Source organism: Cupressus sempervirens, chromosome 11 (assembly GCF_028749045.1).
Source record: "Cupressus sempervirens isolate cs-2001-9-10 chromosome 11, ASM2874904v1, whole genome shotgun sequence".
Lineage (NCBI taxonomy): Eukaryota > Viridiplantae > Streptophyta > Pinopsida > Cupressales > Cupressaceae > Cupressus > Cupressus sempervirens.
The window spans coordinates 595,462,319-595,606,497 of NC_143128.1; the positions used below are offsets into that span (position 1 = coordinate 595,462,319).

At 34.7% G+C, this 144,179-nt stretch overlaps 1 protein-coding gene across 1 annotated transcript; it reads left to right on the forward strand.

The window, feature by feature from the left end:
- The first annotated feature begins 48,460 nt into the window (after positions 1-48,460).
- Positions 48,461-98,195, forward strand: LOC149531079 (zinc finger CCCH domain-containing protein 63-like). Its single transcript, XM_089811882.1, has 10 exons — positions 48,461-48,595; positions 49,130-49,701; positions 49,798-49,893; positions 50,408-50,497; positions 50,613-50,714; positions 50,910-51,056; positions 77,878-77,997; positions 78,096-78,155; positions 89,454-89,551; positions 97,542-98,195. The coding sequence occupies exons 2-10, from the start codon at positions 49,258-49,260 to the stop codon at positions 97,672-97,674; spliced, it is 1,290 nt and encodes a 429-aa protein (XP_089668008.1). The 5' UTR covers positions 48,461-48,595; positions 49,130-49,257; the 3' UTR covers positions 97,675-98,195.
- Positions 98,196-144,179: the final 45,984 nt, after the last annotated feature.

Genomic DNA, 144,179 nt, shown 5'->3' on the forward strand with positions numbered 1-144,179 from the left:
GGTGAAATGTTATGCACATTGTTATGTAGTCAATTTATTTTGGAAACTAACACCAAAAAAGAAATTTCTCAACTATTCAATTTGATTTACTTTTCATTTGACAAATTTACCTGTGTCTTATCTAGTGCACCAGATTCTTGGGTATGGATTTCATATTCTTGGTGTAGGTGTGCAACCACAACTTTATAGCCTTCCTTTATCCATGAGCTCTACATTGAATTCGGTGCCCTATATTTTTTGCTTAGTATCGTCAATTTTGTATGTATGATTTGATTAAACAAAATTTTTTGCAACATTATATTAAATATATATATATATATATATATATATATGAAATTCCATTATTGCTACTTACAAGTCGAGAGTGAAGATTCATATAGCCACCAAAGCCAAGTTTGTGTTGGCCAACCTTTTATAGTATCACTTCTATAGCTTTTGATGTTTCCTTAAGCCTATAAAAAGTTTGAAACATGTTAGATTATATATATATATACAAAGAACACTAATTAGTGCATGATTAAATTCTACTTAATACTATCATGGCATACTTTCTTTTGCCCTTTTTTGGATCAATTTCTTTTCCATGTAGTCTTTTCTCTTTTGCATCTTCTATTATTTCATTCCACTCCATCATGGAATCATATGAGAATACTTGTACTATGGGCTATCCATTAGACCCCTTCTATATCGGTCCCTCAAAGTCTTTATATGTTTGGATGCTCTTTTGAGTAGTAGGACACTGTCACAAATGTTTTTTCCAAAGAGGTCCTCAAAAGATGTAATGAGCTGATTTTTTTATTCAGGACCCTGTTCATTCTACCTTTAAAAAATAAAATTGTTAGATCAATAACTTTAATATGGTACAATAAATGAAAGAAAATAAAATTATTGTAGCAATGATATGAAACTACGTACCTTGTGTCCAAATAGCTTCAATGTCATTTCAAAAAGATGATCATAGAAAACATCATTTCCTACAAAAACATCGTGCGATTATCATTCCAAAACAAGTTATGTGTAAGTAAACTACAATTACACTATAAATAATAACAATTTTAAAACACTTGGAAGCTTTGGTAGTTTTAATGGAAACATAGTTTTCTTGTTCAGCAACAATGTCCCCACAAATGAACCAGTACTAGTCACATAGGATGCTCTAGGAAATGGTTCAACTTTGCTAGTAATGGTCACTGTTGTTCTATAAACTATAGGTGTATCTATTAATACACAAAATATGTCCATGAGTATAAAATCCACCCAACAAAAAACAAAACAATACATGATTAGCACATTAAAAAATATAGAAAACCAAGATTTTACCAGTTTTACTTGGTATACTCAACGATGTACGCAAGCTCCTTAGTGCTAACAATGCAGTCAACAATATTAGAGCGATGACCGAAGGAGGTGTCTACACTTCATTATGAGATGAAGAATACATTGTTAGAAAAGACATTTGGAATGGATAAAGATCAAATGGGATAATAGCTAGAAACATCTGGAAATCAAAGTTAAGTGTTATAATGTTGATGAAAACAAACAATATTGCACTAGTAGGGCCACAATCTTCTATTATTGATTATATTTTTTCACATGTAGTGAGTGAACTTTGTGTACCAATCCTTTCATTTGGAACAATAGACACAACTCTCTCATCATATTAGTATGAAATAATTGGTTTCTATGGGAGAAATGCATAGCTTCTTATTGTGGTGGCATATATAAATGATTTGCATGGAATGATGGCAGTTATAGTTGTGATTGGTTTCTATGGTTAAAAAGATATTGTGGTTGCCTATACAGCTGATGATTATGGGAGAAATGAAGTAGGTTCTTTGAATGATGCGCTAGAAGATGTTAATGCTAAGATTGTTAACAAAATACTATTTCCTCCTAGAGTTAGTAAAAATGATATTCAAAGTGTGTTGGTGCAGTTAGCTTTGATGGAGTAAAGGGTATTTTTTTGTGGATAGGAATCCAGACACAGGTATTGAACTATTCTCAGAGATATTGTACCTTGGAATGTTAAACATTACCTATGTCTGGATAGCCAAGGATTAGCTCTCTTTCCTTCTAGACTTTGATAGACTTGACTATGAAACCATGAATTCACTCCAAGGAGTCCTTGCTATACATAGGCATATTCTAATTTCAATTCAGGAGCATGCTTTGAGGAAGATTGATTAGGTATTGATTAGGAAGATTGGACATCAAAGGACAAATTTTGTCACATCATTCAGTGTTCCCATGTCCACATCAAACAACATAAATACAACCATAGTTTTGTGTGTGTACATATGTATGTAGTTTCTTATCAGTAAATAGATAGTCACGTTATCAACAATCAACATGATATTGTCTTTATCACCACCTATGGAAGATTAATCAAATAATGACAAGTGAAGTGAATAAACTAATCAATAGTGATTATTCATAACTACGCAAAGATAATGATTAACCATTAAATGCCCATTTCTGAAAAAGAAAGGTTTTATCCCAACCTATGGGTGCAAGTATCCAATAACAATTAGATCTATTATAAGAATCAATCACATTCTCAAAGATATCATCAAGTATTTCTTATTAGCTATTTATCCTTATTGGATTGCTCAAGGGAGTACTTGTCTTTCAAAAATTAGTTTGCAAATACTGAAGGAAAGTAATCATGAAGAACCCACTATCTTGTATATTTCCAAATGAAAGGTAGACATAGCAGTATCGTTACTATAAGAAATATCGATGACAATTGCTTATGTATATGGTATAGATCAAAATTAGCAATATCTTCATTATTAGTGATATTGGAGACAAGTACAAATAAGAAAAAATTATATCAATGTTATAAGCAATATAGAGATATTTGTGTACTATTAAGATAGATTAGGAACAACAAAATACATCATTTCTATAAGCGATAAAAGTAGACTTCAGCATATTAGAGTTGGCTATCAACATATTAAGAAGACTTGTAGTATATCTTATATTGATATATTAGAAACAAATAGCAGAAATTGGAAGGAGACTTCACACAATTCATATTTGTTATATTAGAAGTGTAGATCTAATACATAGTAGAGATCATCTTGGCATAAATCTCATCAATATATATGAGATAGCTATGATACTCTATTTTATTGATAAGTAACATATCTTATAGTATCATATTATAAGCAGTATCGATTGTAAATCACAATCTTTCATTCTAATATTAATTGGTGTCAATTAAAATCATTAAAAGTCTTGTAAAGAACTTTTAGAGTCTTCTTGGAAGGAAGTTTCTTGCCAATTTTTGTGAGTGAATTGTACCTAATTCCTAAGAATTAATATAAGGGGATATTAGAAGATTGATTTCCTTGTCACTATGTTGTCACTCAATCATCAAGCAAAAGATGTAAATATAATCCATTGGTTGGTGGTCATATATTCAATCTAAGATTGGTGTCTCCTGTTGGTTGTTGTCTACTTATCATAAGTGATTCATTATTATTATGATGTTGATTGTCCCGTGATTTTTCCAATCTTGGGTTCTCATATAAGTTTACCACTCTTGTGTACTTGTGAAAGATTTCATATTGTGTATTTGTTATAGTTTATGAATAATAGCTATATTAAAGTTAAATTAACTTTAAAATTGCATATATTGTTTCACCCCTTGTCTCCCTTATAGTTGGTATTAGTATAGGTTCCTTTGAAAGGTTTAGCAACTTAAGTTAGATATGTGATAGCACAAGATTTTCTTATTTGATGATGTTGATTTCCCATTTGCCAACGTCCTCTTACACTAGACATGGCGGGTAGCTAAAATATTCCATGAGTTGGTAGAGTCAAGAACATTTGGAGGCGTATGGGATGGTAATCTCCTGTTTGTTTTTAATTTAATTTTACTCCTTGACCATGGAAACTCTTCACTCTTCTATCCTTGACCAATCTCAAGGACACTATATATATAATATCTTTGTGTGCCTTTTGTGTATATATATGTTGAAATTCTTTAGAATAACTAAGAGGAGGGTGAATTAGTTATCCAAGGTCCAAATGTATAATTAAAACTTTTCATAGCTTAGTGAACCCATTTTCATAAAACATATTCATCATGCATGCATCCATTAGATCATACAATCACTTAAACTTTGTTGGTTACTGTCAAATCAACTTTTCAAAAATGTAAGCATGAAATATAAAAAATTCAATAACACATTTGACACAATGATTTAAAGTGGAAACCTAATTTGGGAAAAACCACCAATAACATGCTACTCATTCTTACAATTATGAAGTGATGCCATGTGAAAGGCTAGCCCTATTATAGGTTACAATGCACACTATTAAATGTGACCTGATTAGAGAATTTCAATCACCCTATTAGGAGTGAGCCTTATTAGAGTACTTTAGATCATTCACTTGGAATTTCACTCGATTAAAGGATTCATAAATGATTGTTAGGTCAACCTTAATCCAAAAGATTTACCCTAGACTAATACAATTATTAGAAAGTAACAGTAAGGCTTGATCTGATAATAACTTACAACTCACTTTGTAGATTATAGATCTTTGTTTCAGTCCTCCATTCTAATTGACTTTTACACACTTCAAATTTGATAGCTTGTTCACCCTTCAAGCATCCATACCCTTAAGTCTTTTCGCTTTGCATGCCAATTGTAGACTCTAGTTTGGCCACCATATGAAACAACACCCTAGACTCCTTGTCTTTCTTGGGTTCTTGTACATGCCAATTATTGTTTCATGCCTTGTATCCCCTTATAAAGAGAACTTATATCTTTTGTCATTCATACTCCATCGTCCATTTTAGGGTTAGGTAAGATTAGGTAGGATTCGATGAATCTACCCATATTTTTATTTTAGTCCCTCTAGAAACTTCTCCTTCAATCCTCTTTGAATTCACTTTAGAATGGTTCATCTTGAATTTTGTGCCACTAGCTCATCAAGCTTATCTTCCACATGGTTTGCACAATCCAATAAATCAAACTTGTTAGCTCAGATTGACTGAATTCATGATATTTCTCATAATGCTGACACTTGGCATTAAATTTCTTTTAATGCTCAGCACAAACTGCATTCCTTGACATCCATTATCAAATCACTCAATGCGAACTAAAATTTATTGGTGCTCAACATCAACTAAAATTTACTTAGGTTAAACTATATCACTTAGTATACACTGAACTTTGACATTGCTCAACTCCAACCAATTTTCTACTTGGCTTACACTAACTTTTCTCAAAACCTATTGTACAGATTGTTAAGCTTGGTAGACATAATTTGTTTTACTTATTCTTCTGAACTTAATAAGTGTATCCATCCTTTGCAACCTTAAGTAGACAATCAATGCATTATAATATCATTGTCTTAACTCATCTTTGTACTTCTTTTCCATATCATAACTCAACCTTTCCTCTAAGTTCTATTGTTACCTCATTTGATCAAATCCTCTTCATCAATCAAACATATGATAGTACTCAAATCATCTAAGAAATTATCTTGCTAGCAAGTAGCAATTTTGTCATCAGTGAAAAAATAATGATTGAACCACATTCTCATACTTGTATCAATATATTTTCAATAATCTCCCTCTCTAGCATTGATTGAAAACCAAACTTAATCAGTACAACCAACAATAATACCAAAAAGAAAATATTCCTTGCATTGAAATCTCTCCCTCTATCAACAAATTTCATCTTCTGTATAGGTTACAAAATTTTGTTTTGATCAATAGACAATCAACTCATCCTTATGACTCCCTCTTGATCACTTCTTATATCTCCCTCAAAATTATCTCCCTCTTACTAGGTAGATGTAATCATTTCTTACTTTGTAGTAATCAGCTGATACACTATCTCCCTCTAAGTAGATATTCCATGTTTCTATATCTTCTATCTCCCTTGGATTTATTTCTCCTTGTATCTTCTATAATCTCCCTATTTGGAAACAATGCCAAAGACTTGTCATCTTAATATGTAGATATGAACATTTCTAGTTTCTCCCTTTGTCACCTAGCTTGTGACTAATTTGTAGCTCCTGACTGATTTGTAGCTCCAACTCTTTGATTACTTTAGGCAACTCCTAAAGTAAAATCCACTGCATCAATGTATAACATATGTTAATCATCTTGTTTGATGTAGGGCACTCCTCATGCTTCTTAAATAGCCTTTGATAGGGGGTATCACCCCTAATTTACCTCTTATATACTCATGAGCATCCTTAGGTAATGCTTTTGTGAAGATATCGTTTATTTGCTCTTTTATATTTACATATTCCATCTTCACCTCTTTATCTTGAACTATTTCTCTCAAGTAATGATATGTGATTGCAATGTGCTTAGTCTTTTTATGCATCACATGATTCTTTGATATATTTATATCACTTGTATTATCACAATAAAGTATCACAGGTTTAGTGATTTCCTCCTTCATACCTTTGAGTAACTATTTGATCCATACAATGTTTGTACAATTTACTGTAGTAGCAACATATTTAGCTTTAACAGTAGATTGAGATAAGCAATTTTGTTTCTTGCTAGTCCATGTAACCATCCTTTTTCCTAAGAAAAATTATACTCCACTAGTTCTCTTTCTATCATCAATATTTCTAGCCCAGTCAACATTAGTGTAGGATCTTAATTCAAATTTCTTATTTTTCTTGTAGTATAGACCATAATCCTCTATTCCTTTCAGGTATCTCAACATTCTCTTAACAACCATCAAATGATTCTCCCTGGGATTAGCACAGAATCTTGCAACCATCCCAAAAAAAAATGCAATATCAAGTCTTTTGGGTATTACATATTGTAATTTTCCAATCATAGACATGTATAATGTTTGATTCACCTCAGCTGAATCATCATTCTTTGACAATTTATGTCCTGTCACCATAGGTGTGCTTACTAGCTTGGAATCTTTCAATCCAAAAAATTTCAGTAACTCCTATACATATTTTGACTAAGTGATGTATATATCATGTTTCATCTGATGTACCTCCAAACATAGACATTTCAAGTTCTTTCTTTATTTCATTTGCAAAAGCCTTACATAAAGTATCTTGATCTCTAATTATGATATCATCAACAAAAAATTTAGATAGTAAAATACCTTTGCTAGTCTCTATCTTCAAGTATAGATTATTGTTACCATTAGTCCTCTCAAATCCAATCTTCATAAGATAATTATGAAGTCTTTCATACCATGCTCTTGGTGCTTGCTTCAAACCATATAAAGATATGTGTAGTCTACATACCATGTTCTTGTTGTTAGCATCAAAAAATCCTTCTAATTGTTCTATATATACCCCCTCTTCCAATATACCATTCAAAAATGCAAATTTAACATCCATTTGATAAACTTTGAAACCTTTGTATGCAGAGTAAGAAAGCAAAGTTCTTAGTCCCTTCAATCTTGCAACAGGAGCGAATGCTTCTCCACATTCTATCCCTTCTTCTTGTAAATATCCTTTACATGCTAATCTTGCCTTGTTCCTTGTGACATCACCATTTTCATCTAACTTTTTTTTGTACACCCACTTGGTGCTAATCACATTTTTATCTTTTGATCTAGGAACTAGAATCCATGTCTTATTTTTCTCAATCTATTCAATCTCTTCTTTCATGGCTTTACTCCAGTCCACATCTTCAAAGGCATCTTTTATTGTTTTAGGTTCATACATGCTAAGAAAACATGTATCATTTTTCAACTTGTTCCTTCTCATTGGTTTTGCATCTTTATCTCCAATGATTTGTGTTGTAGGGTGATGTCTCTTGACATGCTTTGACAATCTTGGTTCTGCTCTATTTTCCTCATTTGTTCTCTCAACTTCTAAACACTACGTATATTTCTATCTAGTAGTTCAACATCTCTTTCATGTACACTAGTCTCAGAATTAGAATGTGCCTTAACTTCATTCTATAACTTGGCACCTGAATGTAGTTTAGTTCTTAAATACAATTTAGTATTCATAGTATGTGACTCGGCAGTTACTGAAACTTGTTATTGATTTGCAACTTGATTTACAACATCTTCATCAGTAGTCATACCTTCATAAAAATATACAAATGAATAGACAAGGAATATACCTTCTTCACTTTTTGCATCTAGTTTACCATTCCTAAAATCCTTAAGAATATAACACTTGCTTCCAAATACCTTAAAATATTTTACATTGGGTGAGTATCCATACCATAATTCAAAAGGTGTTGAATGAGTACCTTTCTTGACTTGCACATGGTTCAAGGTATAGATAGTTGTACTTATAGCTTCTCTCTAGTATTTAAAAGAAACATTTTTCTCCATCATGAGTGTCCTAGCATAGTCCATTACATATTTGTTCCTCCTTTTAGTAATTCCATATTCTGGAGAGATCCTAGGGGCAGATGTTTGTTTTTTTATTCCTTTGGCATTACAAAAAATCTCAAACTCATTTGATGTAAATTCTCCTCCTCTGTCAGATCTCAAACATTTCAAGATTTTACTTGTTTCCTCCTTAATTCTTGCTAAGTACCACTTAAACATTTGAAAAGTATCAGATTTATATTTCACAAACGTAACTTTCATCATCCTAGGATAGTCATCAACAAATAACATAATGTACTTATGTACTTATCACCTTTGTAGCTTTGCACATCAATTGGTCCACACAAGTCAGTATGAACAATCTCTAATATTCCTTTAGAGGTATGAATTTTACTCTTAAAACTTGACTTCGTTATTTTGCCTAACTGACATTGTTTGCAAATTATATTGTTAGGTTTCTTCAACCTAGGAAAACCTCTGACTCTTCTCATGTTAATGATACTTTCCAAGTTATAAAAATTGACATGATATAACCTCTTGTACCATAGCCACACAACATCAAATTATACAACTAAAAAAGTAGCATCATCCATATCAAGGTAGAATAGACTAGCTCTAGTTTGATCGCCTTTTCCAATTACTTTTCCATCAGTATCATATATCTTAGTAATCGTGTCCTCAAACCCAACCTTACAACCTAAACTATTTAGTTGTGATACATCAACAAATTATAGTTAAGTCCTTTGACATAATAAGCATTATCGCATAAAATATTTTATGTGAGTTTGGTAGAACCTTTTCCTTCTATCAGATAGGGTGCATCATTACCAAACCATACACTATTTCCATGATAATAATTCAAGGTAATAAATTTTCTTTTATCTCCAGTCATGTAATGTGAACACCCACTGTCAGTGATCCATCTGTCATTCGTATTTACACAAGACACCAGTGCAATTGCCTCATCCTCATCAAACTTATCCTTTATTGCAACATATACCACTGCATCATCATGATCGTCAGATCCATCTTTAGTTCCCTCTTCAAAAATGTAGCAAGACTTATTGCCTTTGTCTTTGTAATCTTTGTTGTCTTCATCTGTTCTACTTTTGTACTTGTCTCCACCTCTTGAATTTTTCTTCTCTAGACATCTAGTACCAATATGACCAACCTCATTGCAATTGAAACACATGATAGGTAACTTACCTTTGAATTTTCCTTTACCTCTATGAAGTCTCCTTGCTAGTAGTGCTTCAAGTTGTTCTACATCTTCCTTATCTTTATCACTGTCACTGGAAACATATTTTACCTTTTTCTTCTTCTTCTCATTGGGTTCCTTCAATGACAACTTAGCTTTGAAATAAAATTTAGCATTGTCAGATTTGAAATTATCAAAATTAGATAGCTCAAAAGCAGTGAACCTACCTACCAGACCTTCAAGAATTAGATTAGAACTTGGTATACATCTCAGTTTTTGTATTGTAGAAACTCTAATAGCATAGATGGGAAGTAGTGTTCTCCAAAATTTACTCTTCATAGTATCATTATCTATCTTACTATTAGCGCCTCTTACAGCATTAACAACATCTTTTATTCTAGAAAAATATTGAGCAATATTTTCACCTTCTTGCATTCTCATGTCATCAAACTTACCTCTAAGACTTTCAAATTTGGCTCTAAAAACATTTGTGTCTCCTCCATAAATGGTGTGAAGAGTATTCCACATTTTCTTTGCACTATCACAACCCTTGATGTCATCAAATGTGGCATAACTTAGGGTAGAGGTAATCTCCAAGATTGCCTAGTTGTGTTCTTTCTTCTTTTTTGAAATCTTCAATAGTTAAAGCTCTAACATGATCAACAGGCTCTGTGGCGATGGTAGATTGTGCATGATCTCTAAGACCTCCTAGGTGTAGCTTCATCAAACTTTTCCATGTAGGGAATTTATCTCTATTAAGCTTGGGTACCTCTCTTTTTGACATCTTCATCTTTTGCTTCTAGTACCTTCAAACTAGTCCTCTTAAGTAGATGGCTCTGATACCAATTGTTGGTATTCTTTAGAATAGTTGAGGGTGGGGGTGAATTAGTTATCCAGGGTCCAAATGTACAATTAAAACTTTTCACATCTTAGTGAACCCATTTCCATAAAAAAATATTCATCATGCATGCATCCATTAGTTCATGCAATCACTTAAACTTTGTTGGTTACTGTCAAATCAACTTTGTAAAAATGTAAGCATGAAACATAATAGATTCAATAACACATTTGACACAATTATTTAACATGGAAAGCCAAATTGGGAAAAACCACTTGTAACATGCTAGTTATTCTCGCTCTTTTGAAGTGATTCCCTATGAAAGGCCAACCCTATTAAAGGTTACAATGTACACTATTAAATGTGACTTGGTTAGAGGATTTCAATCACCCTATTAGGAGTGAGCCTTATTAGAGGACTTTAGATCATTTAGCTAGAATGTCACCCAGTTAAAGGATTTACAAATGTTGTTAGGTCAACCTTAATCCAAATGATTTACCCTAGACTGATACAATGATTAGAAAGTAACAATAAGGCTTGATTTGATAACAACTTACAACTCACTTTTGAGATTATAGATCTTTGTTTCAGTCCTCCATTTTACTTGGCTTTCACACACTTCAGCTTTAATAGCTTGTTCATCCTTCAAACATTCATACCCTTAAGTTTTTTCACTTTGCATGCCAATTGCAGACTCTAGTTTGTCCACCATATGAAACAACACCCTAGACTCCTTGTCTTTCTTGGGTTCTCACACATGCCAATTGTTGTTTCATGCCTTGTATCCCCTTATAAAGAGAACATATATCTTTTTCCATTCATCCTGCATCGTCCATTTTAGGGTTAGGTAGGATTAGGTAGGATTCAATGAATCTACCCATATTTTCATTTTAATCCCTCTAGAAACTTCTCCTTCAATCCTCTTTGAATTTTTCTCAAAATGGTTCATCTTGAATTCTATGCCACCAGCTCATCAAGCTTATCTTCCACACAATTCACACAATCCATGAAATCAAACTTGTCATCTCAGATTCATCAAGTTAGGATCTTTCTCATAATGTTGACACTCAACATTAACTTGCTTCTGATGCTCGGCACAAACTATGTTGCTTGGCATCCACTGTCAAATCACTTGGCTTGGACTAAAGTTTACTGGTGCTCGACATCAAATAAACTTTACTTGACATATAGTAAAATTTGATTTTTCTTGGCTCCAACTAATTTTTTGCTTGGTTTACACTAACTTGTTTTGGTACCTACTGTGCAGATTGTTAAACTTGGTAGACACAATTCATTTTACTTGTTCTTTTAAACTTAATCAATGTATCCTTCCTTTGCAGCCTTAAGTAGATAATCAATGCATTATAATATCACTGTCTTAATCGATCTTTCTACTCCTTTTCCATATCATAACTCAACTTTTCCTCTAGGTGCTATTGTTAACTCATTTGATCAAATCCTCTTCATCAATCAAACAAATGATAGAACTCAAATCATCTAAGCAATTGTCTTACCAGCAAGTAACATGTTTGACAACAATGACAAAACAATGATTGAACCATATTCTCATACTTGTATCAATCTGTTATGGTTGGCACTTGGATAAGTTTGAGAAGTTTTTATTATTCTTTTGTATTGCTACCATATTGTTGAGTGGGTGGTTTTTCTTGAGCCAATAGATTGGTAACTTACTCCATCCTAACTTTAGTCATATCCATTGTAAGCCCAAATATCTTGATCAAGTCTTCCCTCTATTTTTGTTGAGGTAGAAACTCAATCTATGGCTTACTGACTATTTTCCTATACACATCATTCAAATTCTTGATAATTCTATAGGTTTTATCGATATCACTAAGATCATTCTTGATCTACTCACATTGTATTTGAAAATTGGCTACTACATGGCATGCCACTATAGACAATATTTGTAGAAGATATTAATTTCCTCCATACATGTTTCGATCTAACCGATAGCAAGGGACCATACCTATAATACAATGGTATACATCCATTTCCTTCTCAACACATTGATAATAAATGTCATATTGTAATAACTATTTCTCAATATCTAAAACCAAATCACTAGACTATACTCCGCAAATATTAGATACCACCACATCATTGTCAATCATGTGATCAACAACCAATAACAAGCGGTTAGGGGGCATTTTATGTTTCTTCTTAGTTTAACAATGAATTTTTTGTAATTATTATGACCATCCACAAGGTTCCATTTTTTAGTGATATCTCAATCTAAGGACTTGAGATGACAACCATGACTAAAAGGATGCAAAATCATCATATTTTACTTGATTTTATGGATAAGGTCCTAAAAAACACCATTGGCATCTTTCTATATTTCAAAATCACGTTGTTTCTCTCTTTCCAGATAGACCAACTACCAAGCCAACTCAAAACAAATGAAATAAGCTATTCATAATGATGTAAAAAGAAACTCGGCGAAAACTCTTAATAACTTACATATGTAAAATAGTGTTAAAATGTTGCAATAACTGCTAATTATAGCAACAATAAATAAACCTCCTGCAACCTTAAGAGTTCAAAAATTATATTTTGGAATCCATGTGACTCAAATTTTAATGGATGAATATGATATAAGATTGTAGGAAAGAACATTATATAAGAAAAGAAAAATACCACAAGGAATGTCTTGACATATTTCCCTATTGCAACATCTTGTAGAAATCTTAAGAACCAATTAGTTTCATTTCTGATAGTAATATTAGCATCAATAATGATATTCTCTGAAATAGAAATTTGAGGAACACTTGAAGGAGACCTGAAAAGAAATAAACATGAAGCTTAAATATTTTTTTGAAGGACAAAACCCATTAAAGATAGACTATGTTGTGAGCCACTACATAGAAAAAATTAGCATAACATATAATACAATATGAAATCAAGTCTAACATGTTAAATAAAAATGCAGCATTTGACTAGAGAAATAAGATCGCCATACAAAATACAAGGCTGATGCAAATCGGTGTTAACAAGTGGTACTCTAGCCACTCTAAAAGTAGCCATATGAATGTGGCATTAGCAAGAATGCTCAAAGAAATTTGCTTGTTTCTCCACAATAAGACATCAACAGTTGTATACAAAACCAAACATTGAGGAAAAATAGCTTAATGCAAATTTTAGTTTCATTGTTTGGGACAACAAATACCCCTACCCTTACCCCTATTTCAAATTAATGATTTTTTACAATTGTATGACAACCCTTATTTTGCATTATTGTAAAGCAAATTTTAGTGTAAAATTCTTAGGTATCTAATTTTTTATGATCTACAGAAAAATAATGAAATCCCAAAAATATAGATTAACTCGAGTGCTTTGTTTCTAAATTACAAAACAATAAAAATTCCCTCTATAAAAATACCTAGAAGAAATATCCACCAAAACAAATCTTGATTAATAAAACTTTCCCGCAATAGTTAGATTGCTTCCATTATCATTTTAAGATACTTTGCATGCGAAATGTGGGTTCAATTTACTTATAAACTTGATTTTCTTTTAGATGCTAAAAGTCATCCTCATGGGTTGAAAACCCATCGAGGAGAAGGTGATTTTCATTTCTCCGCCCATGCCTTCTTTTAACTTTACCTTTTGAATTATCATTTCCTTTGGGTTAGAAGATGTCCATAAAGGGTATGAATCTTAGTTAGGGGCCCACTTCTCATTTTATTTCCTCTAGAATTTCCTTTTGCAGAAAACAGACTTCATGGGTAGAAAACCCACCAAGGAGAAGTCAATTTTCATTTTTCTGTCTAAGATGATTTTGAGAGATATAATGGATCTTTAATACCTTCTAAGGTAGATAATCATAAAAGGAATAAGAATACATCATAAGGTACTTTATCATCTTCTTATTGTGGCTCATATGTGTCATTTGGTGCTCTTCATGGGAAATCATCATCATGGGTTGAAAACCCACCGAGGAGAAGGCGAAGTCCAGATTTCTGCAAGCTTCTTCTTTTCATGGAGAGTATGATGGGCTGCAAGCCGATATAATATTTATGAATGATCATTGCATGCTAGGGGAATCCCCATTGGATTAGGTACTAGGCTACCTACGAAAACTCACAACGTGAAGGAATGTCACCCAACTATGAAATGTGGAGAAGGCGGAGATGAAAAATCCAATGAAGACTCCCTTCACCTAAGAGGACTTAGACTCAAACTCGGACACACCTAGGACTTAATTAGGACACAAAGTGTTCCACTTTGCAAAAATGGTTAGGGGGTGAAAATTGGGGCAACAACTAGCTCTGAATGGGGACTTGGGTAGATTATACCCAAGCGAGGAATTTAAAATCTCTAGTTTCACAAAAATAAAAGGGGGCACACAACAAAATCCAAAGAAAGGAAAGCAAGGGAAAACAAATAGGAAAACCAAAAGAACGGGAACTAAACCTAACTAATGTACAACATAGGGGTTACCTACTTTCAATTTGAAATTTGATAAAGCTTCAAATCTTGACCATTGTAGGTTAGAGATAGCACTTCACCATCTTGATATGCCAATTTAAATGAATTATTCTAGAATGCCTAATGAATAGTGAATGGGCCTTTCCACAAGGTATCAAATTTCTGATGCATACCTTTGGAGCTCTTCGCTTATCCCATAGTAACACACTGTCACCTACCATGAATTTCTGTGGTCTCATCTTTTTATCAAACAGGTTCTTCACGTGCATTTGGTGTTGTGTTATATGATCTACAATTTCTTTTCTTTATTCTTCGAGTTTGCTCAAGTTGAGAATTCTCTTTTCCAAACCATCCTTATAGATATCATCTTCAATTACTGTCCTTAGTCTTTTCGTAGCTAGTTCTAAGGGTAATGGGAAATTGGCCTCGGTCCCATAGACCAATTCAAAAGGAGATATACCAATAGCCCTTTTAGGTGTCACCTTGTCCGCCCACAATCCCTCATGAATTTTTCTATGCCAATTCTTCTGATTCTCAGATACCAGTTTCTTAACAATATTCATCAAATTTTCATTACTAGACTCTACTTGACCATTTCCTTGTAGGAAATAATCAGATGAATGATTGATTGTGATTCCATGATCGAAGCAAAAATTGGTGATCTCTATTGAAGAGACATATGCTGCATTATCCATTACTAATTTGATGGGGACACTGAATCTAACCAATATGTTTTCTTTAATGAATTCACATGCTACTTCAAAAGTAGTCTTCTTGGTTGCCTTTGCTTCCACCCACTTAGTGAAATGTTCTCAACAACTTTTCTTGTTGTTGTTTATCTATGCAACTGAGGAAAGTACCATCTATAGTCTTTTTAAACAATTTGTTATCCCAGATTACATATCTAGCTAGTTTCAATTTTAGATCTCTTCTTTGTCTTGTTGTTAAGCCTTCTAGACATTCTTCGTAGGTCAATAAGTAAGCAATATTCTCAAACTAGGAATCTTGCATGCCTACTACTAATACTAGTTGCTTTCCTCCTAATTCTTTTATTTATTCAACAATTCTATTTTCTACAATTGCTTTGCACAAGGCATTACCCCTCACTAACTTAGTGGGCTTAATTTCAATATCATATTCTTGTGTCTTTGTTATCCATGTTCATCTAGCATTATATCCTACATCTTGTTGTGTTAACACACTTTTTACTACTAATCTAGAACATAGATCATGGAATGCGAGTGCAAGATGTAAAATCTAAAAATTTTAAGTGCTTTAACTACTACAAAGGCATGTTTCTCGATTTGTGAGAACTTCAACTCATGATTCTTTAGAGGTATGCTCATGAAAGCCATTGGGGCTTGTATCTCTTCATCATTATCTTGCATAAGTATTGCTAATAAAGTGTGTTCAGAGGCATAACAATAAATGATGAAATCTCGTTTATAATCTAGGTGACATAATATTGGGGCATTAGCAATGGCAATCTTAATGTTCCAGAAAGCTTGTTTCTTGGCTTCATTCCATTTAAAACTTGAATTCCCTTTCATCGTGTCTACAATACATTTAGTGGTTTTTGCAAAATCTGGAACAAATCTTCTGAGAAAATTTACTTGTCCGAAGAAGGACTTAACTTTTGATTTGTTTACTGGCAAGCTTAACTTTTCGATGGCCTTTACTCGCTCTGGATAAATTCTGATACCTTTCTAAGAAAATATATGACCTAGAAGTTTCCCTTCTGGAACACAAAAAATGGACTTTTTGGGATTGAGCGAGATTCCATGTTCTCGACATCTTTGTAAGACTTTCTTCAAATCTTCTATGTGATTTTTTCCTTTTCTTTGAAAACACGGTGAGATTGTCCAAGTATATGACTATAATCCGATCCTTAAGATTTGCAAATGTTTTACTCATGCATCCCTAAAATGTAGCACCAGCAGTAATGAGTCCAAAAGGCATTCTATGGTATGCAAATGTACCCCATGGAGTAGTGAAAGTTGTTTTGTGTTGATCCTTCTCTTCTACTTCTATTTGATTGTACCCTGAGAAATCGTCAAGCGTGGACATCATTTTAGCTCCAACTACTGTTTGCAACAGGTAATCTGTATTAGGAAGAGCAAAATTGTCTTTCAAAGATACCTGGTCCAAATTCTAGAAATTGACATGTACATGGATTTATCCATTCTTCTTCCTAACTAGTACTATATTGGCTACCCAGGTGGAATGATGGATAGGATAGATAATCCTTGCTTTCAACATCTGATCTACTTTCTGGAATATGGCATCAGCTACCTTAGGATTATAATTCCTCTATTTCTGTCGAAAGAGAACATCATCAGGCTTTGAGGGAATTTGATGTTTCACTTTCCCATCCCTGTAACTTTTCAAGTCTTCATAACTGTAGGCGAATACATCCTAGTATTCTATAAAAAGCTACTTAGCAACTTCTTTCTCTTCTGGTGAACAACACTTACCAATATTGATCATTTTAGGATCATAGACATTACCAATATTTACCACTTCATACTCACCAATAGTAGGTCCATTTTCTACCCTCTTTTTCTTTATGTAGGCATCATGTCTATTCAACAATTTCTCCAAAGATACAAAGTATGGAGGAATGATATTACCTCGTAATTGGACTTCACCCGTTTGATCTTCTTTTTTCTCATGATTAGAGTCTCCATTATTGCCTTCATTAGAATGATGTTTGCAAGTAGCCTTGTCATTTTCTAATAATAGTTGCAAGCTCTTATCATCCTCAAAAACTTGCCAAGATTCTATATTATCTAGAATCGAGGCTCGATAAACAATCTCAATCTAGTATTTCTTGTCTTTGAATTTCGGATGGGGTAACAGTAGAGAAGCAAAAACTACTATGGAATTAGCTTTTGTGTTCATCTCCCTTGGTATTGCTTCAATGGCAAAGGCATCTAGGCCTTATATTTCATCCCAAACCCTATTTTTGTAGTTTTTTAGTTTATGGTTCTTTACAAAATATTGCCCCTTGATTTGTCTCACTATAAGTTTTGCATCACCTTGGGCTTTCATGATTCTTACCTCCTTTTCTTTTGCAGCTATTATCCCAAGGAGTAAGGTCTCATATTCTACGGTGTTATTTGTGTTTAAAAACTCTAATTTAAAGGCCATCGGTTCAAGTTCTCCCTCTAGAGGTATTAACACTACACCTGCACCAAAACCTGAAGAGGAACATCTTCCATCAAACTGTAATGTCCAGATATGTGTTGACTCTTCATTCACATTGAGTATTTCCTTCCTTAGGCCTCCACTTCCTTTTTTAGCTAGAGTTTCCTTAGTAAACAACATATAGTTACCACACTCCAGTTCTTGATAGAGGATCTGAGCTTTAGGATCATCTAACTTTAGCACAGTAAATTTTTCCTTTTCTTCAAGTTCTAATCTAACTATCCTATTCCCTATGGCTATAATGGCTTGGGACTAGTCTAACTTTATTTCTCCTCCTAAATCTTGGCAAAAACTCCTGCTTAAGAGAAGCCCATAACTTGTTGGAATATCCACCACTAGGATAGTGAGTAATAGTTTCTTTTCTGGATGTGAAGCTAAGGCTACTTGAGCATTTTTTATCTATCTAAGCAAGGGGACTTGTTTGGCATCCATAGAGTAACATCTTCCATGGACTTTAGTGAGATTGAGACCCAGGGCTTTAGCTATAGAACAAGGCATCACATTGTCTAATGCACTTGAATCTATTATTCAATTGCTAAATTTGCATCCATTGATATATAGTGAAATATAGAACAGATCAAGTTTTTTCCTGAGGGAGGTTGCTAAGACAATAGAATCCTCTTGATTAAATAGGTTAGATGTCAAAGTTTCATCTCCTTCTTCAATGGTTACATAGTGATTTAAATTTGAAGTATTTCCTTTACAACGATCTACCAATCTTTTCAACTCATAGAGATGAGACTTCAAATAATCTATAGGGGAGATCTAGATTTTTGACTCTTCATAGAATTGAATGAAATCAAAGGGAATTTTGTCCTTACCTATATAAGATGTTGATGCTCCCTGATTAGTGTGAATATTTTTTGCTGAAAGATTGGGATCATTTCTTAGAGCATGATTAGAGGATTGATTCTTAAGTTTTTGACCTCGAGTTAATACTATGTATGAAGTTCCATCAATGGTCACATAACATTCACCTTTAGGTTTAGAATTTGACTCATACTATAAAAATAGATTTCTAGAGTCACCATTTGAGTACGAATCTGACTCCAAACAAGGATTTGTAGTATTCAATTCATTGGCGAATAACAATTGCATCATACGAGCAGTTTCTGGGAAACTCTCACTATCATGACAAATAAAACACGCACATGTTTCCTTTCTTTGGTGCAGCCTTAATCACCAACCTTGGTTGTAAACCCTACAAAAATTTCCCATCATTATTGCTTCTTGGTGGATTTTGATAATTTTGTTGGTAAGACTGATTAAGCCCAAGTAATTGTCTCTTAACTGCTACTAGCTCATTTGACAATTTTTGAATCATCTCATTGGTGTTAGTGTAGTTTTTTATTTTTCCTATTTTGCTAGGTTTTTCCTACACTTTTAATAATCTCGCTTAGGTTAATAAAGCATGTCTTATTAGGTGAATGGTTGTGAGGTGTCATCTACCTACATGTGAGCATCCATTAGCTATCTTAGGAAGATACTTTGCTATCTTTAGTCCGATAGATGGTTGCTCCTCATTGGTTGGTGTTGCCACCTCCTTCCTCTTCCTAGCCTCTATAAGCATGCTACCTGGCTTGTATTTGCATCTCTTATTTTTGCATCCTCTTAATGCTATTTTGCTTCCAGCATTTGCATTACTCTCTTGGAGACTAACTCTATGATGCTATTTTGATTTTGTATCATTTGCATTCATAGTTTAGATATTTACTCTTTGCACTAGTTTTCTGGGTTATTAATCTTTTCAGATTCTAACATGGTATCAGAGCTTTTCTATGTGCAAGAGTAGATTTTAGTTTCCTTATTTGAGAGATTCGGGGGGGGGGGGCAAATAAACTTTATTGTAGTTTTTTGAAAAACAAAGTATGCTCTTCTCTTGCATCTTTGGATGATCCTGAGAATCAGAAAAGTTTTGACAAAAATAGTTTTTCTCTGGGGTTTCAATCTCAAATTTGACAACCAAATTGCATATTTGGAGTTTTCAATCAGTTTTGCAGGTTCCAGCATGCCATTGATGGACTTAAGAAGCTGATCCAGCATTTGCATGTCATATTTTGGTTGCTGGGGTCGTTTTCTGATTTTTGGAGCCATTTTTTACTGTTAAAAGCATCTGATTTACACTACAGCAACATCTTTTGTTCATTAGCAAGAAAAACGCTTTCTGGGTTTTGTTCGCAGCCCCGAAAAACCATTTGGGTATCTTTTAGATTTTGCATGCAAGTTGTATATTTTTCAGAATCGAGCATGCAAAGCTACAGCCATACCCCTCTCCATTGGCAGCCACAGATCTGAATGCAGTTTTCAAATGTCTCGTTCTTGCTCATACGGACTCCAATTTTGATGATTCTTGTTATGAACTTGGCTATTTTTTTGTGCTCTATCCACTAATTGAGTTAGTTTTTTATTTTCATGCATGAATTCTTCAGAAATTGCAGATTCTCAGCCGTGACTGTGCACAGTTCTCGTTTTGGAAACTTCAGAGGATCATAACTTTTTCATACGACCTCGTATCGAGGCGATTCTTTTTTTGAAAGTGCATGATTTTTCGAGAAGATCACAGTGGTGCTATTTGTTTCCTTGATTATTGTGCCCAAGTTTCACTTTTAGCATATGCTCTTCATGAGGGTTTGCAATGCATTGAAATCAAGACCACTAAACATCTCTTTCTAGTGGTAATTGTAAATGCACTAAAATAAAGTGCCAAATCATATTTCTTTGGGGGGGTTCTTTGATTGAGTAAAAAGGGGGGGGCATTGTCGTGGCTGGGTTCTCTTCTTTTTAGCATTTCTTCATCATGGATCAAAAAAATATGCCCATCCTAACTCCATACAATTACTTTGAGTGGAAATCACGCATGACAATTCACTTAAAGAAAGCTGGATTAAATAGGATAACTATGGGACTTGAAACTGAACCTACTAAAGATGAAGACAAGCCTAAGTGGTTTAACAAATGTGATGAGGCATATGGAACATTGTGTTTGTTTGTTTCTCCTGACTTGCTATTTCACATTGAGTCTTTGGATACACCAAATGAAGTATGGACAAAGCTAGAGACACTATTTGGCACACAAGATTCAATGAGGGGTCATATGTTGGAAAATGAATTAATTAATTTGAGTCCAGGCAATTTCAACACAATCCAAGATTTCTTCACCAAATTGAAATCACTAAGGCTGCAGTTAAAACAATGTGGAATTGAAAAGAAAGATGAACAACTGATTCTTAGTATTCTCTCTAAGCTAAGTTCAGAATATTCTGTGTTTGTTTCTACCTTCTATGCTACTAAGGGTGCACTTGGTACTCAATTCACCATGCCATCTTTAGATGATTTTGCTGTCAATCTCACTCGAGAACAGGACAAGCTAATCCAGATGGGCATTCTTAAGTCCTTTAAGTCACATGCCTTGGCTGCTAACCAAGGCACAAAAGAACAACAAGGACAAAGTAGTAACAACAATAGTAAGGACAAGAAACAAAAGAATAGCGAGGAGAAGAAGGATCAGATGCCAGTTTCTTCAAAAGAAACTATTGATACACCATCTTCCAAGGGTGATAAGCCTAAGAAAGAAAAGGTCAAATGTGCCTATTGTAAAAGACCTAGTCATGATGAACATAAATGTTTGCAGAAACAACTTGATCACTTGACATACATTCTTGAGAAGAATAATATCAGTGTTCCTGAGTCTATCAAAAAAAGTTCTAATGAAGGGTCTAACAAAGAAAAAGAAAACAGCAAGGGGAAAGGAAAGGGCAAGGCCCTTTTTGCAGTTGCTTCCTCACCATCCACTTGGGTTCTTGATTCGGGTGCTTCACACCACATGGCTTCATCTAAGGAAGAAATTGCATCCTTGGAGCAATGTACTATGCCTTCTATGTTGATGGGTGACAACACTCCTATTGAGGTGTGTGGGAGAGGGTCTGTTGATGTGGGGGATGGCACATTCCATGATGTTCCTTATGTACCCTCATTGTCAACTAATCTCCTATCGGTACACCAGATCACTCACACAGGTTTAGGCAAGCGGGTTGAGTTCACTCCTGATTCAGTGGAGATACGTGAGTTGCACAATGATTCTACAATTGCAGTTGGGAGAGCAGATCATCAGTCAAGACTCTATATGTTTTCTCACCTTGTTCCTGATCCTCCTTTGACTATTTTTCTCACTCACTCTAATGATGTGAGCAGATTATGACATGAGTAGTTTGGCCATCTTAACTTCCACTACTTGCATCAGCTTAACCAGCAGAGCATGGTCATAGGGTTGCCTTCTACTTTGACATTGGAGTCACTTGGAATACATGATAGATCTTCTGATGGGTCAGATTCACTTGAGCAGTCTTCTACCTCCACTTTTGATGCAGAGAGTGATTCAGAGGACTCACCTCCTTCCTCTCCTAGTCATCATTCACAGGTTGATGATTCTCCTCTAGATTCTCCATCTTCTAGTCCACTTTGGGCTAGACAGACCTTGCAGTTTGCAGGTGATTGGGTTGGGGATCCATCAGACACCAAGCAGACTCGTTCACAATTCCAGGATGCTCTACATATCTTCATTGCTACTACCTCAAATCCACAGTCCTTTCATGAGGCTTATGGTATTTTTGAGTGGGATACAGCTATGCAGGAAGAGTATAGTTCCTTGATGAGGAACCACACTTGGGATCTTGTCCTTTTTCCTAAGGGAAGAAAACTTGTTCGATGCAAGTGGATCTACCGGACAAAATTTGCAAGCTTTGCTGGAGGTGCGGGATGCTACATCTTTTGGGGGGGCCTCTTCCTCTCACTTGGAGTCCTAATTTTCTTTGGGGAGTCTCTTTTCTCTCTCTTTTGGGGGAATTTTATGTACATGGGTACCTCATCAGGCTTGACTTGCCGGGACCCATCCACCTAAGCTTCGCTTATGGGGGGGTGTTAGTGTAGTTTTTTATTTTTCCTATTTTGCTAGGTTTTTCCTACACTTTTAATAATCTCGCTTAGGTTAATAAAGCATGTCTTATTAGGTGAATGGTTGTGAGGTGTCATCTTCCTACATGTGAGCATCCATTAGCTATCTTAGGAAGATACTTTGCTATCTTTAGTCCGATAGATGGTTGCTCCTCATTGGTTGGTGTTGCCACCTCCTTCCTCTTCCTAGCCTCTATAAGCATGCTACCTGGCTTGTATTTGCATCTCTTATTTTTGCATCCTCTTAATGCTATTTTGCTTCCAGCATTTGCATTACTCTCTTGGAGACTAACTCTATGATGCTATTTTGATTTTGTATCATTTGCATTCATAGTTTAGATATTTACTCTTTGCACTAGTTTTCTGGGTTATTAATCTTTTCAGATTCTAACAATTGGATGATGTGGTATTACTAGAACTTCCCTTAGTTTGAAGTTCTTGCTTCCATTTTCCCACGAAAATCAAGTCATCTTCAAATTCAACTACTTTCTCTTGTGCATCCGCCAAATCTATAGGATGTTCTCATCTTAATTCATAATTGATATCTAGGGGCATCACATTTATGAAGAATGTTTTCAGATTACCAGCAGTGGGTTTGTTAGCAGTAGGAATTCTACTAGTGACTTTATTGAAAGTAGCAACGAAATCCCTCATACTCATGGTGGGGGCTTTTTTTATGGATGTTAGTTGTGTTAATAAGACATGTTCATCTTCTATAGTCTTGAAGGTCATTCTCATTGTATCCCAATTGGTAATTGAGCCATCATCCAAATGATAAAACCAATCTACTACATTTTCTATCAAAGTTTCAACAAATAGCCTTACAACTACATCTTCATGAGAAACTCCTAAGATTTGAGTAGCTGTGAAGAAGGCCTTAATGTGTTTATCTATGGTAACCTTCCCATCACCCAAAAATTTAGGGAAATTCTTCCTTGAACCAGTTGGGAGTGGGTGATAGCCTGTCAGTGCCAACAGGCCTGTCACAACAGCCCAAGAGGCGGCCATAATTGTTCTGGCAAGGTATGGTGAAAAATTGACAACTAGGGGAGCAGTAATTCCGTGCAAGGTTAATACCTGGCAGGTAGTATGTGAAGAGCTTTGATTTCTAATGGGGGAAGGTGGTCTACTCCAGCTTTTCTTTTCACCTTTCTGCTTAGGAATATCTAGGATGGGAAAACCAAATTCTATGAGTTTATAAAAAATAGGGTCTTGCTCACCCCGTTCTTTGGTACTTCTGAGGAACCTTGTCTGTTCCAAGGTGCTAGGTCAGTTTTGTCTTTAAGCTTTATGTCTCAACTGTCTTTCTGCCCTTCGAATGTCTCTCATCTGAACAACTCTTTCTAATGCTTCTACTCTGGATTCTTCTTCTTCCAATACTTGGCTAGCATTCCTATAATGTTCATGGTTCCTCCTATTTCTCCAAACAAAAGTATTAAGAGATGAAATAATGTCTTATTGGTCATCTTGGAAACCAATATTAGGTTGGAGCACTAAGACAATATTCTCATGAGGTAGTACCGTTTTCCCTTATGTTATAAGATCTATCAATCAAGTGAATGTTTGTATCCCTAGCAGAGTTGCCAAAATCTGTTGGTAAACAGATTTGTTCTTTTGATTTTAACTCTTCAATGCCCTAATGCATGAACCATATCTAATTACGATAGTTGGAAAGTTGCTTTCAAGAAGACTAACTTTCCTCTGAATTATTAGGTATAGCTCCCTATGATAAAATTTGCAATGATTTTTTGTTTATTACTAAATCTAAATAGGGTATGTTCTTAACCAAAGAATAGGAGAGGAAAAACTAAGTCAAATCTATACATAATTTAATGTAGGCAAGAAGTAACATTTTGAGGATTAGTCAAATCTAATGAACTCACACATCTTATGAATTCATATTGAAGTAAATTGATATATCTAAGAACTAATTATAGAAGAAGGAAGACTATTGAACGAGAATATCTAAAGAATCTCTTTGAGTCTTAAGTGACAATTCATATCACATTCAACTTGTTGTATTAAAACAAGGGAAACAAAACTCTGTTTATTCCTTGCTTTAATTTTAGATAAAGAGAAACAACACACTAAAAACAACTATTTCAAATGGAACAGAAAATGATTGATACAAAAATACCATTCAATTGACTTTGCAACATCAAGTCTTTCATACCAAAAAATTGTCGACCTTTCATTAATTCATCATTATCATACATATAGGATTCTGAGATGACCATTACGAAGGAAGCTTAATCGATTCATCTCCTCAAAACTAACAAATGGCAAAGAGCTAGTTTGTCTATTACAAAGATTACAAAATAAAAAAAGGAAAGAGCAGAATATGAATCACTTCGCTTTCTTCCCTTTCTCTATTTTTTCCCTATAGGCTTTATTGGCAAAAAAATGTGCATGTAATTCCTCTATGGCTATGTGCATGCATCCACCAAGCTTTTGAAGTTTAGAAATTTTGTCCTGGTGACTAGAAGTCATTGTTGTCAGCTCATCTATGTAATTGGTAAAGTTTGCTTGCATGAAAATTACCCCAATTATCGCTTTCCCTTGTCCACTAGACTGTGAATTCATATGCAAGTCTCTTACCAATTCCTAATCCCTATCTTGCTCCTTCTTTGCTTTGGCTTCAGTTTCTTTTAATCCTTCTTCTATCACCATAATCATTTCAAATTTGAATTGCATAATCTAAAACCACTCTCAACTAGGGGCTCATCTCCCTTAGGAAAAATCTTTTCTTCAATGGCCTCCTTTGTTTTCATTTGGATGATCATTTTCAATAGAGACACACAATCATCACTCTTAGCTGTCTCTATGGCTAAGGTGGCTCTATTTGATTTTATATTATCCTTCTTTGTTTCCAATCTTAAAATGGCATTACCAATATGATCTATAATAGAGAGTCCTTCCACCTTGACCTTCCCAATCCACTCCTTGTCGATTTGCCCATAATATTTATCTTCTTGAAGCTGGGAGATAAATGCCTGGACATCCGCAGCAATGGGATCTTTAGTAATAGACACCTTGAAAATACTTGCCAAAGGGGTGGCTAACTATCTTATGAAACTATTTAATTCTTGAATTTTTGCTTTCATCTAGACCTTTGACAACTTGAGGCTCTCCATTTGTTCTTTGATCACTTCATTAGTAGACTTCCATAAGCCAACTTTAGTTTTGTGCCTGGCCTCCCTAAGATCTACTGAATGCATGGTGAAATCATCTGTAGTCATATCCTCGATCCTTCCTTCCTTGTTAGGCTTGGCTATTTCCATCATTAAATGCCCTATTTCTAGATCTTGCCCAAGTATAGACAAGGTCTTTTGCTTCTTCACCTTAGTTAATGCAGATCCAGAACAAACAACAAGGGCTACAATATCCTTAGTGGGAGCACCTTCATCTTTCCTCTTTCTCTTCCTATCCAAAGTATCTTCCAACCATGAGTCTGTGCTAATCACTTTTGAGGTTGTACCAAGAGAATCTATACTGAAAATTTTCCTTTTGGTTGGAGTGATTGTCTTCACAGTCGAAGAGAAAGGATTCATTTGAGCTTGAGAGACAAGCTTAGAGGACTCTTGACCTTTTCCAGTCTCTGCAGTCTTCTTAGCTACTTCATCTAATTCAGTAGATTCGTTGTCACTATTTCCTCCACTACCTACACATGAGGACTACTTGGAAGCAAAAGTGCAGGACTTGTAGAAGGAACCGGGCTACTAGTAGGTGAAGGAATTAGGGTAGCAACACTATCTTTCAGCTCTTCTCCCTTCTTCCCAGCTTTTGGTTGAGCACCAATCACTGGAGGGGATCCATCTTGACAAGTCTTGGTCAAAGGAATGTTCTTGTCAGGAGGTTGGTCACCTCCACCCACCGATTGAGCTAATCTCTGAGTAATAACTATAGTTACACCCAATGTACCACTTTGGGAGGAAGAAGGAGTTATAGTTGCAGGAGAAGCTTGAGTGGATGTGCCCTTGCTTAGGCTTCTTTTTGTTTTCCATTGGACCCACTTCCTAGTCCTTTTAACAATTTGAGACACCATGATGTCTAGCTCTTTTGTAACATCTTCATATGGTTTAGAGTTGATAGGAAGGCCTCTTAACTTCATCAAATATGTATTACTATACATATTTTTCCCATCATCTTCTATTCTTTCAACACCAATATCAATTTGATACCATTTCACTTGACCCACTATGAACCTGGCAAATGCACAGTCTCGACTCTCAAATTCATCTTTGTAATCTACCCATTAGTCTTCGATAGTGGTGATGTGCTTAATCACACTCCCAATCTGCAATACTTTTCTTGCATACCCATTCAGGTTAAACATAGGCCTTAAGACCTCGTACATTTCTGATTTGCATTTCATCTTGAAGGCTTTCAACATGTTCTTTGCATCAGAATGAGACTCACAACTGAAAGCTCCCACTTTCATATGGAATTCATATCCCTTCTTCTTCAAGCTCTCGCTAAGCACGTTCACTTGGATCACTTGCCTCACTATCTCGATCAGGACAATCATGTTGCTAGGATAACTTGGCAGCTTCAAGGGAAATTCGTCGAAGGCTGCAAGACACAAATACGAGAAAGATGAGAACTGGATAAAATAGCTTTAGAACTAACTAATAGTTGCCATTTCCTCTAGACTAAATCTCCTCTCCGGGCATCCTTGGAGCTCCCTACAAATTCTCATTGTAAATGCATCATTAACTCTTATATATTCTGCATAACTATTTTCCAGTTGCAAGCATGGGTAGAACTCATAAGGCTTTACATCATCAGGAAAATTTTCTACTCTCGGGAGACTCGGCCATAACTGTAGAGAAGCTAACATGTAAATCAGAAAAGAGGACACGTAGAAAGTGTTGTATAATTTCACGACACTAAGATCATTGGATAAGTTCTTGCTTACCTCATGAGCCCAATCATTGCATTGGGTATCTAAGCAGATAACTTTTATCAAAATGAAATATTGCTCTATGAAATTAAAAGCTTTTACCTCACCTTTCAGTCGATGCAAGAGAACCAGGATGTCTATGATCTTGGGTTTGAGATTAGTGCCAAAAAGAGTCTTAGGGACCTTACTCTTGGTACTTCGTGGCTTTTGAAATCGTGACTGCATAATCTCTTTCCTCAAGATCATTTTCTTCGCGAAAAACTTAGAGATGGCTCCACCAATTGTCAGATCTAAAAACTCTTCCCACTCCAAAATTCTGAGGTAATTTATCACAGTTTGCCTATCAATGGAGATCAAGAATGTGTCATCTGGTAATACAATCTATCTGGTATCTGGGTTATAATGATTTATACATTCATATATTAACTCTGGAGCTTGAACTGCAACTGGAAAATTGCTACTTCAACTAGCATGCATCCTTAAAGCTTCTCATTTCTAGGGTGAATTGACTTTGATCTCACTCTCCTTTAAAAATCTTGCATATCATAGAAATGGAGAGAAGTGTTCGTGAAATTTTGTAGTGTAGACTTGATTCCATTTAGTCCATCAAAACGTGCAAATCTAGTTGCCATTCTATCTGATAATGAATTGAATTTTGAAATCTAGAATAAGAACATAATAACGAAAGCACAATTGTAGGCTATTTGAAAAAGTTGCGTGAATTAACAGAATAATAGTTCAAGGAGAGCGATAGTTTGTATATCTGTTTATGTCTCCATCTATATAGGAATTTTAATTCACCTATTAATCTTTAGGATTTGTGCCACATGAATGAATTAAAGGATAAATCCATTGAGATAGTAAATCTAGGGGTCTTAATGGATAACTCGGTGTCTTTTCATTGTTCTATTGGACCAACGGTAACTTTCCATCCTTTCACACTTACTTTATCGTTTCCCATTAAGATTCAGGAAATTATGAACAGAGTACTTCGTAAGGAAATATCCGCCAAAACAAATCCTCCTTAATAGATCTTTCCCACAAGAGTTAGATTGCTTCCGTTATCATCTTAAGATACTTTGCATGCAAAATGTGGGTTCAATTTACTTATAAACTTGATTTTCTTTTAGATGCAAAAAATCATCCTCATGGGTTGAAAACCCACCGAGGAGAAGACAATTTTCATTTCTCTGCCCAGACCTTCTTTTAACTGTACCTTCTGATTTATTGTTTCCTTTGGGTTCAGAGATGTCCATAAAGGGTGCAAATCTTAGTTAGGGGCCCACTTCTCATTTTATTTCCTCTAGAATTGTCTTTTGTGGAAAACAAACTTCATGGGTAGAAAACCTGCCGAGGAGAAGTCAATTTTCATTTTTCTGTCTAAGATGATTTTGAGAGCTGTGATGGATTTTTAATACCTTCTAAGGTAGATAATCATAAAAGGAACAAGAATACATCATAAGGTACTTTGTCATCTTATTGTGGCTCATATGCATCATTTGGTGCTCTTCGCAGGAAATTGCCTTAATGGGTTGAAAACCCGCCGAGGAGAAGGCGAAGTCCAAATTTTTGCAAGCTTCTTCTTTTCATGAAGAGTATGATGGGTTGCAAGTAGATATAATATTTGTGAATGATCATTGCATGTTACAGGAATCCCCATCGGATTAGGTACTAGGCTACCTGTGAAAACTCACAACATAAAGGAATGCCACCCAGCTATGAAATGTGGAGAAGGGGGAGATGAAAAATTTGATGAAGACTCCCTTCACCTAGGAGGACTTAGACTCAGACTTGAACACACCTAGCACTTAATTAAGACACAAAGTTTTCCACTTTGCAAAAATGGCTATGGGGTGAAAATTAGGGCAACAAAATGAACACATTTGACACCAAGATTTAACGTGGAAACCCAATTTGGGAAAAACCACCAATTACAACTAGTTATTTAGTTTCACTTTTCTGAAGTGGGCCATGTTAGGAGCCAACCCTATTAAAGGTTACAAAACACACTGTTAGGCGTGACCCTATTAGAGGATTTAATCACCCTGTTACGAGTGGCCTTGTTAGAGGTCTCTTTACAATTCAAAATAAATTTCACCTTATTATAGGATTTACAAATAACTATTAAGCTGACTCTATTAGGAGATTTAGATCACTTCTACAATGGTTAGAAAGTAACAATGAGATGACTTGATTTCTGATGCAATTGAATTGTTGATCATAGATCTCAATTCTGGCTTGTATACTTGATCCTTCTTGATCGAATGTATCTTTTCAGCTCCTCAAGGATATTCTACTTATCCTTCAAATTTGCTTCCTCTTAGCATTATTAAATCTTCAATTATGTTCCACTATGCTTTCTTCTCTAATTCTCAACTTGACCTTATATTTATATCTTTCACATTGTCAAGTCAGCTATAATATAACTTAGAATAATAAATATTCATCTCCTTAGTCAACTAGAATCAACAAACAATTCAATTGAACTCAATATGCCAAAACAAGAAAATCCTTCGTTAGCAAACCCTGCTCGACAGACACTAACTCAAAGCAATTTTCCTGTGTTAATCAAGTGAACTCGGTTAACACTACATATTCACAAAGTTCCTTTGGTAAACAAATGATCTTAGTTAACACTAGTTTCATCCAACATTTTCTTCATTTACCAAGTGAGCTCAGTGAACACTCATCTTCTGCAAACTTTCCTTTGTCTCCTGAGTGAACTTGGTAGACAATGTCTTCTGAACTAGGCAAACTCTGGAATGCTCAATAAATACATAAAACTGTCTTCAATGCCTGAGTGAGGTTGACATACATTAACTAGCAATGATATGACATTGTGTGTAGCATTAAAGACAATACACAATTAATCAATTGTTATCAACAAGTTGTCACTTCTTTCTGACTCATTGAATGAAAAAAAGTGGCATGTAAATAAACATATTAAGTATGGTCATCTTGGGGATATTAAAAAATAAATCAGTGCCTTAACATCTTATGATGCTTTACTGGCCACCACTATCAACGTTAATCAGGAAAAGGAAGTGATTTAATCATTGCTTACTCTTAGTATTCTAATTCAAGTTTTAAAAACTCAACTGCCGCCCTTTTTCATTTGAAATTTTCTCTTCTTTTTTTTTGATGTAGCACAATATTTCTTAGTCATTATTCTGAATATTGTGTCAATTTAGCCTTTCCTTGTGGTTTCCAAATAAGTTTACCTTTCGACCAAAAATTCAAACATTCTTAATTATTATGTGTTTAATTATCTAAAATTATTAAAGAAAATGACATACACAATTGTAAATTTACTACAACTCTTGAAAAAAGCCAAATACTACTTAATTAGAAATGCTAAAATCTTCTTTATGAAAAAAATTTAAAAAAATTTATTCATTGATGTTGCACTTGTGTCAAATAGTTGAATCTTTTGAGGACTACTAATTTTTGGCCTACTATTCCCAAATTGTAATTGTTGAGCTTGCACATCGGGAACATGCCTATTGCTTCTAAAAAAGAACTCTAGCAAAGAATACAAGCTAAGAAAGAAGTTGATCCTACTATGCACAACATAAAGAGGAGATAGCTAGTTGCAGACATGCCAAAAAAGTAGAGAAAGCTCTGAATAATCCCCAACAAATGGAAATTGAAAAGTTGTGAGATAAAAGATCAAGTGAAATATACCATGTTAATCATGGAGAAGAAATAAATGTGAAAAAATGCAATAGAAACTCAGAAAAATATGCAAGCCAAGTTCATTGTGCTAACAAAACATGACATTGGTGCAACACCAATTAATGACAATGTATGCTCAATGATGACAGTAATAAGATTTTGACAAAGAATTGATGTGTTGTCCAATGTACAAACATGAAATGTATGCAAGGAATGCTACCCATGGATGTTATTACAATCATCGAACTCTAATCATACTTGTAAGAGATGCTTCAATGAGAAAGCCATACATCAATTCTTAGAACAAAACAATATGAATCTAGGAGAACAACCATATGTGTTGAGAAGGTTGACCCAAATGGAAGAAATGCTCATTGCTAGAGTGAACCTAATACTACAACCTATGATTCTAGAGGGAAATATAAATATAGAAGACACACTATAAGCTTTGCACAAGACATAAGAAACAATGCAAAGGTGCTTCCATGAAGGATACAAGAATTAGATATGCTCATAGTTAGAAGATTGCATACATAAGGAAATTACTATGATTTCTATGTGAGCAAAAGTCATGTTAGGGATGTATTATAATACAAGATTATGAATTACCCATATTAAAATGATGTTACCATGAATATTGAATGTTTAGAAGAAATCCATGAAATAAGAACATATATTTTGAACATGTTGGCAGGCATTCAAATCGATGTGAACGTAATCACACCAGATAACAAAAGTATATTGATGAAGACTAAAATAAAAATAGTTTGGCTTTTATGACATTATTTATGTCTAGATTACCAAGAAAATCCTGTAAGCTTGAGATTATTAAACAAACATTAGAAATAAAAAAATGACACAGACAATATTGTTGATTGACCTGCAATAGACTCCTTTCCAATAAATGAATACAATAGTAAGGGCTTGATTGATATGACATTTCACATACTCTTTCCAAATGGATCCACACAATACATGCAACCATGCCTTAGGAAAGTTTACATCACGAATTTTCATTACACTTGATGAGGTTCCATAACCAAAGGTTTGGAAAGCACCCTCGATTTCGATATTTTGTCTACAACCTAATGCTTCAGCATCGCACACAGGACCTTGCAATCATGTTCATTTGAAGAAATGAAGAAGAAAACATGCTAGCCACCATTTAAAGTATTTGTTCACACCTAAAAAATCTACCTGCTACACAACTTGTTGAGGAACTCATGCACTTTGGATCTTCTATCAGAGGTACGAGACCATATTGGAACAATCGTCATGTAGATTTGACAAACAAGATCAATCAAATAGGAATGCCAACTCTATTCTTCAACAGATATGAAGAGGCTAAATCTATGCTAATTGTTAAAATATCTTTTCGTTAAATTGCAATCAAGCAAGCAACATATGGAAAATGTAATCAATAACCCCTATACTACAACATTATACTTGCACCAATGATTCATAATCTTCCATGAAGAAGTTATTGAGAAACTTTTGGGTGAAAAATATTATTGGTATAGATACGAGTGGCAACATAGAGATACCACACATATGCATAGATTTATCTGGCTCCAAAATGCACCTGACATGGATAAACTTGATTAAAACATGATGCAAAGGTTTAAAGAACAAGATTTTTTTAAGACATGTATGTTACTGCCTAGAACCCTTGTGATGTAGTGTATAGAAATAATACAATTTTTTGATCTTCATTGGATGATTCGTGCTTACAAGAAATAAGTGAGATATTTTCTACACATGCCAGTGCAAGGATTACGAAGAGATCGTAGACCATGTTCAAAGGCAGACAAAGTGTAGAGAGGCAACATACTTGCACAAGAAAGGCAAAAAATAGAGCATTTCTACAAAGCTCCACAAAAAGAACAAAATTCCTCCACCTTATTGCATGAGAATAGTAATAATATAAAATATGAACCTTCAAGAAATGGCGATAGGTTAAACATACACAATCAATAAATGTTGAGGATATGAAGAGCCAACACATAGATTGACAATTGATTACCTCAAAATCACTTATTCTCAAATACATTGCTAAGTATGCATCAAAATTAGATAGAATATTTGAGACTTGTACCAACATGTTAACAAGAATATTATAAACACAACAAACTACCAGCTTGACCCTTGTAACATATAGAAAATTCATGGCAAAGATCGTGGTAGAGCACGATATAAGGGCACAAGAAATATGCTACATGCTCCAAAAATTGCCCCTTGTTGTTCACAGTCAACCTTTCACATATTTGAATGTTGGAAGAAAGGTCTTCCATAGAATAAAAAAATTGGTAGATGAAAATCATGTCCAAACTAGCTACTTGCATGCCTACATGGAATAACCTCCAAAGTTGGAGACAGTGACACAACTTGAATGTGCACAATCTTTCTCTTATTCTGTGAAATGTAAGGATCAAAAATGGAAAGAGAGATAGGTAAAATTAATTGTCAATGTTTACCCAAAGTTCTACAACATCCCAAGTGAAGATTATGAAAACTTTTAAATATTTTGCTAAAGTGAGTTACTCTTGTATAAATATTTTTGTCATATATAAAATGGCATGGTCTTTCCAAGTATACAATAATTTCAAATTAGAAGCAGATGAATACATCCAAATATAATGCATGTCATGTTAATCACATCTCCTAGAAGGAAGAAACCCCATAAGAACAAGAGGAAGTAGAGAGCAATAATCACACAAACATAGGGGACATGGAAGAGATGAACAAATGGGAGATATTTTTTACAAATGGGGCCTTCAAATTGTAATAGCTTAAATGAACATGAAATTCTTGGAAAGAATGACTTTGATACCAACCATAGATGAGATCATATTATGGTATCCCAATAGTTACTCAAGACATCAACACAATTCATAAATACAGATAAAATATGCCATTGAGAGGAGACCATGATGTCCAACTTGCTCATCATCATAAAAGCAAGAGACAATACTCGGGGTAATTAAAGACCACAACAAATGCCCCTTTCCCAAACCACTATATGTGATTATTCAAGGAACAACTAATACAGGAAAATCTTACTTAATATCATGCATACAAAATACAGTTGAGAGCAAGATACTAGAATAGGGAAAGTCAGCTTCTCACACTATCTTTGAAGAGAATTGTTGCATTCAACATACATGCATCAACTATACATATAGTTCTCATAATCCCAGTTAAATAAATGCACCCATTACAAGGACAATCATTAAAAACATTCCAAGAAGAAGTAAAGGACATTAGATACATTCTCATTGATGAAATGAGCTTCATAGGGCCAAAGCTACTATTGAAAATAGATAGTAGACTACATCAAGTATTTCCACATAATCAAGACCTTTTCTTTGGCAAAGTCTCCATGATATTAGTAAGTAATCTTGTATAGTTTCCACTCGTAATGGACAAGCCTATTTATACATCACATTCACATGACAAAGTATTGTGAGAGCAGTTCATAACACTTGTCACCTTACATACAATGTTTCGGCAACAGGATGAGGGTGTATCACAAACTCAATTTCGATGAATACTACATAATATAAGGAATACAAAGCCATATGAAGAAGACTGGCATCTCTTGATGAATCACATTGAGAAACATGTTACATTGAATGAAAAGGAAGAATTTGACATGAAACACACATTTTTTCTACCGATGATGTAGCTAAAGTGCACAATAGAAGAATGTTAAGATCGCTAAATTGTCTAGTTGCAATAACTATTACAACCTGTGGAAAACAATTGGTTAATTGTGTATTGTCTTTAATGTTAAAAAAAATTTCATATCTTTACGAGTCAGTGTATGTCGAACTCACTTGGGTGAAGAAGACAGTTTCCTATGTATGCTGAGCATTCCAGTGTTTGTCAAGTTTAGAAGCCAGTGTCTACAGAGTTCACTCAAGTGACAAAGAGAAGTTAGTAGAAGTTGAGTTTTAACTGTGCTCACTCGATTAATGAAGAAAAGTTGTATGGAACCAGTGTTAACCAAGCTCACTTGGTTACCAAATAAAGTTTGTAAAGATGCAGTGTTAACCTAGTTCACTTTATTAACACATGAAAATAATTTATGAGTTAATGTCTACCGAGTAAGGTCAGCTAACGAAGGATTTTCTTATTTTGGCATATTGAGTGTAATAGTTTTGTTTGTTGGTTCTAGCCGACTGAGAAGATGAATATTAATTACTCTGAGTTATATTCAAGCTGACTTGATAATGCATAAGGTATAAGTATAAGGTCAAGTTGAGAACTAAATGTGTGGAAGTGAATGGAAGAATAGAAGATGCTAAGAGGAAGCGAATCAGAAGGATAAGCATAATATCCTTATGGAGTCGCAAAGATACATTTGATCATAAAGGATCAAGTATACAAGCCAAAATTGAGATATGTAATTGCAAGAATTTGCCTAAGGGCAAGATTCACCCAAGAACTAAGAACTCAAACACAAGCACAACTGAAGACCAAAAATGGAGAGAGTATGATCATAATAACAATGTATTCAATAACTTGATACGAGAGTACACTAGGAGTGCCTGAATATAAAGGCCTCAAGAGAGCTTGTAGAATGCATAGAAGTTAGCACCATGAAGTGTCATACAACCAAGCACATGTCCACCAGATATGGATTATCCTCCATTAAGCACGAAAGTAAGTGCGGTGATGAGAGGATAAGTCTACAAGGGTGGGACACGCAAAACAGTGTTGTAGACACCATGTGCTCAAATAGAGTTGTGTACTCCAGTGTTGTCTACATGACAACTCAAGGAGGAGTGCAAACTCCTAAGTGTCTCACAAATAATAATTAAATAATGCAATATAATTAAATAATGCATTAACCTAAGTAAACTTAAGTAAGTGTAAATAGTAAAGTACTTATTTACACCAACAGTAATAAAAAAATTCAGTTGCATCATAAATTAGGTGATCTCATTGTTACTCTCTAATCATTGTAACAATGATCTAAATCTCTTAACAGAGTTGGGTTAACACTTATTAGTAAATCCTCTAACACGGTAGTATTTCTAGATTGAAGTGTCTAAAGACCTCTAACAAGGCCACTCCTAATCGGGTGATTAAATCCTCTAATAGGGTTACACCTAACGGTGTGTTTTGTAACCTTTAACAAGGTTGGCTCCTAATAGGGCTCACTTTAGAAGAGTAAAAATCAATAACTAGTTGTAATTGGTGGTTTTTCCCAATTTGGGTTTCTACGCTAAATCTTGGTGTCACTTGTGTCCATGTTATTTATTTTATGTGTATGCAACTAAGTTAAGTAAGGTTAATCACATATAATATCTTAAGATTTTCATGTTAAGTGTTTGCCTCAAGTTGTAGTTGTTGTTTCAGTGGTTACCGAGTTTCAACATATTATCAGTATTAACCGAGTGCTTGTGTGTTTGCCAAACAACAATATTTTTAGTGAAGTTTATATTTTGTGTTGACATCTAAGGGATCTGAGATTTATTTTAGTGGTAACTAATTCATCCCTCCCCTCTCATTTACTCCTATATTTCCTACAATTGGTATTAGAGCTTTTGGTGCTTGTAGAGAAGGTTTCAAGGACCTAAGCTAAAGATCAAGATGTCTTATAGAAGAGAGGTTCCAAAGTTGAGAAAAGATAACTTCGAGGCATGACAATAACTTATGAAATTGCACTTGGAAACCATCAATCATTCAAGTTTGGAATATCTAGAAAATGCTTACAAGGCTTCTACTAGAACATTGACTATGGAACAAACTGTTGAAAAGAAAAATCATAACATTACGATGATTGACATTGCATCAACTCTTAATTATGTTGAATTTGATGAGGTCAAAGGATGTGTTATTGCTCATGACGTGTGGACCAAACTGAATGATATCTATGGAGGTGATGATAATGTGTAAAGAGCTAAGCAAAAAAGCTTGAGAGGTCAGTTTGATTAAATGAAGATGAGAGAGGATGAAAACATTGCAAAATATGTTGAGAGAATCAAAGCTAGTGTCAGTGCTATCAAAGCCTCTTGAGGAATAATCAAAGATGTGACAATGGTAAGCAAGGTGCCTAGAATCCTTCTTCCTATCTATGCAATCAGAGTGCCTGGTATTCAAGAAATGAGATGTGATCCAAATAAAAAGATAAATGTAGATGCTCTAGTTTGAAGATTGATTGCACTTGAGCTAGATAACTATGATAATTATACTCATAGTTATAGCAATCTTGAGTCTACATTTGAAGCCAAGTTATCTCTCAAGAAGAAAACCAAAAAGTCTAAAAGCAAACAATCTGAAAGTGAAGAGGAAGATAGTTTTGATAGTGATCTTGAATCCATTGAAGCATTACTTGCAAGAAGGTACCCCAAAGGCAAAGGAAAGTACAAAGGTAAAATCCCTTTGATCTATTTTTCTTGTGAAGAAGTTGGACACATTGTTGCAAGATGTCCAAACAAAGAAGACAAAGATGAAAAGAAGCACAACAAGTTCAAAGGTAAGAAGGATTTCAAGGACTACAAGGAAAAAGGTAAGAAATTTTGTTTTATGGCTAAAGATTTAGATAGTAGCGAAGATAATGAAATGGTCTATATTGTTGTAAAAGATGAATTTGATGATGAAGGAGATAAAATGACACTTATCTCTCATCTTATAAAAAATGATACATAAATTATTGATATGGTTGTTCACATCATATGAGTAGTGATAAAACAAAGTTTGAACATATGGAACATTATGATGGTGGAAGTGTGAGATTTGGAAACAATGAACCATGTTGCATTAAGGGAAAAGGTTGTATCTCATTAACTAATGAACTTAGATGTGATAATGCTTATTGGGTTGAAGGACTAACACATAATCTATTTAGTGTGGCATAATTGAATAACATTGGATTCGAGGTAGAATTCATGAATGGAAAGACCAAGCTATTGGATGGAAAAAGAAATCTAGTTGGGTCTAGTAAATAAAAGGTAATCTATTCTACCTAGATCTCACTAAAAGTTCATATTTCATTGCTCAAGTAGAAGAAATTTGGTTATGGCATAAAAGGTTATGTCATGTGAAATTTGATAATTTGATAAAGATAAGCAAAAACAAAAGAGTGAGAGGTATTTTTAGTTCGAGGAAACTTGATATGGGCCTATGCAAAAATTATCAAATTGGTAAGATGGGCAAGACAAGTTTCAAAAGCAAGAACTATCATTTTAAAGAAGTCTTGGAGTTGGTACATACAAACTTATGTGAATCTATTGGAATTGAGAGCTACGATGGAGATAAGTATTTTATTCTCTTTGTTGATGATTATTCTAGAATGATGATTGTAATGTACCTAAAAGAGAAGTTAGAAGCTTTTCAAAAGTTTAAATGGTATCTGGCAAGAGTGAAAAAAGGAAACTAGAAAGAAGCTGGAGTGTTTAAGATCAGATAGAGCAGTGAATTAATCTCCAATGAATTTTGCAATGAAAGAGGAATTAAAAGACAAGTATCAGCCCCTGATACACCTCAACAGAATGGTATAGTTGAAAGAAGGAATAGATCCATCATGGATTGTGCAAGAACTTTGATGATAGAAAATAATGTTGCAATCAAATACTGGAAGGAAGCAATCAATACTATAGTGCATACCTTGAACAGAGTACATGTAAAGAAAGACTCAAGTCAAACTCCTTATGAACTATGGTATGGCTATAAACCTAATGTAAGTTACTTGAAAGTATTTGGTAGCAAATGTTATATTCTGAAAGAAACTAGGAAAGGTAAATTTGATGTCAAATGTGATGAAGGCACATTCCTAGGATACTCTAGCAAAAGTAAAGCATATAAATGTTTGAATTTATCCACTCATAAGATCATAGAAAGTGCACATGCAAGAACTGATGAGTTTGCAGAAAAGAGTGAAGAAGAGAGAAACAAAGAGCCCGAGGACTACATAAGTTTATTTACTTTGAACTTGATACATTGCCAAATTTAACTAGAAGTCAGGAGACTTCACCTCTCGAGTCCCCAAAATCTCCAGAAGCGCCCGAGTTGCAACCAGTGCAACTAGAGTCACATTTTGAAGGACCTGAGTCACAATCAAAGGTTACCAAGCTACAACCAGAGAAAATTGAGCTCGAAGGACTAGAGTCATAGATAGTGGAACCCAAGCTTGATATAGAAGATCATGGCAAGGCTAGTGGAACAAGTTCTAAATTCAAAGTACCTGTGTTAGCAAAATATGTCAGAAGGCACCATGCACCTAATCAAATCATTGGAGACAAGTTAGATGGAACAATGACAAGAAAAAAATTAAAAGGTACATGTTTACTTACTAAATTTGAACCTGGACCAATTAAAGATGCTTTAGATAATGAAAGTTAGATTGAAGATATGAACAAAGAGATAGAACAAATAGAAAGGAATAAGACCTGGACTCTTGTTCCAACCCAAGGATAAAAATGTAATTGGCACTAAGTGGGTTTTTAGAAATAAATTAAATGAGGATGGAGAAGTTTCAAGAAACACAACAAGGTTAGTATGCAAAGGCTATTCTTAAGAAGGTATTGATTATGGTGAAACTTTTGCTCCTATTGCAAGATTAGAAGGTGTTAGAACTCTACTTGTTTATGTTACATTTAAAGGTTTTAAATTTTATCAAATGAATGTGAAATTTGCATTCTTAAATGAAATTCTTGAAGAGGAAGTTTATGCAGAACAACCATAAGGTTTTGTAGATCCTAGCAAAAAGGATATGGCTTGTAAATTACACAAAGAATTGTACGGTCTCAAGCAAGCTCCAAGAGCTTGGTGTGAAAGACTTCATAACTATTTGATAAAGATTGATTTTCAAAGAACAAATGATAACATCAAACTGTATATCAAAGAAGGACTAGACAAAAAGATTGTATTGGCATAAATCTTTGTGGATGACACATTGTTCACTGGAAATGATGATTTATGCAAAGCTTTTTTCAGAAGAGATGAGTAAAAAATTTGAGATGTCTAAGTTTGGAGAGATAAAATTCTTTGTTGCATTGCAGATTCAACAAAAGAAAGATGGTATCTATATTACTCAATCTAAATATATCAAGGAGATACTAGAGAAATTTGGAATGAAAGATTCAAGACTAGGTGGAGCACCTATATCTACTGGACATAAGCTTTCCAAAAATGATGATTCCAAGGAAGTAGATCAAACCACATATAGATCAATGGTTGGAAAACTACAATATGTAGTGCATACAAGGCCTGATATTGCATTAGCAGTTGGTATGGTGGCAAGATTCTCAACAAATCTTAAAGAAAATCATATGATGGCAACCAAAAGAATCATGAGGTATTTGAAGGGTACTGGAGACTATGGATTATGGTACAAGAAAGGAGGCAATTTGGATTTGAAAGCCTTCATAGATGTTTATTGGGTAGGAAGTGTTGATGACAAGAAGAACACAAGTGGTGGAGTGTTCTTTCTTGGTAAAAGACTAGTGTCTTCGACAAGTAAGAAGCATAATTACATTTCTCAGTCTATGATAGAGGCAGAGTATGTGACAACAATAATTACTTGCTCAAATGTTGTTTGGTTCAAGAAATTGTTGGTAGGTATGAAGGTAGTGATCAAGTATCTAGTGGTTATCTTCTATGATAACACTACTGTCATTAATATATCAAAGAATCCTATGATGCATACCAAGACCAAGAACATGGCAATAAAGTATCAGTTTATGAGAGAATTGGTGCAAGATAAAGAGGTAAGATTGGAATATGTAAATATCAAAGAACAAATTGTAGACATGTTCACCAAGCCATTGCTTACAATTGTATTTCTGTATCTAAAATGTAAGTTAGGGTTATTCCCCTATCTAAAGCTCACTAAATGAAGTCTAGTGATGCATCAACCATAACATGTTGGAGATCATTTAGTTTATGCAGTATTGAAAGAACAGATTGCATATGAATCAGTACATTGATATTCACTGAATATTGTCTTTGACATAAGATGTCAAAGAGGGAGAATATACCACTAATATCAAAGATGCAGAGTTTTGCTATCAGAAGAAGATGTTGAAGACATAGTTTGCTAGCAAAGGGAGAAATTGAAGGTAGAGGGATTTCACACTGATAGAGGGAGTTCTCATGGATGAGAATTAGAGTGAAACCAAGGATATTATCCTTACTACTATTTTGCTCTAAAATTTCATAGTATTATGACATGTTGTGTTGCCATCAATGCTAAAGAGGGAGATTGTTGAAAATAATTGGTTAACTGTGTATTGTCTTTGATGTTACACAAAATTCATATCTTTTCCAGTTAGTGTATGTTGAACTCACTCAGGTGAAGAAGATGGTTTCCTGTGTCTACCGAGCATTCCAGTGTTTGTCAAGTTCAGAAGACAATGTCTATTGAGTTCACTCGAGTGACAAAGAGAAGCTAGCAGAAGTTGAGTGTTAACCGAGCTCATTCGATTAATGAAGAAAAGTTGGATGGAACTAATGTTAACTGAGCTCACTTGGTTACCAAATAAAGTTTGTAAAGATGTAGTGTTAACTGAGTTCACTTAGTTATCACAGGAAAATCATTTCTGAGTTAGTGTCTACTGAGCAAGGTCGACTAATGAAGGATTTTTTTTGTTTTGGCATATTGAGTGTAATAGTTTTGTTGGTTGGTTCTAACCAACTGAGAAGATGAATATTAATTACTCTAAGTTGTATTCAAGCCGACTTGATAATGCATAAGGTAGGTCAAGTTGAGAATTGAATGTGTGGAAGTGAATGGAAGAATAGAAGATGTTAATAGGAAGTGAATTAGAAGTATAAGAAGAATATCCTTGTGGAACTACAAAGATACATTCAATCATAAAGGATTGAGTATATAAGCCAAAATTGAGATCTGTAATCAACAATTTAGTTGCATTAGAAATCAAGTAATTTCATTGTTACTCTCTAACCATTGTAGCAGTGATCTAAATCTCTTAACAGATCTGGTTTAACAACTATTAGTAAATCCTCTAACAAGGTGGCATTTCTAGATTGAAGTGTCTAAATACCTCTAATAAGGCCACTCCTAATAGGGTGATTAAATCCTCTAATGGGGTCACACATAACAATGTGTTTTGTAATCTTTAATAGGGTTGACTCCTGATGGGGCTCACTTTAGAAGAGTGAAAATCAGTAACTAGTTGCAATTGGTGGTTTTTTCCAAATTGGGTTTCCATGTTAAATCTTGGTGTCATTTGTATTCATGCTATTTCTTTTATGTGTATGTAACTAAGTTAAGTAAGGTTAATCACATATAATATCTTAAGATTTGCATGTTAAGCATTTTCCAAGTTACAATTGTTATTTTAGTGGTTATCGAGTTTCAACATATTATTAGTATTAACCTAGTGCCTGTGTGTTTGCCGAGCAACAATATTTTTAGTGAAGTTTATATTTTGTGTTGACATCTAAGGGATCTGTGATTTATTTTACTGGCAACTGATTCACCCCTTCCCTCTCAATTACACCTTTTATATTTCCAACACAACCAACACACACACATGAGATTAGATAATGCAAACTAATGATGAACAACCAGAAAAATAGATATTGCTTTGCAGAGGTCAACACATTGTGCTTACAATAAACATATAGACACAAGCAAGCCTTGTAAATGGAGCTCTTAGCAAAGTAATGGACATTGTCTATAGTACTGGATCTAAGTCCCTTGATGTTCTAATGTATGTTGTAGTAAGGATTAAAAATTGCAATAAGCCACCATGGGACCAAAGTGATCCCAAAATTTTGCCAATAGTTCTTATATCGTTGGGTAGATGGAGGCAAATACCACTCACAATAGCATGCACTATAACCATACACAAATAAGGACTGACATTAAAGAAAGCAACGATATACATTGGTAAAATAGAGAGACAAGGTCATACATTCACAACCTTGTATAGAGTTAGGTTATTACATGACATTTGTATTTGACCGAAATTCTCCTTCAAATGGTACTAAAAAATGTAGAACAACCCATGTGAAATTATAGAGAAAAATGAAGAAGCTTCATTGCAACAACTTTCTCTATAAAAAAGCAAAGGCACAAAACACTTTACCATATCTTTCTCCTATTATGTATGTAACAGATTTTCTCCCAAAATTTACCAGCAAGAAAGAAAACTTATTCTCTTGCATAATAGATTTTGAAGACATGATGTACAATACACAACAATGCTTCACTTGCATTGCAAAATCATTTTCATAATTTTGACAATGTACAAATAAAATTTACATTAATAATAAATACAATTTTTAGTTGTATGTTCTTTTGCATAAACTATATTGAAAATATTTATTCATAGCAAAACACGTAAATAATATTGGACATATCCAACTATCAACATAATCATTCCACCTATCTGGTTCAAGTGTTAGTTATTATTATATGTTAAACTTAAGTACACTCAAATCCAAGACCTCCCAGATGAGAGATTTACAATTTATAATTTTTTTTGATAGGTAATGGGCCGAAGTCTAGATTAATTATTGTTATTATTTACTAAGATTAATTATTATTATGTATTTAGCTCAAGTAGACTTGAACCCAAGACCTCTCATACAAGAGGCTCACAAATTACCATTGTGCTATAAGCTCTTACCTAATAATTTTAAAATTATTTTATTATTAAATATTATTTTAGACATTTAATGTATTTTTATATGTTTTAATTTGAATTATAATGAACTAAGATAAAATATTATCATATTTCATTATTTATTAAACTAAAAAACTTCTTATACGATAATCATCCCTTGTTATTCATTTTACTTATTTCTCATTATCATTTTACGTTGATGTTATACTAAATTCTATTTTAGTTTTAGTTTTAGATTTTATCTAAATTTATACTTTAATAATTGTCTATTCAGTGAAATTCAAATGAGAAATAATAACTATCAATAGTAGTTCACTTATAATTATTTTTGTTCTGTATTTATATAATATGTTATTATATTTATGCTTGAAATGTTTATCTTGATTTATAAAAAAAATATATTTGATATTTTATCATTATCATCATCTTAATATTTATGCTTTGAAGTGTTTTTATAGGATTTTTGTTATTGCTTCCTTCTTACTTTTCTTTCTCTCCAAAGCTATCTCCCTTCTCTACCTTGTTAGTATTTAAAGAGACATGAATAACAATTACATGCAAATATATTCAATAAGCGAAAATAATAATGCACACATAAGAGAACACAAGACAAAAAGATTTAACGTGGTTCACCCAATACCTAGGCTACACCCACCAAACAACAAGTCCAATATTTTTCTTATCTAGTGATTACAATCTGCAATCCGTTACAACTCTATACTACTGTAAGAAGCTGTTATCACATCACACCTTATGAAAACCCCTAACCATAAGCCATTTTATACAAGTATTTTTGTCGCTTTAGGGCCTGTTTGGTAGCTGGAATTAGAATGGAATTGACATTCAAAATTCTAAAAAATTTCTATTCCGTTGTTTGGGTCTGTACAATTGGAATTGGAATTGGGAAAAAGTAGAATTCGGTATCCCCATTTGACCCCCAAAACAAGAATTCCAAATTCTTTCAAAATACTTGTTATTTGGAATTCCTATTTTAATTCTCATATTAAATCCCATTTTTTGAAAATGAGGATTTCAACTAAAGTAAAATTTAATTGGGTTTGACATCCGGATGCCCATTTGGGGCACCTATTTTTGTGCAAATTTTTAAAATTTAATTTTTTTAAATGGGGGATTTTTTTTTTGCTATTACTTGCTCATATGTTTGCTGCATCTGGTTGTTGATTCATTCCACTTTTCGAAGTAATTTTTTCTAGTTCAAGGCCATTGGGAAGTTAGATTGTTTTTGAAGCTAGGGCAAACATTTTGCTCTAAATGCATTATTGTTGTTGAGTAATTTATTAGGCTTTTTCTACCTGATCTGCATCATTAGTTACTACAAAAAAGTTTGTTTTAAATAATTTTCAGTTAGGGTAAATGTATTGGATTTATAACATCATTGCAATTGAGTTATTTACTAGGCTTGTTGTGCTTGATTAGTTCCTGTAAAGAGTATTTTGGTTTGATTGTGCTGATTAGATGGAAAAGCAAATGTCAAATTTTTCAAGCAATTGCGTGTGATTGCTATCCATGCTAGAAAAATTTGTTAGAAATCTTGTCACCATTTGAATTTGGGACCTTCCTACATTCATAAGCTATAGCTGGATGATAATATTTTGCATGTTATTTTGGCTAGTATTCCAATTCCACAATGTGCAACCAAATGAAGGAAATTTGTATTCTCACAATGAATTCTTGGTCAACCAAATAGTCCCAAATTGAATTTCGTAATCATAATTTGGATTCCAAATCCAGAATCTCAAAGCTAGTATTCCGAATGCCAATGCTTACTTTATATTCTAGCAACCAAATAGGCCCTTAGGGTTAAAATTAGTTACAACATGTCTACCTAAAAATGTCAATAAAATAGCCCCAATTTTTTTTTTCCTCTGGGCTACCACCCCCAAAACCCTCACTCGAGGTCCAACCTGACCTTAAACCCCACCAAGGAATTATGGAGTATTTACAATACTTCTGTGATAAGTCACCACAAACTAACATAACCATCTCTTCCTCTACACATTGAGTTAAATGTTTATGATAAGTTAAAAGTTTTTGTTTATGGTAAGGGAGTTTGCTTGTCTTCTTCATTACGAGGTTTTCTTAATTTATTTGTGGACCACCAATGTTGTTATTCCTCTCCATAAGAGCGGGGATGTCAACAACCCTTCCAACTACCGCACCATCATGATAAACCCACTATTAAGCAAACTCTACGGGAGTATGGTAGAACAGAGAATCAATGGATGGGCAAAAAAAAGAAGGGAAGAGAGCTATGTGATAGGCAAGTTTCATACCAAAACACGCCACCATTGATCATTGCATTACCCTAAGGTTCCTCATAGTAAAAACATGGGATAAACAAGGGGACGAGGCTTTTTGCTGCTTTGTTGACTTTAAGAAAGCTTTCGACACTATCCCTAGAGATAAGTTATGGAATAGGATGGAATAATTACGGGTCCCAACATAATATAGAGTTGCTATTTATAAACTTTATGAACAGGTTCAAGCGAAAATCAGAACCAAAGTGGGCATGTCAGAATGCTTTGGCAGTGACATAGGGGTCAAACAGGGATGCCCGTTGTCACCTACATTGTTTGGCGTCTATATTGACAAGTTAGAAGAGTGGCTAAACAAAGCCAATGGAGAGGGAACTCAACTGGCTGATTATGTGATCAGATTGCTTTTATATGCCGATGACCTCATTCTCATTGCTAAAACAACACAAGGGTTGAGAGAATATTTGAAGAACCTAGAAACCTTTTGCATGGAGGTAGGGATGGAGGCCAACACTTCTAAGACCAAGATCATGGTCTTCTCCTTGAGGAAGAGAAAACAACAATGCACTTTCATATTTAATGACAAAACACTAGAAATTGTAAAAGAATACAAGTATTTGGGGATATATTTTCATTACTGGCTCAGTTGGGAAACATGCAGATCGAAAAGGATACAAGGGGGATGGAAGGCATCTTATCTTCTTCAAAATAGGTGTAGGATAACAGAGTTATGGGATTGGAAGACTAAGAAAACCCTCTTTGGGTTGCTGGTGATACCAATTATTTTATATGGCAGTGAGGTATGGGGGAGTAGCATATCAAACCATAAGTGGCGACAAATTGAAAGGATTCAAAAACACTTCATTACAACTAATCTCATAATCAAATCCACAGTCCCATATGAGATTATTTTAGCAGAGGTGAGCATGTTCCCGGTGGAGGCCTTGGCAATTGTTAGATTGCTAAGCTATCTAAAGAAGGTGAGTAAAATGGATGCACATCGCTGGCCTAGTAGGGTGGTTGATGAGAATTGGCTCGTCGGAAGAAGACATGGAAGAAACAAAATGATAAATGCTTCAATAAGTGGAACATTGACTACCAAGAATGCCTGGAAAATAATTTTGAAATAAAAAAGTGGGTGGTAGGAAAATTCAGATCTGTCATGTGGGCAAATTAGTTAGGTAGAAAAAAAGCTTATTATGTCAAAGAATTTAACCCCACATGTGAACATGATGACAAAGAATATTTAGGAGCAGAGATCAAAGGAAAGGCAAGAATCCTATTCGCTTAATTGAGATCTGGTTCCCACCGTTTGAGATGTGAAACTGGTAGATGGAAGGTCCCTAAGGAAGAGTGGGAGGACATAATTTGTAGATTTTGCAACGAAGGTGTTGTGAAAATAGAGTGGCACTATCTGAAGGATTGTACGACATACAAAGACATTAACAACCAACACAAAGAAACATTAAAAGTGAACAACATAAAAGACCTTTTCGAAGGACCAAGACTCTTCAAGGGGGCCATTTCACTTATGCAGATTCACAACAAAAGAGACAGGCTGGAGAAATCGCATTAGATTGACTAGGAGTTCTATGCAGGTCCCTTAGGCTTATGGCCTCGTAGACGACATTAAAAATCTTTCATTCATTCATTCACTTCTCCATTCAAACTAGTCTTACAAAATTGACTAAACAATCTATCAAATAACCATATTAGTAATTGCACAAATATATGAAAAATAAATAAAATAGACCAAATCTTAAGCTAACTGAAGTTCAATTTTTTTTTCCCCTACCTATTGCACTCTATAAGATGCAATTGCATTATTAATCTCATTCTTTGCTAAAACTAAAACCTATAAAAAAAACAGCTTACGGTCAAAGTCGTCTATAAAATGTGTTATCCATTACAAGGTTAAATACTTTTTCCTTTTAAAAAAAGAAATAATAAAAAATGCTCCGTGCCTAACCGAGTAGCTTACGTAAGCGGGAGAGAAAGTACGCAACACGACCACCTTCATATTTAGTTAAAATTTAGCGTCTCATTTTTAGATATCCGTTGCGTTTTGCATTTGTTTTTCTACATTTATTTCTATTTTTTGGTTCTTTACTCATACCGTCGAGGGTTTTCACTCGATCGTGAGTTGATGCAGGCAACTGGAGGAAATCCTAATTAAAATTTACTCCGTGTCAGAGAGGTTTGGTTTCAAATAATTTCGTGTGTTTAATGGCTCTTTCTCTGTATTTCTTTAGCTGGAAGAAAATTGGAAAACGCTGTTATAGTTCAAATACGAGGATTATGCGATGTTTCTCCTATGCTTTATGATTGAATGTGGATAATAGCAGCAGTTAATCCGCTTGGAGGTGGTTTTGGATGATTTTTTTACGGGTTCTTGTTCTCCGACTCTGGTTTCTATAGGTGTACAATTTTATTAGATTCAGCTTGTACACTTAGAAATTCCTATTGTTTCAGTTTACCATTATCAAACCGGATTTTTGCTGGATTGGATTCACAGTACACGAAAACTTTTGAACATAGCCTTTTTCGCGGCAGATTTTTATTAGTGAGGGTTTCAAATTTGAGGGGGAAGGAAAATATTGCACTAAACAATAACCATATCTATCTGGAGGACAGGCTAATGCTTTAGTCTTGTTATTGAATTTGCATAATCTGCCTGGCATTAGGGCTTTTAGCTGTTATTTATAAGTATGGACTTGGAAATTTATGACAGGCCTGCTCAGGAAAAATAATAATTTGTCTGGTGGAGCTGCTCCTCTGGTTTGGACATTCTTTTCTACCAATCCGCTTCTAGGTGCTCTAGAATTTTGAGGAGTTCATTTTAGGGTTTCATTGAAAGCCATGGATTTGGAAATCTCGGAGAGACCGGCAGGGAACAAAAGGACATTTAACCGCTTGGCAAGACCGCAGCAAATATGTATGTTTTATCAGGAAGGTAGATGCAACAGAGACCCCTGCAATTTTCTTCACGTTGGAGAGCCAGGAACTTCGAGGAAAAGTGGAGCAAACGGTAGCTTTGCTTCTAAGAGATCATTTCATCCACAAGAAGACGGACAAGTACCAGGGCCTTCTGGGGGACAGAGAAGGAATGGTTCTGCTAAATGGGGTAGAGGAGGATTAGGTGGTAGAATTTTGACAGATGAGCGGCAGCAGAAGGTTCGTGATGTAGTATGCAATTATTGGATTTCTGGTAGTTGCAAGCATGGCGAGGATTGCAAGTTTTTGCACTCCTTTGTTGTGGGAGGAGATGTCACCTTTTTGACCTTATTGGCTGGTCATGAAAAGGTTTGTTAATGTGCTTTGCGGGGAACAATTTTGTCATATTTGATTTCTTTGTCACGGAGCTTGATTGCTAATAGTTGGGATACTTGCTTATGGTAGGCTATTCGAGGGATTGTTTTGCCTTCTAATTCAGACAAGCTGTATTCTGGAGGGCAGGATGGAACAGTAAGAGCTTGGGACTGTCAAACTGGTCAGGTATTTGCTATCCGCATCGAACTCTCTGATGCATTATGAAATTGGGAAGTCTAATAGTCTCTAGGTGCCCTTTTTACCCCAAATTAATTGTATCACTCAGCCTTATCAGTAATCTTGTTGTCTTGGACTTTTTAAAAGAAATTGATCAACGTTAGCCATGGAAGCCACACCCTATTACGTCAATCTGGCATCCTGACGCTTTTGGTTTACACCATCAATCTAATTAGTCATCATAGGCTTAAAGCCATTACTGGGGGGTTTAATCTGTCAAAATAACCTGGATCTTGCACCTTGTTGCCCACATGAATGTGACTGCTGCATTAACGCAGGGGGCATGCTCAGCAGGGCTTGATCCAATATCATCATCACGGAAATTGCTCTGTCTTGATGCTAGACCATGGCCCACTGGAAAGTATTTACTACATGTTCATATCACTTAAAGGGTAAATAATAAATGTTACAGAATTTGCATTGTCAAATATTTTATACTATTTGTTTCTCTTGCATGTCACAGTGTAGCAGTGTAATCAAGTTGGGTGTTGAGGTTGGATGCCTACTTAGCGAAGGTCCTTGGCTTTTTGTTGGCATTCCAAATTCTGTTAAGGTAATTGAAGTGAATCAGTTTAAACTTTGCTTTGGACTCATGACATTCAATTTATCAGGAAATACAATCTTTATTCATCTAGCATTCATTCTACCTGGAAAAAATGTGACTGCAGGCTTGGAATATTTTGACCTCTACAGAGTTGAGCTTAAATTGCCGTGGTGGTCAAGTGAATGCACTTGTTGTTGGCAATGGCATGCTTTTAGCAGGAGTACATGTATGTATCTTGGTCGCAATTAGAGTATTTTATTGTTAATCATGGCATTAGTTCAGTGGTTCATTGTGTTTATAAAACATGCTTTTTTCATACACAGTGCTTTACAATTTTTTTCAATGTAATGGACAATAGTTGCTATAAAAATATTAGTTTTTGTGATCTCCAATTTTTATAGCTTTTTGTTTGATTACACAGGATGGTAACATTTTGGCGTGGAAATTTAGTCCTGTATCTAATTCCTTTGAGCCTGCAGCTTCACTTTGTGGCCATACAAAGCCTGTGGTCTCATTAGTTTCAGGAGCAGAAAGACTTTACTCGGGTTCTATGGATGAGACAATCAGAGTAAATTTCTTTATTTCTCTTTTGCTTCCAAAATTATTATCTTGTTATGGTTAGTGTATATGTTGTCTTTATGCCCAACAATCAACATCTTGTTTATTTCAGAATATTTATTTTGTTTTAGAAATTCTGTAATGTGATTTGAAAGTATTATTTCCCGTACATTTGCTTTTGCTGTAAGAGATATTTGTGTTAATAGAAAAAAATCCACGCATCTTCTTGTTAGATGGAATGTTTTAGTAACTAAAGCTATTATCATATTTCAGGTAAGGGAGATAGACAAGTGCCAAAGTGCCACTATAGATAGACAAGTGCCACTACCCTCTATAGAGAAGGCCTTTTTAACAATAAAGTTAGCATTGTTGAATGTCATAGACAGATTGATAATAACCTAAGTTGCAGATTCGGGTGCGGATGCGGATGTGGGTGCAAGAATTTGTTGGGCAGATTTTTTTTGGAGGTTATTTGTATATATGCAAAGAAATGCAATAAATATATAAAAATAAATCATTTGATCGTATGATACATTGTCATTGATCAAGATAAATATTAAATGCAAATTGATAGTTCACTAATAACTTAATAAGCCATATCATCCGTCTATATTCATGATTCCAATGCAAATTAGGAAATCATTACAATTACGAAATCAAAATGTAGTTCATGATTCAATGTCAACCAAGATTCAAGATTCACTAATTAGAATCATATGGATTCTCAAAAAAAACTCGTCATCTCCAACTGCTGCAAGTTCAAGATTATTTGAACCCAAAGCAATTCCACTTGTACTAGATGTACCATGTGTCATGATCTTATCATTATCATCATAATTTGTAGTGAGTCTAGTAATATCCTCAACAGTTGCATCTAAGTTGGCACACTCAAGGGCTACATCCCAAAGCTTGGCTCCCCCATCCTTGTAGTGATCCTCCTTATATGATAAAAGACACATGTTGGTGTGAATGTAAACCAAGTCATCAACTTTTTTTGAGCCAAACTGGCTATGCTTCACTGAGTGGATAAAGGAGTATGTACTCCAATTTTGTTTAGTGGCAGAAGAACTTGCAACCTAAATAGTCACAAAATCAAACATAAAAGTGCAAAGTAAATTAAAGGATGTAATCTACTAAATATTGAATACAAGTGGTAAAGAAAAAAAAAATAACTTGTGAGAGGACCTTGATTGCAAGAGATTGAAGATGCTTATATGGTTGACCATAGAGGTACCACCATGTGATAGCTTCCATGTTGTTTTGGTCCCTTATTACAACTGGACTATGTTTTATTTAGAGGCAAATAAGCCAAATTTTGCCCTAACTTTTTATGAATTTCAAAATCTTTGTAGCACCCATTAGCAACTTGTTCATCTGCATATGGTGCTACTCTGTTTGACATAGCAAGTAATTCAACACTATAGTGCCTTGGAGATAGGGCGTATGCAAGGAGGTGCAATGGGGTGGTCATCTTTTCCCAATGATGATGAATTATCATATCCACTTTATTGCATAAGGTTTCACATTCTATGGGCTTGTTCTAATGTGTTTGTATCGCAAATTTTACCTTCTCTACCATTGTGTTCATGCCATCGTAGACATTCCCCAAAAAAGGTGATTCTATGTCCTCAATTCAGAGCATAGTAATGATAGGCTCAATGAAATCCAATACATATTGCACACATTCCCACCATTTGTCATCTAAGTCCAATGTTTTAACCTTTTGATCCTTCTCTAAATTCAAAGCTCTCCATACACCCCACCATCTAGAAATGACCATTTGGCTAAATGCCACTTTCACCTTGAAAAGTCGTCTCATAACAATAGAATGAGATGCAAATTGGGTCTTAACAACCTAAGCAAGTTAATAACACTATGTCAATACATATTAAGCAAAATTATACGCAATTTGATAATTCAACATGACATAAAATTTATTAAATATATTTAAATAAAATTTAGTGATTACAATTTGAATTTACCTTGAACAACTCCAATTTGGAGAAATATTTGAATATTGATTGTGACATTTGGTGGTTCGTCACAAACATCTGTATCCCCTCTTGATATATTTGTTTTACCCAATGTATTGGAGTGCCCACTTGTTGCGTCACCAAGTTTAGGGAGTGTATGGTGTTCAAAAATTGTGGTTGACTACCCTCCATCTCTATGGCCTTAATGAGAATTCTAGAAATGCATTGTGCATCTTTCACTTCCCCGTCATAATCGATTGCGCTAAAACAAATTGCCCATTTGGGGAACAGTGCAATCACATTAAGCAATGGATGATTTCTTGTATCTTTCCATCCATCGGAAACAATAGAAACACCTAAAGTTTTCCAAGAATTTCTAATTAGTTGAAGAGATCTCTTTATATAAGTCCTCTCTTTTTGTAATATGGTGGTACACACCTTTTCATACCTAGGACTTGTGTAATTAACTGATGCTTTATTGATGGCTGTCACCATCTCCTTCCAATATGGCTATCTCACCAAGTTGAATGGAAAACCATTGACACAGAGGCAATGTGCAATGGCTTGATCAAGCTTTCTTCCCTCCATTTTAAATGTTGTGTCTAATGGACCTCTTTTGCGGGTGGTAATTTCTACTTCTTCTTCTTCCACTTCTAGTATAGATACTTGCAAGAATGGATGTTTGAAGGATACAACTGCTTCAGTGGGTGATTCCATTTTTTTTCTTTGTGGATTGACTACCATAAGAAGTTTGTTTTGACCTTCTAACCAATTTATCAACCTCTTGTTCTTTTACATATGTTGCTATATGTGCATTAGACATCCCATTCTTACCTTGGCCTTAACACATTCTGATCCCTTTACTAAAAGGGCCCATAAAATGAAGTTTAACTCAAAAATATGAGCTATTGAATGGTTTACTATCATATACATTACACTAACAAATATGTGACCCAACTCTTGCAACCTATGATATTCTTGTTGTATGTCTTCATAAAGAAGATCCTTTCTCAATTTTGAAAAGGAAGAGGCAGATTGTTTTGGTCTTTTATGAGAAGATGTTAATGTTTTAGAATGGGAATGAAAATATGTTGCAAAACATCAAAATAGAGGCAATAATGAAGACTAAGACACAACAATTTATCCTGGGAAAACCCTTCAACTTGAGAGGAAAAACTTAGTTGCACAATGAAATTACTTTTAATTGAATAACTAGAAGTTTGAGCTACAATATACTCAAAACATGGCCCAAAGTGCAGTAATATTTAGGAGCACAAGATGTCAATATGATGCAGGAGCATCCTAGAGAAGTCAACAATCTTGTATGCAGGGGCTTCATGCTCGAGTTTGTGGACTTATGATTCACGCGGTTGGGGATCTATTCGAGGCATATTGAGGAACCTTTCCTTTAGTGCACGTAATTTTTGGAGTCACCGTCTTGGAGTTAGAGCCATTTTAATTGTTGCAGGTAATGTGTTCCTATTTACTGGCTGAGCTTTGGAGATTGTATTTGTAAGCTTCAATCCGAGGGAGTTGGTGTGCGCGCTCTTGGATTTGGATAGTTGGTCGGCACATGGACTTATGTCTAAGTGTACATATTCTTATGTGGTCTTATGAGTTAGTTATGCATTGTAAACTTGGGGCCTATCCTAAGTATTTAATTTATATTATGTATTTAATGTCTGTTGCAAGCCGACTTGTGGCTTGATGGGTATAATAAATGTGGGTGCATTTAATTAATGTAATTTGACTAGGCCGACTGGTGGGGTTTAGTATAAGTAGAGGGTCTTGTGGAGTCTAGAGTCATTGTCATTCAACATGGAGAAGATGAGTAGCTAAGAGGAGTGAAGTTTGAGCATAGCTAGTAGTTAAGTGTGGCTTGGGAAACAAGAAGGTTTTGGTGGCTTGTGAGCACGAGTTGAGATTCTTCTTGGAGTTCTCTACCAGGTTGTGGATTTGGGCTAGCTAGTGGTTTGGATTATGCGAGATCTTGTTAAACTTTTATTGTAATTGTTGATGTATTTGGCCGTAACTCGAAAGACCTTAGAGTTGGGCATGTTGGATGAAAATCTTATTATGAGAATTGGCATTGTGTGGATCTAAATCTCTGTGTTATTGTTTATATTCCGTTGTGTGGTTGTTTGCTGGGGGCTAGGACACCCCCTTTGTGGATTCTCCTGCCTTGCACTGTGTCACAATATGTTTACATATGAAGTCTTCTTGAAGAATATATAAAATTGCCTTGACCCGTTGTTATCTCGCTATTACAAAGTGAAGACCCTTCACTGTCTTGACTCTTATGTAATCTCTCATAATAGTCAATAGAATTAAATTATCCTGAAGAGAATCATATAAATCAATGCTAGAAGCATACTTAGTTTACTATTTCCTATGTTATTGCATGATTGAACTTCATGATTAATATTCCAAGGGATAAATATACAATACTTATATCTTTATTTTTCATCAATTTAGCAAAACCCTTTCAAATTTTGATTGTGATATCCCTTATAGTTCAACAGACTTGACTGCCACAATAACAAGCATCCATATCTTATCCAAGAATGTCTTAGAGAATCACATAACCACGAACGTCCAATAAGTCATACAATTGCATAACCTGACCGACACCACAAACACGATCATGTGTCACTGTGATGGAGGACTGTGCGTTACGCACAATGAGTTGCTCTGAATCCCATACACTAGACAATAGAAGGCCTCTCGATTGATGACTTTATTAAATGGACGATGTATGAATCTAAGACTACCATGGCACACATGTAGACAATAGTTACAAATAACACAATTTTCAATAGCTGATGTTGAGGTTGATGTTTGGTAGCTTCTCTCAGATAAATCTATATATAATTATATATGAGATATAATTTATATATACGTGTTCGTCATATATGACATATAAGTTTATATGTGGGAAATTGATATCATATATATATATATATATATATAAAACTATCATTAAGTTTTTATTATATTAATTATCGTAAAGGGACATGTCTCTGCATCGCTTATTCTCAATTTAAAGAATAGGTCGTTGTCATTTAGAAAACACATACCAAATATAATGGCAGTGTTTAGTACATTTACAACGATCCTGATAAATCAACATGGCATCAGAGCCAGTTGTAAATGTAGGAGTTATTAGAACACTGTTCAAATTTATCTCAGATGAAAGACCATAACTCTTTAGTTCTCATTGAAGAAACTTGGAAAACTCGTAGATAAGGTAGCCACACAATACAAAAACTTTCCAATATGCAATTGCTATTGACCATGGTGTATCTGTGGTGAATGCTCAATGCATAGCAAACACCAAGTTCTACAATAGCATCATTTCTAGGAAATATATGTAGTGATTTTGAGATATGCAAACACAACATAGTTGATGACATACACATTATAAAGGAGGCCATGTGTTGTCAAATTTGTAGTGTATAAGAAAATCACAGACACTCACGTTGGAGGAGGCGTTCTTAGTATTGAAAAACTAAGAGGTCTTCTCCAAATGTATTAGCAAGGGGGAGTTGTTAAGTTTTAACTAGCAACGAGACAAAACAATGGATGGAAATTCGAAGTGGGCAGAGGAATCCGCAGGTTCAAACTTCCCACAACACACATTAAAAGGTCTAAATTGATCTGCAAAAAAGCATTTTGAATACTTTCTCTTGTCCAATGTGATAGGGGTCTGTTATGTTTCTTTGACCAATCTCGATGTGTGAGAGTAAAGAAGTGTCATTTCTGTGTTTAAAGCAGAGAGTGTTCACCTCCAACGTGGCAGTGACTATCAATTGCAGAGAGGACATCGGGGAAAATGTATATAAAGTTGAGGGCGGCCTCCTATTGGTCCAAACCCCTGTTACAAGGAGAGTTAAGGGATATTCTTAATCAAACATATATATATATATATATATATATATATATATATATATATATATATGAAGCAATTACGAGCAGGCCAACACAACAAAAGATATTGCACATACTACCATCGAACATCGACGTAGAACTGTGTAAGAAGAAGAAAGGCCCATGTAAGGTGGCGATACAATAGGTTTAGTCACGAAGAAGTTACTTGGCATCCATGGATTATGAATGAAGCTATTAGTAAGACATAACAATTACCAATGAAATACTTGGTTAAGGTGAGCACCCTACACAATTGATTAAAGGACATTCATCAACGAGGTGGAATTTATCGTAAAGCTATCAAAATAGACTACATAGTAGAAAATAATGTAAGATAATATATTGTGCATTGATATAAAGCCAAAGGATATGTTTATCATTGAACAATTAGTTAAAGAAGGTAATCCATGTAACCTAATCTCCATTAAGGAGAAATTGAAGTCTTATAAAATGGTAACACATATACCTCTCCATCATAAATGAAAGCTCGCATCTATTTACTAAGTTGGACGGGAGAGCATAAGTGAAGGTAACACGAGATACGGTTAGGACGACATATTGATCGAACAACAAAGTGTCAAGGGCGAATAAGCAGTGAGTTTCACACATAAAATTGAGGTAAGTTAAGGGGAGAAAGAGACATCGGGCACCAATCTGATAAGTGAAAAAGAGTGAGATTGAGATTCATAGGGAGATTGACATTTCATTAGAGGCGACCATGAAAGAGAGGGAGTAGATAGAGAATATGATTTAGTCACCTTTGGTGATCATGATCATATTGATTCAGAGGGAGTAAAACATGTTGAGATGGATTCTCTAGTGATCAATAAATTGTAGCAGACAAGAGAACTTTGATTCATGAATATACCCTGTGACTATGTGATTTTGGTGGGCCCACCCCTTGTGTACATCATGAGGAAGTGACGACTTCCAAATGATGTCACTTGAATTTGCAAAAGTTATTGAAAGGTGACGATCTTACAATAACTTAATTTTCTATTATGACGAATATCTTACGATATCTATTTAGATCATGATAGATTATACTTTTGCATATTTGATGCTTATATGGTAAGCATTATGAGAATGTGTGTTCACATACCTTATAAACATATTTTGAGTACGTGGTAAATGTTATGCAGCTTGATGTTTTGGAAGGCCATTGCACAGAGTACTTGGTGAATATCATGCAACTTAATGTTCTGGAGACCATTACTTGCATTATTGGTGGTGAATATCTTGCATCTTGACATTTTTGTGGCCATTACTCGAAGAGTATTTGGTGAATATCATATGTTGATATTCTGTAGACTGATACTCCAATGTGATATCAAAATGGTGAATATCATATGTTGATATTCTGCAGACCATTACCTTATTGAGTACATGGTGAGTATCAAGTGTTGTTATTCTAGAGACCATTACTCAGAGTATTTGGTGAATATCATATGTTGATGTTTTGAAAGGCCAATACTCATGATATCAAATGTGATATTAAAGTAGTGGATATCTTCTGATCAAAGATATCCTTAAAATTTGTCATGCCTAATATTACCAACGGTGTAATATCTGTCTTGTGCTTATCCTCCCTAGCTAAAAGGGAGTGTTGATGTTTGGTAGCTTCTCTCGGATAAATCTATATATAATTTTATATGAGATCTAATTCATATATACGTGTTCATCATATATGAGATACAAGTTTACATGAGACTATATATATATATATATATATATATATATATATATATAATTATGAATATTATATTAATTATCGTAAAGGGACATGTCTTTTCATCGCTTATTCTCAATTTAAATAAGAGGTCGCTGCTATTTAGATAACACAACAAATATAATGGTAGTGCTTAGTACATTTCCAGCGATCCTGATAAATCAACAGAGGACACTACAACAAATGATTATATCATCATACAAAATGACCACAACAAACTGCAGCAGCTATGCTTAGCAGTATACCTTGCTAATTAAATTTGCAAACGTAAACTCTAGCTATTATGGTAGCAACAAATTCTGTTACAGAAATCCCTTATAAATATATATAAAATTATGATTATTGTATTAATTATCGTAAAGGGACATGTCTTTTCATTGCTTATTCTAAACACGTAACAAATATAATGGTAGTGCTTAGTACATTTCAAGTGATCCTGATAAATCAACAGAGGATACTACGAATGATTATATCATTATACAAAATGACCACAACAAACTGCAGCAGCTATGCTTAGCAGTATACCTTGCTAATTAAATTTGCAAACGTAAACTCTAGCTATTATGGTAGCAACAAATTCTGTTACAGAAATCCCTTATCAATATATATAAAATTATGATTATTGTATTAATTATTGTAAAGGGACATGTCTTTTCATTGCTTATTCTCAATTTAAATAAGAGGTTGCTGCCATTTAGAAAACACATACTAAATATAATGGTAGTGCTTAGTACATTTGCAGCGATCCTGATAAATCAAGAGAGGACACTACAACGAATGATTACATCATTATACAAAATGGCCACAACAAACTGCAGCAGCTATGCTCAGCAGTATACCTTGCTAATTAAATTTGCAAACATAGACTCTAGCTATTATGATAGCAACAAATTCTGTTACAAAAATCCCTTATCAATACATGCAACAGGGAACCAAATGCTACGACACGCACTTTGGAAAGATCGCAGTATGCATGCTGGTGAAGACATCACTGGTATGCAGAAAGAAAGACCCTATACAAGGAAATACACTGGAGTTCACTCAACAATGGATACCTCTCAAATTAAATGGCGAAAACAGGAACCACTCTCTTGAGTAATAACTACTACAGTTGCTCTGATCCTGATGTTGCTTAAAACTGCTCTGATGCCATGTTAATGTTTCAGACCTTGAATGAAAATAAGCAGAAAAACATCAGAACAAAAGCAATAATGAACATTAAGACACAACAATCTATCTTGGGAAAACCCTCCAACTTGAGGGGAAAAACCCAACCACACAATAAAACCATTTTTTACTGGATAATCAAAAGTCTGAAATACATTATGTCTAAAACAAGGCATAAACTGCAGTAATATTCTGAAGCACAAGATGTCAGTATATTTAAATATGAACTCCTCCTGAAGAATATATAAAATTGCCTTGGCCTTTCATTATCCTGCTGTTACAAAGTGAAGACCCCTTGGTTGTCTTGACCTTTCATTGACTTGCATCTTCAATGTCTTAACTCTTGAATGTCTATGCATGGTCTCTTCATTAGCAAAAGCTGAAGACTCTTCATGTTCTTCAAAGACGCGGCTCTTCATATGAAAGTTTGTTCATAAATAAAGACTCTTTGCAGCCTCATTATATTAAAGCATTAGAGCATGCAGCAGCATGTATCTCAAATATAATGGCGATGCAATCATAGGTACACAACTATCTCCTGCAGTGCAGCAGCTACCAAATTTTAACAGAAAATACTTTGAAGTGGCAAATCTGATAGCAAAAACTTATACAAACTAGGGCATAAATATGGAAATCTATTTGCACATGAATATCTTCATGACATATGTAAATTCTGGTCAAATTTCAAATCTGCTTTTTGCATATAAAAAATATGGATTTCAGATGAGTTCTGAACATAGGAAAATTTAATCAAAATCCTTACTTCTGCCCTGAATTTTCAGAACCATGAATCAGACATTTCCATCAATCAATGTGCAGATTGAGATAGCATGCCCAAAAATTTCAGATCTGGGTCAGAATATTTTCTAGCCCTAGCTGACCTTCCAAAAGTGGTGATAGTCTCCCAAAGTGACCAACATTAAGCCCGAAATTAATGCTCTTTAACAACAGTCCACAGAAAACTCAGCAATAGATGATTTGTACTAGTGAATGTTCCCAGAGCTGAGTCTCCAACACTGATATTGTCCTTAATTTGACCTCCAAACCTCATGAATACTTGCAACCCAGAATTAGCAATGCGCTAGGGTATCACAGATTGGAGTTCTTCCACCAAAACACACACTTTTGACTAGGGAGATCCCTATGCCTCTCTAAAATCAGGGATACATAAGGGTTTGAATCCGCAAGCCAAGTTGCAGCAGAAATAAGCAGAAACCTTTATCACACAATGAGCTCTATATTAGCCCTCAAGGTGTTTAATAGCATCTTCTAAAAAGATGAATCCATCTCTACTCTGGAGGGTATTTATCTCACTGATCTTGCCAGGGACCCTTTATGCACTAGTGGGGCACAGTGAGTGGCTGCAAACTAACAGTGATCACATTTCATCCCTAGAATGAGCGAATCATTGTTGAGGGGTGCCACCTCTTAATCTACTGCTCCAAAATAAAATCCTAAAGTCTGCACCAATGAAACTCTTTGAAGCTGGGCTTGCACCTTGGCTTTTTGTCACATGTTTTTATTCAGTCACTTAAGTACATGAAAGAGAGGGTAACTTAAGTCTCTTGCCTATGCATCACTTAAAGTTGCCTAAAAAGATGTGACTAACTTCAAATAAATTAAGTTCACTTAAGTTGCATTAAAAGATGTGCCCTCAATTTAAAATTAGAATTTAGAACAAGCCAAGAACTTTATTTCTTACCCAATGATGCTATTTGTACTCTTCCTGTTGGGGAAAGGACATCCAACTGCTGCTAATTGCCTTGCTTTGAGTTGGGGACATTATAGTCCACCCAAGCATTTGAAGGCTAGGATGCTTAAAAACCTCCTCTCCTTCCCATGTTGGGTTTTCCAAAGGCAAGTTTTTCCAGTTGACAATATATTTATACATTACTTCATTCCTCAACCAAAGACCTTACTTGCAAATTGTTTCCAGAATAAGTATTGATTTACCTTCTTCATCCATAGGAGGCAATTCTGTTGAAGGGTAGTCCCCTTTTGAAGCATGACATGGAATGCATTGTGAATCTCTCTTGTAGTTGGCAGCTCAAAGCCATATACTACTTCACCAATTTTCTTGGTTACTTTAAAATGCCCAAGTGTCTTTAGTTCATGCTTTTCTGCTTCACTTATTTCCAGTGAGGATTGCTATAACGTTGAATATACCAAAATACCGTGTCTCCCTTCTCAGAAGACTTCTCAACTTGATGGCAATCAACATAATTCCTTTGCTGTTCCTAAGCAATTTGAAAATTATCCTTAAGTGCCTTAAGGATAATTGATTCTCTTTGTCTGGTTCAATTGTACACCCATATGCTAGGCCATTGAACCTATTTTCTCCTCATCACTTCCAGTGTTATCTTCTTTAGTATAGAGGGTATGTATTATATTTCTGTTTGCCTTTGCTGTTGTTTCCCACAGCTGCAAATTTTGGACTTCTAGGATCACAATTATTGGATAGTAGCCTGTTAGTTTGGGTGTATTGCAATTAGCATCACTTTGTGCAGCAGGGATTTGTGAAAATCAGTATATTGTATTGCATATCGTGTGAGATTGATTTCTTTGAGACCTTGCCTGCATGACTCCCTCCATTAAATAGTTAATGGAAGATATTTACTCTTGCTCTCTGAATTTTCTAATTTCAGTGAAGTTGATGAAATCACATTACTAATTGGTGTCCTTGACTGTCTGAAATCTGCAATCGTCAATTTATGTATTAGTTGAGGGATTTCTTCCCTACTATTCACACAAACAATATTGACTAGAGTTGAACAAATTATTTTGGTAACCTGAAGGTCAAATTCCAATATTGTATCATTAAGAAAACTTTGCCCATGCAACAACAAAGCTGAGAGGTCAGACTTATCATCCTTCTTCATGATGATTATCAAGTTCCTTGTCAAATAATCTACAGACCATGTTCCTATTTTTTTCTATCCACATAATATGGTCTTCTAAACCAAGCACCCAGTTAGCAAGATCATCTAAATATCTTGGCATGCGCTGAGCTTGTTGTGAACAAACCAAAGCATAACTTCATCAACCTTCCAACTAGGGCATACACAAACACAATGTTCTTCACATTCATCTATCTACACGGTGTCTATTAATGGATCTTTGTACAAAAAACAACCAGCATCTGTCTCGGTTTGATATCTTCAAGGAACTTAAAACATGTGAACCATGCAAACCAGAATCTTCAGCCTTTAGATTTAGCACCTCTGAAGTCTTTCTCCTATGGAAGGTTAAAATGGCTACAAATCTTAGTGAAATAGTAAAAACATATGCAATAAAAAACACCATCTCTTCAATTTGAAAAGCTCTTATACAGGATGGATTGTTTCCCACAAGTCTAGAAGCACTTTGTATGACAATACTGGACACAAGCACATTCCATGCATTTACTGGAAGTTTGTAAATTGACAGTAATAAGACTAAAGGTCTTAGTTTGACAACCATATATTTCAATATTGACCACATAAAATATTCCAAATTCTTTTCATGGTTTGATATTATCAATAATGCAAAGTCATCATCAATGCTACTTACAAATTGTATAATTAACTGAAGTACAGCCCAATGCTCACTTGAGGGTCCAACTGCAACTTTTACCTCCATATCTAATCCTTCTAACAATGATTCCCATAACTGTATATCATTTTTCAAGTATATCTTCTTGTTCTCTATAGCTGTAACATTCCCAACATAAGATTTCCACGTGCTTATTTCGGGGAGTACTTCATTTGGCCAGGCATGCACAGTGACCATTTAATTGGAGGTCCATCTATAGGAAGAGTTGATAGCTGTGCCTTTTTATGAACAATTTCTACCTGTTTTGCTGTGATTGTTTCTACCAGTAAACATTCTTGGTGAAATGAAGAAAACGTGGGTACTTCATTTATATAATCTTGACAACATTTGTAATATTTCTTTGGCACCATGCTTGGGTTAACATGTTACAATCCAGGTGATTTGGTTAACTGTAGCATTAAATGAACAATTTCTTTCTGTCCTCTGATTGTTTTTACTACCAGTCATTCTTGGTGAAATGAATTGTTTATTTACACAGTTTCTTGTAAGGGGATGTGTTTCCTGAGCGTGATTTTCGTGTCAGATACTGGAGAACACTAATACTTAATGTAAACACAGTGTCACATAGTTGAATCTTAAAACATAAAATGAAATTGATAGAAGGTGAATACTTAAATGCAAGATGATGACACTCATTGGAAATCAAATTAACAAACCATGAATCAGGTAATAGAGTTTTAGGGAAATTTTAGGATGGGTCTATATTAATCTTTTAAAGTTGGGTTGAGCAAGTTTAGGTTTATTGTACATGTTTAAGTTTGATAAATGCAATTATAATCATTGTACTTTTGCAATTCTTGGTGAAATGAGGTGAACACTAAACAAAATTGTTTTATTAAGGTAGACTTTTTCAGAGTTTCTATTGATTGGAATTGCTGGTTAAATGAGCACATATAGAACTATAACAACTAATGTAAATGGATAATCACATATTTAATATACTTGTATATTATTGATATAAATAAGATTAACACAAGGAGTGCAGGTATATTGCCCAAGCAAAGGGTACAATGTTGGCACTTGACCAGTTCTTTTTTATGACTTACACTAGTTTTGAATGCAGACTTACTTAATAGATGTATGGGTTCTTGTACAGTCACAACTTTTGGAAGCAACCGCCCACAAACTACTAGTAATTAGATCTTATTTATAATTAACTGCAGCTACCTTGACATTAGTTTTATTGAATTCCAACTTTTAAAATGTATCTAACACTACTCCTTATTAAGAAACTCTTAATTAGAAAAATATCACTATAATTATGGCAAACATATGGATCACTAAGCATGGCCAGTGATTGAATGCTAATTAAGGTGGAGCAATTACCATGATGGAGACTCTGGTTTGGGTTTGCTTCTCAGAATCTATGTTAGCAGAAATGGGAAATGGAAATTGCAGTGACAATGACAGTGTGATGCGGAATAGGGTATTGAATCTTATGTATAGGGTTGCGTATGTTTTTGATATAGACTATGTACAGGGGAATAACGATGTGGTAGCTACACTTTGTAGAAACCTTATCTTCCTTCATTCTATAACTGTTATATCATCTGATTGAAAGACGTTGATAATAGCTGAGCATGTTAAGGATTCGTTTGCTAATGCCATTTCGAAAGGGAAAGTGCACGATTATAGGCTAAAAGAAATAAATGAGCTCATATTGTACAAAGACTGAGTGTATAATATACATGAATATTAGATTGAGGGGAGATTTTTGAAAGCATATCATGACACACCTGTGCTGGTCTTTTGGGCTTTTACAAGACATACAAGCAGGTAAGGGAATGTTTTTATTTCATTTTATGGAAAAGGCTTGAAAATGATGTGTATGGAATGCCACAAGGAAACAAATAACTTGGATCAAGTTGATCCATCTAGGAGAGTGTTGCAATAATACAACCAGTTATTTGTCAGTTGGTATGTCACCCTTAAAGGCACTCTATGGTTTTATGATATTGCTTCATTTATGGTCCCAATTCTTACAGATAGTGAAGTACCAAGTGCCAAGAATGCAATCCAGCAAAGTTAGGACATTTTAGAATCTCATGGAATTTTTTTTAGCAGGCTGACAACAAAATCTTTAGGTGGATAGGCACCAATTTGAGAGTCCTTGAGGTGGCAACCCTATAGCCAATATTTGATTAGAGCTGAAACCATGATTTATGGTGGCCAGCTGGAATGTCTAGCTAATAGTAGAATTCACAATGCATACCATGTTTCATGCTTCAAAAAGGCTCTTGGCCACAACACGTCACACATTCCCAAGAGCTACCACCACTTGACTATGAAGATTGTAATGCCTTGCCAGGGAACCCAACAGAAATTAACCTAAACTTTCACTAAGTTTGCCAAACATTTAAAAAAAAAAGATTAAACAACAAGAGATAACATAGCAGAAGCAATAACTCACATACATATAACCATCCATAAACAGATTACATCTCTTAAGGGTTCCATGATGTTGAAACATACAAGTTTTATTAATACTAAATAGGATACATAACAAATCCACATCATAGATAAACCACAAGTTCGAACCCATTTAAATAATATACAATTACATAAGATGCCACTTTGTATAATCAAAATGCAGAATCATCCACTCTACAAGTCATAGGGTATGAAAAGCTCAAAGAATATGTATTATGAATAAATACATCATCTCATAAGATCTCTGATAATCAAATACAATACGAGTGAATATAACCATCCAACTTAAACACAAGATGAGAATGAAAGGAACAATTGCACAAGTACATCCGGCAACGATATCCAGCTGTTGGATCTCAATGGTATAAGAAACGCTACCACCCGACCTCGTGGAACCTAAATGGCCCACTCCCATCATGCTGAGGAGATAATCTCAAGTCCCATATGGATATCAATCCACAAGTCATAACCAACATCTAGGTCAAGGAAACCCTGATAGCAATCTACCTCAAAGGTACCAAGACAAAAGTAACAACTAAACCTAGAGGCAACAAAGACGTGTAGGAAATCTACTATGCAAATGGGCAAGTGTCATTGCATGAGCCAACTCTAAGGTTACCCTAGCAGCCTCTCTGGACTCTGCCCCCCTAGTGTCTCTATGTGGCATTAGTATCCTTTTGTACAGACAAAGCATAGTAACGAAACAAGGGCGCAACCAAGCATCCTCTTTACTCCCATCCTAGCTTGTACTAGCACTCGAGGCATGGGTGAGGAAAAATACTAACTCTTATTAATTTTTTTAAAACCCATTTAATGAAATGTTATCACATATTAAAACAACTTACAATGGGTTACCCAGGCAGCCCCTTTAGGGCTTCAACCTCAATTGTAAGCCACTTCCCAACCTATACATAGATTACCTACCCTAAGTTCATGAAAAGAACTCATAGAATCATAGTTTTCACCTTAGTCCTTTACAAGCAACTGGAAGGCACCTATAGATAAAACACAATATTCTTCTCAATCCTATGCAAGCAACTTGAAGTACCTAAAGATAAATCACAGTATTCACCTCAGTCCTATGTAAACAATTGGAAAGCGCCAAAAGATAACTGATCAAAGACTCATAGGTTACACTAGAGAATCACACCATTCGCCTCAGTCCTATACAAGTAATTAGAAAGCACTAACAAGCAACTGATCAAAACTCATCATAGAAATACGTGATACATTAGCATGGTCGGGTATAAAAGATCGTGACTGAATAATAACCATAACACCATATAAATGCTGATCCACAACCCAAAGATCACATCACAAAACCATGACATCACATGACATCATAAAACAGTAACTCCTAGGCCTCTGGTAAACATCCTGATTGGTCCATGTATTAAGTCAAACCCAAACCCCAACAAGAAATTTAACAAGTGTTTTCATAGTTCATTTGGTTTTCAACTCACAAAGGTCCGATATACAAATAGGGTTTCAATTTTCCATTTCTGAATTAGCAAAATTACTAAGGTTTTCGAATAACAAAATTAATAGAATTTCCCTAGTATTAAGAACCATTTCCTTAAAACTAAATCCATTTTCCTTTTAACCGACATAACACCCTTAATTTAAAAAAAAAAAACTATTTAACAATGTCTCATGCTTAAGTATTATTATTAATTTTTTTTATTAAAGTATCATTAAATTAATAATAATAATAATAATAATAAAATTACTAATAAAACAAGGACGCATAGCGTCAAGTTCCTGCCGAAAGCTTATAAGATCAAAGTATTAAACTATTAAAAATGTATGCAATATAGCTAGGTATTGTAGTTGTTCTTCTTCTTGCTAAAGTAGCTTATCCAGATCTTGCTTCCGCTGTTGCCTTTACAAAAAAAAGGATCCAAATTCTTATGTTTGTGCCCTTTCAATAGTAGGGGATAGACAGATTTTGACCCAAGCTTACGGAGAGGAGGGCGTCCATCTTATATATTATATAATGTCAATTGATTTCTTAATACTTATGTATGTTTAGCTTAAGTCTTATATAATTCAAGTATTTAGATTCTCCTTTAAGCAAAATTAAATTGTAATTTACAATGTTCAATTTGCAACTTTTACAAAAGAATTTTATTCTAAGACTTATATGTTTATATTACTATTTTATTACTTTTATTAAACGTTATTTTTAATTTTTGTAATTAACAAATATAAAGATAGAAAAAAAAGATATAAAACTTTATTCCGTTATTTGTTAAACTAATTCACATTATAAAACTAGATTTTCCAAATATTTACATTGTAGAAAAGTCTAAAGTTAAGGAGAAATATCTTTTAATTTAATTTTTCAAGAAAACATATGTCAAAACATGAAGAAGATATTCTTACATATTGTCAAACTTATTTATTTCATTTCAGCAAGTTATCTTATCATATTAATGGTAGCAAAGATATTCTTACATATTGTCAAACTTATTTATTTCATTTGAGTGAGTTGTCTATCATATTAATGGTAGTCATAAAGTTTCAACAAAAAAAAAATTAAAAAGTGAAAAAATAAAAGCTAACTCATGACTGTAGCAAGGATTCAACCAATAAGATTAGAAAAAAATATTTTTTTGCAAATTAATAAAATATCGATATATATTTTAAAACTATATAAAATTAAAAGTGTTTGAAAAATAAAAGAATATGATTGAATACTTTAATTGGAAAGTAGCATTTCACCGAATGCTATAGTATCCTGCCGAAGGCAGGAACTAATAATATATATAAATATATTATGTACTAATAAAAATAATCATTAAATTAAACAATATAATAATAAATATAACAATATAACTATAAATAATAATTATAATAACATTTTATAATATTAATAATACTAATATTATTAATGATAATATAATTTAAAAAAAAAAATCGCCAAACTTACATGCGTTTCCAAAATGCAATCACCAAATGGTGGACTGCTTGGGCAGCTGTTGCTTTGGCAGTGCGAGTTGCCATTGCAGCAGAGTTGCCTTAGTAGCCGTTGGGGGGAGGTCATGGCTCCCAACTCGCTTTTTTTTTTAAATTATAAAAATTAGAACATCGCCCTCCCCTTCGCCAAAATCAAAACCGACTCCCAATTTCAGGAAAAAAATGAAAACTCAGACATGCCATAAAAATTATCACAGTAAATAACTATGGTGGTAATTTTTATTGATATAAATATATATAAATTTTTAACAAATCTATTAGTAGATCAAATGTACAACTATCATTTTGTAACATTAAAGTATTGGTATTCTTTTCCAAACCTTGTCCTGAATCCAAACAATCAAATTATGGATCTCCAAATTTACCAAACAAGGGTTTCCAAACTCAAACTTTCATAGATGTTTTCAAGAACGATCAATTTTAACAAAAGGGTTTCAACCCGAAATAATTTCTGAAAACATATCCATATAAACACAGAGAAGACAGAGATTTCAAAGAAGAAATTACTACGCAAAACTTGACAAGATCCTACCTTGATTTGATGCTAACCAATGGAATGCTCAAAACTCGCAAGAAAATCCCCTTCCTTTCGAAAACCTTCTTTCTTGGAAATTGGCTCCTCCAAACCTCTGTGGAGAAATAAGCTCTAATTTCTTAATAAAGAGATTTCACCCTTTAGGGTTTCAGTTTTGCAATCAAGCAAAAGTTATTTATTTATTTATTTAATTTATTTTAATTTCATGTGCAAACTTTTTGCATTTTAATTAAAAGAAACTTTATTAAACTATTTCTTTCTCTCTTTTATTAAATCACAAGATGTCTTTAATAAAATATTTATTAATTTAACTAATAATAATTTTTGGAGTTTATTATATAAAATGAAACTCCTAAATAAATTATTATTAAATTAAATAAATATAATTACGCCAAAATTAGAACTGTAATAAATCTTTTAAATTTAATTCTTTTATTTAATTAATTTCTCAATTAATAAAATATAATTAAATATTGATTTGTCTTTATAATTTTTTTGTTAAAGTGAATCATTTAATAATCTTTTTATTTGATTTAACTATAACTAAAAATCACAATAGGCCTACAAACTAATAAGAAAACCCATCATTAAGACAAAGTACTAAATCAAACTCAGGGGTCAGAATCTCGATTTCATGTCACTTGACGAATTCAGAAGGGTAAATAACTCAAATACTTGTCCTACTTTCTAGGACAATTGGCTTAGGGTTAGCAGTTGGACTCAAGAATTATCTCCCCTCTTTTACCATTGAGATACTGCAATAGGGCATGCTCATCCTGACAATTCAATGAAGTTGATGTTTGGTTACTTGCAATCTGCATAAAAGCCGAGCATGTACATATACATATGAATCAACTAAACAAGCAATGGCGGGGAGTGGTGCATCATGTAGATCCCAACTAGTAGGTGAGTACGACTCCCTCCCTCAACCACATTAGAAACGTCAAAGACTCAAACATAAAGTAAAACATACAAGTACACCATACACATGCAAGTATGGGGTAAGTATCCATAGAAACTGCATAAACTTATCCATCAACTATCATCATGAAATAACTGAAATCACTATATGAACGTACATATATCATCATTGAAATAATCATGAACACATGAAATAACTGAGTATCAAGTAGCTCATCACATATATAAACTGAGTCTGAAATAACATCTAAATCAAATCGGGTAACCAAGAACCACAATCATAAAACATAGTCATAAAATTGGCCTATAAGAGTTCGACAACAATAACATGAAAAGTAAACTAGGGGTGGGCATTACAAAGATAAATTGATTCCTAAACTTGAAATAGTGTTGGATGTGAGGGAGAAAGGGTTAAGAAACAATGTCATTTAAAAATAATTGATCAAATGGAAGAATCTCTAAATGGAGGACATGACATGGGAGAGAGTGGAGATCTTTGAGCACTCAAAAGGGATGGAGTAGAGATCTTGAAGGGGATTATCATGCCCCCAAATAAAAAGTACACTTTTCTGGTTTTTGGTTTTCTTTTGCTGACTCTAGGTTGGTTCCCTTTTCTCTAATAAGGTCAACTTTGTTAGCAGTTTAGGCATTTCTTCTACTTATAGGTGATCAAGTATCCTCAGAATTACAGCAAGTTAGGACAGAGCCCTGCCCTTGGGCAGTATAGAAGTAAGCACTGGTGCATACAATATATTGATTATTTCCCCATTTCCATTGCCTGCAAGTCATATTGCTGGAGAAGCTAATCAGATTGCACAAGTCAGGTGAATACAACTCCGAGTTGCTGAAGCTAGATATTTATATACTCGTAGATGGCGGGAAGGAAATCTATGCCACTTTTGGGTGCCATATTGTCATTTAAGTTGGATCATTAGAGAAGTAATCTCTAGCATGTTGATGTGCTGCTGTTGTAGAGAAAAAAGATCTGATCAGTAGCATCCTGGAAAACAGAAAGATTGTTCTTTTGCCTTTTAATACAAGCTGTTCTATTCAAGAAGGTGTTTTTGTTGCTCTAGGAAACCCAAGCTGCACGAGCGCTTTGTTTCCAGTAAATATCTTCTTCATTATCAAATTATCAATCTCTATCATAGGCTTTCAAAGGAGCCATCTTCCATTTTAATTGATCAGTGATAATACCTGTTCTAAATTGGTTGTGAATATCATCCCATCTGTCCAGCAAAGGGTCACACTGTGATTGATAAGCAAATCTTTTATGCCTCTTCCATTTCTTGAGTTGGTCTTTGACAAAGTGCATTTGCTTACGACTCTTAAGCATAGCTGTGCCACACTTGGGGCAGCCCTCCTTCCACCACACGGGAATTTGGAGCCTCAACTTCTTTTTTTGAAACCAAAAAATTTCAAATCTAAAAGAATGGTAATGAAAGTCAAAGCAAATGCCACCTTCAAAGTCCAAGATAGGTCCTCCATAAACATGAAAATTTAGCTTCCATTTAGTGAAGGAAGCCTCCAAAACTAAAAATGTTTCCAACTTAACCTTTCAAGAATGAGGCTCAACTCTTTTGTTTGTCCATGTGAAGCTAGAGGTACGATCAGGCACATCAACCAAACTTAACTCTCAGAATTTGAACAATCATAAAATAATCTCCCAGATCTAGAGAGGGAAGCCCACCTTCTTGATCACTGCGAGACATTTTGCTGTTAAAGTCACCAGCAACAATCCAATCGACCACCACTCAAGAGTGTCTCACTCATTGAACGGTGGACCATTTATTCAAGCCAAGGACCAAGTAACATAGAAATTAATGATAGCAATATGTTTTGAAGTTTCTTTGTTCTGATTTTTGAAAGAGGGAGGAAAGAAGATCTCAACAATGTGACCCAGAGTAGTTAACTCTAATGAGTTCCACATTGTAATAATACCTCCCGAGTGTTAAGGATGAGGTGGCTGCAATAGAGCTCCTTTCAGAGTTTATCAATAAACTCTGTGAATTGTCAGCATAGCATATAAACTCTGTAACAATAAACTCTTGGGATTACTTGCAAATTGGACAAAAACCCAAATCCTGTTGATGGTGCTGCCTCGGTATCTCTCAAATTGCATTTACTGAGTATGTCAAGTTCGTAAAAATCTACGCTGGAGACAGATTTGAAGTGTGTCATTTATTGCTAAATCCATTAATACGGGAAGGTTGTATATTTGATTTGCCTTGATTGATTGTTTTATATTGGACTCATAGGCTTAACCTTTGGAGAAGAGCGATTATGTAATCTTTCTGGCTGTTATATTAAAATATTGCAAGATTATGTCTGGAGGTGGAGCTGAGTATTTTATTTTTGCATAAAATTCTGAATTAACATGTTGGAATTGAGAATATTTGGTGTAGATTTGAAATTTATTAATTAATTAATCAAAGTTGTGGAATTTGGAGAAAGAAGTTGGGTTGCTAACTACAAGCTTGGCATATAATATTATGCAAATCGAGGCCGCTAAGCTTCAATTTGGTTGAAGCCTAGCAAGTCTAAGTCCTTGGCGTGCTGTTCTAGATTATCGTGGTTACTTCTTGCTAGCCGTTTATTTAATTTCATCTGGCATATTGTAAGAGCTGAATCTTCTTCGTTGATGGTCACCAAAACATGCTCCATACTGCGGAAGGTGAAATATGGAGGTAGTGTGTGAAATTCTCAAAAATCTCTATTATTATTTATTTGCGTGGCGTGGATATCTAATGGAGGTGATATGCAGGAAGTGTGTGAAATTCTCAAAAATCTCTATTATTATTTATTTGCGTGGCGTGGATATCTAATGGAGGTGCGCCCTTAATCTATAATATCCTATGCTCAATCTATCTGGCATGGAGTTCTGGTTTAAGCAATTGTTCGAGATATTGAGCATCTTGGTTGCAGCTTCTTAGGCCAGAAGATTGTTGAGTGTCATTGATTTATTTGTATATAGTGAGCCTACCATTGGTGCGGGTTTCAGAGCATTGGTTCAGAATTCTAATTCAGTGTATTCATTGTTTTGGGATGGGAACTAACTTCTAACGTGAGCTTCTTACTGAAGGCGTGAACAGCTACTGTGAATTCATGGGTTCTTTGATATGGTTGATATTCTGTTGTAGATAAGAGAATGTTTTGAATAATTTCTGTGTTTTTAGAAAGGATGTGAGGTTGCTGATTGCAGGACAGAGTTCAAGTCTTCTAATCACCATTCCTAACTATTGTCAGATTTGAGTCTCATTCTTGCTGGTTGGGGTTCTTTATACCAAGGATGTTGGTAGAAAGAGATTATCGTTCTATACTTCTAGTTATGCACACAGCTCCTGAGTTATATTATCGTACACTGCAACTGTCCAATGCTAATACAAATTTGTGTGCTAATATAGTGTTATTTGGAGTATAAGAGAATTAGGTGCTGCTGTTATCAAGCCACTTGGGCTCTGCAATTCTGACAACAGCATTGCTGATTCACATTTATGAGGCATAATAGCTGATCTTTAGTCTCAAATTCTTCAACAGCTGAACAGGGTCATATCACAAATTTATCAAATTGATCCTTGTGACCGCTGCAATACAGATTGTTTTTATTTATATTTGATTAATGCAAGTTCTGTTTGTTCTGTCATTAAACTCTGCAATATCTTTCATAGAAGCCCATTTAAATTTGAACTCATAAATCCACAATAAATTATTAATATTTTCAGGCAAACAGTTTGATAAAATGCTCCCGAGTGCAAGCTCAAAACAAGCTCAAAACAAGCACAAACTGTTTGTGATAATGATGAGTGGTTTAATGAGTACATGACAGCTGTTGGAAAAAATTCCTACATAGCTGAGCGGGAAAGAAAATTGCAAAAAATTTAGTGGCAAACAGGGGTAGGACATTACATATCTCAATAGGAGGCTTGTGGAATGACATCTTTGCATTGACAGCTGACTGTTCACTTTGAATCTGCTATACCAATTTTGAACAGGTATGCAATTTTGCATATATTTAATGATTGGGTTGTTGGTTGAATTTTATACACTGATGAAATAAAGCTTTGTTTCAAATCTCAAACCTTCAAGAACATTGCAGTGAGCTTTGAAGATTCAAATAAGAGATTATTACCTGCTACAAACAGACATTTTACATTGTAAGTTGTGCTTTCTATTAGCATATTTTTGCAAAAAGGGTGTGTTATTACAGAAACCTTCCCAAATATCTTAAAATGCAGGCAGAAAATGATGTTTAAGCTGGTGCAAAGCTTGCTAGATAAAGTAGGCTATTTGATGAGCTTATCCAAGTTGGTGTCAGGCAGGTCTGCACTGAAAACAGTTCTTAAAACCCTTCTTCAATTACAGCAATTGACTGGAAACCTCTGTTAACAGCAGCTAATGGTAAACTGCCCTCATACCCTTATCGATCCAGAAGCAAACAGCTGTTTGATGGCACAAAGAGTGAAACTGAAGGATGGAAGTCAACAAATCAGTAGATCCAATGCCTGAAATTACTCATGACAAGCAAAATTTTCCTATGCACAACATTAAATATGTTTGGAAAGATTAATCAGTTGTTGGGTGCAGCCATTCTAAGGGTTGGAATCATGAATTGAAATGGCTGGAAACATAAAATGACAGCCTATAATAAAGCAATCAGCACATATGTATTGGAGTGACATTTTACAAGCTGAAATTAACTTCAAATCTTCATATAATCGTAAACAATTTAGTTTAAAAAATACTTTCGAATATTACAAAGGAGCTAAAATGATATAATGTGGTCAGTCCATTTAACTATTATAATTTTTAATATCCAGTGCTCTATTCTTTAGCCTATGAGAACAAGGGATAGGCTAGAGGTCTTCTTCATGGATCTAGTTCTGAAAAGGGGACATGACAGCTTTGAAGTTTGAGGGCCTTCTGATTTCCCTTGCTTACTAGTTTACATCGGCAGAGGTAAATTCCTAATTTTTTCTTGGCGAGAGATTTTGTACAATGAGGGCCTTCTATTTCCCCTTGCTTACTAGTTCACATAGGCAGATGCAAATTCCTAATTTTTTCTTGGCAAGGGATTTTGTATAGTGATAGTCCAGTCTGGCTTATCAGTCCTATATATTTTTTGTGGACTTCAATGTATCTGTATGCCGCTTTCATAGTGTTTAATGTTGATGTTGTTGGTCTTTTTGCACAAAGCTTTTGCAGGCTCATAATAGTACTGGTTTCCAATTTTCAACTTATTGTTATCATGACAGTTTCTTACATAGTTCCAGAACTCCCCAGGACTCTCCTAGTCATTGTGAAACCCGAGCTGAGTCCCAGGGCCTGGGACTCTCTAGGAACTTGCTCTAGGTGACTCACTAGAAATTGTTTTTTTTACCGAGTTGTTGTCTGGTCTTACCGAGTCCAAGTCTCGGTTTTATGCTTTCTTATAATTGTGAAAAAAATGGTGAGTATTGAAGTGGTTGCAGGTATACAAGGCTGGCAGACTTGTGACATAGGTTTCCAGCGACTCTCATCATCAAAATTTGGAACAAAACAATATTCATCATAAGATGATGTAATTTACTAATTGTTTTTGGCTGGTGCCTTATCTAGGCTGTTAATTTTACCTGTAGATTCTTTGAACACGTATGTCAGAATGTAGCTGCAATTATTCGCCTCAGTGTTTGTGTTGAATTTTTTAGCTTTTGTTTTTAAACTTTCAGGGTTTTCAGGGAATGTTATTTTGCAGCAAATGATGTGCAATGTGTTGGCATCATGCCCCCCTCATCTCTAACTAGTAAAGCAGTATAATCATCAGAGCTAATTTGAAATTGCTTGACTCAAGTATCTCTCCATTGTAGCCCCTCTCTCAATCCCACTATTTATCGGCAAACCCATGTCGCGGCCAGCTAGCATATTTTATTGTAACAAGTAATATATATTTGTTATTGGAGGGCAAAAATATTAGAGAAGACAATATTAAATAAATCAGATTTATATAAATCGAAATGAGTTTTAATCTTGTGCATTGGACAATGATGAAATAAATTTTTAGACCATGTTTCGTATATTTTGTTGGGTATATGTGTGTATGTGATCAAAGCATCATTCTTACGATTAGTATATTATGTCTTTAAAGTTGATTTACTGTAGCATGTAAAAATAAAAGCTTTAAATCTTTACCTTTTGTCTATATTTTACGGTTTCTTAAGTTTACTTAGTCGGAGTTTAATACAAAAATTAGCTTACTGAGTCTGAGCTCTAGGATCTGATGGTGGATATTATTATGTACCAAGTCTAACTGCTGTTTTATTTATACTTTTGTTTCATAATTTGCATTATGATTGTTTTCTTTTGCTTTGTTTTGTAATGTGCATTATGAGTGTTTAGTTTATAGCTAAATTCTATAATCAGGGGCCCAATTTGCCATAGTACTTTTGCAGTGTTATGGGGTTCAATTCTCGTTTTCTTTTGAAAGGTTAGCATGGCTTTCCACCATTGTTCATTTTCTAATCCATTATTGGCGACTTATATAGCTAATTGCTTTATGATCCATAGCGGAAACTGCATATGTTCCATACTGAGATTGAGAAGAATAGAAAAGACTTCCTTTTTTGTTAGTGTGTGGTGCAAAAATGTCATGGTAGAATTTTACTTCTAACTGAAAAATAATCCATGTTCAAGCTAAAATGGTTGATCAAACATCAATTCTTTTTCTTCGTTTTTATTCGGAGTTTGCTTTTCTTTGCCTTTACAGTTTACTCACTGCGAGCAGGTTAAAATTTGGCATTAAAGGATCCCTTTCTTGTGAGAGTATTATGATTTTGTGAATGTGAATGCCATTGATTTAGATAAATAGTCTGTAGTATTGTAGCAGCATTCTGAATCATCAGAGGAGCAAAGGCTTGTTCCATCAATCATTCTCAGCAAACAGCTTAATTTATTTGTCATCTTCTGCTTGCACATGGATTTAGTATTTTGATGCTTGCTTTTCTGTTTAAGATTAGAAATGATATTATGTATATTAATACACATATGCACAGTAACACGGAGATGCCTCCCCCCCCCCCCCCCCCTTTTTGCCCCACATCTTGGAGACGGGGAAGCTCCCAGAATTTGCAGTCTCCATCCCTCCGTCCCCAGCGGTGCAAACAGATTCTGCCACCTATGCTGAGGATGGCTGAATGTCCTGGTGTTGACTATTTGCCGATTGGACTATTTATGTTCAATGTTTGATGTTCCAATTCAATGCAATGTTCAAGTATTTGCTCTTTACATCTTTATATCTTATATTTCAATACATCTTTGCATAACTAGTATTTTAAGTACCATATTTATTGTATATACAACTCCCCTTTTTTCCCCGCCACTGTCCCCCTGCCGTCCCCAAATTAAGGCCCCTCTGCCCTCCCCCGTCCTGGAAACTTGTTCCCCCATTCCCTTGTCCCCCCATCCCCTAGGGTGATGTAACTATGCATATATGATATATCTACTTATTCTGTATGCTCATCTTTTGATGGTTTGTAATGAATTGCTTTACTTGAAAGCAACATTAATATGGTACTTGTTATTTGACATGGTGTAAACAATTTCACAGGTTTGGGACCTTGGAACATTTCAATGTATTCAAACCCTAGGAGGTCACACATCGGTCGTTATGTCACTTCTGTTGTGGGAACAGTTTCTCTTGTCAAGTTCACTGGACAATACAGTGAAGGTACGGAAGCTTGTATGATATTATGTTTTCTCTGCAATATATATGTGTGTCTACAATTTGCAAATGATGATAGTAGATATCTACCTCATTAAATGCAGGTTTGGGTTGCCGTATCAAGTGGCTTACTTGAAGTGACCTACACTCATAATGAAGAACATGTACGTTATCTCTCATTTTGGTTTATTAAATGTTTCAGATATTTTTGTTATCTCTATAATTTAACATGCACATTTGTAGCCATAATTCCTATAATGATTATCTTGCACCAATCACACCAGGATTAAAATTTCCAATAGTCTTATATCTGGTAATGTTCTCTTTCTTATCTGAGTGCTGAATGAAGCTTCAGTCAGCAAGTAGTTAGGAAATAAAGATCCTATATGCAGTTAAAGTTAGATCTATCACTAAGTGTTCAATTGTCATGTTGCTCCATTTGAAGCTCATTGGCCATATCCTCATCTTGTTTTGGGGAATCTGTAGAAGACAAAATTGCAATAATGAAGTTAAATTAGAACTCTAATGTAAAAAAATTTGAATCTTGATAATAGATAATAATCAGAATAAAAATTATAAAATAAATGATGCATACTGAGCAGCCATATAATTAATAGATTATATTATAGTATTAATAATTAACAATATACAATAATAGTACAGTATACTGTATCAACCCTATATAATAATAATATATATTATTCATTAATAAGAAATTATTAATAAAATAAAAATACTAAATAGATATTAAAGTTGTGACTAAACACTAATTTGTCACCCTCAAGAGGAGAGTAACTTCTCTTTTTATCCCCCACGTAAAAGTATAAAGGGAAAGGGAGGAGCTGTGATTGAAGGAAAAGCAGGAATAAGGAGGGAGAAGAATATACACAGAGAAAATCAGGTGAAAGCGGATAGGAGCAGTGGTAAAAGAAAATATTACTTAAGCGCTCCATATAACCAGTGTGTCTGGATTTTAATCAGGAAAGAAGTACGTTGGGAGAAAAGCAAAGTATATACCAAAGGCAGTTCATCCCAATCAGCAGTAAACAGAGAAGACCATGTGCTATATATATGTGATGGTTATTATTATCAAGCACAGACATATATTGAAGACAGAGAGCTCTAAATTTCTTTATATATATGCTTATTCATTCAGGATGTCGGGGCTCTCTTTACATCACATTATTCTTAGCATTTGGACTGGAAGGGAATACACTATGGAATTTAAGGAAACACAAAACTTTGTTCAGTGAGGTCTTCATATGATGCTGCTACAAAAGAGGTCTTTGTACAGCTTGGGCCAAGGTCAATACATTCAACAGGTAGCAAGTTTTTGAAGTCCATCAAAAATCTGAGATATTATCATTGATAGAAAAAGGGTTCGATATTTGGTATGTTTTAATTTGGAGACAAATACATTATAAGATTCCCCTTTTTAAAATCCCTTAAGAAGTTAAACCTTTACTTGAGGCAATTTGTCAAACAGTTGACGTACAAACTGAATGCTAAAAATGCTGACACTGTGGTAGTATCCTTTTTTTGATTAATATCAAAATGAAATGACTGCCCAACACATTTACTTAATGACTCCAAAGAACTTGCAATATTAGTGGCTCCAGCACATAGTTTTATTGAAAATATATAGTCTCAATTTCAATCAGTGACAGAAGATTTTAAGTCTGATATACATGAAACATAATGGATGGAATAGCTTACTCGTATAGGACGCTATCACAACACACGGGCAACTTGCTTCTAAAGAACTGATGATATGTATATGCACCTCATTTCACCTACAGATACTACTGATGCTGGAGTTTTGGCGTGCTGAGTGCTACTGCATCATGCCATTGTCAAATCTGCCACTCCCTTTACTGGCCTGGTTCCCAATGCTACCCAAACAACACTACCAAACCACACCCGTATAGGCTCTGACCTGTAGATGTCGCATGCTGGAGTCAGTGGAGCTCACGGCAAGCTGGGCAAAGTCATGGGAATGTGATCATTAATCTCCCCTGTAGCGCTGCTGTTTTCAATCTCCAATGCAACTCTGCTATATGGTCCCGACCTTAGGAAGAGGCCACTGCATCGGCATAACCAACTCTTGCAATATCATGGTAAGGTTTGAGTATTGCCTCTGCTACGCTGCTTGAGGATTGACTATCTTCCCTGTCTGTCGACCCAACTTCTATCTACTGTACTGAAACCCGTGTACCAAGATTCAGTCAAAACGTTTCACTTCCACCGACTGAATCCTTCTATCTGCTGTACATCTCATGCAGACTTCATACTGTCTTCACATGCTAACTTAATTCCAGATTGAGTACGTAAGGTGAGACACTGGCCACGTCCAGCCTCTCGATTTTTCCTTAAGGGGTTTCATCCTTAAGAATGCCAGTCACAACTAAGCAACCGATTTCAATTTCAATATATTGATATATTTCATGGTCCAAATCCCAATGTAGCTCCTTGCTTTTATAACCTTGAGATGAGGGAAGATGCAAACAACTAGGCAATGTGGGATAAAAGCCTATTCGTCTTTTAGCCACTTAAGTTACTTTTGTCATAGACTTTAAATGATAAAGTCACTTTATAAAGTGACTTAACGTTAGGAAGTTCCCACTTAAATATCTCCCCAAATGAAAACAAAAAGACTCCTGTGACTGGCTGGCATCCTCAAAATAAATGCCGTTAGTCTATTCGGATGAAAAGATAGACCGACAAGGTGCCATAAGGTCTAGCACGGAGAAGGGGACATTACATACGTGCATGTTTCATTCAGGATGTCGGGGCTTTCTCTACATCACATTATCCTTAGCATTTGGACTGGAAGGGAATACACTATGGAATCTAAGGAAACACAAAACTTTGTTCAGCAAGGTCTTCATATGATGCTGCTACCAAAGAGGTCTTCGTAAAGATTGAGCCAAGGTCAATACATTCAATAGGTAGCGAGTTTTCGAAATCCATCAAGAATCTGAGATATCATTGTTGATAGAAAAACGGGACGATATTTGGTATTGTTTTTATTTGGATACAAATAAATGCATGTTCAGATCTTGATAAAGATTTCATTGACTAATTCTTATCGAAGTGAGTTATATGTGTGTTTGGAATTATCAAACTCTTATGCTATGCTTGTGAATCCATTTCTTTGCAAATAAATAGTAGTTTTAGTTTAACCACTAACACCACAAGAAAAGAACATTTCAGTGGTATCTGGGCTAGAAATTCTACTTGCCAGTGAGGTTGCATGTCAAAATTTTCAGTTGCAGGGTTGCTTTTTCCATTGGATGTCAAAAAAGTATGATTGCTTTTTGCTTCTAATCCAATGCATGTCAGTATAAAGTGATTCAATGCATTCTAGAGGGTTTGAACTGTTGAGTTTGAAGAACCAGAATAGCAGAAATAAAAACAGGAAAATAAAAAACAGAAACTCTCAAGACACAGTGGCTCACACTGGGAAAACCCTCCCACTTGAGGGAAAAGCCCAGCCACACTCGAAATTGATCCTTTTATTGAGTTCCCAACAATACAATAATCTCTTGTCGTTGATTGAAGACTTTAATTAGTCAATTGAAGCCATATTCAACCTTTTACACAAATTGTTTACTCCAGAATAATTAATAAGCATGAGCATCTCACTGACTCTTAAAAGGCTTTACAAAATGTATGTGTCAATCATACATCAATCAGATATGAAAAAGTAACATATGCCTTATACAATAAGGCAACCTGCCGTAGCTTTTATCACAATCATCTGAAAATTGTGAAGAATAATAACTGGACGTCCCATGCGAAATTGAAGCGGCACACAAAAATACCAAAAAACAAGTCTTCATAACTTTGCTGAAGCTCATGCCCTATAGCCGTAGGGAACCGTAAGGTCACGCAGTGGATAGCCAAGATTAAGAGACTAGCGTTACAAAAATTAATCCCAAACAGTTGACATTACCAAGCGCCACCTCATGATGCCATTCATCTCACACACTTTTCCAGTTCATACTAACATCACAGGTAATACAAGAATAATAAATAAATAGGAGTCTGCATGATATCTCTGCCTGGTGGAGATAGAAACTGAAGGATGCTGTTCCATATTGCAGATCATCACAGGAATGATCTTTATATCAGCTACCTTAAACATTAACATGAACTGCATGGATATAACACAAGAAGTAGGTCGGGGCAAAAAGAGGGAGCTGAAATTAGCCCACAAAGGGAACTGAATAATGACCTGAATAATTTTTTTGACAATTTTTGCCTGACAACAACTACAAATAATGCAACAGGTCTAGGATCATATGATCACAGTTATGGGACAACCGAGGGTTGATCGCACCCGATCAAGAAGGTCTAGTAGTCAACACAGCAGAAGTGGAGCTGGACATGGGAACCAAGACAAAGCAACTTCCAATGTTATGAGAACAATGTATACAATGTCTGGTTAATCATTATGTCCCACCTTTTTACCTCATCAAATCGAAAGGGAACCAGTTGCAGAGGTAGAAGAGGAAGAGACACACATAATGGATGATATTATGATGGCTCTATATTAATACATGCAACTACCAACTGATGTAAGACAGCTAATGAACTTAAATCAGTTCATGAACCTGTGTAAGGATAACACTATAAACCGCCTGGAAAGACCAGACATGAGACCTCGAGGACAAGTAGGCAGGGAACTCGGACTGTAGAATATAAGAATGCTTTATATAAATTTCCATACCAACTTTCTATGGAATTGAAGGAATATCAACAAGGTCATGGATTCATAAAGTAGATACTTTCTTGGCACACAAACCCATGGAAGAGGAAAAGGCAATATAGTTTGCTACCATGCACCTGGAGGGAGTAGCATATGATTGGTGGTTCCATGGATTAGATTCGTTGGATCATGCCGTGATAGTCATACAAAGAATTTTTTAAATGGCTGGTTACTCGCTTTGACAAGAAAGACATAAGTCTATTACAATGAATTAGTTCAACAAAGACATGTAGGAGAGTTAGAAATCTATATCAACGAGTTTTAGAAGATGAACAAGGTCAACAAGTCTATGGAATTCAAGGAAGATCAACAAGGTCATGGATTCATAGAGTAGATATTTTCTTGGCACGTAAACCCATGGAAGAGGAAAAGGCAATATAGTTTGCTACCATGCATCTAGAGGGAGTAGCATATGATTGGTGGTTCAATGGATTAGATTCGTTGGATCATGCCGTGATAGTCATACGAAGAATTTTTTAAATGGCTGGTTACTCGCTTTGACAAGAAAGACATACAAGTCTATTACAATGAATTAGTTCAACAAAGACACATAGGAGAGTTAGAAATCTATATCAACGAGTTTTAGAAGATTTTTGTAATGGTCCCTGATATGCCACAAAAAAGACTCACAATGTTCTTTGTAGAAGGCTTAAGTAACAAGTTGAAAGGTTTGGTTAAGGCTCACAAACAGAGTTCACTAGATTATGCTAAGGTTGTGACTTGGATGTGCTCAGCCACAGAAGAAAGATTTCAGTCCATGAAAAGCTGATAAGAAAAAAATAAATCCGCAAAGAAATTCCAATTAGTGAAAGACCATACCTTCCCAAGCTGAACAAGAATCCAGAAATGAGCTAAGGAGAAAATTATATTTCTCTTGCAAAGAACCATGGGAGCCGGGATGTTGCTGCCTTGGAAAAGGGAAGGCACATATGCTTGAAGTCTATTTTGATTGATGAGGAACAAAATGAGCAAGATGACAACATTGATGAGTATGTTGCCTAGGAGGCACAACCTTTGCCAAATTGAGTTGGAAGATATAGTTAGAGAATCTCAATGCATTGCCACTTTATTTGGAATACTTTGCAATTGTCGTTTGTTGAAAGGTTTCATTTAAGGACAAAGGATGATATGTGTAGTTGATAGTGGAGCTAGACACAATTATATTGATGAGTAAATGTGGGCTTCGGGCTGAGGAGCTTCCTAGATTCAATATTATTGTTGTAGGCAAAGAACCACGGGTGTCGGGATGTTGCTGCCTTGGAAAAGGAAAGGCACATGTGCTTGAAGTCTATTTTGATTGATTAGGAACAAAATGAGCAAGATAACAACATTGATGAGTATGTTGCCTAGGAGGTACAACCCTTGCCAAATTAAGTTGGAAGATATAGTTAGAGAATCTCAATGCATTGCCACTTTATCTGGAATACTTTGCAATTTTCGTTTGTTGAAAGGTGTCGTTAAAGGACAAAGGATGATATGTGTAGCTGATAGTGGAGCTAGACACAATTATATTGATGAGTAAATGTGGGCTTTAGGTTGAGGAGCTTCCTAGACTCAATATTATTGTTGTAGGCAACTAATTGTGCCACAACTGAATGTATAGAGTGAGGAGTACACATTGACAAAAGACTTTGATGTACTTAGATTGAGCAATGTGGATGTTGTGTTAGGGCTACAATGGTTAGAATCACTTGAACACTATGTTTAAGATTTCAAGTAGGCGCAATGGAATTCATGGTTGATTGTAAGAAAATTGTGCCTAAGGCTATGGTGGATGGTGGTTTGTGTGTGGTTTCCACAAGGAGGATGAAGGCTTTGTTTAGGCATCATGATGTGGAGTGGTTAACCCACTGTCTTGTAACCAATAAATGTTCCACTAGAAATGAGTCAGAGTATCACATAGATGTCCATGTAGTGTTGGATGAACCTTGTGGAATTTTTGGTGATATTCCTTTTGGTTGTCCACTTGATCGTGGGTTTGATCATATTATTGAGCTTGAGGAGGGTGCAAAGATGACTATTACCACATCCTATAAACACACGCCATTTTAAGGAAGAAATTGAAAAAAAGACGGTCTAGGATTTATAAAAAATGCGACACATATGTACTAGTTCCAATGCTTTTGCTTCTTCAGTTGTATTGTTGAAGAAGGATGGGACATTGCACACGTGCATAGACTTACAGGGCCTTGAATAAAAAGACTGTTAAGAATAGGTACCCCATTTCTAGGATTAATGACCTTTTGAATGAGCTACACAGGGCTTTATGATTTTCTAAAATTGATATTCGTTCAGACTATCATTAGATTAGTGTCTGGGAAGAGGATAATATATAAGACGACTTTCCATTATCATTGCGAGCACATTTGTTCCTTGTCATGCATTTGGACACACACACTCACTAACAACATTTCAATCTTACATTTGTTCTAGTTTCTTTGATGATATCTTGATATACAACAAGACATGGGATAAACATTTGCAACATTTGGATGTAGTCTTGGGTATCATGGAGACACAATCACTATTTACAAAGGCCTCCAAATGCGATTTCGGGATACCAAAGACTCTACCTTGGACTTGAGAATGGAGTTGATGGTATTAAAGCACACCAAGAGAAAAATTAAGCAGTTCTAGATTGGCCACCTCTAGGGAACATATTTGAATTAAGAGGTTTCTTGGGTTTGTGTTGTTACTAGAGGAGGTTTGTGCAAGGGCTCTCACAATTGCCATCACCCTTGACTAATCTTACTATGAAAGAGCGTTCTAGTGTACTAGTGATGCACATGTTACATTTGACAAACTCAAGGAAGTTATGAGCACGCTCAATATTAGCACTACTTGCCTTCACCCAACCTTTTATTTTTGAGTGCGATGCATCAAGACAAGGGATTGGTGCTGTTCTAATGCAAAACATGAACCTTATTTCATTTTAGAGCAAGAAACATAGAGATCTAGAGAGATTATATTCCATATATGATAAAGAGATACTAGCAATTAACATGCACTAGCTAAGTTTAGACAATATCTGATGTGATCCAAATTTGTGGTCTTAGACCAATCACAACAGTCTCAATAACTTTTTTGAACAAGACCTAAATGAGTGACAATAGAAGTTGGTAAGCAAGATTGAGGCTTACAACTTTGATGTTGAGTATATAGAGGGCAAGGAAAATGTTGATGGCGATGCTTTATCCTGGAAACAACCACTCTACTCTCTCATTGAGATTTCAACCGATTGGAAATCTCATCTACTGTCAGAATATGCAAAGGATACATTTGCTTCTGATTTGATTGATGACAAAGTAGATGATGAAATGTATTTGGTAGTGGTTGTTACTATTCATTACAAGGACATAATTTATCTTGTAGCAAATTCCAAGTTGAAGGTTAAAGTTTTGAGAGCCCTACATGATGCACCTTTAATAGGACACATAGGCTTCTTCAATACCTATCACCAAGTTCATGAGAGGTTTACCTTGAATGGATCTAAAGATGATGTATTACAACATCTTAGAGAGTTCCTGACTTGCCAGTATAATATATCATAAGACACATCCCCTGTAAGCTTAAGTAAAGGGCAATTTAGAATATTAAATTACACCAACATCCCCCTCAAGTGCAACTTAAGGGAATGCATTTTAACTCACAATACAAGATGGCAGTGCAAGATGGGCTTTGGCTAGCCATGTTAGGTACCCATGTACAATATGCAAGTGTAATACAATGCAATTTCTCATCAAGTGGAGAAGGGAAGGGTGTGTCTTATATGCAAGCTACTATGTAATTTATTATCCTAAGTATACTTAAGTGAAGTGTAATTCAAAATATTTAATTATAGCAAGACCTCCTTAAGGGCATCTTAGGGGAATGCAGTTATACTCACAATACAAGATGATAGTGCAAGATGGGTCTTGGCTACTTGACCATGTTAGGTACTCATGTACAATATGCAAGTACAATACAATGCAATTTATAAAGCGAAGAAAGTGAGAAAACCTCATGGGACAAAACCATCCTCCAAAAAGAGATGAAAACAAACAAGATCCATCGATGGAGGACACAAGACCCGCCAAGGACTATATACATCATGTCTCAATAATCAAGTATCCCTCCATAGGAAGGAAAGGAGACATGACACCCTCTCATAACGAACAATGTCTTGCAAGAACAGTTTGTGCTGAAGACAAAATATAGTCCAATACCTACAAAAAACAAAACAAAGATTTACCAAGTAGAATTGTAGGAGTGCTTCCCATTCTCGATAGGAATCAGGACATGTATCCCAAATGTTTAATGATGATGACGTCCGTGAACTCTGCTCATGTGTTGCCATGTCCTTGGATGATGAAGATGCCATGAACCAGTTAGGAACATGCCCGATCATAGTAGAAGGTGACAAACAAGGAACCCTAGGTAACCAATTGCAAACAAGCTCCACAGATTCACGACTTCTCTAAAGATAAAGAGACCTCCTCTAATCGTTGTTCGAAGGATCTACGAAATGTCAAATTGGGAAGGATGATCATGTACAACATGAAGAAGAGGGTTGGAGCGTTTTGCCTAAAAGCGCTAGAACTCACAACTTTTTGCCTTAAAATTGTGAAAACATGACATTCAATTAACATTTTGATTCACATTTTTTTCGATGGTTTCATTACGTTGTTTGGATGTGAGAAGAGACTTGTGACGAAGGGAAGGCATGACAATTGGTGCAAGAGTTTTTGTTTGAGTTTTTCATTTCAATGCGACAAACTCGATGATTGCTTGACCCATGTGACTCCTTGATTTTCTTTAATTTCCAAGGACTTGGTGCATGTAGTATAATCATACATGCTGAGTTTCAATGGGGCTATGGCATTGTGTGGTATTTTAGTAGATTGAAGTAAGTGGTTTCATTAAATTAAACTTAAAAACACAAACAACGTATCATAAATATTAGACTTTAGTAATGATCAATTTAAAAAAGAAATATCAATAAATAAACGATATTATGGGCTAAATAATATTCTCTCAATATTGTTTATTGCAATACAATTTAAAAATAAGTTTATGGCATTAATTTGTATAAATATGCATACACACACTCATGCACACACTTCTCCAAGACTATTGTTGTATCGACCTACCATACTCACGTACCCATAAACTTTGTAATATATTCTATAAATTCAATCTGTGTGTTTTTAAGAATAATTTAAAAAATGTATTTTCAAATGTTTGATAAAGTTACCATGTTATTGCTGATTTTTTCCCCTAGTTTTTGAGTAGTCTTGAGTTGTAAAAATTGGTGGGCTTACCGAGTCTGACTTTTTCAGCTATGGTGTTATGGATTAGAACAACACTTGAAATATTTGTAATTGGAGTGATGATTATAACTGTAAATAATACATTTTTGTAATTGGAGTAATGGTTATAAACTCAACTCACGTGGAATGTATATATTGTTTGAAATTCTAAATTGTGATTGCAGATTTGATTAGTAACTAATTGTAGTGCCAATCATCTAAATTCCAGCCGTGTCTGTTGTATTACAGAAGCATTTTTTGAATCAGAAACATAAGTCATCTTGTGAGTTTTTACCAAGCATATAGTCATCAGAAATATTACAGGCAACCTATCACAAAAGATGGTTGTTTTACCTGGTGCCCTAAGTATGCAAAATCTGGCATACTGGCTACAACCCATATACTAGAACTAATAACGAAGTCCATTCAACTTGCCAATCAGTTTGTCATCCTTAGAATTCTTGAGCATAATGGGCTAGAAATCACTAACATTGTATGGAATCTAACATGGTTGTCGATACTAAAAGCATTATTTAAACAAGAGTGGCAAAATTGTCTAACAATAGAACCAGAGAAAATGTTTGCTTTGAATGCCTGTTGGAAATCATACATACAATTGAAATGTATCTTTAGTCCCATGTCACCTTTGTGTCTTGGCCATTTCCCCCATACCTTTCTAGGCAGTCCATACCAGTGTTTCCATGCATATTTCTGTTTTCTGGATCAAGTGTTTTGACATTCATGGCGTGTGATGTGGGAAGCGCCAACCTGGGCCTGCTTGCTAAGGCACAGTTAAGTTCAGGCACAATCCTTCTACTACAATCAACATTCTCTACCATGTCTTGAGTCAGGGCATGTTTACTTGAATTCTAAGAAGTCCTTTTGGTCTCTATTCTGTATTCAAGCTCTATCTTTATACTAATGCTATTTTAACTTAATGTGATGGGTTTAGCAACTTCTAGAGCCACCTTGTTATGGTTGCATTCTGTGCTTTCGATCTAAAAACACTGTGCACAAGGACTATTGCTAGGCTGTTACTGCAGCACTAACAACTACTTGTTGACATCAGTTATTCATCAATTACAAACTAATTTGAACTCTGAAGACAACTTTATTCCAATCCTTTTTGTATTCGGACTATTCATGTTGCTGGTGCTTCTCTAAATGTTTTCAGAGATCATTACTCTGACCTAACAATCCTTCACAAGACATAAGTCACTTTGTTATTTCCAATATCATGCAGTTCTTCTGTACGACTACTTTTTATCTGGCGCCTATAAATTACTTAAAGTTAATAGCTCATATTGCTTGCTTTTCTATTGACGTAAGTGAATTAAGTACCATAAGAAGATGCACTTCACTTATTTTTGAAATTGAATAACACATTCTTATTGCCTTCACAGGGTATCTTGGCATTATGTGGAATGCATGATGAACAGGCAAAGCCTGTTTTACTTTGTTCTTGTAATGACAACAGTGTGCGACTATATGATCTTCCATCGTAAGTGTTACACATGCTGAATGTTTATTTTTTCAAGCCTGAACACTTCTTACATGCTCAGATAATGTTTTCTATTTAAATTATTGACAAATTCAGTGCCTCACTGCTAAAATGTACTTTAACCTGTATCGATCATATATATATAATATAAAATGCTTGTAGTTGGATGCACTGTGCAAATGTCAATTAAAATCTAATTACACGTGGGAATAAAGTATGCAATAGAATATCAACGTAAAAAGTTGATGAAAAGATTCGTCCTTAGAATTTGTTTATTTTATAGAGCTTGAACATCTCTCACATGCTCAAATAATGTTTTGTATTTAAATTATTCACAAATTCAGTGCCTCACTGGTAAAACATACTTTTAATGTGTATTGATCACACGCGCGCGTGCATGCGCGCACACACACATTTAGAAGTGTTTGTAGTTGGATGCACTGTGCACGTGCCAATTAAAGTCTAATTACGTGTGGGAAATAAACGATGTAATAGAATATCAACCTAAAAAGTTGATGAAAAGATTCGCCCTTAGAATTTGTAGATCAGGCTATATCTTTATAAAACAGGTAGTTAATGTCTGTGGATATAAATACAGAGAGACATTAGAAATTTGCATATGGACCACAACTGAGCTACAATTCAAGCTTCAGTACTAGATAAATTGACGTTGAGTGTTGTAATTCTGCCATTTTTTGAACTTCAAAAATGTTACAACTGTCTGTGTTTCTAGGGATCTGATGCATGGACCAAACTAGTAGATACCAACTCTGGACTTTGAGTAAGAGAGTTTGTTGACTATTTAAATAATCCAGTTACTTTTCTATTTTTGAGGACAATCTGCTCCACTTATTTTGGTTCAAAATTGCAGATATTAGTGACTGCTCTTCAAGTACATTTCTTCTAGCATTTTGCTTTTTTCCTGATCTTTTTAGTGGCATCTTGCAGAAATTACAGTTATATTCTCTTATTTCTGTAAATTGTTGGAATTATGGGCTTGTGGTAAAAATTAAGGCTGATTTTTTTTGGTTTTATGCGGTAAAATCAATAAGTTATCAGTTGATTTATGCTATTACGAATTTCAAATAATTTGTTGTTGAACCGTGTCATGCATTTATTTAATGAAGTTTAAATTTGTTCTAGTAAACTATTGGTGACTAATACAAAATATTATAATACATCACAATGACACAAGAGAGTTTACAGTGTGATTGGTTGATTTAAAAAAGACATCTAATTTGTTAATTGTGACAATCTTAACTTTGTCTTGGATAGTGAATGAATGAAGGAATGAATTCTAGTGATGCCCACAAGACCCGCAGGGTAAGGGGCTAATAATCAAATCCTTGGTCATTTTCATGTTCTTGATGTCAGCTATCGGGCTATAGATCTTGATTAGAAAACATACAGTTTTGTGAAGCCTTGCATCTTTGAAGAGTTGGTTTAGATAAGCCCAACTTGAGGTTGTTCTCATACCAGCCATGAATATCTTGGTAAGCAACATATTCATGGATAAAGTGCCATCCAGTTTTAATAACTCCCTTTTTGCTGAAAGAACATGTTCTTTCTTCCCAAACCTCTTTGGGAACTGTCCATCTACCTCTCTCACAACTTAGGTGATGAGACCTCGTTCTTTGTCATGCTACTAACAATCTAGCTGTACCCTTATTTGCCACCCATAAGTAGACCTTTTCGTCATGATCCGAAATGGGCCCGAACTCTTTCAGATGATTGACATTTTTTTTTGGCTCCATTTGCTTTGCCCACATGGCAGCCCTAAATTTTTCTATCACAAGCCTTTCTATCTCTTCATTAGTATTGAAACAGTTTTGTTGGGATCAACATTCGGGGGGCAGGGGGTGGGTATGAATCAGTGTTGCAACACTTTCAAACCAATAAACAACTTTGCAACTTAACCATTAACATCCACATATAACAATACAGGAAAGTAAAACTTAAAACAATAAAGAACTCATAACACCATGATCTGTTTTTGAGGAAACCCTGGCCAAGGGGAAACCCCGGTGGAGATGGTACCCACAACTATGCACTAATTTGAAAGTTCTCTTTAAAGAGTTTTGAACCTATTAGGAGTCGTTACATTGCATTTAGTATGAGTCCTTACTAGAGGACTAGACCTTGTTAGAGGTCTCAACCCTGGTCAACCCTGAAGTGCTAATGTGGCTAAGTATTGTGTTTAATATGTTTATCAGCTTGTCCGACTTGATGTTGTCCTTTTTCATCTACCCTTCTCAGCATGTGTTTCATTGCATCACCAAACTTTGACTTGGAAGTTCATAATAATCTTTAGTATTAAGTTTGTCTGGAGAAATATTCCTGAGAAATAATACGAAAGATCTTTGTTTGTGTTTCTTTCCTGGTAATCTTTTACTAGATTTATCCATATTAATCTATGTGTTTATGCATTATTTTTCTCTTTGTATTTTCAGCACTATATTTTTCACAATACAGACCTCATAAGAGTTTGTTGTTGCTGATGTTGATGGTACAATTGTAATATCCTCAATCAGTGCTTCATCCATAGTTATAGGACAAGGTTCAAGCTGTGTATTTGAGGAAACTGTCTCTACTGGTTGACCAACCTTGCCTTCTACCACTTCATAGTTCATATCTTGTCTTTTTTGATTCCCATTCAACTGCTTCCCACGCTGAATCAAATAACCCATCATTAGTTAATTAATAGTGGATCCACAACATCATCATCAAGCTCAACAATCCAAATGGAATATTGATCAATGTTGTCAATGTCAAGTGCCTCATGTGAACTTTGCCCTTTGCACCTTTTTGTGCAACTGAAGGTTCTCCTACATAGACAAGATAATTCAAGCACTTTTGAGTCAACTTATTGCACTTCTTTGTGTAAATGACCTCCAAAACACTCCAGTCATTTGCAGAAGTACAACAAAAAGCACTACAAGGCTAAGTTAAAATGTGGACTACAAGTTTTTGAAGATTAGATCTTGTGGCACTATAAACTTTCTACCACAAATCTGCACAGCTGAAGAAATATTGCCATTTATAACTTGTTAAATAGTTTAATAAACTAAAAAATTGAATATACTCTTATTTGAGTTTATAGATGCACTGTATAATTGTGATCAGTCCTTTGCAAAATTAATGTAGATGAAGAATTGCAATATTTTTACCTAGTCAAAGGTAGTTGGTAATAATTGATAGGCATTATCAATCTTTTTAAACCTAAGTTACCTATTTGGAGCTAGGTAGTAATCCACATAGGAGAACCTTGTATGTTGATACGTGATTATTTTTGGGTTTTGGATGTGTTGTGGTACGTATGTATATATTAGAAGGTTATATATCCCGATCTTTTTCAACTAATGTTACCTGTTTGGAGCTAGGTAGTGATGTGCATGGGAGAAACCTATGCATAGATATGTTGACAAGGAATGTATTGCCATGTGACAACATCCATGTCGTATCGGTCATTAATAGTTGTTGAAGTGTGACTTCTTCTGGAGGAAAACATGCCAAATTCTATCCTAACTTTTTTCCCCACATCTTCATCTTGGAACAGTCTAGTTATCGCTGACTTGTGTAGCAACTACAACATCTCTATTTTGTGCCAATCTCCTTGGCATAGAATGTTTTTTCTTGCTATAGTACCTCAAAGATAGAGCATGTGTAAGGTGGTGCAATGGCGTGGTCATATTTTCCCAATGATGATGAATGATTGGTTCCACCTTTTTGCAAAAGTATCACATTCTATAAGGTCATCCTCAATGTTTTTGTATTGCCAATTTTACTTTCTTTACCAATTGTGTCCATGCCATCATGGACATCCCCCAAGCAGGGTGCATTTGTATCAGAAGATCAGAGCATAATCATGATAGGCTTGGTGAATTCGAAACATATTTACACCCAACCCATCAATTGTCATCCAAGACCAATGACATAACCTTTTGGGCCCTCTCTAAGTTTGGAACATTTCTATCAGCAAATCAACGCATAAACATGATAGGCTTGGTGAATTCAAATACATATTTAATCCCAGCCGATCAATTGTCATCCAAGACCGATGACTTAACCTTTTGGGCCCTCACTAAGTTTGAAACCTTATGTACCTTATTGGTTGCAAATAAGCATTTGACCCAATACCTCTCGCACCTTCAAAAGTCATCTTGTAACAATTGTATAAGATGCAAATTGGGTCTCAACAATTCATGCTCATGTTAATTGTAGGTTAATAACAATACACAAATAGCACATAATTTTTTTATAAATATAAGCATATTTATATACAAATTAACACTGAACATGACCTAAAAAAATTAATTGAGTTTTTCTTTAACAACTCCAAGCACGAGAAAGCTCTGAACATTGTTTGTGAAATTTGGTTGTTCATCACAAACATCTAGATCTCCTTGTCCTCTTTGTATATTTGTTACATCCACTCTTTTTGAGTGCCAATTTAATGCATCACCAAGTTGAGGGAGTGTACAATGGAACCCTACAATTTTTTGCACTGTCGGTAATTACCTAGACCACATTATCATTACCCACCATCGTTATGGACTCAATGAAGATATTAGAAATGAACTTTGCATCTTTCATTTCCCCTTCACAATTCCCTGTGACCTGTCTTAAAATACATTGTCCCTCTGTGGGGCACTATTAACATTTATCAATTGACAGTTTCTGATATCTTTCCATCCATCGAAAACAATAGAAACACCTGATTAAATTCAAGAATCTTTAATCTGTTGAAGGGAGGTATAAGGTAATGCACAACTTTTCATACCTAGGACTTGTGAAACCAATAGGTGCTCTATTAATTGCTGACGTCATTTCCTTCCCCAAGTTGAAATGAAGACCATTGTCATAGAGACAGCATGCATATATTGTTCAGCAATATCTCTTGCCTCCAGTCTTTTTTTTAAGCAAATCGCTACCAAGAGGATAGCACCCATATATTAATATCAGAATGATTTTACATAAGGTCATACAGACCAGAAAACTGCAAGGGGATTGCCTCACCACGTGGGATAAATGCACATATCCCCAACAATAGATACAGAGAAAAACAAGTAATAAAAAAATTAACAGACACCAATAGTAGCAGACAGACAACGGAACCTCAGATTCGACATGCCTAATTATGAAATTGAGGTTAGAAGTATGACAAGACACCACACCCGAGATTCATAATTTGGTGCAAAGAAGGATGAAAACACCCACTTAGCTTTCCTACCAAAGGATTCCCGAACCATTAGGAGCACCAATAGCATAGCTGAAAATACCAAACAATCCTTTCAAAGACTGCAATAACTTGTCACATGAATCTCTAGATAGCCTCGATTCAGTACAAAAGGAAATTGCGTGGTAGGTGGTCCAAATGACCCCTAAACATGCACCTCCAATTCGGTGCATTGAGGCCCCAATATTCCAAGTGAACATTCTCAACGCAGTCCAGGGGAGGGTGTCAATGTGTGAGGTAAGACTTAATTGATGCCTGGTCAGAAGCTCGGGCAACCTCCTCCCGCTTTTGTTTATTCGTTTTCCTTCCCACACATTTGCAAATGGGATCAGTCTTCAGCAATTGTGTTGCCGATTGAGAAATTGACCTCAGTTCCACAATGTCCAGTTCATCCATGAAGTTGTTCTCATCTATCTTATCCTCGGGAAAACTCAACAACTTAGGAGCCACATCCAGGAAGAGCGCATTTCTGCTTGGTTCAACATGTGCATTAGAAAAATAAGCTTGAAGGTTAAGATGTTGTTCATTCATGTTCGATGGGCATTGGTAATCATCATGTGCATTAGAAGATTCAGCGTGCAGATTGAGATGTGTGCCCTGGACCATGCATGGTGTGATTGAATTGGACACATTAGGTGATGGAAGGGCAGCAATATTAGTAGGGGCATGGGAGGGGAGATTAGTGTTGACCCCCAACTTCTGTTTTGGAGTCCACCATTTGGCCAAGGCAACAAGACAAGCTGCTTCTCAATGTTTACGACTTTGTAATATCACCAATAGATATTGACCCGATTTTTATTTCAATATAATTTTGAGAACATAAACAGATGAAGATGCAAAATAAACCAACAATGTAAACCAGTAGATTCTCTTAAAATACCTTAAAATATGTTATTGCATTATACATCAGCAATACAATAACTAGCATTCGAAAATCCAATCTTCAACACAGTTTTACTGTCGGATTGGAATACTAAGAAAAGAACCTGTAAGCACATGTGAGACACATGAAGTGATGTCTCCACGGACAATGGGTTTCGTCTGCTGTCTACCGACACGAGGGTTTACATCCTCAAGTTGGATGAAAGCTGAAGCTTTCCAAATAATTCTCTAGAGAGAAACTGAAATCTGAATCATAAACCAAGAATTCCAAAATGAGCTTCTCTTACTCCTTTAAAAGACCCAACCTGTGACTTCAACTTCTGTACTCTTGTTCCTATCCCTCGTGCCAACTCATCTCTTATATATCTCCTTTAATTAAAAATTGACTTAATAATTCTGTATTAAGTCCTCAAAGGTCACATATGGGATTGGCCTATCGATTTTTAATGTCCCAGAAAAAGGGGACATTACAGCCTTCGGCACCAAAGACAAAATTTGTGGTTATTTTCAACTTCCAGATGTTGAATCCAATCTCCATTGGGTGATGCCAAGCATATGGATTTAGGAATTTGATAAATGGCTAGAACATAGATTTTGGCGGCTCTAACAAAGTCATCGACTCCCATATCAACAACGATAGTCCGGCCGAGGGAGTTACCAATCGATTCCAAAACCCTAATAGGCCAGAATTCAACAGGTAAATTGTAGAGGTTAACCCAGATTGAACCGCTGTATGGATTGGCTGCCAGAGGATTAAAAAACGGCACTCAAGCCTGAACAAAAACATGTTGTGAATTGATCATCCAACTTTTCTGACTAAGCACCGTGTCTTTGAGCCCGAGTACCAAAGTTATCCACGAAAAATTTCAATGGGAGAAAATGGATGTTGAGTGCAACACAACCCAACATCTCCACAACTTAGCTGCGAATTTTGTCACGAGCTAAGGTTTTGTGAAAGACTCTTTTGATGATCGCATTGCTTTTGAGGCCCCTCTGTTTGGAAACTTGTCCCTCCGTTCCCCATCCCCCTGGGTGGTGTAAGTACAATTTTAAGTGCTATGATCTGATACTAGTTTCTATAACTGTCAGTACTGTTGAACTATAATTTCATCACTATAGATGCTAGTTCACAGTGTGTCAAGCAGATGCTCTAGTGGCATCTGGTCCAGTTGATATGAACTGAACTTGAAATTTGGAACCTGTAGACAAAAAATATAGACTAATAATATTATAATTTAAAGGGGAGTCTGAATCTAGTATGAATCCCACATATTGGATATGTCCAGTGTGATAGACTAATAATATTATAATTTAAAGGGGAGTCTGAATCTAGTATGGATCCCACACATTGGACATGTCCAGTGTGATAGACTAATAATATTATAATTTAAAGGGGAGTCTGAATCTAGTATGGATCCCACACATTGGACATGTCCTCGCACACTGGACATGCACTCAAGTCTCATGAACAAGGAAAAATGGTCATGTCCTCGAGTGTTGCAAACAAGTGAAAATAGTCTTCTTAATGTTGAAATTGGGAGGTGTGGTAAATGCTTTTTTTCTTTTTGTAGTTGTATAAGGCTTAAATGATGTTAAGAACCCTTAAACCCTTACACAATGTTAAGAACTGGGAAAGCATCACCTAAAATGTTGTAGACGATGCTTTTATATTTCACTTCGAAATTTCTGTGGAAGCTAAGATTGGGATATTTTAAGCTCACGATTCTAGTTTGGGAAACTTTTTTGTTGTGGAAAACTCTTATATATTACCATTGCAATGTATTTGGTATACCGGTCATCAATTCTGATGTGCTAGAGAGACTTGTATTGATTAATGTTTGTTCTATTAACATTCTCAATTGATGTTTCCAGGTTTAGTGAAAGAGGCAAAATAATTTCCAAGATGGAGGTGCGTGCATTCCAAGTTGGACCTGGAGGATTATTTTTCACAGGAGATGGAATGGGGGAACTTAAAGTATGGAAATGGGCAACTAAGGCATCATGAGATACCGGGGAAGTTGTTTTTCCACCCAGTTTCTGTTTTGAAGAGTTCGTTTTGAAATGTTAATTCTGGTACATTGCCAGTTGGGAGCTTTTCAATGGTTTGGGCTGCAAAATCACTTGAAAGATGTCATTCTCTGTAATATTGTTAAGTTAAACAAATCATGAGCTATGTAAGGGGACAATGTTATTCTGCCAAGTATGGTTTATGAATTGTTTCAGGTAAACTGACTCAGTATTTTGAATTCTATACAGTAAAGAAAAAATGTTTAGGCTTTGTCAAGGCCTTTGCTGTATTCTGTGCCACAAAAAGGCACTAAATATTACCAGGCCGTTTACCCTATTAGAGACCTGAGTTGAGAAAGCTTTTTACCTATGAAAGGTTTTTATAGTTGAATCTCGAACCATGCCCCCAACACTGTGATTTAAAAAAGAAAAGACAACATGCTTTTATTAACCTTCTCAAACATACGATGAGAAGGTTTTTCTTCCAGAAATATACAAGTCGGCTTGCATTGAAGTGTAGTCGATGTTTCATGGTATTCACTTAAGATAAAATTACATTTGATTGCAATAGTTTTCACCTCTATAGTTGAAGTCCAATCCATTTAAAGTTTCTTGCGATTCATCTGGACTTCCCTTCAATTCTAGTACAACTATAGTTTACGTTGAACAATCTTATAATTTTGTATTTAAAATATCTCTGGTTTGTTTTTGTAATGTTTATATAATTAGTCAATTTAAATTAAAGGTCATCAGCAAACATATTTTGCCCAGCTGAAATTCTAGTTTCATTTCTTGCGCATTATGTCTTTTCCATCCAAAGTATTTCCAAATGTTAGATGGAGCAAAATCTTTGCTGCTCTAGCTGACGGGCAAACTGCGTTGTCATCTGTCAGAAACACTCCTTGTTTCTGCTAGGAGTAAACTGCGTTCGTGAATATTTAGTATTCTTCTTTAGTTGGTTTATTTTTAATTTGGACGGGTGCTTATTCCGAGTGCTTTAAATTCTGGGTGTGGTCCCGGGTTAAATGAATTGGCATTGTAAAACTCGTGGCGTTAGATCATATGAAACAAAGTGTTTTGACATGACTTTTCTTTGTTTGCGGTTTCAATGGGTTGCACGGCGAGTGTTGACATTACTTTTCTTTCTTTGCGGTCTCAATGGGTTGCCTGGCGAGTGTTAACATGACTTTCTTTGATTGCGGTCCCAATGGGTTGCACGGCGACTAGCCATAAAAATCAGAAAAGATGCATGGGGAATTAACCAAGCACCCTGGTATTTGTATTTATAAATAATGAGAAAAAATGGTGGTAATAATCAAGTTAAACTTATAATTGTGATATTGCTATCAGGATTTAAATGTGTAGTTTTTGAGTCAAACTCATCGACCCATATTTCATGAGTAGCGGTTCAACACGAATCCATCTCTCATGACAATAAATGGAACAGATCTAGGTGATATCATAGAGGTGAACCATCGAGACCTCCCGAGATGTCACCCATCCCAGTACTACTTCAGCTTGAGTGCTCGTAACTGTGGTGTTCCCTCCATGGTTAAACCCACTCTGCTTGCAACCCAATTTACAAAAGTGTTGTGCTTTATGAATCATTAAAAAGGCCCTTAAGCTCATCCAATGATAAGTAGGAGACAATTTCCTATGAATTCTTTCCATATTCTTATTGGAAGACCTTGGCAATATGAGACAAGCTTTGCATGATGGTAGATTGAATCATTATACTATTTGGGCTGATGGAAAGAGACAAGCTTTGCATAATGGTAGATTGAATCATTATACTATTTGGGCTGATGGAAAGAGACAAGTATTGTTGTCTTTGGTTGAGAAAGGGAAATCACAATACTCCAATTAAAGTCTACTTTGATCCCAAAAAAGATCGAGAAATAAGATGAACTTGAGCATGCACTCGAGGTTGGATCTCTATTGATTGAATTTTAAGATATTATTTCAAATAATGTACTAGATCGATTGCCCCCGTAAGAAGTATTAAGCATTGTATGGATTTGATACCTAGAGCTAGTTTGCCTAATAAAATACCACATAGACTAACACTTGCAGAGAATGAGAAATTGAATTGACAAGTGCAAGAATTGCTCGAAAAAGATTTTATTAGAGAAAGCTCGAGTCCTTGTGCAGTACTTGTTGTATTGACACCTAAGAAAAATGAAGAATGGAGGATGTGCTTTGATTCTAGAGCTATAAATAGAATAACAACAAAGTATAGGTTTTCTTAGCCTACTATAGATTACATTATGGATTGTTTGAGCGGAGAAAAGTACTTCACCAAGATTGATTTAAAAGGTGGCTATCCCCAAATAAGGCTCAGAGAGGGGGATGAATGGAAGATTGATTTTAAGACTAACAAAGGTTTGTATGAGTGGTTGGTTATGCCTTTTGGTTTAGCTAATGCACCTAGTACTTTTATGGGATTGATGAATGAGCTTTTGAAGAAATTCTTTATTAAAATTATAATTGTATATCTTGATAACATATTAATCTATAGTAAGACTAAAGAGGAGCACCTAATGCATATTAGATAAGTGTTGTAGAGGCTAAAAGAGGAAAAATTGTTGATAAACTTAAAGAAATGTTCTTTTATGAAAGATGAAATTGTGTACCTTTGTTTTGTGATTACTGTCGATGGATTGAAGATGTATCTTGGAAAGGTAAAATATATACTTGATTGGCTTACACCTAAGAATGTTGGAGAATTTGGATCATTTCATGGCTTGGCAAATTTCATTAGGAAGTTCATTGAAAATTCCATTCGGTGTGTAATGCAATGACAAATATAGTGTGGTGATAAAATGAAATTCAAATGAACACGTGGAGCAAATAAAAGCTTTGAGACATTGAAAGAAAAGGTCATATGATTACTTGTGCTTGGTTTACCTGATTTTATAAAGTTTTTCAAGTTGCTTATGATGCTAGTGGGAATACAATTGAAGTTGTTTTGAGTCAACAAGGTAACCGTATAGCTTTCTATAGTGAGAAATTGAATGATGCTAAGACAAAAGATTCAATCTATGACCATGAGTTTTATGCAATAATTCAATCCATTAAAGAAATGGAGGCATTAATTCGTATTGTACATTGATCATAAGGCTATACAATGTTTGGGAAGTCAGAGTAAGTTGAATCAAAGACATGGAGTGGATTGAGTACATGAAGAACTTTTCTATTGTGTGGAAGCATAGATGTGTACAATCAAACAAGGTAGTTGATGTATTGAGTAGAAAAAGTTTGTTGACAAAGATGAGAGTTGAAGTGCTTGGATTTGAATTTTTTTTATGAATTTGACCTTGATTTTACAGAAACTTAGAAGAATTTTAAGAATCACATAACAAATAAACAAGATAAGTGGGTTGATTATTTCATTAAGAAAGATTTGTTATTTAAGGGATTTTAGTTATGCACACCAAGAGAATCTATGATAGAAACATAGTGGCGGACTTGCAAGACATTTTGGGATTGATAAGACAATAAAGTTGAATTAAGAAAGGTAGTTTTGGTCACAACTGTTGTATAGGGATGTTTAGAAAATGGTAAAGAGTTATCAAATTTGTCAAGTAGCTAAGGGAACTAGTCAAAATGTTGGATTGTACACAACTTTTCTTTTTCCTAGTAAACCTTGGGAAGATATGAATATGGACTTTTTTCTTGGATTACCTAGAAGTCAAAGAGGTAACGGTTCTATCTTTGTAATGATGGACATATTTTCTGAAGTGCTACATTTCATACCTTGTAAGAAGACATTAGATGCAATATACACAACATATCTATTTATCAAAGAGATTGTGAGACTTTCATAGATTTTCTAAGACCATTGTTTCTATTAGAGATGCTAAGTTTAGTTGTTATTTTTGGAGAACACTTAGTAAGAAGTTGAATATTGAGCTTAAGTTTAGTTCTACATTTCATGCATAGATAGAGGACATACTAAAGTTGTAAACATAAGTTTGGATAACTTATTAAGATGTTTGATTGGAGATCTAATTGAGACTTGGTTTTGGCACAAGTAGAATTTGTATATAACAATTTAGTGAACAAAAGAAAGACTCCCTTTGAGATTGTAAATGACACGAGTCTTAAAAGAACTACTGAGTTGAGGAAATTGGATACTGAAGTGAGGAATAGTGCTAAAGAAGAGGAATTTGTGGACTTTACGAAGAATTTGCACGAGGAAGTGAAGAGTAATCTAAATGTTAGTAATGAAGGATATAAATAGAGAGTTGATAAGAAAAAAAGAAAACTTTTGAAGTTGAAGATGAAGTAATAGTACACTTGAAGAAAAATAAATTTCCAATTGGTACATATAGTAAGTTGAATGAAGAAATTTGGGCCTTGTAAGATCTTGAAGAAACATGATAATGGAAGTGCTTTTGAAGTTGAATTGCTTTAGGATACAGATATATCACCTATTTTCAATATTTCAAACATCTAGTGCTATGAATCTGATGAATAGACAATTGATAGATCTGATTATCCTAAGAAGAGAGCAGAAGGAATAAACAAAATTTTGGATACCAGAATCAATAAGAGCAGTAGAGGAAATGATTATAAGGAATATCTTGTTCAATGGTAGAATAAACCAGTTGAAAAAAGTTCTTGGATATCTCAAACTGAGTTGGATCTTTATGATACTTCTTATATCATCAAGGCATCCTGATGTGGACATTAGTCCTTATTTACCCCAGATGTCTGATGTAGGAGCATCTTGGGTATTTTGGCAATCTTGCATCAACCAAAAAGATTTTTTGTTTATTTTTCCTGTCTGCTATTCGTAGAATGGCCTTTTCTATGTGTTCTTTCTTTATTCACAGTTGGCTTCTTAATGTCGACCTATTGAAGATCCTTGTCTTATGCTCGTGGAAATTAATTCCATCATATACAATAGTTATCCTTTTCTTTGTACAAAGCGTGCTTATTTCCTAACAACTCAAGTAACTTGCAAGTTTGGCTTTGACAAGGATACGTGTGATATCAAGACTTTCTATGGCCTTGGGGATTGTTTCTTGGATCACGTGTGGACCTATCTTTGTCCCTGGGTATGTTATTTTGCTTAATTGTAAGGTCGTTGATTTCTTCTTTGCTAGGATAACTTTAAGAAACCTCCTTCCCGAAAATACATAAATTCGTGGCAAATCCAACATTAGTTTTAGGGGAAAAAATAAAATTCTATTGCCAATTCTTTTCGACGTCAAGAAAAGTTTAATTTTTGATGCAATTCTTTGCCAACCATAGTAAAATTTCATAAAATTGAGGCAATTTTTCCCCTTGTGATAGAAAATAAATATAATTTAAGAGGCAATTTTGTCCCTTGTGATGAAAAAAAAAAGTAGATATATAGTATAATACGATCTTTCCCATTTATTGGAAAAAATATATATTGTATGAGGCAAATATTCCCGTTTATTGGAAAAAATATATATTGGATTAGGCAATTTTTCCCATCTAGTGAAACAAAATGCGTTGGAGGAATGCATTAGAAAATGACGTGATTACTCAATGAATCAACGACTACAAAGTAATCGTATATTTTTCAAATCTATTTTCAGATTATCAAAAGATTACACTCAGTATTAAATCAAAGAGTGATAAGAAAGTGAGGTATCTATAAGATGACATGTATGTGGAATGTCCTATTGCATTTATGACAGAATACAATTTGGTTGAATAAATATTCTTTAAATTGCAAACATCCTGGTTAGTGGTTGCCATTATCAGAAACATTGTTGATTGCCAAAAATGGGAGTGCTATGGAAGAGGGATCATCTAATGAAAATCTAAGCCTTGTTGTCAACTCAGATTTGACTTTGGAGGAGGATGATGAGCAAAGTGATCTTGTTATTGGAATGATAGTAGTTTCACATGTTCTCTCTTTACTAATCCGTGGGATGCCATCAAAGAGTTGGGAAAGGAGCAAGAAAAGACAAACCTCCATGTAATGTTTATTGAAATGGGTCTTGATCTTGCTAATTTTGAAGAATAAATTACAAATGTGGTGGATCAACAAAACTAGAACTTCAATGCTTTTGGGATGTTTTGAAGGATAAAAGAAGTGTTACACGAATAATCCTCAATTTAGTTTGGGTTTATTTTGTAAAACATATTTTTGAAAAATGTATGAAATGTAACGGTTGGAAGCTTGTCACTTCGCTTTTTGAGGGAAATCACAACAGTTATATATATAAAGCAGATACAAAGAATATAATGCAAAGTAAACCCCTTTTTGTTGATATTTGATATTTTTGATATTTCAGTGGCATGGTGTTTTCTTTTTGGCTCTAGTTATTTTACAATAATTAGATGATGTATCTAATTAGTACTTTCCAAACTGTGTGAATCATAATCTAATTTTCTATTAAGTATTTACTGGTTAGTACACAATACACATGCAATCATGAACTGGTGTCTGAAGTAATGACTTTTTTTGGAAAATTTTCAAATAACATATCAAATCTCCAACATACGTTCATAACACCCATCTACAGACTACCATCCAATGATTATATATCAACGGTTGAAGGTTTATTTCAGCCCAAACCTCTCGAACAAAGTCTCGACCTTGTTCAAGTCTCCAGAATGGTGACACGTCTCCTTCCACCTTATACCACTTGCAATGGACATTAAATAGATGTCATTCTCTTTTCCATCGGCTCCACACACATCACAAATTTTTTGGCACAAACTTGCATTTATGTGGAGGATTTGCAAAGATTTAATCATTTAAACAATTGAACTAGATGCTGGAAGGAAAAATGTTTAGGGACTAGGATTAAGATCAAAGAAATTTCTAGTCACTTAGCTTATTTATAGATAATTGAGATTCTTCTTTCGTCATTTCTCATCTCATTTTTGGTTGTCACTAGTCTAGTAGTTGTAGTGTTCGTTAAATTCTAGTCTGGTTTACTTGGTGTGGTAGACTGGTAGTCATTGCTTTGTAGTCTATAGTCATTGTTTTATAGTTAGTTATTTCATAGATTGTGAATTAAGATGGACAATCCAATTCGCCTGACATCCAAATTGGAAGAGGACTAGAAGACCTTTTTAGGTGATATCCTTGATGGAAACCTCATGTCAATTTGTAATGAGGCTATGCCGGTCGTGGATTTCATTATTCATGCTATGAAAATGGTTTTAGGGCACAAGTTTCTAGAGAATGAGAATAGATACTGTGTCAACAGTATCTTAAGATGTTATCTGTGATTATCATTACGTCCTATTTTCTAGCCTCTCTTCTCAACCTCAAAGAAGAAAGGGTCAACATTTTGCTACTCTTGAGGAAGAATTTTAAAGAAGAATACTTGGGCGATGACAATGACATTGTTGCTGATGCAGAATTAGGGGTGGGGATTCCTTGGGCAAGTGAAATCCACAAGCTTCTAGAACTTGGCTAGAATGTGGCCATTCAATTATTTTTGTTGGGCTTGACTGCTAAGCAATTGAAGCGCCATGAGAAATGGGCACAAATTGGCATGGATTTTCTTCGAAAATGGTATAATCTAGATGAAGTGGCATAGGACAACTTGTGGCTTCAAGAATGCATAGACTATTCGGTCTCGTTCTTTCTAGACAAACTAGTACAGTAGTACTAGGGTTTTTCCCTGTTGATGTTTATGCTTGGTTTCACTTTTTATTTTGTTTGATCAAATTACAATAATTGTAAATGTGTCTCCCTGTAGATTGTAATTTTCAAGGAATATCAATAAAATTCTTGGAGTTCCATATAAAATTGTGTTTTATTGTTATGCTTACTTATGCAATGTTTTGACATTTTTGAATTTTTCCATTAAATTATTAAGAAACATATTATAACATTTAATATTGAATTAAAATGAACATATTGAGGTTTAACATTTAACAATTAATTTAATCAATAAATTAGTTACTCTAGTGTTCACTGCTACAGAATAATAGAATATGTGGAACATAAATGATATTTACTTTTGCAATCAAATTTATTTCTCTATTAGATGGGTTTATTCTACAATCAAATTTAAAGTATCATTGAAAAATATTTAATATTAAAAATTAGAAATATTCTAATATTTTTAATAACTATATTATTAGTTTTATAAAGGGGATGCCTCGATTATCGTTAGATGAACAAAGATCAACAACTCTAGATGTATTTCAGGCAAAATTCGACAACAACTGCTAGTTTTTTTGAAATGCCCTCGTAAAGAAGACACATGATAAACACATATCAAGTGTGAAATCCCTATGCTCATAGTAGCACCATTTGATCAACTTAGATCAATGACCGAAGATGATTTTCAGGCAAATATAGGGAACAGTCAACTTTTTTAAAAATGTCACTCGAAAAGAAGACACATGTCAACTCTAATGACTAATATATTAATAATTAATGATGTTTCATTATTGAATTATTCATATTGTAATAACTTTAAGTTTTAATTAATTTCTTTTTGTGATGTAATGTCTATAGGAAGTTATGCCTCCTGCTCCTGTTGGCGCTCTCGCCCATGGGCGAATTCAAACTGCAACTGCTCCTAGCGTGGTCTCTTCAATCAAGGATGATGCTGTGCCGGTTGTGGTGAGGGGTGATGCGTCGTCCTCTCTTCTTGCTCGGTATGGTGTTGCAGTGTGTGCTGGTTTTACTTCTCCTGTGGTGTGTGCTGGGCTTGTCTCAGGGGTTCCTGGTGGGTGTGGGCCCAGGGGGGTCGGGGTCTGCTGGTCTTGTCACATATGCGGATGTTGCTGCTTTTGAGGTGGATCTTCATCGGTCTATCCCTTCTATTGGTTATTCTTCAAGATCTTCAAAGCAACATGAGGCTACTCTTGTGAGTGTGACTAAATCCATTTGGGTTTTGTTAGATTCTAATACAGTAGATGAGATTTTCAAAGCTGCTGAGGTTTTCTCCTCCCATGCTGCTATTTTCCAATTTAGGGCTTTTTGGCCCTCCCTTCCTGCCCTTCATGATTGGATTGCCAAGTTTTGGAGGCCAATTTTGTCTGTAGATACTTGTTGCTAAAGGTTTTTTTATTGTCAAGTTTGATAATGCTGAAGATAGAAGGTCTATCTTGTGTGATTACAACTTCTCTTGGGAGTAACGTTTCCCCCTGATGGCCAAACCTTGGCATAGGGATTTTGACCCACTTACAAAATCTTTTAATAAGATCCCTGTTTGGGTTAGGCTTCCGAATCTTCCCATGCATCTCTGGTTGGATTCTGTTTTGGAATCTGTCGGGGAGGCTCTTAGGGAGTTTCAAATTGTGGATACAGTGACTTCTGATGTTATGCATTCGACTTTTGCTTGCATCCTAGTTGAGATGGATGTCTCTAAGGGTCTCCCTAAGAAGATTTGCCTGGGTTCTTTGCGGGGTATTTGGACTCAAAGCCTGGATTATGAAGGTCTTCCCTTCTGATGCAGGAAATGTCACATGACTGCCCTTGTGGTGGCTCATTGTTCGTCTATTAAGGCAAGATCAAAGCGAACGCCTTCTTGGTGGGCAGGTGTTTCTGATAAACATTACACTATTACTAAATCTTCATCTATTCAGGAGCAAGCCACTGAAGGGTCTCTTGCTTTTGATGATTTAGGGGATACTACTCCTGATGTGTTGGTTTAGATTATTTTGGAGGAGGTTGCTGCTTCCCAGAATGCTGGTTTTGCTATCCTGGGTGCTGTCCCTTTTCAGTCTGCTGTCTCTGGACTTGCAGTACATAATATTTTTGATTTGGGATCCCCAAAGTGGCCTCTCCTAGGGAGAGCATTTTTTTGAATGATACTTCTTCGGTCTACCATGTGGACTCCTTTGTTTCTTCAGGGGATTGGCAGAACGATGTGGCTAAGCTAGAGGATGAATGGACAGTGATAAAAGGAAAGAAATCTAAGTACTCCATCCCTCTTCTAGATAAGAATTTGTGGTCCCACAAGGGAGGTTTTAAATCTAAATCTAAATCTTAAGCTCCTTTGTTTTGGGTTGATGTTCGTTGTGGTGGGAATTTGCTGGTTTTTCCCTATCTTTGCTTGGTGACTCACATTGTTGTATTTGGGCCTTATATTGTTATATCTTTTGATTTGATGTACAAAGTTTCAGGTCCTTTCAAAACCTATTTTTACTTAATCAAAACTTCAATTTTTAATTAAGTAATTTAACTATACTATATTAGGTCCTTAATTATAGCCTAATGTAATTATTGAAGTAGTTTTCTAACATAATAGTCAAAATATTAAATATTTATAAACTACTCTACTTTCATACAAATACTTTGATTATAACTAACAAACTTTTTTTTTAAATCATCATCAAAAGCATAAAATAAGAAAATTATTTTGTTAATTCTAAATGATTAAGTTTGAATTACACACATGCACAAATACATAGATTCCTATTTCTATTTAATTTGTTATGAATATCTTCTTATTCAATCACAAAATAATTTAAAAAACATAAAACAAATAATTGATTTTTTTTCTTAAAATAAAACATAAAAACATCTTTATTCAATTTATTTTTAACTAATGAATTTTTATCTTTAACAAAATAATGTTTTACTCTCCTTAATTAAATTTTTACAAGTTAGAGAAATACAAGTCACTACATGACACTTGTTTTATCATAGGAGATCTTATTTAAATCTAAAATATTAATCTTAGATGTACTTTAGATTGCTTTGGATAAGTGTTAGTATAATTTTGTTATTATTATAATATAATATAATAATAATTATAATGTCACAATTGCTAATATAATAAAGGGGATGCCCTAACTACCATTGGATGAACAAAGATCAACAATTGAAGATGTATTTCGGGTCGATGGGCCAGCGGTCAACTTGTTTTCCCAAATGACCCTAAAGAGAAGACACATGTCATTCATGTATCACATATGACTAATCTCTATTCATTTTGATGTGGTAAATAATATAGTGACACGTGGTGACACAACATTAACATCATTTATATTTTACTAGAAAGGGCCTAAAGGGGACACATCGACCACCATTTGATCAACAAAGATCAATGACTCCAGGTGTATTTTGGACCAATTTTGGCAATAGTCGACTTGTTTTCTCAAATGCCTCCAGAAAGAAGACATGTTCCATATGTGTATCAAGTGTGAAATGAGTATGATCTTGTGCGCTGATGCAACCTCTAAATGTTAGAATTAACCATAGACATAAATAACAATTGCATGTGAATATAACCACTATCAAAAAATAATAGATCAGATAGAAGAGAACACAAGACACAAATATTTAACGTGGTTAACCCAATCCCTTGGCTACACCCATCAACAAAAAGTCCAATATTATCATTATCTAATGATTATAATCCACAATCCCTTACACCTCAATATCGCTGCAAGAAGCTACAATATTAGTACACATTATGAAATCCCTAACCCTAAGCTATTTTATATAAGCTTTAGCTACTTACAAAATTAGGGCTAGAATAAGTTGTCTAGTAGAAAAAAAAATAGCTGATGCCCTTTACAATAGTAGGTCTTTTTTGACTTTAAACCCCCACAAGGGTGTTTCCCCTTGACCTTGTCTTGGGGGCACTACCCCCAAACCCTCGTAAAAATAGTTTGGGGAGAAATCGTGCAAAATAAACCTCCAAGTCTGATTAGGCTCCACATCACAAAAATCTCCCACTTGGAGACTGAACAAACTCCAAAATAATAACCTCCCACTTGGAGATTGATCATAGCACAACTAAACCTGTAGCTCCCACTAGAATATCAAACCACCATAGACTCTGCTGTTCTTTTATTCTGTTCAGTCTAGAAGACCAACTAAAGTTGAAGAGGAGTTCAACTTCTCCCTTGTTACTGCCTTGGTAAACATATTTGCTGGATTATCATTTGTATGTATCTTCACCAGCTTTAACTATTCATCATCCAAAACTGACTGAATGAAATGGTACCACAATTGTATGTGTTTTGTCATTAAATGTAGAGAAAAATTATTTGCAAGATGAATGACGCTCTAGCTATATGTGAACAAGTAATTATTCCTCTATTGGTGTCTCAATTCTTCCATAAAGAGCTGAAGCCATATCATCTCCTTGGATGCCTCTGTAGCAGCAACATACTCTGCCTTTGCAGTGGATAAACCATTAACCTTCTACAACCGATAAATCCAAGTCATTGGTGTTCTACCAACAATAAATACATAACCTATAGTACTCTACCTAGTATTAATATCTCCTACCAAATCTGAGTTAACATAGCCCTGCAAATCAGTAGTAGAGCCCCCAAAATATAAACACTTACTGGATGTTCCTCTCAAGTATCTAAGAATCTATTTAACTGAATTCCAATGCTCAAGCCCTAGATGACTCATATACCTACTAACAACTCCCACTACATGTGCAATATCTGACCTAGTACATACCATAACATACATTGAGTTTCCTACAACTGAAGCATAAGGTATCTTGGACATCTTATCCTCCTCTTCTTTTGTCTTTGGACACATCTTCTTAGTCAATTTCAAATGACCAGGTAAAGGTGTGCTGGCAGCTTTGACATTCTCTATAGAGAAATGTTGCAACACCTTTTCAATATAATCAACTTGAGACAATGTTAATTTTCTATTCTTTCTCTCTGCAAATCTTCATACCTAGGATTTTTTTTTGTTGGCCCCAAATCCTTCATAGAAAATGAATGTGCTAACCGTTCTTTTAACTCCTTAATGTGATCCATGTTAGACCCAGCTACAAGAATATCAACAACATAGAAACATAAAATAATGTAGATGCCATCATCTAACCTCTTAAAAAAAACACAATGATTTGAATGACACCTACAATATCCATGCTCATGCATAAAATTGTCAAATTTTAGATACCATTACTGAGGTGCTTGCTTCAAACCATATAATTTTTTTTGCAATTTACACACTAAGTTCTCCTTACCTTGGATCTCAAATCCTTGTGGGTGTACCATATATTTCTCTTCATCTAAATAACCATGAAGAAAGATTGTTTCAACATCAACTTGCTCCAAATGCAGATATTTAGTAGCCGTAATACTTAAAACAATGTGAATAGAAGTCATTTTAAAAAACATGAGAGAATGTCTCATCAAAATCAATGCCCTTTTTATGTGAAAATCCTTTTACCACTAACCTAGCTTTAAATCATTTCTTACCTCCATCCTCTTCTTTCAACATGTAAATCCATTTATTGTGTAAAGTCTTTTTACCTGTAGGCAACTTACATAAATCCCATGTCTTATTTTTTAGCAAAGAGTCCATTTCTTCTTTCATTGTAGACTTCCAGTGAATCTTTGTACACCTGCACAACTTCATCATAACATTTAGGTTCACCAACATCAGTAAGTAAGATAGAATACAAAGAAGGAGAAAATATTTTTGGAGGTCTACTTAGCCTTGTTGACCCTCTAACATTCACTGGGGTCTGTGGTATTTGTTGTTGCGGTTATTGCAGATCATGAGCAACTGCTGGAACATCATCTTATGGAGTATCATCTATCATTGCATAATCATTTTCTTTCTTCTCATGTTGCTGCAATATATCTTTGTACAACACTATCTTATTGAATATGACATTCCTACTGCTTATAATTTTACAATTTTCAAAACCCCAAATCCTATAACCAAATAGAAAATTGCTGTATCCAAAAAATGAACATTTCTACAAATTTTAAAAACTTTCCCGACGATGAAACATTTAGAAAATTATGGGATACTTGTAAGAATTTGCCTTAGGGCAAAATGACACCAAGATCAAGAAGCTCAAGCACTTAGAACAATATGGACCAATAATGTATGATCATAATAACAATGAGAATGAATATCTGATGAATACACACAAGAAGTGCCTGTATATAAAGGCATCTAGAATGACTAGGAGTTAGCAAACTGATAAACATGACAACTAAGCACACGTCCACTAGAAGTGGATTATCCTCCATTGAGCACATGAGTTAGTATGATGATGAGAGGATAAGCTTACATAGGTGTATCTCATGAAGAGATATTGTAGACACCATGTGCTTAAATAAGTTGCTAACTCCTATGTTGTCAACAAGATAAATCATATGACTACGCATACTCCTAGGTGTCTATATGACAACTAATATGCATTAACCTAAGTAAACTTAAGTAAAGTGTAAATAGTAATTAATTATTTACAGTAACACCACCCCTTAAGTGAAACTTAGGGGAATGCACCTAAGCTCATAAAAGCTATATTGCAAAATACAAGATGGGTCCCGGCTACTAGGCCATGTTAGGTACCCATGTACAAATGCAATGCTATACATACAATGCAATCTCTCTCAAAATGGAGAAAGAGGGAACACTTCATGGGAAAAACCCTCTTCCAAAAAGAGAAATAAGTATAATAAGGAAGAGAAGAGTCATGTGACCCCCCCGGTGAAAGATCCTGCACCCCCAAGAGATCTTGCAAATGAAGATACTTGACCTTAGTGAAGGGATTGGTGAAGATATTTGCTATCTACTGCTTTGTAGGGCAATACTGCAATACAATGGCCTGCTCATGAATCAACTTTCTGATGTAGTGCATATGAACCTCAATGTGTTTTGTGCATTGATCAAGAGACTTATGTAGTAGCATGCAAGTGGTCATCTCCTTGGAGGTTCTGTTCTTCCTTTTGGCAACACCATTTTGCTGTGGCATGTATGGTATTGAATGTTGAAGGTCAATTCCCTTTCGAGTACAAAAGTCTATAAGTGTTGAGTTGACATACTCCCCTCCATTAACTATTTGAAGGACTTTGATGACTTTCTCCGACTATTTTTCCACTTGAGCCTTGAAGGTGATAAATCATTCAAACACTTCATGCTTATGAGCCATGAAGAATATTGAAGTATAGAGAGTAGTCATCAATGAAGGTGAGTGCATAGCAAGACCTCCAAATGATGACATTGGAAATGGGCGTGCTACATCACTATGAACTAGTTCAAGAACACTTTGTGCTCTCCAAGACTTCCACTTGTCAAACATTTTTTTTGGATGCTTCCCAAGTGTGCAACCTAAACAAACACCACCTAAAAGCTGGACTTGAGGTAGACCATGAACCATGTTCTTGCTGCTAAGCTATTGAAGATACATGTAGTTGAGATGTCCAAACCTCTCATGCCATAGTTTGCTTTCTGTATTTGAATGCATTAACAAGGCTTGTGCATTAGATTTTGGCACAAAGGAAGAGAAAGTGTAAAGCCTTGAATCATGATTAGCTTCACCTATTGCAACCATAGAATCATCTTTGATGCTTTTCTCAACAATTGAATTTGGAAGGAATTCAACCTTGTTTCCACCCCCATAGCGAGTGATTTGGTAGATTGAAAGAAGGTTGGAGGTAAGATTAGGAACATAGAGAACATCCTTGAACGCTCCATTTTCCATCTCAACTTTACCTTTTCCTTCAACTTCCACTTTAGTATCATCTCCTACAAAGATGTGAGGTACCTCTGAAGGTGTTAATGAAGAAAAAACTCTCTTTGAAGCACCCATATGATGTGTGGCACCCAAGTTAATAATCCATTCCCCTGACTGATAGTGTTTGTGAGTAAAGCTTGCCCATTGCTCTTAGAATTTGAAGATGAAGACCCCTCTTCCTTGTAAGTATTAGGCAATGGAGCATTGTGCTTCTTCATAATGTTTTTGAATTCATCAATCTACTTGTGATAACACTAATGTTCATCATGAACAATTCTTTTACAATGGGAACATTTCTTCTTTTCCTGATTATTGTCCCCCTTTTTCTTGGTATTAGGAGAAGACTTGTCTTGTTGTTGATTTGATTTAGGTGGTGACTTTTTTATGTCCCCTTGTTTGTTATCTTTCCACTTCTTTTTTCCCTTTCCTTTGTTTGAAATTTCACCAGTTGAATTTTTAGAATTCTCAGTGTTAGCCACCAACCCCTTAGACTTTGAAGAATCGAGAATCCACATTGTTATCAACTTAGCTTGTTTATCCTCTTACAACTAGGTGTAGTCATCAAAAGTGACTTTTTGATAAGAAGCCCCTAGGGCAGCCTTTGTGGTATTGAAAGAAGAGACAAATGTGGAGTATGTTGATGGTAGCTTATTTTGAATTAGATAAATCAACCTATCATCCTTGATGGGACTACCACAATCATTAAGTTTTGTTCTGAACTCTTTCACCTTAATGATAAAATCCTAGATAGAATCAAAGTTCTTAGGATATAGGGAGATAAGTTCATCTTCAATCTTGTAGACATCCTCCTCAGTCACCTTTTCATATAGCTTTTTGAGGGCATCCCAAGTTTCCTTGGATGTATCACATTTTATGATCTGATAGAGGATCTTGTCATCAACCCCGAACCTAGTGATTTCTAGGACTTTCCTATTTTTTGATTCCCAAGCACAAATATCACTATGAGGCACTTGATGACCTGTTGGTTTAGGAAAAGATCCATCTGCATATTGAGAAACTTCTTCATTCATTAATTCACACCATTTTTTAACTGACCATTTGGCATAATTTTGTGGTTTTAACTTTGGAACCTTAATGTTTCCCATGATGCAAGGAAAGAAAGATAAAAGAAAAGAAAAGAGGAACACAACACCAAGAGACAACCCTCCCCCCCCCCTTCTTTTCACTTAATCAAAACCCCCCTAAATGAATGTTTTAGGAACTTTATATTCAATGCGATTACAATAGCCACTTGCTAATTTAGGGCCTAAGTGGACTTCTAATTTTTCTATTTGTAACCTCCTCTTGGAGTTCAAATCTAGTACTTAGCAATGTAGCTCAAATATACAACAATTTTGAAGTTTGATGAGAGTAATACAATGCAAAAAGGCCCTATTTATGAAAGTGGTATTTCTATCCATACAAGCCTATAACCTAATTATAGATCTATATAGTAGAAAAAATATTATGCACTTTTAAAAAAAATAGAACCTAAATATGTATCCAGATGAGCCCATACGAAGCATTTGAAGTCGCAAAATGCAGGATTGGACAGGGTTTAGTCACCAAAGATTGATTTTTCTAACAAATTCATGCACTAAAACTAAAAAATAATAGCGACACTGAGAAGTTCAGGAAATTCTAGCCCAAAAAAAAAAAATTGCACCTAATTTGGAGTTTTGATGACTGAGATATGACCCTTTGAAGTTAGACTACCAAATCAAAAATGCATATGAAGAGGGGTCTGCCTTGATGATGTTAGGAAACTACTATGTTAAATTTGACATCCAAATAGGCATCTTGATAGTGTAATTTGACCTACTTGTGATGGTCAAATGAGCATCAAATTTAGGCACGTGAGTTGATGACATCAACAAAAAAAACTCGATTGTGAAGTCCGTACTGTACAGATGATGATGCATCTTGTATGGGTAGCTAACGTGGGTGGGCGATGGTGAGAGCAGATGGACGGTGGCTGGCATTGCTTGAGTGGCATCGAGAAGGTGTCAGTGATGTCGAAAGAATCTTGCTGGTGGTGTAGAGGAGAGGTCGACGTTGGTCACCAGTGGGAGCAGGAGCTACTAGAGGTGTTGTGGGAAATTAATCCCACATGCATCGTGTGCAAGGGAGCCGCAATAAATAAAGGTTGGAAGCTGTACAATGCAACTTGGCTTGGAAGCCACCAGTGTTGTGATCCGTCGTGATTTGTGATTTGCCAATTTGTGTGAAATATTCTAGTTGCGATGTAATATTCTGGCCATGTTGTGGAATATGCCAGCTGTGGGTTGCCAGGGTTTGACCGTCCGGTATGCCTGCAAAAAAAATGCTCTCCTACTAGCCTAAAAGGTAAATTTTTTTGTAGATGTAGATCCAAAAAAAATGTAGAGATGCAAAAATATTCAGATCTGAAAAATTGATTGCATAGATCTAAAGAGATCATACCAATTTTGCAAATCAGGCCTTTGGGTGCCTGTTTGCAATTTTTTTTTGCCTCAGATTTGACTATAGCCTAGGGTAGGCAAATTTATAGTCAAAATTCATCGAATCGATGATCTAGATGCAATGGTGAGGTTCACTTTGGCTCTAGATGCTCCCAATAACTACTGATACTTTGGATATGAATCATGGCCCTTCGAGAGGTGAACCAAAAATGATCTCCAATGGCTATGAAATAAAGCTTCCTCAGCTCTAATACCATGTAAATATTTGCCTTAGGGAAAAATGACACCAAGATCAAGAAGCTCAAGCACTTAGCATAATATGGACCGATAATGTATGATCATAATAACAATAATGAGAATGAATATTTGATGAATACACACTAGAAGTGCCTGTATATAAAGGCATCTAGAATGACTAGGAGTCAACAAAGTGATAAACATGACAACTAAACACACATCCACCAGAAGTGGATTATTCTCCATTGAGCATATGAGTTTGTGCGATGATGAGAGGATAAGCTTACATAGGTGTATCTCGTGAAGAGATGTTGTAGACACCATGTGCTTAAATAAGTTGCTAACTCCTATGTTGTCAACAAGACAACTCATATGACTATGCATACTCTTAGGTGCCTACATGACAACTAATATGCATTAACCTAAGTAAACTTAAGTAAAGTGTAAATATTAATTAATTATTTACACTAATAATACTGAGCATCTAGATGCAGCAACAAAAAAACATGATGCTGAGGATGAAGACAATGAGTGGGAGGTTTCTAAAGATCCTACATCCACTGCCACTGGTTCCATTGTATCCACCCCCAAACTAATACAACTAGTACATTTGATTTAATTGGACAATATATTGTACTCAATCAATGAACAAGGACAAATTATTGTAGGGGCAAAGATGATAGAAAATGGTTTTTCTGGGTGATGGTGGGATGGCTCCAACAGGTCAAGGACCTTGGTATCCACTCCACATAGTAGAGCCATCAAAACCTAGTCATAAACAAATCATTGGAGATGAGTCACATGATCCATTAGGTTCATAAAAAAAAGACAAACCCATGGAATTGTTCATCCCACCTAAAATTCCAACTCCTACTGTTGGTACATCTTCAAAAAAGACATTATGACTACACTTTGGCCAAAATACTATAACTGAATGTGTAAAAAAGAAAAAGGTTATGCATACTCATACTGATACAATGTCAGTCACAATTCCTTTAGGGAAAAACCCTCTAAATAGTCCAAAGACTCCACTTGCTAGTGACAGTGGGGTAAGATTAACAAGAAATTATGCCGTTGGTAATACTCAAAATACAATTATTACAACCTTGGGCATTGGTGGAGACAAGTACAATATTGAAAGTTCTCTTTCTCCTTTCAAACATTGTATTGTGTTAGCAAACCTAGATTTTGAACTCAATAATTTTGTAACAAATTTTGAAGAAACCAAAAAAATGAATAGAAAAAATAATAAGGTATTCAAGAATGATGTACTTGACGTGGCTCATTGTGAAGAACCCACATTAAATATGATATTTTTAGCATATAACCCAAATAAAAAGATGATGGAATTCATGATTGTTTTATCTCCACAACTAGATAATAATCCACCAGAGTGAGATAAATCCACCATACTTTCATGTTATCACCCTATTGTAGTACTCCAAATTTAGCACATTGGCATTCTAAACCAATTTTGGTGCATCAATCTTACAACATCAATTCTTTGATCAATTAATTCCTATTGTAGTAGACATTTCTAATTCTGATCGTCTTTACTTGAGCTAAGTTTCAAACACAAAAAACCCCTAATCTGCATTAATCACATACTTTATTTAATTCCTAAAATATCGACTTAAATTGGATAAATTAACCTTCTAATAAAATTAATTTAATTACAAGTCCTAACACTTTAATTAGATTTAAATTCACCCCCTTTAGCTAATACACATGAAAATGGAATTAAATATATTTTATTTGATTAAATATCCTCATCCTAATTGATTGAATTTAATTATTTAGTTAATTAGAATAATCAATTATGAGTTCATATTTAATTGAATAAATCAAAATTTTCATCCTAATCCATCTCATTCAACTCCTTCAATAATGGAAACTTGGTATTCTCACTCACCTCTCCTCTAATCTGAACCCTTCACGTGGTTGTATCTTGACCATTGATTGGTTCTAAGAATCTATAAATGATGCAAGCACATCGTGGGTTGCATTGCTATCCTGGATGTTCTCAGTTTTCTTTCCTAGTTTTGCTGAGTTTCAATGTCTTGCATTGTGAGATTTTATTAGTTTTTGAGTATTGGAGACACATTGGAGAACCTTTCCCTCATGATTGCATAGGGATTGGATAGATTGAGTTGATGTTAAAGCTATTTTTACCTTGCTGCTGAAACTGTGTTTTTCTGGTTTCTGGGTTTCTGTTGCGGGATGTGTAACTAATTATCCTTAATGAATGAGAGGATGTACATTTCAATAATTGAAGAGGACCTAGCATAATTCCTTTTCTCAAAGGCACATGTCCTAATTCCTTATATGTTGGGAGATATGATAATTCTCTTGGAGTATCAATTTATGGCAGTTGACATCATAGGTTTCTGTGCATGAATTTTGGGATAGATGTGCACTAATCCTTGGTGAATCAGCCTTTGCACCTTTATGATGTTGTAGAAGACCTAAATTAATACCTACAGTTCAAAGCACAAGTTCTAATTCAATCAGAGCTATGAGATATCATGATTTTTATCGGGTATCAATTTATGGATGTTTAATTGCTGTTGCAAGCCAACTTGTGGCTCTTCAAGTATTTAATATCAAGTTTATTTTCATGTTGGGTATTTAATATCTATTGAGAGCCAACTTGTGACTTCTCTATTTTTAAGAATGATCTATAAGCCATTTTGGCCAGTATAAATAGAGTGTTTAGGCTTGGAGCTAGAGTAATTTTTTAGAGAGATGATTGGAGAGTAGAACTGGAAAGTGCAAAATTGAAGCTGGATCTTAGAACATGAATGTATTTTGTTTCGGGCTGTAACCCAAAAGGCCTTATAACCGGGCATGTATTCAGATCATTTCATGAATCAATAAAATAATATTTTTCTCTATCTCTCTATGGTTCTATTCTCTTTTGTGTTTGCTTCCGTTATGTTAACTCTTGCATGGTGGTTTGGGTAACTTAGTGTGCCAATTGGCCTCAGTTACTTGAAACCTCCCTATGTCAAGTGGTATCAGAGCATAAGGTTTATCCTTGTGGTGATTGTATCATGTAGAACCCTATTTTGGATTTGGTTGTAGGGTTGTAGATCTGCAAATTTGACCTATAACTTGCAGAGAATTACTATCTTGTAGGAACCTAATTTGTAAAGATGGTTTGTGGTAGAGGAAATGCTAATTATGCTATATTAGATCAATAAAGACAAATTGTAGCTAGATTAGATGCTGTGAAGACAAACCAAAGGAGAGGAGCACATCTTGATGATGAAAGTGATGATGAAGTAGTAGCACAAAGCCATAATCCAGAATCTGAAGAAGATAAAGATGAAGAAAGATTGTTGAGAGTATTATCTAAGGAAAATTCAAAGCTTGCTATAGAAGTTGTTCCTTATGATGGAAAGTTGGAAATAAATGCTATGTTGGATTGGATCTCTGATATGGAGAAGTTCTTTGAGTATGAAAATACTCCTGATAATAAGAAGGTGAAGATTGCAGTTACTAGGTTGAAAGGTCATGCCTCACTATGGTGGGAGCATTTTCAAATGGATAGACAAAGGAGAGGAAAGGAGAAGATCAAGACTTAGCCAAAGATGGTGAGCAAGGTAAAGAAAAAATTCCTTCCTACTGATTACCAAGTTAGCTTGTTGAGGAAGATGTAAAATTTGAGACAAAAGGACATGACTATGAAAGAGTATACTAAAGAATTCTATAGATTGGACATCAGATCTAGACATGTGGATGATGATGTTGAGAAAATTGCAAGGTACATAAATGAATTGAGATCTAGAATTCAAGATGAAATAAGTTTTGTGAAGTTAGAAAGTGTAGAAGAAGCATATCAATATGCCTTGAAAGTTGAGGAGATCTTGACAAAGAAGCATGAACAAAGACAAAGAGGTAGAGGTGATAGATTCCAAAGAGGCAGAGGTAGATTTTATGGAGAAGGTGGCAGATATGACAGTTTTGTGCATGATAAAGGAAAATTTGAATGGAAGAATGATGACAAAGACAAGATTGAGTGGAAAGGTAGTAGTTCATACCAAGGAGGTACTGGATCTTACTGAGGAAGAGGTAATTCTTATCTTAGAGGTGGTTTATGTGGTAATTGTTTCAGATGTGGTAAAGAAGGGCATAGATCTTTTGAATGTAGATCTTCTAAAAGTGGGAAGAATAATAGAAATATTTTGATTCAAGAAGACATTGAGAGTTCAATAATAGTGAGAAGAACCTTATGTAATAAGGGAAGTGACGAGGAACCTATTTTGAGAAGAAGTATTTTCAAGACTAGATGTAAGATGGCTAGAAAATGTTGTAAGGTGATCATTGATAGTGGAAGTTCAAAAAATTTGGCATCAGAAGAGCTAGTTACAAAGTTGCAGTTGCAGAGGCTAAAACATCCCAAACCTTATGAGGTTTCATGGATCAAAGATGAGCATAAAATATTGGTAAGTGAGAAATGCCTTGTGAAGTTCGAAATTTGACATTGCTTTGATGAAGTTTTGTGTGATATTATGCCTATGAATTGTTGTCATATTTTTTTGGGTAGACCTTGGAAATATGATAGATATGTTGTACATGATGGAATATTGAATTAAAATACAATTTAGGTGAATGAGAAGAAGAAAATATTGTTGCCTTTGATTGAATGTCCATATGCGGTCAGTTGTACTACAATAAAAGTTTGCAAGGTTAATGGAAAACATTTTGAAAAAGAAGTGAAAAATAATCAAGTGTGTTATGCCATAGTTCCTAGAGGACTGAGTTTTGGTAGTAATGATCGAGCAACAAAAGTTGGTAATGATAGAGTGACAATAGATAATGGTATCCAAATACCAAAAGAAATTATATAATTTCTAAATAAGGATATTGTTGTTGAAGATATACCTGATGGTTTACCTCCAATGAGAAGTATAAGTCATTGTATGGATCTAATTCCTAGAGCTAATTTTCCAAACAAAGCACCATATAGATTTACACCTATAGAGAATGAAGAACTTAACAAGCAAGTGCATGAGTTGCTACAAAAGGGTTTAATCAAAGAAAGTTTGAGTCCATGTGTTGTACCTACTATATTAGCACCTTAAAAGAATAGAGAATAAAGAATTTGTACTAATTCCAAAGCTATTAACAAGATCGCAGTAAAATATAGGCTTCCTATGCCAAGGATCATAATGGATTGTTTGAGTGGAGAAAAATATTTTAATAGGATTGATTTGAAGAGTGGCTATCATCAGAGAAGGTGATGAATGGAAGACTGCTTTCAAGACAAAGGATGGTTTGTATGAATGGTTGGTTATGGCTTTTGGTTTGACTAATGCACCTAGTACCTTCATGAGGTTGATGAATGAAGTTCTAAAAAGATTCTTGGGTAAGTTCGTGATTATTTTTTTAGATGCTATTTTGATATTCAGCAAGACCAAAGAAGAACATCTTGAGCATATTAGACAAGTATTGTAGAGGTTGAAAGAGGAAAAGTTGCTGATTAATCTAAAAAAGTGTTATTTTATGCAAGAGGAGATTGTGTATTTAGGATTTGTGATTTCAGCTGATGGTTTGAAGATGGATCCTGAGAAGGTTAAAGCAATTTTGGAGTTACGTACACTTGAGAATGTGAATGAGGTAAGATCATTTCATAGTTTGACTAGTTTCTATAGAAAGTTCAGAAGAAATTTTAGTTTTGTTTGTAATGCTATGACTGAGACAATGAGAGGAGATAAAAAGGAATTCAAATGGGCACATGGAGCTGATAAGATTTTTGAGACATTGAAAGAAAAGATTGTTGAGTTGCCTATATTAGCTTTACCTGATTTCAACAAAGTATTTCAAGTTGAATGTGATGCAAGTGGTAATGAAATAGGAGCTATATTAAGTCAAGAAGGTAAAATTGTTGCTTTCTTTAGTAAAAAGTTGAATGATGCTAAAAGGAAGTATTCTGTGTATGATCACGAATTTTATGCTATTGTTCAAGCATAGAAGAAGTGGAGCATTATTTGATTCCTAAGGAGTTTGTGTTGTATACTGATCATAAAGATTTACAATGCTTGGGAAGTCAACATAAATTGAATCAGAGACATATGAAGTGGGTTGAATACTTGCATAGTTTTACATTTGTGATTAAGTATAAGAGTGGAGTTACTATCAGAGTTGCTAATGCATTGAGCAGAAGATGTTCTTTGTTGACCAAACTAAAGGTTGAAGTTCTTGGTTTTGATGAAATGAAAGAGTTATATGATGTTGATCCTGATTATTCTGAGGCATGGAGAGAGTGCAGAGAACCAATCCTGACAGATCACATAAGTAAGTATGATGAGTATTTTATTGAAGAAGGTATGTTGTTCAAAGGTATTCAGTTGTGTATTCCTAGAAGTTCTATGAGGTTGAATTTGATTAAGGAAAAACATAGTGGTGGATTGGCTTGACATTTTGGCATTGATAAGACATTGAGTTTGTTGAAGGAGAAGTATTATTGGCCACAAATGTATAAGAATGTTCTAAAATGTGTAAAGAGTTGTGGAGTTTTTCAAGTTGCAAAAGGAGCGAGTCAAAGAATTGGTTTGTATACACCTATTACTATTCCTAAGAAACCTTGGAGTGACATCAGTATGGATTTTTTTCTTGGATTACCTAAGATAGTGAAAGGTTGTGATTCCATATTTGTTGTAGTGGATAGATTTTCTAAGATGGTTCATTTCATACCATGTAAGAAGACATCAAATGATGAGCATGTTGCTAAAATTTTCTTTAAAGAGATTGTGAGATTGCATGGATTACCAAGAAGTATTATTTTTGACAGAGACAATAAGTTTGTTGGTTATTTTTGGAAGACTTTGTGGAAGAAGATGGGTATTGAGTTGAAGTTTAGTTCTACATTCCATCCATAGATAGATGGAAAGACAGAGGTTGTGAATAGAATCTTGGGTAAGTTGTTGATATGTTTAGTTGGGAATAAGCCAAGTAATTGGGAGATGGTATTGAAACAAGCTAAATTTGCATAGAATAATTTAGTGAATAGGAGTACATGGAAGACAATTTTTGAGATTGTTACTGGAATGTATCCTAGAGGTATATCATATTTGAGAGATATTGCTGGTGAAGAAAAGAAAGTGCTGCAGGAGAAGAATTTGCTGATTTTATGAAATCTTACATAAGGAAGTAAAGTTGAGGATAGATCAAAGTAATCAGAAGTATAAGAATAATACTAATCAATCTAGAAGACATCATGATTTTCAAGTTGGTGATGAGGTGATGGTTCATTTGAAGAAAGGAAGATTTCCTATTGGAACATATAGTTAGTTGAAGATGAAGAAGTTTGGACCTTGTAAGATCTTGGAGAAGTTTGACAGTGGAAACACTTATGAAATTGAGTTACTTGATGACATGGGAATATATCCTATATTCAATGTTTCTGATTTATACAAGTATCATGAGTCATATGATGAAGTTATTGTATCAGAGGATTATCCTAAGAAGCAGATTGAAGAAGTTGAACAAATATTAATTGAAGAGTTGGTAAGAGCATAAGGGGAAAAGATTATTATGAATATCTAGTGAGGTGGAAGAATAGACCTATGGAAGATGCTTCATGGATTTATCAATCTGAGTTGGGTTCATCTCAGGTTGTGACATCTCAATTATTTAGGAGAATCATTTCTTCCAACCCTAGTTGTCTGATGTAGGCCCATACTAGGTTACATTTCTATCCTGCATGTTCTCAATTTTCTTTCCTAGTTTTTCCAAGTTACAATGTCTTGCATTGTGAGCTTTTAATAATTTTTGAGCATTGAAGACATATTGGAGAACCTTAGTTGAAGTTAGAGTCATTTTTACCTTGCTGTTGGAACTTTGTTTTTCTGGTTTCTGGGTTCCTGTTGTGGATATGTAACTAATTATCCTTAATGAATGGGAGAATGTTCATTTTAGGGATTTAAGAGGACCTAGATTAATTTATTTTATCAAACGCACAATTCTTAATTCCTTATAAGTTGGGAGATATGGAAATTCTCCTAGAGTATCAATTCTTGGTAGTTTGCACAATAGGTTTCTGTGCGTGACTTTTGGTATGGAAGCACACTTATCCTTGGAGAATAAGAATTTTCACCTTTAAAGGGTTTTAGAGGACCTGAATTGACACTTACAATTCAAAGAACAAGTTCTAATTCAATACAAGCTATTAAATATCATGATTTTTCTTGGGTATTGATTTTTGGATGTTTAATTGTTGTTGTAGGCCGACTTCTAGTTCTTCAAGTATTTAATATTATGTTTATTTTCATGTTGGGTATTTAATATCTATCGAGAGATGGCTTGTGGCTTCTCTATGTTTTAGAATGATTTGTAAGCCATTTTGGCTAGTATAAATAGAGTGTTTAGGATTAGAGCTAGAGCAATTCTTTTGAGAGATGATTGGAGAGCAGAACTAGAAAGTGTGAAATTGAAGTTGGATCTTAAATCATGAATGTATTTTGTATCTAGCTGTAACCCAGAAGGCCTTATAGCTGGGCATGTATTCTAATCATTTCATGAATTAATAAAAGAATATTGTTCTCTCTCTCTCTCTATGGTGCTATTCTCTTTTGTGTTTGCTTCCATTGTGTTAACTCTTGCATGGTGGTTTGGGTAGTTGAGTGTGCCAATTGGTGTTAGTTACTCACAACCTCCCTGTGTCAATAAAAGAGACCCTTTGGCTCTCATTTTGAGAGGAAAAAATTGATAAGTAATAAATCTCTATTGGATTGAGCACTCAAGCATTTTGCATTCACAACTCCATTGCTTTCATATATTTTCTCATATAGATTATAATGCTTCCATTTACAATAATTTACTTATCTTATTCTTAGATTAATTTTCATAAATCTTAGCTTAATATCATATTCATCTAGATTAAATCCTTCATTCTAGTTGGTCTAGTTACTGAACTCTCAACTCTAAGAGCACATACTAAAACCCCGTCTAGATAGAAGGCAACATATCACCTTGTGTAGACATTTAGGATGAATAATCTCATGTTCATTCTTGGATGTACTTGACAAAGAATGATCATGTTGAAGTGTGAGGTTAGTTCAGAGGCCCATATTTAACACTTAAATTTTTGGTGCCCACCGTAGGACAAAAAATATATTTTTCTCGCCTCATTTACCTTCATTTTCAACATTTTACATTTTATTCCATACAATACAAGAAAAACTCATTCAAAAATTTCTTTTCTCATGCGATAATTCTAATTCCTTGCATCATACTATGCACTTGCTTGCACAAGAATTGCATATGCTCATGTGAAGAGAACATTCTCTCATGTGACACAAAACATATACTCATGGGACCTTTGCAAAGCCTCGCACAAGACTTGACAACATAGTGATTAAAGTCTACATTTTTTACATTCTATCACTGCTATTTCTATTCTCACCTTTTTTTTCTAAAGCATTTATTTTATGATTTATGATTTTTGGAACATGATAATAGTGGTTTGCAAGATGATTTTCAAAGACACTTTGAAATGAACACACAAAACTTGCTAATGGTTTGATTCTAGGATGCTTGTCAAAGAATCTGTTGTCAAAGATGTTTAAGACCCACTCAAACATTCTATCTTTTTACATGCTTTCAATCCAAATAGTTTAAATAGGTCTTGTGGACTGCTTAGGGATCTAGACAAAGGAATAAGGGATTATGGTCTTTTCTACTTGGAAGTGATGGCCAAGAGTAAATCATAAACCTAGACCCCTTTGGAAGATGGTACCTGTAGGAGGCAAGGAAGGTAGTGGTTCTCCCAATAAAATCTTTTAGTGAAGGGATTATACTCTTTTCCCTTTGGGAAAGTTAGAAAATGGAAGCTTCTAGAAAAATTAGGATTGATAAGATAGCTCAATGATGAATATGTTTGGTGTGTTTGGGTGAGGTGAAAAAGTAGAGGAGTATGCTCTTTTCCCTTTGGAAAAATCAAAAAATTGGATCCTTGAATCCAAATCAAGTCTAGGTCGACCTTTAGTGGGCCTGCCAAAGTGATCCAATCTCTAGGAGTGACCAAGTGAGCACACACCTTTCGTCGGTGATTCCAACTCACTATAATAAAGAAGTTTTGTAGAGTCAAAAACTCCAAAGCCATGTTAATTTCTTCCTTGTGATTCTTGATATCACAGATCATGAGGAGGCTCTATTTGTTGCACTAAGTGGCATTACTCCTAGTCTTGCTAGCCAAGTGTGTACACTTTTAGATGTTAGTGTGGTTGAGAGGCCTTAAATTTACTTGCGAGGCCATTAGGGATTAGTGTAAATGCAATCCTATTAAAAAAATGTAGTCAGTTTCTATCTGGTTCACCTCCAAAAGGGGGCATAATCTTTGTGCAAGGAGGGAAAATAATTTTTGGAAATATAAGAGAAGTAATTAAGAGGGGAGGGGTGAATCAGTAACCACAAAAATAAAAATGAGATCCCTTAGATGTCAGTACAAAATAAACTTTGAAAATTGAATACCGTTGCTGCTTGATGAAAACACATAAAATGATGTAACTCAGTAAATACTAAATATACTTGGTAATGAATTAAATTGTAGATCTTAAGATGTTATCTATGATTATCATTACTTTAACTTAATTGCAAGCATAGAAAATAAATAGCATGAACATATTTGACACCAAGATTTAACATGGAAACCCAATTTGGAAAAAACCAACATTTGCAACTAGTTATTGTTTTCACTCTTCTGAAGTGGGCCTTGTTAGGAGCCAACCTTGTTAAAGGTTTCAAAACACACTGTTAGGTGTGACCCTGTTAAAGGATTTAATCACCCAGTTAGGAGTGGCCTTGTTAGAGGTCTTTAAACAATTCAATAAAACTGCCACCTTGTTAGAGGATTTACAAATGGATGTTAAACCAACTTTGTTAAGATATTTAGATCACTACTACAATGGTTAGAGAGTAATAATGACTTGACCTAATTTTGATGCAACTGAATTGCTGATTACAAATCTCTATTCTAGCTTGTACTTGATTCTTCCTGATCAAATGTATCTTTTCAGCTCTACAAACACATTCTTCGTATCTTTTGATTTGCTTCCTTTTAGCATTTATCAAATCTTCAATTATTGCACTTTGCACACTCTATCCCAAAACTTGACCTTCTACTTATATCATTCACATTGTCAAGTAAGCTAGAATACAAATTAGAGTGACTAATATTCATTTCCTGAGTCAGCTAGAACCAATAGATTAATTAGACTTAGTATGCCAAAATAATAAAATCCTTTGATAGATGACCCTACTCAGTAGACACTAACTCTAAAGTGATTTTCATGTGTTAACCAAGTGAAGCTCGGTCAACACTATATACTGAAAAATCTCTTTGGTAACTGAGTGAGCTCTATTAGCACTGGTTCCATCCAACATTTTCTTCATTAATTGAGTGATCTCAGTTATCACACATCATCTGCTAACTTCCTTTTGGCACCTCAGTGAATTCAGTAGAAACTGTCTTGTGAACTATGCCAACTCTAGATTGCTCGGTAGCCACAAAAAACTATCTTTAATGCTTGAATGAGCTTGGCATATACTGACTAATAATGATATGAGATTTGTGTAACATCAAAGACAATGCACAATTAATCAATTTGTATCCAAAAATCTTCCTCTTTGGCATTGATGGCAACACAACATGTCATAACATAATGAAATTTTGGAGCAAGAATAAAGTAAGGAACATATCCTTATTTTTATTTAAATTCTTGTTCATGAGAAATCCCTTTGTTAGTGTGAACTATGCTTCAATTTTCTCCCTCTGTCTACTAAAACTTCTATCAAATTCATTCTCCCTCATTGACAATTCTTTTGTTCATCTCTTTATCAAACTTTATATAACAACAAAATTCTCCTTCTTTTCAATAAAATTTTATGAGATATGACAATATACTTCTCCCTATTTGACATCTCATGCCAAAGAAAATGCTTAGTAAATACTAATGTACCTTAAGTACAAATTCATTTGCAATGTGCCTTTGTCAATACTGCACCAACTAATTGATCTTTAAAATGCCCTGGTTGATGCATCACTAATCTTCATTTAGTGAGCTTCAGATAGGGGAATGTCCCCTAGCTTACCTCTTAGATACAAAAATGCATCCTTAGGTAATGGCTTTGTGAATATGTTGCAATTTTTTCTTTTGTATTCACATTTTCCAATCTGACTTCTTTATCTTGCACTAGTTCTCTTCAGAAGTGAGATTTTATAGCAATGTGCTTTGTTTTGGTATGCATTACTGGATTCTTTGATATATTTATTGCACTAGTTTTATCACAATATATGCCTACTGGATCTTTGATCTCTATCTTCATTCCTTCTAGTAGTTGTTTGAACCAAACAATGTTTGAACAATGGACTGCTACTGCCACATATTTTGCCTCTGCTGTGGATTGAGAGATGCAATTTTATTTCTTGCTTGTCTAAAACACTAGTCTTTTACCAAGAAAGATTGCTCCACCACTAGTGCTCTTCCTGTCATCAATACTTCCTGCCCAATCAGCATCACTAAATACTTTTAAGTCCAAATTGCCTCCTTTTTTATACCATAAGCCATATTCTTTAGTATCTTTCAGATATCTCATAATTCTTTTAATTTCCATCATGTGATTTTCTTTGGGATTTATCGAGAATCTTTCCACCATACCGAATGCTAATGCAATATCAAGCTTTGTATGTACTACATACTACAATTTTCCAATTATTGATTTGTATGTGATTTGGTCTACCTCTTTGGAATCATCATTTTTGGAAAGCTTATGTCCAGTAGACATAGGGGTTCCAACTGGTCTTGAGTCTTCGATTCCAAATTTCTTTAGTATCTCCTTGATGTATTTGGATTGAGTAATGTAGATACCATCTTTCTTCTATTGATCCTGTAGTCCAGCAAATAATTTATCTCTAAACATAGACATCTCAAATTCATTTCTCATTTCTTCTTAAAATGCCTTGCACAAGTCATCATTTCCTGTGAATAATGTGTCATCAACAAATATTTCAGCCAACACAATCTTCTTGTCTAGTCCTTCTTTTATATACAAACTATTGTTATCATTTGTTCTTTGAAAACCAATTTGTATCAAGTAATTATATAGTCTTTCATACCAAGATCTGGGAGCTTGCTTGAGACCATATAATGCCTTGTGTAATTTGCAGATCATGTCTCTTTTGGTAGGATCTACAAAACCTTCTGGTTGTTCAATGTAGACTTCCTCATCACAAATTCTATTTAAGAATGAATATTTAACATCCATTTGATAAACTTTAAATCCTCTATGAGCTACATATGCAAGTAAGGTTCTAACACCTTCTAATCTTGTAATAGGGGAAAAACTTTCACCATAATCAATAGCTTCTTCTTGAGAATAACCTTTATATATCAACCTTGCTTTATTTCTAGATACTTTTCCATCTTCATTTAGCTTGTTTCTGAATAACCATTTTGTGCTAGTACATTTTTATCCTTGAGTCTAGGAACTAGAGTCTAGGTTTTATTCTTTTCTATTTGTTCTATTTCTTCATTCATTGCTTCAACCCAAATTTCATTATCCAATGCATCTTTAATATTTCTTGGTTCAAATTAAGCAAGTAAACATATACCTTTCAATTTTCTTCTTGTCATTGTTCCATCAAATTTGTCTCCAATGATCTGATCAAGTGCATGATGTCTTCTGACATATCTTGCTAATACAGGTTCTTTGGATTTGGAATGATTTTTACTAATTTCATTAGGCTCGAGTTCCATTGTCTATGAATCGGGTCCATCAGACTCAATTTTCTCTTGAGGTAGCTTAGTAGCCTTTGATTGTGACTCAGGTTGCACTGTCTGTAACTCAGTAACCATTGGAGATTTTAGGGACTCAAGAGTTGAAGTCTCTTTTCTTTTAGATTGATTTGGTAGGGTATTAGGTTCATAGTAAAAAAATCTTATGTAATCCTATGTCTCTTTTTTGCTTTCTTCTTCACTCTTCTGCAAACTCATCAATTCTCACATGTGCACTTTCTATGATTTTATGAGTAGACAAATTCAAACATTTGTATGCTTTACTTCTGTAGGAGTATCTTAGAAATATGCCTTCGTCACCTTTGACATCAAAATTTCCTTTTCTAGATTCTTTTAAGATATAACATTTGCTACCAAATACTTTTAAGTAATTTACATTAGATTTGTAGCCATACCATAATTCACAAGGATTTTTATTGGAGTCTTTCTTCAGCTATACTCTATTCAAGGTATAACTTGTAGTGCTGATAGCTTCCTTCCAGTATTTGATTGCAATGTTCTTTTCTATCATCAATGTTCTTACACAATCCATGATGGATCTATTTCTTCTTTCAACTATACCATTCTACTCTGGTGTGCCGATGGCTAATACTTGTCTTTTAATTCCGCTTTCAATGCAGAATTCATTGAATTTATTTGAGATGAATTCACCATCTCTTTATGATCTTAAGAATTTCAAATTTCTAGTTTCTTTCTCTACTCTTGCCAAGTACCACTTGAACTTTTGAAAAGCTTCAGAGTTTTCTTTTAATTAAATTACAGTCATCATTCTAGAATAATCATTAACAAAAAGAATGACTTTTTTTTCTCCATTATAACTTTGTATTCCAATAGGTCGACATAAGTCTGTATGAACAAGCTCTAAGATTTCTTCAGAATGATAATTTTTGCTTTTGAAATTAGTCTTTTCGACTTACCAATTTGAAATTTTTTGCATAGACCTATATCATGTTTCTTCAAGCTAGGAATACCTCTTACCTTTTTGTGTTTTCTTATCTAACCAGATTATCAAAGTTTACATGACATAATCTTTTGTGCCATAGCCAATTTTAGCCAAATTTCTTCTATATGAGAAATAAAACATGAACTTTCACCGAGATCAAGATAAAATAGGTTACCTTTTGTTTGTTTGCTAGATCCAACCAAATTTCTATTTTCATCAATCAGTTTTTCCTTTTCATCTATGAATTCTACCTTGTTTTTGTAAAAAAATTGGTATAGCTCTAATACCATATAAGAATTTTCCTTAGGCAAGAATGAAATTCCAAGATCTAGAAGCTCAAGAGATAGCACAAGAGAGACAAGATATGATCAAAAGAGAATGGATCAATCAGATAATTGGATGAATACATCATAGAAGGTGCCTGTATATAAGAGAAACCAATATGTCTAGAAGTCACACAAGAGATAAGGATTACAACTTATCACATGTCCACAAAAGGTGGATTATCCTCCATTGAGCATAGGAGTTTATGCGATGATGAGAGGACAAGTTTAGATAGGTGTATCTCATAAAGAGATGTTATAGACACCATGTGCTCTAATAAGTTGCTATCTCCTGTGTTGTCACGAAGACAACTCATATGACTATGCATATTCCTAAGTAAACTTAAGTAAAGTGTAATAATAATTAATTATTTACACTAACACTCCCCCTTAAGTGCAACTTAGGGGAATGTGCTTAAGCTCACAAAGCTAAATGCAAGATGCAATGTGGGTCCTGACTGTGTGCACCTTAAAATGATCGCCTAGACTATGGACTCCCATTATTCAATTTATCAATTTTTTGAATCAATGGTTTGTAATATTTTATTAAATCAATTCAAATCAATTTCCTTGATCAAGTTCAATTATTTATTTTTCTAAGGTTGATATTTTTATCCTACGTCTTATTTAATTAAAATAAAATCTCCCTTTTAATTAAATAAAATAAGTCCCCATTTAATTAAAAGAAAACCTATATTTTAATTAAATAATTCATCCACATTTAATTAATGAAGAGAAAAATTCCTCTTTTAATTTAATTAAATATTTCCTATTTAATTAAAAGAACTTGAATCCTTTTAATTACATAAATCCCCATTTAAAGAGGAAATAAAATAAATAAAAATTAAAAATTTGTCTACACTTAAATCCACATATTTCTAAGTACGATTCCATTTAATTCTTTTCCTATTTTCTCATTGGTGGATCTTTATTTCACACGGATCATTCTTTCTCCACCCTTGATTAAAATTTTTTCCCTCTTAATCTTGATCATCCAATCTTCTTTATAAGGGAGAGCCCTCTCCTCATTTCACACACACACACACACACACGCACACACACACACACACACACACACACACACACACACACACACACACGGCTATTGTTATGCTACAGGTTTAGAGAGTGATTTTTGAAGGAGTTTGAATATTAAAGATTTTAATGGAGAACTTCTATCTTCTAGTCTTCTTCTCTCATGCATCCATGGCTTTCATCATCATGAGCCATCTTTGCATTGATAAATTAGATATTGCATTGAAAGATCAGATCTTGCATTGATAGATTAGATCTTGCATTGTTTTGCATTGTTAGCATATAGATTAGTTTTCATATCTATTTGCATGCATATTGGATCTTTGAATCTCTCATTTTATGGTGTACTTGCATCATCATGAGCCTTGCACAAACTAGGTCAAACTGAGGGCCTTCATTACAAACCCTTGTAGTCCATGAATAGAGAGCTATGAGCCGCCATTTGAGACCTCATTCTTGAGCAATCTTGGATATAATGACTCATAGAAGTGTGCTCACATTTTAAGTATACATTTTTGGTGCCCACCATGGGGAAACCCACATTTAATTGTTGTTTTTGGACATTTTATATCTAACCCCCTTGTAAGGATTTGTTTGAAGACAAAAAACCCTATATCTAAAAGATTTGATCATATCTCCCAAATGGATAGGTATTTTGATTTTAATATTTTTTTTCAAGGTGGCGACATGTTAGACAAGCTTTAGTCCAATTTTTAGATTTTTTTTGAGGTATTTTCAAATTTTTTATAAATTTTTCTTTATTTTTAATGAAAAATCATTTTATGGAGAAAATTGGCAATTTTTTTGGAAAAGTTTGCATTTTTGGAAATATCTTTAAATCATAAATAGGATTGGTTCTTTATATTTTGATTTTAGAGATCATATTAAGGCTCAATAATTTGATTTTCAAAAACTAGTCTATTTTGACAAAATAGCTCTCTAGGGCACAAATGAATAGATATTTTCAAAATTCTGATATTTTTGGAAAGCTATTTTATTTTTGATAGAGGTCTCTTTTCTTCATTTGGGGTTTCGGATCTAAATTCATAGCATATAGGTCCAATCTTGTTGACTAGGTTAAAAATCATGATTAAATTGCACTTTATTTTTACAAATTTCAATTCATGATATGAGTTGCCATTTTTCATGGAATCAAATAGTTCAATATATTTTCATGTGAATTTTCCTATTTCTTTATGATTTCATGGACTTGATTGAAGTTTGTGAAGGTAACTTGGAGCTCTAAAGAGTCAAAAATGGAAAAAATTGGAAAGCATGAAATCAAGGTGCACACATTCCAAACCTTTTCATTTGAATTATAAAAAGTGAACATTGTGTTCTTTTTCATTGTACAATAAATTTTTTTTTTTGGGTCAAATTGTTTGATGTGTCTTCCCAACATTGAAAAAAGGGCTTAAAATGAATCGTTCACATTTTGATTTGAGCTTAAAATAAGAAACCCCTTTTGTCTTTTAATCCCCAAGATTTTCTTATTGATGTTTTCTTCTTGCATCCTTGTTAAGGAGTTTGAGGGGAACCTAAATAAGGCATCTCGATTTTTTATATTTTTAGGGGGCCTTCCTAGAGAAGTGATCACTCTAGGGGACGAGCTTAACTCCCGTGTTCTGGCGGAGTATAAATAGCATGACTTGAATCTAAAGACATGTCTCTTGGAAGTCGCAATATTGTCAATCTTGGCTAAGCCCCAAAGAACTTTATACCTTTGTGAAGTGAAGGTGGAGATTGGGTTACCGTTTCCTCTTGGTTGTTTGGCAGTATTTTCTTTCATCTATGGATTTAGGCCTCACGTACTTTGCGTATATCGAGGACATCTCCTAATTGAGCTTTTGCATCCTTATAGAAACTTGAATAGGTTGTTGGTGTGTTTGATGTGCTAGAATGTTTAGAACCTTCCCCACTTTGAACAAAAGGGGACACATCCATCAAATTGAGCCTTAAGGATTCTTTCCTTTTATATTCTTTCAAAGCTACTATGGGCTTCAAACCCTATGCTACCAAACTTCAATCAAGTTTAGATGATTATGAGTTCTCCTTTGCCATTAAAAAATATCTAGACTTACCTGCTAGTTTCTCTTTTTCAAGGTCTACATTTTCTACTCCAAGACATCAATTGTCTTCATCTTATAGATCCAAAGACCTCTTAAGAGAGAAAGTGAGTAATAACTCCTTTGAGAATATGCCAATATTTCATGATGGGCCTATCTTTGATCGAGATGAGAATGAAAAAAATGGTCCTAGACATACTTTTAAGAGAACTTTTACTCCTTTGGGATTTTCATATGACATGGTGCTTGAGACCTTAGTTGCAAAAAAAGATCATTACTTTACCATACAAATTTTCTACACCTTATGAACCTTAAGTAAAACCTTATTGGTGGAGAGATGATCATTATTGTGGCTACCATACATGCAAAGGTCATAAAACTGAAGATTGTACTGCATTTAAACATATAATTCAAGATCTTATTGATGATGGAATCATTGATGTTGAAATTCCTAAAGACCTATGTAATGAAGATGATTCTCTTGAGCAAGATCATGTTGATGAACCTATGTCTACTGATGATTTCCTTGATACCTCCATTTCTTCCAATACTTATTCATATCCCAAAACTTCAAACCTATCCAACATTCTTCCATCAAACAAAGGTCTTAATACTTTTCACGCAGTTCCCTATAGTTATCCTAAAGGGCTACCTCTTAAAGAAACTCAAGCTAATCTACACTTGGCTTAAAACCCTTTTCATGCTTGTAAGACTAAGCATCCTCAACTTTCATGTGACGCTATGTCTACTATTCCCACTTCAACTAGTCCTTCATTACCCCTTCAAGATCCTATCATGAAAATCTCATATACTGCCTTGTCCTTAGAAGTGGATCTATGTGAAGAGGACTCTCAAAAAGATAAAAATAAAAATTTCAAGAAAGGTCAAGATCAAGCGTCCCTTCATCTCCTTCAAGATGTCATCCCTCTATATCCTATGTCTTATCCACCTCGTAAGTATGATGAAGACACTACTTCCACTATTCCCTTAACCTTACTAAAAATTGTGAAAAAAATTGTATGCCTCTTTTATCCAAAGAAAATTGTCAAGATAAAAGAATATCTTCTTGTTCTACTTCTCCATATTCACCTCAAAACTATGCTCAAGCTTCAAATATTCCTATTAAAGGTGTTTCTCCTATTAAAGATACTCATGAGTCTATTGATGGCCTTGGTCATATTGCTCACTTTAAAGATGCTAATATCCCTATTCACTATCCCTTCACATCTCCTAAATCTATCCTTGGTCCTTATCCATCAAAGATAAAGCCTTCAAAACTTCCATCTATATTAGGACCTTATGTTCCTCCATATCCTACTTTGACTCCTATCTCATCCCATAGCTCTCCTATCATACCTCGAGATCAACAAAGACACTCATACTTGATGAATTATCATTCATCTCTCTCCATATGAACCAATCATATAATCCTTATTCATCCACAAATCCCAAGTCTTTTGGAAGCAATTTGGATGATCAATTTAAGAAAAAACACAAGAATCCATTTAAAAATGAATATCACTATGTCCCATCTAATCAACATATGAATAAAAAGAAAGAACAATTATTTAGGAGACCACAAAGTTCTATTTCCCAAAGAGCTAGCAAATATAGGTTCCTAAATCCATCATTGAAGAAATGCATTCTAAAAAATCCAAAGGAAAAGAAAAATCTAAAGCTATATGGATTCCCAAGTCTCTTTTGAAAGACTTGACTATTGAAAATACTTCAAAGTTGGCATTCAAGCTTCCAAAGGCTTCTACTCCATCTTATTCCAAAAATATTCCTAAGAAGCTTCCAAATATTTTCACTCCATCTCCTTCCAAAATTCTCTTACTTCCTCATACATCTAAACCTCAAACATTTCATCTGTGATTACTCCATCATTTCACAACCCTTCAAGTTGTGTGTTGATGTTGAACTTGCCTACTTTCTCACCTACCCTTATGCAATATTTTCAAGTCTACACTTACCTACTATTCATATTCCTTCTATCTTTCCAAAGCAAAAACCTTGTCCTCCATATACATTATTTTCCATCTCCTTTTCATCACCCTATTAGCATCTTTGAGCATACATGTTTATGGACTCTGCTTATCATGACTCATCTTTCCTATAGGAGCACTATTTAAATTGAAAAAAACTTGATTTCTTCCAAAAAATCCAATTAAAAAAAATAAATAAAAAAAAATTTAAAATTTGAAAATGCGCCTTGGTGAAAACCTGGTAATCAGGCACCTTGGTAGAAAAATTAAAGAGAAATAAATTTGTCCTATGGTAAAAACCATTCCCTTGTGGCACTTTGGATAAGTACCATGATGAAAATCTACAATCAAGCATCATGCGTAGTTCTTCTACATCTTTCATCCATTCCGTCTACTCTCTTTGATCTTGACAATGTTGACATATACATAAAAAATTGGCTATCTTGTGAGCTATCATATGATGATCTTATTTTCTTTCCTTTCATGTTTAGCCTTCATATCTATTTTCTTCCATTCATTCTAGTATTTTGCTATCCTTTTTCCATTTACACCCTTGGTCTTGATCTAATAAAAAAGAGTAAAGTATGATGCTATGAAGCCTCTTGACATGCCTACTCTTTTGGATTGCATATTTCCCACTTTTACATTATGCTTTCATAAATCATCCTATGCTGGCCTTTCATTTCTTGTCCAAATGTGCTTTACATGACAATTTTTCCCTAGCTTGGGTACTCTTGAGGAGTCAATCCTTGAAGATCACTTTCATTTGCTTCATACACTCCTTGCTTATCCATCATATCCACTAGCTTGTTGCTCCATCATGTCCTCTACCCTGCTAGACATTGGGACTAAATGATATTCTCTTACTTAGAAGTGATGCTCATTCTGTCTAGGGACATCTTTTTACATATTTATTGATCCTAAAAAAATGAAAAAAAAATGATATATTTCAAAAATCCAAAAAAATGATATATTGTGAAAATTCTAAAAAATTGAAAAATGTCTTGAAAAAATGATCATCTTAGTAATAAGTGCTTTGATGTATCTTCAAAAAAAATAAAATTCCAAAACAAAAAAACAAAAAACAAAAACAAAAAAAAATCCCAGTGGTGAAAACTTGGAAATGGACACTACTTAAGGCCTTTGCACCTCATTTCTTAGTGTGTGTCCTTGACAATTGGCCTTTCTCTGTCATGCCTTGTCCTTGTTGCCTTGGTTTGGAATTGGTCTTTATCTAGGGGGCATAACTGTGTTCTCTTTAGTCTCTTGATTGTGTTAGTCTTTAGGACACCTTGCAAATGGTGTTTTTCAACACCATCCTAACTATATTTTTCAAGACAACCCCTGGCACTGAGTGTTTTTCAACACTTATCCATTTTTCTTACCTAGTTTCATCACGTGATCTTCCGTGCTTGCAAGCATTCAATCCTTATCTTTGTAAATCAGTATCAATTAACACACTTAAATTTTTAAACACAAACACTTAATGTTTGAGCTATGTCATGATCTTTTCTTTGTGTGCTGACTATTATTGATTTTTGTTGAGTGTCCTTGTCTAATAAGTCTCTTCAAGATGCAGAGCTAGAGGACCTAGGGCATGTGGCATACATTATTTATTTTCTACTTGTGGGTATGGTCTTGAACCACTAGAATATCTCTTGTTGTCCCCTTGAAACACTTATGAGATTTGAGGCATCATCCTTGACTATTTTTGCACAATAGTTCTTATGGTCATTTTGGCATCTATGCCTTGATGCAAGCATGGTTTTGCTACATTAAATTGGGTAAGCTAACATTGAAGTCATCTTGACCTTTATTTCTTTGATGATTATGTTAGAATCTTTTCACATTCCAATCTGATATAAATCACATTCATATCTTCATAGTTGCACTTGTAGCTAGTGATGATTGTGTGATTTTTTGATGTCTGTTAGTAATGGCCCAATGATGAAAATAAGTTCCTTAACATTCTCAAATGAATGATGAACACAAAATTCTATGTTACAGTTGCTCTTTTGTAAGTACACCTTTGCATTTTCATGTAGCTTGCCTTATTAGGCTTCATGTTAGTTTGCATTTTTAGGCTGCATTATGAGTTTGATAGAGTTTTCGCTTCATATTTTTTGTGAAATTTTAATCAACTGTGGTCATGTTTTGAACTTTATTTCCTTATCTTCTTTCTTGATCTCAATAAAAATTTCTATCTTAAATAGTTGATTGATTTTGGGGCATTCTATTTCTTACGAATTTTTTTCTTTTCTTCTTTCTATTTCTTTCCATATCTTCTACACTTCTATCTTCCATTTTCTTTTCCCCCACTTATTTTCTTCTAACTCACCTTTGGGGCATAATATTTCATGCTTGATGATCTACCTTGGTTCTGTGATTCTTAAATCTTTCCTCTTACATCAAGAACTTTATCTTTTGTTTGATTTGATCAAATTTATCCATTTTCTATTTCTCCTCTATCTCATTTTGATTTCAATCACTAGGGGGTAGTATCTATCAACTTCAATCCTTGATTCAATTTTATTAATTTTATCCTTGACTTTTTAAAGTCAAAATTTATTTGTATTCTTTGTCCTAATTTGTTCCTGAATTGACCACACATCTTGGTTGTTTTATAATCCCAAATCAATCTCACGCTTCAATTTATTTCTTTGACTACATGTGTTCCCAAATTGATCACGCATTAGTCAAAGAGGGGCAAATGTATGCACTCTAAAATGGTCACCTAGACTATGGGTCCTTATTATTCAATTTATCAATTTCTTGAATCAATGGTTTGTAATATTTTATTAAATCAGTTCAAATCAATTTCCTTGATCAAATTCGATTATTTATTTTTCTAAGGTTGATCATTTTATTCTAAGTCTTATTCAATTAAAAGAAAATCTCCTTTTTAATTAAATAAAATAATTTCCCATTTAATTAAAAGAAAATCTCTCTTTTAATTAAATAATTCATCCACATTTAATTAATTAAGAGAAATAATCCTCTTTTAATTTAATTAAATATTTCCTATTTAATTAAGGAACTTGCTCCCTTTTAATTAAATAAATCCCCACTTAAAGAGGAAATAAAATAAATAAAAATTAAAAATTTCTCTACACTTAAATGCACATATTTCTAAATGAGATTCCATTTAATTCTTCTCTTATTTTCTCATTGGTGGATCTTTATTTCACACGGATCATTAATTCTTCACCCTTGATTAAATCTTTTTGCCTGTTAATCTTGATCATCCAATCTTCTTTATAAGGGAGAGCCCTCTCCTCATTTTACACACACATTCTAGGCTATTGTTATGCTATAGGTTTGGAGAGCGATTTTTGAAGGAGTTTGAATACTAAATTTTTTGTGTGGAGAACTTCTATCTTCTTGTCTTCTTCTCTCATGCATCCATGGCTTCCATCATCATGATCCATCTTTGCATTTTCATATTAGTTTAGATCTTGCTATCATAGATTAGATCTTGCATTGATGGATTAGATCTTGCATTGTTTTGCATTGTCATCATATAGATTAGTTTTCATATCCATTTGCATGCATATTGAATCTTTGACTCTCTCATTTATGGTGTACTTTCATGGACATAAACTAGGTCAAACTGAGGGCCTTCATTACAAACCCTTGCACTCCATGAATAGAGAGCTATGAGCCACCATTTGAGACCTCATTCTTGAGCAATCTTGGACATAATGACTCATAGAAGTGTGCTCACATTTTAGGCATACACTGGCTATTAAGCCATGTTAGGTACCCATGTACAAATGCAATGCTCTACATACAATGCGATGCAATGCAATGCAATCTCTTTGAAAACAACGAAAGAGGAAAAATCTCATGGGAAAAACCTCCTCCAAAAATAGAGGTGAAGAAATACAAGATGCATGCAAGGATGGAGTAATCAAGACCCCCCTAGTATGACATACATCATGCATGTACAAGCATATATCCCCCATAAAAAAAATTACATGATGGTATCCCCCCATATTGAATAATCTCTTGCAAATATGTCACAAAGACAAAAAAACTATCTAATGCCTACAAATGACATTTCTCCCTTTAGGAAGAAGATACACCAAGTATGGGTGCAAGTATACTTCCCATTGTGGATAGGAAGATGGATGAGGAATCCATATGTAGTATGCTATGGATGTTGCCTTTGGAGTCTACTCATATGCTGACAAGTCCTTGATGAATGTAGATGCCACAAGCTAATCTGGTGGCTGCCCAAAAGAAGGTGGCAAGCAAGGTAACATGTCCATGTATGAAAGTGAATCAAACTCCAAAGACAAGGAATCATCCTTATAGGAAGATATGGGAAGAGAAGTAATGTATCCTATCCTCAATGATGAATGCACACCCATGAAAGAAGCTCCTTGATGATTGAAGAAGCCGCTCCATGAAAACTGAATGACGTTCCTCCTTGTAGGAAGAAGTGGTGCCATAGGTGTAGTAGAGAATGCTCCCCCACTAGTAGGAAGAATCCTCAAAAGATATGATGTCTGAGGAAATTGGAATACAATCTTTGAAGACTGCTATATCTCCTTTGAAGTAAAATAATCCTCCTCCAATTGATGAAAATAAGTGTACACAATCATATCAGTCTCAAAAGAAAGATCAAGTGGTTGAGGGTTAGAGTGTTCCCTCGCAACAAATGAAGAATAATTCTCCTTAGCAAAGAGAAGATGGATGTCATCAATAATGTCTCCCACATCTTCAATATAAGACTCCACAAACAACACTACAATGTTTAGAAGGAAGTCATCCCATGAAGCTAAAATAGGAAGACATGGTGTTTCTTGCTACACTCAATCACGAGTATCTGTGGCTGGAACTAGATTAGTAGAAACAATAGGAGCACCAGGAGGTATGATCTCAATGGAGTTGTAGGTACCACAAATGGAGTGAGTAGAGGTAGAATGTCCTCTAGTAATGGAGGGACTCATGGATCTCCATATTCTTCCCAAAGACACATCCAAACATCATGAGGACTACTTGCCTTACTAAGAGGAGCAAAAGATTCCTTACTCATACTATTATACATAAAGCAAAGAAGAAGAGAAAGATGTCCCCAATTAGTGTTAGGTGGAAATATCTTCAAATATAGATAAGGAAGCACTTCCTTATGTTCTCTTAAATGATCAATCATCAAAGAACTCCATTTATGATAGTTCCTTTTTGTCAATTTGAATCTTAAACCAAATGACACTTTTGACATGACTCCATGAGATCAAATAATGTATGCAAACCCAAAATGCAAAAAAATAATTCAAAGAATCCTCCCCAAATGCATGATTTGGCACTTTATATTTAATGCAATTACAATGGCCACTTGCCAATTTAGGGTGTAAGTGGACTTCTAATTTTGATGGTTACAACAAAAAATATGAAGCTATATTAGAGTCAACAAGATAAGACACAAGAACTCTCAAGGATCTAATTAATTACAAGTGCCAATAGGTCAAAATGAGACCAAAATTTGAAAGTACTATGTCTATTCAAAATTAAACCAAACGGATACTAGATCTAGAAAGTAGACAAAAAATCACACTCTGAAAAAAATAGCACCTAATATTTGTCTAGATGAGCCCGAACTAAGCCTTTGAAGTTGCAAAAATCAAGATTGAAAATTTTTAGAAAAATTTAGGAACACATATCTCAAACAAATTGCACTTATGTGTAGATCATGAAATTCTACCCCAAAACAAAAAAAAAATTGCTTGAAAAAAAAGTCCATATGAGGGAGATATCACTGTTTGAAAATCACCTCGATAATTATTATTTTTGAATCTCCGCCGTCGCACCTTCAAAAATCAAATGACTCTAGATTTCACCTCAGATGTCTAATTTTGATGAAACAAAGGTTGATTTGAGAGTTTTTTGACCTTCTTAATGTGAGGCCAATATCTAATTTTCACCAACAAACTCCAATCTTGACCTACAAAAAAAAAAAATCTCTCCAATGGCTAAGTGGAGAGATCTCCTATGACTCTGATACCATGTAAGAATTTGGTATAGCTCTAATACCATGTAAGAATTTTCCTAGGAAAGTATGAAATGCCAATATCTAGAAGCTCAAGAGATAGCACGCAAGAGACAAGATATGATCAAATGAGAATAGATTAATCAGATAATTGGATAATTGGATGAATACATCATAGAGTGTGCCTGCATATAAGGGCAATTGATATGTCTAGAAGTCACAAAAGAGATAATAATTACAACTCAACACATGTCCACCAAAGGTGGATTATCCTCCATTGAGCACAAGAGTTTGTGCGATGATGAGAGGATAAGTTTACATAGTTGTATCTCATAAAGAGATGTTGTAGACACCATGTGCTCTAATAAGTTGCTAACTCCTATTTTGTCACCGAGATAACTCATATGACTATTAATAATAATTAATTATTTACACTAACAGAATTCAATATTGTTCAACTATGCCACACTTAGTAGATTATGCTTTATTCCTTCAACCCAATAAGAATTATCACATATAAGTTCATTGGTTAATGAGATACAACCTTTTCTTTTTATGCAACAAGGTTCATTGTTTCCAAATCTTACACTACCTCAATCATAGTATTCAAAATGTTCAAATTTTATTTTATCTCTAGTCATATGATGTGAACATCCACTATCAATAATCTAGGTATCCTTTTTTCTAACATGAGAGATAAGTGCCAACTTATCTGCTTCATCATCATATTCATATTTTACAGCAATATACACCATTTCATCTTCACCGTTATCAGAATCTTTAGCCATAAAACAAGATTTCTTACCTTTGTCCTTGTAGTTCTTGTAATTTTTGAATTCTTTCTTGCCTTTGTACTTATTATTTTTCTTTTCATCCTTGCTTTCTCTGTTTGGAGACCTGGCAGCAATATGACCAACTTCTTCACAAGAAAAGTAGATTAGAGGAATTTTACCTTTTTACTTTTTTCTGCCTTTGGAGTATTTATTTGCAAGTAGGGCTTAAAAATTTCAAGATCATTGTAAGAACTTTCTTTAGTTTCTTCTTCACTTCCTAATTGATTAGTCTTTGATTTCTTGTTCTTTTCCTTGAGTGAGAGTTTGATTGTACATGCAAACTCATAGTTTTTGGAATTAGGAACATAGTTATCATAGTTGTCTAATTCAAAAGCTGTCAATCTTCCAACTAGAGCATCCAAGGTTATATTTTTATTCGGATCATATCTCATTTCTTGAATAGTAGACACTCTAATTGCATAAATAGGAAGAAGAGTTCTGAGTACCTTGCTTACAATAGTTGTGTTATCAATGTCTCCTCTAGATGCTTTGATTGCACTTACATTGGCCTTGATTCTTTCCACATATTTTGTAATGTTCTCATCTTCTCTCATTTTCATTTGATCAAATTATCTTCTGAGACTTTCTACTTTGGCTCTTCTTACATTGTCATCTCCTCCATAGATATCATTTAGTTTGGTCCACATTTTATGACTAGTTTTACAATTATTTACCTCATCAAATTTAGCATAACTAAGAGTAGATGCAATATCAATCATCATGATGTTATGATTCTTCTTTTCAGTGATATCTTCAACTGATAATGTTCTAGTGGGAGTTTTATATTCAATATCAAGATATTTACAACCTGAATCATTGATAGTAGCTAGATGTAACCTCATAAGTCCTTGCCATTCTACAAAATTGTCTTTGTTCAACTTGGAAATATCTCTTTTGTAAAACATCCTAATCTTTAGCTTAGGTCATTGAAACCTTCTCTACAAGAACTAAAAGCTCTAATACCAATTGTTGGAAATATAAGAGGAGTAACTAAGAGGGGAGGGGTGAACCAATTACTAATAAAATTAAACCTAGATCCCTTAGATGTCAGTACAAAATAAACTCTGAAAACTAAATACTGCTATTGCTTGGCAAAAACACATAAAATGCTGTAACTCGATAAATATTGAATATACTTGGTAATGAATTAACTTGTAGATCTTAATATGTTATCTATGATTATCATTAATTTAACTTAGTTGCAAGCATAGAAAATAAATAACATGAACACATTTGACACTAAGATTTAACATGGAAACCCAATTTGGAAAAAATCACCAATTCTAACTAGTTACTATTTTCACTCTTCTAAAGTGAGCCTTGTTAGGAGCCGACCTTGTTAAAGGTTGAAAAACACACTATTAGATGTGACCCTGATAGAGGATTTAATTACCCTGTTAGGAGTGGCCTTGTTAGAAGTCTTTAGATAA

What these genes read in the sequence shown, in the direction of transcription:
- LOC149531079 (XM_089811882.1), top strand. Translation starts at nt 49,258, where the DNA reads ATGGATTTGGAAATCTCGGAGAGACCGGCAGGGAACAAAAGGACATTT. An exon ending in CACTGGACAATACAGTGAAG is followed by an intron (nt 77,998 to 78,095) that starts GTACGGAAGCTT and finishes CATTAAATGCAG; the next exon opens with GTTTGGGTTGCCGTATCAAG. An exon ending in ACACTCATAATGAAGAACAT is followed by an intron (nt 78,156 to 89,453) that starts GTACGTTATCTC and finishes TTGCCTTCACAG; the next exon opens with GGTATCTTGGCATTATGTGG.